This window comes from Phoenix dactylifera, chromosome 2 (genome assembly GCF_051530095.1).
Source record: "Phoenix dactylifera cultivar Ajwa chromosome 2, Ajwa_hap1_PhDact_Kaust_v1.1, whole genome shotgun sequence".
In the NCBI taxonomy this organism is placed as follows: Eukaryota; Viridiplantae; Streptophyta; class Magnoliopsida; order Arecales; family Arecaceae; genus Phoenix; species Phoenix dactylifera.
In genome coordinates, this window is record NC_143191.1 from 42,710,302 (window position 1) to 42,852,416 (window position 142,115).

At 40.0% G+C, this 142,115-nt stretch overlaps 7 protein-coding genes and 1 long non-coding RNA gene across 14 annotated transcripts; 6 read left to right on the forward strand and 2 right to left on the reverse strand.

Annotated features, from left to right (window-relative positions):
- The first annotated feature begins 2,089 nt into the window (after positions 1-2,089).
- Positions 2,090-9,026, forward strand: LOC103700046 (uncharacterized). The gene is made up of 4 exons (XM_039126687.2): positions 2,090-2,242; positions 2,370-2,552; positions 4,964-6,595; positions 8,548-9,026. The coding sequence occupies exons 1-4, from the start codon at positions 2,225-2,227 to the stop codon at positions 8,575-8,577; spliced, it is 1,863 nt and encodes a 620-aa protein (XP_038982615.2). The 5' UTR covers positions 2,090-2,224; the 3' UTR covers positions 8,578-9,026.
- Positions 9,027-11,310: 2,284 nt separating this feature from the next.
- Positions 11,311-23,353, forward strand: LOC103699268 (protein EDS1B-like). The gene is made up of 3 exons (XM_008781309.5): positions 11,311-11,843; positions 20,153-20,944; positions 22,435-23,353. The coding sequence occupies exons 1-3, from the start codon at positions 11,499-11,501 to the stop codon at positions 23,167-23,169; spliced, it is 1,872 nt and encodes a 623-aa protein (XP_008779531.3). The 5' UTR covers positions 11,311-11,498; the 3' UTR covers positions 23,170-23,353.
- Positions 23,354-42,558: 19,205 nt separating this feature from the next.
- Positions 42,559-50,358, forward strand: LOC103699278 (putative multidrug resistance protein). The gene is made up of 7 exons (XM_008781318.6): positions 42,559-43,156; positions 43,258-43,312; positions 43,440-43,618; positions 43,769-44,226; positions 44,336-44,876; positions 47,302-48,198; positions 48,821-50,358. Exons 1-7 carry the CDS (start codon positions 42,905-42,907, stop codon positions 50,195-50,197), a joined length of 3,759 nt encoding a protein of 1,252 aa, XP_008779540.4. The 5' UTR covers positions 42,559-42,904; the 3' UTR covers positions 50,198-50,358.
- Positions 50,359-58,322: 7,964 nt separating this feature from the next.
- LOC103699287 (uncharacterized) lies at positions 58,323-64,787 on the reverse strand. Its single transcript, XM_008781327.6, has 3 exons — positions 64,649-64,787; positions 64,328-64,416; positions 58,323-58,628 (listed from the first exon to the last, which is right to left on the reverse strand). Exons 1-3 carry the CDS (start codon positions 64,685-64,687, stop codon positions 58,481-58,483), a joined length of 276 nt encoding a protein of 91 aa, XP_008779549.2. The 5' UTR covers positions 64,688-64,787; the 3' UTR covers positions 58,323-58,480.
- A 9,860-nt stretch (positions 64,788-74,647) lies between these two features.
- On the forward strand, positions 74,648-79,264 carry LOC148714829 (uncharacterized). 3 transcript variants are annotated; one of them, XR_016399424.1, is made up of 4 exons: positions 74,648-74,714; positions 74,800-74,989; positions 77,447-77,526; positions 79,191-79,264. It is a non-coding gene; the product is annotated as an uncharacterized LOC148714829 (long non-coding RNA). The 3 variants fall into 3 exon arrangements; XR_016399423.1 differs by having other exon boundaries at positions 74,654-74,989; XR_016399425.1 differs by lacking the exon at positions 79,191-79,264 and adding an exon at positions 77,649-77,903 and having other exon boundaries at positions 74,654-74,989.
- A 1,163-nt stretch (positions 79,265-80,427) lies between these two features.
- Positions 80,428-101,191, forward strand: LOC120103728 (uncharacterized). 2 transcript variants are annotated; one of them, XM_039120569.3, is made up of 6 exons: positions 80,428-80,951; positions 95,164-96,138; positions 96,561-96,734; positions 99,517-99,659; positions 100,605-100,715; positions 100,811-101,191. In XM_039120569.3, the coding sequence occupies exons 1-6, from the start codon at positions 80,817-80,819 to the stop codon at positions 100,872-100,874; spliced, it is 1,602 nt and encodes a 533-aa protein (XP_038976497.1). In that variant the 5' UTR covers positions 80,428-80,816; the 3' UTR covers positions 100,875-101,191. The 2 variants fall into 2 exon arrangements, with proteins under 2 accessions (XP_038976497.1, XP_089785160.1); XM_089929034.1 differs by having other exon boundaries at positions 80,699-80,951; positions 95,121-96,138.
- Positions 101,192-109,769: 8,578 nt separating this feature from the next.
- On the reverse strand, positions 109,770-110,930 carry LOC103703667 (uncharacterized). Of its 2 annotated transcripts, none has more exons than XM_039120565.3 (3): positions 110,580-110,930; positions 110,347-110,465; positions 109,770-110,208 (listed from the first exon to the last, which is right to left on the reverse strand). In XM_039120565.3, the coding sequence occupies exons 1-3, from the start codon at positions 110,733-110,735 to the stop codon at positions 109,899-109,901; spliced, it is 585 nt and encodes a 194-aa protein (XP_038976493.1). In that variant the 5' UTR covers positions 110,736-110,930; the 3' UTR covers positions 109,770-109,898. The 2 variants fall into 2 exon arrangements, with proteins under 2 accessions (XP_038976493.1, XP_038976495.1); XM_039120567.3 differs by having other exon boundaries at positions 110,347-110,462; positions 110,580-110,925.
- A 14,970-nt stretch (positions 110,931-125,900) lies between these two features.
- On the forward strand, positions 125,901-135,891 carry LOC103703666 (kinase superfamily with octicosapeptide/Phox/Bem1p domain-containing protein). Of its 3 annotated transcripts, none has more exons than XM_039126651.3 (9): positions 125,901-129,118; positions 129,244-129,443; positions 129,517-129,588; positions 129,682-129,834; positions 129,918-130,081; positions 130,255-130,402; positions 134,982-135,104; positions 135,187-135,274; positions 135,378-135,891. In XM_039126651.3, the coding sequence occupies exons 1-9, from the start codon at positions 126,319-126,321 to the stop codon at positions 135,545-135,547; spliced, it is 3,918 nt and encodes a 1,305-aa protein (XP_038982579.3). In that variant the 5' UTR covers positions 125,901-126,318; the 3' UTR covers positions 135,548-135,891. The 3 variants fall into 3 exon arrangements, 2 of the variants coding, with proteins under 2 accessions (XP_038982579.3, XP_038982582.3); XM_039126654.3 differs by having other exon boundaries at positions 125,956-129,118; positions 129,535-129,588; XR_015975646.2 differs by having other exon boundaries at positions 125,957-129,118; positions 134,884-135,104.
- Positions 135,892-142,115: the final 6,224 nt, after the last annotated feature.

Below are 142,115 nucleotides of genomic sequence, written 5' to 3' on the forward strand. Positions count from 1 at the left end.
TCTGAATTGGGTATCAGCAGCCCGATGGACCATGGTGAGGGATGGCAGGCCTTTCAGATCAAGCATATTTTTCATGAAACTAATGGGACTGCGGATTGGATGGTTGCTTATGCAACCAGTCACTCCAGTAGCGCGCCTTGTGGGTTGGTGATGGGGAGTTACCCCTAGCATTCCGAGGTATTTTATTTTTTTGATTTTATTAGCAAAAACCGAAGGACAATGAATTCTACCTCCCTAGAACTTGGGTGGGAAAAAAAGGGAGGACACTCCAATCACTTGATTACATTAACTTTTTTATTTGTCTCCGGGTGGTGATGGGTTATCGGGTGTAGAAGCTCTCCATCACTTCTCCCTGGGAAAGAAATGCATGGTTTGGGTGTTCAAGCTGTTCCAACAATAACTGTTCCCAATTGAACGGCAGAGGGGACAAATAAGGACACTTGGATCCATGCAGAGACAAAAAAAAAAAAAAAAAAAAAAAAGCAGAGGGAGAGAGATCCATGAAAGGATCGATGAGTTGCTCTAGAAGGGAGTGGTGGCAGGATGTTTTGCCTTGCGAGGGGCTAGAATGCGCTTGGGCACTTTGTTCATGTTGTAAGCGTGGCTTAGTCCATTGCCGGCTCAACCTAGGCAACACAGTTACACTGCATTTTTTTAGTAGGAAGGCATGTAAGCTGTGAGCTATATAAAAAAAGGTAATTTTTTTCCGAATATCTCTAACCCCAAACCTTGATAGATTTGGATTGTATGTTTCCCATGAAAGAATAATTGATCTTCTTTCGTTATATCAACCATTGGATCTGTGATAACGGGCCCATATTGGACTGAAGTCGGCAAGCCCAAGCGACTTCGGCCTAACAATACATCATGAGAATGATTTTATTTAGATCTTAATTAAAGTAGTTTTTGAGGATCGAAGAATTTTATTATCATTGCTTTGAGATTATTATGATTTGATCTGTAGCCTTACATACTTGTATGGTCTGTTCTGCAGGTATGCAGCGTCTGTTACGCTCTGAGTTCCGATATGTTGTGCTTCAGGTTCAAGGTGTGATAGGATCACACTTTGCACAGCTCTCGAAGTGCTATGAACTATTTCATTCATCTACTCACATGGATACTAAAGCGACCATTGCATGATCTAATAGTGGTTTATCGTGAAAGAAGGTGGATCGGTCTTTCGTGTGGAAGATACAACCCTTGTCCAGCCCTGATGAAGATGGGAATCAGCTTCAGATCACTCGGTCTAACAATATATTATGAGAATAATTTTATTTAGATATTGATTAAATTAGTTTTTGAGGATCGAAGAATTTTATTATCATTGCTTTGAGATTATTATGATTTGATCTGTAGTCTTACATACTTGTATGGTCTATTCTGCAGGTATGCAGTGTATGTTACGCTCTGAGTTCAGATCTGTTGTGCTCCAGGTTCCGGGTGTGATAGGATCACATTTTGCACAGCTTTCGAAGTGCTATGAACTATTTCATTCATCTACTCACATGGATACTAAAGCGACCATTGCATGACCTAATAGTGGTTTCTCGTGAAAGAAGGTGGATCGGTCTTTCGTGTGGAAGATACAACCCTTGTCCAGCCCTGATGAAGATGGGAAACAGCTTCAGATCACTCGGTCCAAGAACTCGATAAACTGGCACTTCTACTCTATGTCGTAAATCAAGGAATTTTTTTTTTAACTTATCGGGCTTGTAAAAACTGGCTGTACTCAGCCCATGTTCAATCTGGGTCGTATTTTTAAGCCCGACTGAAGAGCAGTGACGTCAACCCATCAAAAACACGGGCTCAAGCCCGTCTTCGGGGAACGCTGCCGTTGACCAGTGTTGACGGTTTCGTTACGCGGCGGAAGAACGCATAACCGCAGGGTCATGTTGCTACCGCCACGTGTCTCAGCGGACCAAAGTCACCACAAACGCTCCCAGCTCGATCCCGCGCCAAGCAACGCATTTTTGGAGCGGCATGACGCATCCGGACGTGGACGTGGTATTTCCAGAACTTCGGTCGTCCATTGGTCCACCGCGTCAGTTGCCAGAAAGAAAAAAGGGTCAGAAATTCGAATTGGGGATTTGAATCGCCAAACAGCAGTAAATATAGAGAAAGACCAGGGGCGGTAGCGTGAGGAAACTGGGGTAAAACCGCAGCCCACTTCGCCTTCCCTTCCTTCCGCCGACCCGCCAACGACCGACTTCTCTCTCTTCCGCCGATGATGGAGGATTCCGAGGTACCCACTTCATAAAAGATATCAAAAAACAAAAAAAAAAAAACCCCGACGCCATTTCTCTCACCTGCTCTCGTTCTTCTTCATCTCGTTTCTTTAATTTTTTTTTAAATTTTTTTTTGGTTTGTAGGATCAGAAAATGACAGCGCTGAAGAGGGCGTACGCGGACATGATCTTGAACATGGCGAAGGAATCGGCAGCTCGTATTCTTGAATCGGAGCGCAGGGCCATCCGGTTGCAGCACAGCCTGTCCCTCGCCAAGGAGGAGGCTCTCGCGACGCTTCTCCGTCTCAAGAGCATCATGGACTTAAAGGTGGTTGCTACTGCTACATTTATTCCACATGCGTGGCTACGCAGGGTCTTGTTTTATTTTTAGGTCGCGATCTCTTGATATCGATTCTTATGCATCTGTTTGGTCAAAAGAGTTACTTGTGATGTTCTTTTCCTGGGTTCGTGTCTGTTTGAATTATTTAAATTTTGATTCTTTCTTTTCGACTGGGATGCAAGCTATGATTATCTCAGAAGACGTCATGGCACTTGACTTTAGGAAGAATAATCCTTGTGGTTGGTGTGCGGCACCGTTATTGCTGGCTAAAATCCCTACTCTCTCTTTCCCACCACTCCTCTATATCTCTTATTGGATGTGGGATTCGCAAAGTAGTGATATCAAAACGGGATTTTTTTTTAAGAATCCATTCCCTTCAAAGTAATCTTTGCCTAACCTTGATGTTTCGTCAAATCTGCCACTGCTATAGCTGAATTACTCGGCTTGTTTTGCTCGAAGAAACTTTTGCCATGTCTGCTTTCTAGTTTCTTCCTGCTACTTCCAGTTATTATTATTGCCATTAAAATTACGTTGCAAACTGCAATGCATACACTCTCTTCTCGAGCTATGAACTGATGCTTAGTTCCCCACCTTAAGTTATGGGCAAAATCCCTTTCTCTGTCTTGGTTTTATGGATCTTGTCATGCCACACTTCCTCTTTGGGGCTATATCACTCTGTTCCCTCCTTCCTTATGATTTATGCATAAGTTATGTTAGGTCTGTTTCCTTTTCATCCCACGTCTAGTTCCATCCAACTATTGATAAGACCAGGATCACTGCTGGATTAACTGTGTTAACGCTTAAGGAATAAGGTTTTCAGCATTGCTGATGATGATTGCCATCAGAAAACAGATCATTTTCATATATACCTTGGAGTAGCTTGTATCTTCTTCTGTTGATGATTAAGTCCAGTTTTGACAAAGTAATACAGTTTTTATATTAGAAAATTTCTGCATTCTAAAAGAAGAAGGTTATATTTTTTGATGTGGGAGAACTACGAAAATCATTAAACACCATAGGATTAATATTTTTGGTATGTTGAAAGAGAAGCTCTGAACGCGGTAGATATGCTTGCTGGAAGAAAATTTCAAGATCTTTTAAACATGCAAATCATGAATTCGTGATTCAATTAGCTGATCCTTCTTCCCCACAGACTGGATGCATGCTTCAATGCACAGGTTGCTCAATTCCGTGCACGTGAAGTAGGTTGATCTTATCCATCCAAACACTGTTGCAATTTACAAAGGTTCAAGTTCACTTTCATAGATCAAATTGAAGATGAAACTGACCACATATAGCCCTTCACTACCAAATATCTCATAATAGTCGCGGGTTGAGTATTCCTGTTACCAACTATTGTTGTTATGTGCACGCCTGTATACATGTATATGTATTTGCAACTTTGATATCTAAATCTAATTCATTTATATGCATGCGCATGAATACATACATATGTTTGCATCTGCATGTATACTGCAAATAAAACGGTGAACAGATATAAAAGATAATCAAAGAGTAAATTTAAGTGTCTGTAGGTCTCTTCCACATCTATCGGCGACATTGTAAATTTCAATTATAAAATAAATGCTGGTAGAGTCCTCTACATTTTGGTATAGATGTGTTTCTAGATGTGTAAAAGATGAACAATTTCGTGGTTTCTAAATCTATATGTCTCACCACACATCATGTTATTCCATCTCTATTTGCACATACAATGCATTTTCTCAACTTGAGGGAAGCTTTATTGCCTACAGATAAGTGTAAGTTCTCATGATTAGTGATTTGTTACTGAGATCATTATGGATTGATTGGCTGAAGAACCCATTTGAATCATACTGGAATGGCTTGAATTTTATTGCTTCTCCCTATGGTGCATATTGCTTGGCCATCTTTTGGTAATTTTAACTATACAAAATTTTTGGTGATCATGTCATGCAAGCATGTGAGTGATTAAAGAAATTACAATTAAAACATGTTGATATTTCATGAATTGGCTGTGAGTAATTTGTGCACTCTGATAAATGGCTAAACATATCAGTTGTTCATAAATCACAGTCATTACCACAACTATCAAGCCTTGTCCTGACCATTTAGGATCAGCTTTATAAATCCTCATTTTTCTAGAATTCCTATCTAGTTTTAGTAAATATTTCACTTGTTACCAGATGATAATTCAGCCAAAATTCATTACTAATTGAAGAATATTTCGGTAACTCAGAGAATACTGTGACTATGATTTTATCTTAACTAGTTTTTGTTCTTATGCCCAATTTTTGAATAGTTTTTATTGTTATGCTGTTGTTCTCCACCTCAATTAATCTCAATCTGCTTGGAATTTCTTTTCTTTTTTTAAAATTAAGAAGACTGATTGCCACTGACAAGGTACACTGGCTTTCCAGATAAAAGAAACAGAAAGGGCAAACTTAGGTCAGGTAAGAAAGATTCAGGAGCTTGAAGGTCAGTTCAATGAAGCAAAGGATACAATAGCTTATCTTAGATCCGAATTGAAAATAGTGAAAACTGAGTTGGAAAATAAGAAGAACACCCAAGCTAAGCTTTTGGATGAACAAAGCAAAGATCGTGATGGCACCTATGAAGACAGCTGCCAAGAATGCAAATCTAATTCTCATTCACTGCTGTGTTCTAAGAGTGGATCTACGAATGTTCCAACATCTGACACTAACTGTACTGCTTTGAGTCAGAGAACTGTAGTTGGTCACTATTGCTGCTGCACTGAAAATGCAAAAAAAGCTGAAATATTAAAAGATCTAACTGCATTAAATAAGTCTGCTGACAGAAATGATTTAGCATCCTTCATACTGAGTAGCAAAGAACCAGATCTTTTTAGAAATGGATGCACCCAAAGGATCCGTGCATTTGAACAGAATCTGTTGACTGGGAGAGAGCAGCCTGGGCAAAGTGTTGACCACTTGTCAATCTTAAAGAATGAAACAACTGTGTGCGAGAATGGAAATGCCGAAAGGCCCAAAACTGGAATTCTTGCCGTGGCAGCCAAAACAGTAAATCAGGCGGGGAATCCCTTTGTGTCTAAAGAAGTGACCCAGCAAGCTAGCAGGCTTTCTTCAATGAAACGAAGAACTAGACAGAAATTAGTGGCGAAGTGTGCAAGCCGTGGTACTTATCATGAAAAGGCAGATTGCGAACCATATGATGTTGATTATTTGAGGACTCTTTCTTCGATAAAACAAAGAGCAAGAGGTAAGCTCGTTAAGAAGTCTACCAGCTGCGGTACTTCTCATGGAAAGTCAGGTCATGGATCATCTGATATCAATTGTTCTAAGATTGTTGTGGAAAATAACTTGACTAAATCTTATAAAACTTTGCATAGGGCACTCAGTGAGGCACCTCAGAAAACTCAGAGTTCTTGTATGGCTTATCTATCCACTGGAAATAGTAAAACTTCAAAAGATAGAGAGATTAACTTGAGCAGATTATTAAATAATGAGAAGCCAGAGCTTTTGAATGGCAATAGTATAATAATGACCAGGAGAACTGTGACAAAACATAATTGGCATTCCGTGAACCAAATTTGTAAGAACCTGCAGTCTAGAAGTGGACATCCTGGTCAAGAAAATAATGTCAGGGAGCCTCCTTTGTTGAGAACAACTAACACTATTGATGATGATACTAATGACTCCTTGCCGACAGATTGTTCGAAGTTAACAACAACAGACCATAGAGTAGCAGTGGATTTGGATGTTTCTATGCATGAGAAAAAAATGATCCATGGAACAGGTGATGCTCTATTGGAGAATCCTGATTTGAAGTGTGAAAAGACTTGCAGGTCAAGTGGACCTGCTGAAGCTGGAAGTGATAGAATTCTCAAGACATTTCAGAGGAAGCGGAAGAGGGAATCTCCAGTTAGCAAGAATGAAACTGTTTCCGTAGAGAAAAAGATTGCATCAAAGAGGATCGGTGATAAACAAAAAGCCTCGCTGGAGCCTCAGAGACCTAGTTTAGTAGTGGAGTCATCCAGAGACAATAGGAGAGTGGCACAGGTTGCTCGTCAGGTTAGTGATTATCCCCTTCTTTTTTACTGAAACTACTAAGACATGGATTGCTGAGTGAATTCTTTAGCTTTCGCACATCCATGGAAATGGACATACCTCACTTTTTATTACAACCCTTTACAAATCAGTGATACTCAAAATCATACACATCAAACATATAAATACAACTAAATATAGAAAGCAACCAAGACAAGAAATAAGTAAAAGAAACAGTAGAAGATGGATTGCTGAAATATTGATTTTATATGAGATGAGTGATAGTAATAACTTTGCTTTTAACTATACAGGCTCCTTTCTTTCTGGCCAAGGTTGGGCGGCCAATCTGAAGTGGTTTTAATCCAACCTCCTTTTCCTCCTCTTCCTCTTTCCTTTTTAACTATAATACAAAGGGAATGCAGCCACTTGTGTTCCAATGCCGGCATTGAGAATGGACCAAAGTCTTATGTGCATCCAACCTCTTTTTTAATTTTCAAAACCATCAATTTAAGGTTACATAATTATGTTATAAAAGAACTCCAGAACTACCATATGAACATTATCCTGATAAAATATCCTGAACTTGACCTATTCATAGTATTATACTTTCTTAACAGCTTTTGTAACCAAAAAAAAAGTTACATATTTTCCAAATGCTGCGGATAATTGACAAATTAGATCTTCAATGGGATCCTTTTGTAACTCAAATGCCTAACTAAAATTTTCTTGAATGAACTATGTATGGACTACAATCAAAAGACAGGCTCGGGACTGGGATTGCCTCAAAGACTAACGTTCCTAGGGATATTTAGGGACCTGGATGGCTAGACTCCAATACGTTTCATTAAAGGTCTCTTCTGGTAAATACTTACGGTTGCTTGCATTAGTTCTAGCTGGAGAAAACTAGTCCTCAAGTTATTCTTTTGTCAATCTTTGTGAATTCTACAACTTGCAATAAACATCTTTGGGCACAAGTTTTGGTGCTTTAGTGGAACTAAAGTGTTGAACTTTCCAACTTCTTTAATTGAGGATCTTGGTTGAAAGTTATCAGAGAGAGTTATGGATATTGATTTCTATAGCAGCCTTGCTTGAGTCCTGACAATGTCTCCCGTGCTTGATTTTCATGTATATTTTATGGGTACTTCTCTACCAAACTTGTCACAGAGAGTATCACTCCATTGAGGTGGGTCTTGATTGTATCAGTCAAGATTAACATGTGCACTCTCAGCGCCTGGATCTATAAAATCCTTTTGCTATTCATTCCAAAAGATTGTGAAGTTGATCAATCTCAGTGCTTACTGTTCGGTTGCTCCATCTCTCTGATCGGTGGGGAAAATGATGTTGTTTCGTCTTGTCGGATTGCTTAAATCTGCAACCATATGAATTGGAATCACTCAGAGATCCACATGCATCTCTAGAATTCTCTTGCTTTCAATGAATATAGGCTGGCAAACTTTGGTGATTCTAGATTGACAGTCACAGAAGGATTTATGTTGATTTATAAAACTTCCTCTATTATAGCTATGAATTGGAATGAAATGGAGTTTGATATAGAAAGAATCAAACACCACAAAAATACAGATGAAATGATTGTGAGTTTCCTTAAGCTAAAGATGTAAGTAATATATTATTTTTATTGTAACAATAGGATTAATAAATTTAGTTCTCTGCCATTGAAAGGGGCTAAAAAGTCTAGTCACCAATGGAATTATTTAGAATTGTGCTGGAAAAATGGAATTCTTCTATTAAGAAGAATATTAGATTAAGGACTCTAATCTAGAAAGGAAAATGACCTGGACAGAAACTTACTGAAAGACACAGTCCTCACGAATAAGGCACTCAGCTGGAAACCAACCCTGTTCTTCTGCTTGAAAGCTGCTTTAGGACTCAGCTGCATAACATATGAAATACGGTCATATGTTTTCCCTGTGAAAACTATATGTGCCCACTTTTTGATATCTTTTCTCCTATTTCAGCTCATAGCCTTGTCCAGAAAAAGATGGTGAAGAGTTGCTTCCTGACCAATCCAAGGAACATGTGGGAGGACCTTTGGAGGAAGGCATATAGAGTGTCTGTTTCAGATGTCGAGGACTGTGACTTGATTGATGCTGGTACTATGGTTTCTACTGATGCTGCCCGGTATTGAGTAAAGCGGGCATGCATATTTGTACCACTACTGCAGGAGACTTCAAGGGAACATTTGAAAGACTGACTGCAGAAGAATCACAAGATATGACTATTGTTTTAGCTATTTATAATAGTTGATGCACTATATTATGTTTTATTTGTTTCTTTTTCCCCAAGAATAATCATTGAGAGTCAATTTACTGCCGTCATCCCATTTTACAATTTCTTTTGATCTGTAACTTTTACATTAAAAATCAACACTCATATTGGTTTAATTCATGTATTAGCTTGCAGAAGTCCTATATATGCATCTATACCTTTTTGGAATGGTGGGCAGATGCTTTAATTGCATGTCTGTAGTAGTTTACGAAACTTGACTGCACTCTTGCAATTTAATATTATTGTATTGTATTCTGTTTAACATTTACAGCCAAAATTGAGAGGACGATGTGCTGGTTCTTTCCACTCCCAATCTTTTGTTTCTTTTCTTGGGCCAGTTGGAGGAAACCTATCTGTTCAACCTGCTTAGATAATGGGTCAGCGAAACCACTCTTTTCTCTTGGTGTATGCTTGCTTAGGACTTCACCAGCTTGATGAAACTATTTTGAATGCCTGCGCTTTAGTTTTCCACCCACAAGGTGAATTCATGTTATAATGCTAAATTTGTTTGACATTGAAGTTGCACAAAATTATGTCAGTCGATCCATTCATCAAACTGTATAGTGCTTTAGCAATCTTTATTTTCTATATATGTATAAACGCTTTGTTTATGTAGATTCTCCATTTACAATATGGTTGTTGGTATTAGTGTGCTAAGCTATCATTGAAGTTCACTGTTTAAAATATAATGGATAAGCTTGTGCAGGGTTCTCTATTCGATGTTGATATTGATAATGCTGATATTAATATTCTCAATCATCATTAAAATTAATTATTTAATGTAATAGAAAATTGGCTATTGAAGACTAAAATTTATTATAATTTGTTAGATTATTAAATTGTATTTCAAGAATAGTTGAAAAAAAAAATCTTACCTCGTTTATTGCATGGGCTTAGTATTAATGATGTGAGATTCTATGTGGAGGCTCATGCAAAATTTTCAAATCGTCATGTGGATGCTAGTAATAATGATGGGTCTTTTTGCTCCCTCATTGTGAAAACTCATTGCTTAATGCGGCTCAGCATGTGCAAAATTCTTCGTTCACCATGTGGATGTTGTTATATTGTATTTCAAGAATAGTTGAAAAAAAAGAGAAAAAAAATTATAGACCATGTATCATGTGGAGCCAATATTAATGGTGCTCGTATTAGTGATGGGAGTTTTTCTACGAGATCTCTTGTTTGGAATTTTTCATTCTTCACGCGGACATTGGCATGGATAATAGGAGTTTCTATTGGCAATCATTAAACTTTATTGCTTAATTGGGCCCAACTTGTACATAGACTTATATTCATCGCATGTAATCGCCATTAATAATACTACTATTGATGATAGGAGTTTTTGTATTGATGCTTTGTTTACTTATGATGAAACTTTCTGCCTAGTCATTATTAATATTTATTGCTTAATATATAATAGAATTTGGTTGTTGAAGCCTTTTCTTATTATAATTTATTATATCATTATATTGAATATCATGAACAATAAGTTTACCTTAAAATAGAAATATCAAGAGCAATTAGAAAAAGAAGAAAAATCTTACCTGTGCATCGTGCCGGGGGCTGGTATCAATAATTGAAATTTCTATATGGAGTTTCAGTTTGTATAGAGTTCTTCGTAAATGATAGTATTAATGAAACCAATCTTAACGGAAACTTCTGGTTGCCTTTATTAAAGTTTATTATTTAATATATAACAAAAATTTAGCTATTAAAGCAATTTGTTTATTATATTTAGCTACTATAATTTAAAAATAATTGAAAAAAGGAAAAAAAAATGACATCCTGCATATCATGCGGATCATAAACTGTGGGGTTATATTGAAGTGGACATGCCCTTGGAATGAAATCCTCGAATGCTACATTGAGAACCTCCGCATCAAGGCTTAACTAGAACGTTGGACCGCCGGAGCAACATCAGTAGTTCTCTTCTTAATGGATGGCCTCTAAGATCCAGCTAAAATGGGGGTAGTTTCTTTATATTTTAATTTAAATGGAGTGGATGCTAATTTCTTTGGATATCCTTCTTAGTGTGGATGCAGTCGTGTGCAATTTATGGCGTCCGCGTTTTTAGTCCCGACGTTAACGGGCAAGAGTCCATTCGAGTGGGTCCCACCAATCAATCCAGTTGACTCGACAAACGGTGGGACCCGGCATCTGGCACGCGTTCCTCGTTTGAGTATCACCACTAGCTCCGGACTGGCTGGACATGCAGGGTAGCTGGAGGCAGGTCCCACCAGCCCATAGCAATCGCAACCGTCGATCAGTGGATCCCACCTATATGGACGGTAAAGGTATTAGGTGTTCTGTTCACTTACCCCAATCATACCTCTCGATCCGGTCCTCGACGTGTTTGACGGGGGAGGCGGAGGCGGTGGCGTCCACTACCCGCGGGCCCCGCGCTGAAGAAGCGCGGCCACGTCACTCGTCCTCTTATCGGGTGTCTTTCCTTCGCGCGAATCCACCGATGAACGGTTGGTGATCCAACGAAGGGAAGGTGAATCCTTCGTTCGCGCGAAAGATCCACCATCCCGACCCGCTCTTCTTCCCCCCGACATTGGCATCCGTAGGAGTAGTGGAAGGCGGGGAACAAAAAAAAAAGAAGCATCGAGCCCCAACATCGCCCCTCGAGAGCGAGGCCATGGCGTCGAGGGAGGGCCTCGCGGCGATGAGAGACGAGGAGAAGGCTCTCGTCGCGGTCTGTTGCTCCGTCTGCATGTCCGCCCACCGATCCCCTTCCTCCCCTTTCGTTCTCCGGACCGTCTCTCATCCTTTCCCCTCCGCTGTCTTCGCCTTTCCGGCGTCCTGGTCCGTCGACGACTGGATTCTCGCCGGAGAACGGGGTGGCCCCTTCGGGGAGTCGGAGATCGACGCTTCTTTGTTCCCTTCTCTTAGGAGCATCGGCAACGACGAGGCTGCTCGTGTGAATACGGCTTTTTTGCGATCCTTCCAGAGGCTTCTCAAGGACTCTAGGCTCCAAGCTGAGGTATGGGGTGCTGAAATTTTGGTCAAGTTCTTCGTTTTATGCCTCTCAATGAGGTTAACATTTAACATTAAAAAAACAAATAACATAAAATAACAAATTATATATATATATATATATATATATATATATATATATATATATATATATATATATATATATATATATATATATAATTTTTTGCTCTTATGGTTCTAGCCAACAAATTATAGAATTGGAGTGTTGGGGAATTCAATTCATGGTCTGCAGTTGCCTTCGTTATTTTGTAAAGTAATACGGAATCTTCTCTGGTAGTTCTACGACACAGTAGTGAGACTTGATATGCTGAGAATTTTCGTCTTCTACAAGCATCAGGGTTCCAAGATTGACGGCATAGAGAATTGAAGTAGCTGGGTAACTCATGCAGTGGAAATTAAACAGTAAGTCTCCTTTCAAGTAAGGATCTTGCTGACCCTAACCCGTGGAATAGGAAATGGAAAATTAAGTAGCATCTCTCTCTGATATAACTTGGACTGCGAGAGCAAGGAAATCGTTGAATCCTTAAATAGAAGGGTTATTGTTAAACATTATAAACCTAACAAGATACTTTCTGCTGGCCCTTCGTCTCTCTCTCTCTGGGTGAGTTCAAGACACCTAGGTTAGGAAATAAATTGATGTGGCCAAAAAAATAACTGAATTAATTTTTTTTAGTAACACGTAATGCTTCCACTGTAAGAGGTTTTGAATTTGAAATTTGAAACGGTTGTGAACCGTTTCTCCCCATTTAAACTCATTTAAAGCCATCCTAAATGCAATACAAACGTTGGGCTCCAACGTTGATCCAGATGGGAGAGAGAGGAGAGCTCTCGCACACTCATTAATTCCTTCTCTTCACATCCGTTAGAGGGCTTTTTTCCTTCTACGGTTTTCCTTGCTTTTTCTGATTTTTTTTTTGCTTTCAAGTGGTGAGGGGAGAAGACAAGAGGGGTTATCTTGTGGTTGGCCTCCTCTTCGCCGATCACTCTTCATCTTTTGGCTTTGAATCAGTTTTGTACGAGCATACAGAAAAATTCCTGCGGAGTTCAAGAGATTTTGTAGTACTGTGCACGTCTACAAAATCAACGGTCCGTTGTATCTTGGGAAGGGATCGCCAGAATCCGGTGCATATAAGGAGGCGAATCTCTTTCAAAGACAGTGACTACACGCCTCGGACCGATCTACAGGTATTATCTATTTTATTTTGGATCTAAAGAAAACGACATCAAAGAGGTACGCATTGGAATCAGTTGTTTCAGTGATATTAAATTATTTAAGTTTTATTTGAGTTCTTTGAGTTGATTACTACAACATTTTTGAAAGAGATTTGTTTCCGAAACACAAAGATGGACAAAGTTAAGAACTCATTAAACGATATCCTGAAACCCGAGTCATTCGATGGAAAGAATTTTGTTAGATGGCAAACAAAGATGGAGTCTTGGTTGGACACATTAGATTTATTTTATGTGGTTTCAAACAATCCTTCAACTAAGGACCCAATGGATCATGAACCCGGCAGATCAGCTGCTAAATACAAATTTGATAAAGATGATCGTTTGTGTAAGAGTTTGATACTTAGTTCACTAAATGATAACTTGTACGACATCTACTCTAGAGCTGAGGGTACAGCTAAAACATTGTGGGATGAACTTGAGTCAAAATATGGTAAAGAAACTGAATCAGAAGAAAAGTTCATCATAGGAGAATATTTTTCTTACAAAATGGTAGATCACAAATCAGTAATTGATCAAGCACATGAAGTCCAGAATATAGTGGCGAAGATCATCGCAATGGGAATTTCTATAGATGAGAGAATTCAGGCGGCAGCCCTTATAGAAAAGCTTCCATCTTCCTGGACAAATTTTAAAGTGACACCCTCTCTTTGGATCAAGTACTAGTGTCCCTTCAAATAGAAGAAAAACACAGGAATAACCATAAACAGGACTTGGGTATTGACTCAGAAGTTAATGCAAAAGCAAACTTAGTAGAAACGAAGAAAACTAACTTCTGGAGAAATAAACCCAAGAAACACTTTGAGAAGCCAAAACCAAAGATTCAAAAGGAACAGAGCAAGAGAACATGTTATGTCTGTGGAAAACCAGGACACTTTGCCAAACAGTGTAGACATAGAAAGGACAAGGTGACAAAGTGACTCCTCAGGCAAACATGATAACCAGTTCTGGCTCTGCTAGAACCGAGGACAGGTTAGTGATCTCAAAACTTGAGTTAAATCTGGCCTACAATCCAACCGAATGGTGGATTGATACAGGAGCTACTGTCCATATATGTTCTGATATTTCCTCTTTTTCTTTCTACCAGGAGGTTAAAGGGAGAACTGTGACCATGGGCAACTCCAGTGTTGCACAAGTGATTGGAGAAGGAGAAGTAAAATTGAAATTCACATCTGGAAAAATTATTACTCTCCACAACGTGCAACATGTGCCAGATGTTCGCAAGAATCTTGTTAGTGGTTTTCTTTTGAGTCAATTAGGATTTAAATTAGTGTTTGAATCAAATAAGGTTGTAATTACCAAAGGTGGGACATTTGTAGGGAGGGGTTATGTTGCTGATGGGTTATTTAAATTGAGTGTATTACCATGCAACAATATGAATAAAAATGTTTCTTCTTCACTTGTTATGCATATTGACTCTTTAGAGATGTGACATAGTAGACTTGGACACGTGAATAACAATACTCTCAAAAGAATGATGAATTTAGATTTAATTCCTAAATATAATTTAGAGAAGAACAAAAAATGTGAAATTTGTGTTCAAGCTAAACAACCTAGGAAACCATTTAAATCAACAAGTAGAAGTTCTAACCTACTGGATTTAATACATAGTGACATTTGCGAAATGAGCGGTATTTTGACGAGAGGAGGAAAAAGATACTTTATTACCTTTATAGATGACATGTCAAAATACTGCTATGTATATTTAATAAAAACTAAGGATGAAGCCTTAGAAAAATTTAAAATTTATAAATCAGAGGTTGAAAATCAAACCCAGAAAACAATAAAAAGACTCAGGTCAGATAGAGGAGGAGAATATAGTTCAATAGAATTTGGAAAATTCTGTGAGGAACATGGGATTATACATGAGACTACTGCCCCTTATTCTCCTCAGTCAAATGGAGTTGCTGAAAGAAAAAATAGAACTTTTCTTGACATGATTAACTCAATGCTTACTAGTTCTGGTCTTTCCAACAATTTGTGGGGTGAAGCTCTAATTTCAGCATGTAAAATACTTAATCGTATACCATTTAAAGATAACCAGAAAACACCATATGAGTTATGGTGGGGTAGAAAACCTAGTCTAAAATATTTTAAAGTTTGGGGTTGCCTTGCAAAAGTTAAAATTAACTCTAGCAAGATGACTAAACTGTCTCCTAAGACTTTCGATGCAGCTTTCATAGGATACGCGGAAAATAGTAACGCATACCGATTCTTAGTAGTACGATCAGATGTACCTGACATTACACCGAACACTATTAAAGAATCGAATGATGCAGTATTTTTTGAGAATGTGTTTCCTATGAAAGAAAAGAGAAAGTTAGAAATAGGAGAATCCTCTAAATCACAAAATGATAACACTGAAATAGAACCCCAAGTTGAACTTAGAAGGAGCAAGAGACCTAGAATAGAGAAAAACCTAGGAGATGACTTCTACACATTCCTTGTTGAAGATGAACCTTTGACTTATGCTGAAGCAATGAAATCTAGTGATGCACCTCTATGGGAGGAAGCCATTAAAAGTGAGATGGAATCAATCCTTTCACACAATACATGGGTGTTAACCGACTTACCTCCAGGGTCTAGACCACTAGGGTGCAAATGGGTCTTTAAAAGGAAACAAAATCCTGATGGATCCATTGAAAAATACAAAGCTAGATTAGTTGCTAAAGGTTTTAGTCAAAGAGAAGGAATGGACTATTTTGACACTTATTCTCCAGTCACTAGGATAACTACAATTCGAGTGCTTATAGCATTGGCAGCATCATATAAACTTGAAATCCATCAGATGGATGTAAAAACTGCCTTTCTTAATGGCGAGTTAGATGAAGAAATTTATATGGAGCAGCCAGAAGGTTTTGTAGTTTCTGGTCAAGAGAATAAAGTGTGTAAGCTAGTCAAATCCTTATATGGATTAAAACAAGCTCCTAGACAGTGGCATGAAAAGTTTGACCAAGTCATTTTATCATATGGCTTTAATATTTGTGACTTCGATAAATGTGTATATTGGAAAATATTTGATAGGTCTATTATTATCCTATGTTTATACGTAGATGACATTTTAATTTTTGGTAGTGAACATGTCACAATTTTTGAAGTAAAGAAATACTTAAGTGATAATTTTGACATGAAAGATCTAGGGTTAGCTAAAGTAATCTTAGGAATCAAAATTAGAAGGACACAAAATGAGATTGTTCTAAGTCAATCTCACTATGTTGAAAAAGTGTTAAAAAAATTTGGGTACGAAAATTACAAGCCAGTTAGCACCCCATATGATCCTAGCATAAAATTAAAGAAAAATAGTGGGGATAGTGTTTCCCAATTAAGGTATTCTCAATTAATTGGAAGTCTTATGTATTTATCTAACTGTACAAGACCAGATATCTCCTATGCTGTAGGAAGACTAAGTAGATACACTAGTAATCTCGATAAAACACATTGGAATGCAATAGAAAGGCTTCTTAAATATTTGAAGGGTACCATTAACTACGGGATATACTATTCTGGTTTTCCTACTATACTAGAAGGGTATAGTGATGCTAACTGGATTTCTGATTCCGAAGACACAAAGGCCACTAGTGGATTTGTCTTTACACTAGGTGGTGGTGCAGTCGCTTGGAAATCTTCCAAGTAGACCTTGATTACTAGATCCACCATGGAGGCTGAGATGGTAGCCTTAGAGTTAGCTGGTGGAGAAGCAGATTGGCTTAGGGGTCTGTTATCAGATATCCCCATGATGGATAAGCCTATTCCTGCTATTCTAATTAACTGTGATAATCAGGCGACTATAGCAAAAGTGAAAAGTAAAAATCACAACTCGAAGTCGTCTAGGCATATTGAGCTTCGATATAAAATTTTAAGGAAGCTCACCTCTACTGGAGTTATAACTTTAAGTTATATTAAATCAGTGGAGAACTTGGCAGATCATCTGACCAAGGGCTTGTCGAGAGGACAAGTTCAATATGCTTCGAGGGGGATGGGTTTAAAGCCTATTTTTGAGTCACCGTCAGCGGCAACCCAACCTATCTGACTGGAGATCCCAAGATGTAGGTTCAATGGGACAAACAAGCTGACTGAGTGGTTGGTAGGAGCACCAGATTTAAAGTGAACTCAGTTCACTACCCATCTCTATGGAGCAGGTGCTCAACTGCACTAGACAGGAGGATGGCGTAATGCCTTAATGATATCAAGGCTATTATAGCAAGGTATAGAGTTGCAGTATACCCTTGGAGATATCACTGATGTGAGTGTGACTGTGGGGCCGCAGTCAAATAGAGAATTAAGGCTTGTTCTCTAAGAGACACTCTCAAAACAAGATACCTGTGCACGGCCGTAATGCACTACCCCGATGGAACTCACATGCAGGGTCAACTCTTAGTTGTTCAGTATTTTAAAATCTATATATAAAGTCCAAGTTCAAGACTTTGTTCACTTCGGACCGGTGTGGATGGCAAAATACCAACTAGATGAAGGTTCAAGTCCGAAAGACACCTTTCATCGAAAGCTAAGTGTACTGAATGCTCGTACTTTGAATTTTTCAAAATTTTGACATTTTCAAAATTATCTCAAAATTTTTTTTTTCCGAAATTTCAAAATGGTGGGGAATGTAAGAGGTTTTGAATTTGAAATTTGAAACGGTTGTGAACCGTTTCTCCCCATTTAAACTCATTTAAAGCCATCCTAAATGCAATACAAACGTTGGGCTCCAACGTTGATCCAGATGGGAGAGAGAGGAGAGCTCTCTCACACTCATTAATTCCTTCTCTTCACATCCGTTAGAGGGCTTTTTTCCTTCTACGGTTTTCCTTGCTTTTTCTGATTTTTTTTTTGCTTTCAAGTGGTGAGGGGAGAAGACAAGAGGGGTTATCTTGTGGTTGGCCTCCTCTTCGCCGATCACTCTTCATCTTTTGGCTTTGAATCAGTTTTGTACGAGCATACAGAAAAATCCCTGCGGAGTTCAAGAGATTTTGTAGTACTGTGCACGTCTACAAAATCAACGGTCCGTTGTATCTTGGGAAGGGATCGCCAGAATCCGGTGCATATAAGGAGGCGAATCTCTTTCAAAGACAGTGACTACACGCCTCGGACCGATCTACAGGTATTATCTATTTTATTTTGGATCTAAAGAAAACGACATCAAAGAGGTACGCATTGGAATCAGTTGTTTCAGTGATATTAAATTATTTAAGTTTTATTTGAGTTCTTTGAGTTGATTACTACAACATCCACTACAAGAAAAAAGGGTAATGCCGATATATACATGCCGATGTTAGGTAGACGCGTCGGTAATTTTCGCTCCAGCACCAAAATTTGCCAACACTTCTAAGTAGGGAGGTGGACGCCCGTGCCGACAACTTTATCAACTAGTTCTGGCAGCAGCTCGAGCTTCGGCGGCTCGACTCCATCGTGAGGTACAAGGAGATGCTCAACCGTGGGGTCGGAATTTTCGCTTCTAGTTTTCGCTTCTTTTGTTGGTAAAAATAGGAAAGAAAAGAAACGTCCTCAGATTGCATCTGTGGATCAAAATATGGATTTCAGTGGGCCATCTAGTATTTCTTCTTAAATGTCGAGATGCCACAAAACCAAGAAATCAACTGTTCTATTGCTGATACCAGGCTTTTTTCCTTCGGCAACCAGAACTTTCCTGAGATAGGGTTAGGTGATGTAATTTGCAATTTGTAGATGGAACTTCAGATGGGGTTGGGGATGGGGATGGTGTTAGGAATCTTTACCAATTTATTGTAATTTGTAAAAGAAACATCATTGATGAGATTATATGTAATTTATTGTAATTTGCAAAAAAAACATCATTAGGTTTTCTGAACTTGAATTTTCGGAGCATGATGATGCTTCTTCATCGACAACAGATTTTCAATTGTTAAAAAAATATTATATATGAGGTTGTCCGGCAAAGGCCGATGCTTATTAGCATCGGTGGAGTCCAAAATAGGCCGACGCTTATAAGCGTCGACATAGTTTCTGTTTTTGCCGACGCTTTCAAAAAGCATAGGAAAATTTTTTTTTTACTCCCACCTACCAGACGCTTTTGAAAGCGTCGGCGCTAAAATTTTCGAACTTATAAGCGTTGGTACAGGCTCTGAAAAGCACTGGGAAAGACTATTTTTTTTTTAGTGTTCGTAACATTCTAGCATGAGTACATTCAACAAAATCAGAAAAAAAAAGAGAAGACAAAAAGGGAGGGTGACTGATAACTAGCCCATAAGATGCCATTAAAATGTTGGGCAACTTAGGAAGCCACCCAATCAGTTGTTCTATTTGCCTTTCGGTATATATGTGTAACATGGGATTCCACGCAGTCCTGCAACAACCCATGAATATCGTACATAAGGGGGTGCTCAACACCCGCTCTGGTGTGTCCTTGGATCCACCATATCACAATCACCGTGCCCCCCTCAAGATGAATATGGTCAGCTCTTAGAACATGACGAGCATAACAGATGCCCTCTCAGGCTGCTCTCAGCTCACCACCCGAAATAGAAGTGTTGTAGAGCCGATAACCCCCGCTGCAACCAATTTGGAATCAGAACCTCTGATAGCAAACCTAGCGCCATTTCTTCTTCCGCCATCAGACACACTATCTTAAGAAAACTTAGGAATGGGGGGCTCCCAGGCTCTGAATTAGTTTTTGAATAGCAAGTGTTGGAGTGAGTGCTGCTGATGGAGCCCAAATGCAATAGTGAGCGGGGGGAATTGTGAAGTGGTATGAGGTTTACTAATGTTCTGAGGGGAAGTTGGGACTCGACATGGTCTCTGCTCTAACAAGTGTGATAATGTACTAATGCCATACAACTGTTAGACCTCTCTATGGCCTAACAAAGAGGTAAAGTCATGTCAAATCTTAACTTCCCTTTTCAGATTAGTAGAATGAGTGCACTGAAAAAGACACACACACACACACACACACACGCGCGCGCACGCGCACACGCACACACACACATATATATATTAATATCATAATACAATTTTTGATATCCTCAAATTCTTTCTGTTGTTTTCTGTTGGAAGGGAGGATGTTGACAAGTTCAAGTGCTCTTTAATTTACAGGTTCATAGAGCTTTAGCTAAGAAGAAGCGAATAGTGTTCACTGGGCATTCGTCAGGAGGTTCAGTTTCAGTGCTTGCGGCAATCTGGCTTCTTGAACAATTCTTCAAGTTGGACAATAAAGATCAAGTTTTACCTTTCTGTGTGACTTTTGGGTCTCCCCTAGTTGGTGACAGGGTTTTCAGCCATGCTCTCCAGCGTGAAGATTGGTCTTGCTGCTTCTTACATTTTGTCACAGCAGTGGATGCTATTCCACGTAGCTTGCTGGCTCCTCTGTCATCCTTTAAGCAAGAATTTCAGGCCATTCTGCATTTCTTATGCCCAAAATCACTGTGTTTCAGTCTGAACACCATTGGAGAACCTCTAGTCATACTTTTCTATGGCACCATGTTGAGGAATGCTCTGTCCATTTCAAGCCATCGGGCCTGTTTGATCATGGGATGTACAAACCCATTGCTGGAAGTCATACCTGGCTTAGTGAAACTTACTCCATACAGACCCTTTGGAACTTACGTTTTCTGTAGCAATAATGGGCGACTAGTTAGTTTGAAGAATCCAGATGCTATTTTACAAGTGCTATTTTACAGTTTTCAACTAACTTCCAAAGAGGACTTAACCGAGGTTGCATACAGAAGTTTAGAGGAGCATCTGCTCTACGAGCCAAAGATCAAAGATTGCTTAGCTATGCAAGATGTAGTTTCCGTGGACTGCTTGGAAGCGATTCCACTGTCCTTGAATGATGGCATAAGTGATCAGATGCAGTCAATTGAAACAATGTTAGAAGATCTTCAGTTGGTAAATTCCTTTTTTATTGGCTTATGATAATTTTACCAATTTTAAATTCTTGCTTCGTGGCAATGCAAGTAATCCAATGCTTGAATGTATTAGCTTGCTTACTATGTAATTTACTTCCAGAATAGTTTAGCTGCAGAAAGACCCAAGGAAATCAGCCACTTGAAAAGGCATGCAAAATAAAAACAAGAGAAAAAAAATCTAGGATAAATAATTAGAGGGTATTAACATTATAATCCTGGTTTTCTGTAATCGGTAGTGTGTCCTCATATACCTTTGGCTCGTAGCTTACTTGGTCTATTGTAAACCAAAATACCAGGGTGTCCATTGAGACATATCATATTCCCATCTTAATATTGTCATTCATATGAATTCTACTTCATTGTTTATTTTCAACTAGGATAGAGAACTTGATAGCACATGCCTTTCCATGCCCTTTGTCAAATTTTTGAACTAGTTTTATTATGCACAGACCCCACTTCTCACTTCTCATTCTTGACTTCTATTCCCAAGTTTGAGCTCCATTTTTTCCCCATGATTCCAGGATCAGCTATGGTACCTTTATGGCAGTTTATCATCCAACTTCTAATTCTTCTACATCAACATTCTCATTACTGCAGTTCTCATCTATGTTAATGTGGGTTCAGATATCAGTAAGAGGTCTAGGTGCATGTTAAAATTTGGTTCTTTTGACCCTGAAACTTTTCCATTGAATCCTGCAGATGTGATTTGAGCTTTAAGAGTTCCCTTCCAAGTTTACCATAGTCTTCCGAACATTTTCATGTTGTTCATTGAGCTATTCGCTATAACCCTCTCTCGATCCTTATTCACCATTCTGTTTGTAATTCTTCCACCAATGATGCATTGTTTCTGCTATGCTCGTCCAGACTCCCAATGCAGAACAAGAACTAGAAATTCAAGTTGGTTGCTTATTGAATCTTCAGGAGCATCACTGAGCTTTGTTTTCCTTTGTTAAGTACATATCCTGTGGAAGCACACTAACTCACACAGAATAATGGCCAAAGATCACAGTATAATTTTATTTTACTCCATAATCCCCAGTCCACTCACAACTCTTACCGGATTTTTTGTGCATCTTTGGTAGTTGCTGCATCATAAATTTTATTTTTTTGGACTTACAAGTTACAAGCTGGCATTATCCACATAATATAGGAACTTAGATGTAAGTTATGCTAGGCCATACTTATGATTTTTATATAATCTACTGCATATGCTATCCTCAAGACTCCTCTGCTCTTTATATATTTATTTGGCATCAGTCTTTATTTGCTCTCTCTCTCTCTCTCTCTCCCCTCCCCCCTCCCGCCACCCCCAAGGCTCCAACACCCCCCCCCCCCCCCCCCCCCCCACAAACAAAAAAAAGGAAAAAAAAAGGCTTTGTCTATATTTTTTGTTATCTCAATATATGTTGAGTTAGCATCATATGGTTACTTCTTCCATATCAACCATACATTTTTTTCCATGCATTTCAGAGCCTGGAAGCTAGGCTTTGTCTACGTGCAGCAGGAGAATGGGAGAGCCAAAAACTCAGGAACCAGGCCAAGATTGATGCCAACTACAGCAAGATCCAAGAAGCTCTTATCTCCCTCAGCAACTATCGTGCAACATGCGAGATACGCGGATTGGGTTATTACGACACCTTCAAACTTCAGAAGGACAGAGAAGACTTCGATGCTAATGTCAGGAGACTTGAGCTTGCAGGGCTCTGGGATGAGATTGTTGAGATGCTGAGAAGGCACGAACTTCCTGACAACTTTGAGGGACGGACTGATTGGGTGGAGCTGGGCACAAGCTACCGTTGCTTGGTTGAGCCATTGGACATCGCCAACTACTACAGGCACGCAAAGAATGAGGACACAGGGCCTTACATGGTGAAAGGCAGGCCCAGACGCTACAAGTACACACAAAGATGGCTCGAGCAGGCCAACCGAATGCCTCCATGGTCCAGCGTGGAATCATGTTTCTGGGCAGAAGTTGAAGAACTTTGTATTGACAGCAGCAGCAGCAAGCCGTTTGAAGAGATGAAGGGAAAGGTATTGGAACTCGAAAAGGCGGCATCGATGTGGCTTTCTTCTGGGAAGCTGGGTAAGGATGTCTTGCTCGAGGAGTCCACTTTTGTTAAGTGGTGGAAGACTCTACCCATACAACACAGACTGGGGTCCTGTATTTCGAGGCTTATGAATGGCGAGAATATCTCTGGAAGTTAGATCGGCACTTTGGAAACCTGGAGGAAGTGGCAGCATGATAAAAGACACCTACTGCATTGATAGTCGCACAAGCTATCTTTTGCTTCATTTGTGTTCTGTTAGAACACCCTTATGTGAAATATAATCCTAATGGACGAAGAATCAGTTTCCAAATAAGAATGCCATTGTTTGTGAGGTTCTCTTATTTCGAGTTATTAGAAAGCAGGGTGGCCTCCGTCGTTGCGAGATCTCCGAAGAATCAGATGCGCACAGTTTTATCTCCTCACCTAGAGAGGCCGTTTACCGGTTCATAATGAAATAACTTTATTGTTGCACCAGAGCTCATCCTCCCAGGCGGTATTTCATTCTTTTTATATCAGAAATTACTAATAAAAATATCATATATAAATATGCAATTTGTTTTTTTATTGAAAAATTGCCTCAGAATATAAGATGGGCTGACCTTTTTAGACTACAGAGTATAAACCTTTATCACTAATCAAATTTGTAAGTCGGATAACTAATAAAATTTCAAGTGTATTATGAAATATATGTAGAAGTCCATCAATCTTTTGAACTATAGAAGACATGTCTTTGAGATACATCCAAAGAACACTTGCGCCACGAGGTGAGAATAACCTTCTCGCCGCTGGATGACAAGAACCAAAAACTTGAGATAATGGTTTGTAACAGCAACCACAACAGTTTTTTGAAGGCCTCTTGTTGTATATATAATAAATTTTCAAATAATGGTGTCTATTTTCATAGTAAAAAAACAAAGAACATTTGTTATTTAGCTATTATCTCATTATTATTTTCACATATTGGGAGAACTGCTTGCTTTCCTAAAACCAGCGTCATAGGTGGTCAGCAGGGGTCAGATTACAGGGGGGATGGAAGGATTAAATTTTAAAATTGTTTTTAGGATATCTTTGATTCAACATAAGTTGATAGAAGGGATGTAGGATAATAAATTTGATTTCTAAGGTGATGTGGCTTCCAACTAGGATCCTAGTTAGAGAGTGAAAGTCAAGTCAAGGTCAAGAAGATGAAAGACCAAGTGTCGCAAGATGTCACCATGAGTTATATAAGGTTAAGAGTCATAAGTTGCAGAATGTAAAGAGTCATGAGTTATATGAGATTTACGAGGTATGAGTCATGGATATATCAAAAGTTATGAGTTAGGAATAATATTAAAGGTCAAGAGTTATGAGTTATATGTAAGAATTTCTAGAGTTACATAAAGTCTATATAACAAGTTGTAAGGTGGACCTCTATAAATCATCCATCTTTTTCAGCCCAAGCATGGAGCGCAGGGTCAGGAGGGAGATTAGGGGGATCTTGGACATGCAGGAGCAGGAGGAGACATGGAGCTAACTAGGGGTACCCATCTCAGGCAAGAGGCTACAGGTTGCGGAGTGCACTAATCTTGTACAATGGATCCAAAGCAGGCTGGAGGACGTCATCTCTTTCTATGATGGGTAGATTGACGCTGATCAGGTTGGTGTGTGTGCTCCATGCCTATCTATCTTATGGCTAACATTGTGGTTCTGAGCACAGTGCTGATGGGATTGAGCGTCTGCTTCGAAGCTTTCTATGGGGTTCACATGGAGGAAGCTATAAGGTACACTTGGTTGCTTAGGAGAGTGTCTGCATGCCCATCAGCATGGGTGGCCTTGGGGTGCAGCCTCTTCGGGAGAGGTGCAAGGTGCTTATTGCTCGCCATGCGATATGGTTTATTCCTGAGCCTCAGGACTTCTAGAGTCAGATTATGGCATTTAGATATGGACATGCGAGGTCTGATGGTGTGGCCCTAGGAAGGCGGAGATGTTCCTTCATGTGGCGTGAGATCGGAAGGTATTTGCCAGTGGCTTTGACAAATACCAGATGACTGATTGGGGATGGGCGACGCATTCATATGGTGGCTGACCAATGGGTGGACGCTCTCCCCTTAAGGCTTTGGCTGACTTCGGTTAGTGTCAAGGCGGCGGACGGACTGCGAGTGTGTGACCTCCTCGGTCTAGGAGGGAGTAGGATGACGCCAGGCTTGATCAGTTGTTTGGAGAGCATCTTGCAGAGCGTATCCAGTTGCTCCTGGTTCTGGGGTGTGCAGGTTCGGATGTCCGAGTTTGGAGCACGTCATGTAGGGCTAGTATCCGAGTGGGGGATGTCTTTCGTGTTATCAGGAGGGAGCATGAGCCGAGACCGGAGTGCGGTTGGATCTGACCAGTCGGACTTCATCCGAGGGTTGCACTATTCTTGTGGAAGGTGGTCTGAGAACATCTTCCAACGAGATTGGTGTTGAGTAGGCGAGGGATGCCGATTTTCCCTCAGTGCTCAGAGTGCAATGGCGATGAGACGGTGGATCACGTGCTGTTCCAGTGTGCGTGGGCGAGGTAGACCTGGAGGCTAATTGGGGTCCCACAGGAGGCTTGGCGTCGGAGGAATCTCTTCTTGCATACTATCCGTCGAGCGCCCCTCAGACGCGCCGGGCGGCTATTGGAGCGACTTGTATAGCCTACCACATCTGGCTGACAATGAATGCTCAGACATTCGGTGAGCATAGCTCGTCCTCGAGGTTCGTGGTGGAGCGCGCTCGGGCACAGGCGATAGAGATTTATCATGCTACTTTATCAATGGGCCTTTGATAGCTCGAAACACTTAGGACCTCTATTCTGTTCAGGCAACGCTTCGCATGGTGTTTTTCACCTAGGAGCCCCCAATTTCGAATTTTCTCAGGTCAATTTTGATGGGTCTGTTATGAAAGAAGGTAGGAGGGGAGATGCTGGCTTCGTCATCAGAGGCTCGAACTCTAGGATGGTGGCTGTCAGCTCTTTGACATCTTAGTTTTCGGTGCTGAGCTACGGGCTGCTTGAGCTGGCCTTGGTTATGTGTAGCGAGTGTTACGGGCTTGCTCGATTATATTGGAGGGTGACTTGGCCACGTTGATCTATTGTATCCAAGGGGGTCCGAGCAGTGGTGGAGTGGGTCACCCCCTGCTTCGAGACATCTGGACGATGGTGAGAGATAGGGTGGCCTTTTAGGCCAAGCATGTATTCAAAGAGACCAATGCAGCCGTGGACTGGGTGGCTGCTTATGTAGCCAGTCACTCTGGGGGCACCCTATGGGCTGTATAGGTGGAGTTGCCTTGTGCCCTTCATTATTTGTTATTTTCTGATTTTATTGGGTGTATCCATACTCGTATTGTATGACATATCCGCTTTAACGAAAAAAAGGGTTGTAAGCATCCATTTGTAAGTGGAGTTGATTGAAAATTATTATTCTTCCAAACTTTGTTCTTAAGAATTTCTACCACATTCTTCTTGAGTGTTCTTCCTCATTTTTCTAACAAAGTGGTATTAGACCTAGATTGATCCAATGGCCAACAATACAATGACATTTTCGGTGTTTTAGCTTACCAGAGACAACTACAAGAATTAGTGCATCCAAATAAAGGAACTACTCGGCTTGCAAGATGTGTGGGAGATGGTAGAAAAAGGCTATATGGAGCCTGAAGATGAGGCGACCTTGATGGAGAATCAAAGGCAATTGCTGAGGGAGCATCATCAATACAAAATATTGTACCCTTTGGCAACATGATATACTCTTTCGAAACCTTCAATTAAATTCGATGTACCCGATATGGTATTGACATTGGCATTGCTTAATTTCAAGTATTGAAAATACTTCTAATTTTTAATAATTGTGTGAAATGTAGTACTGTCTACTAGACAAGCATCATCACCATTCAATTTATCAGTAGGACCCAATCCTCTACAAACATGCAAAACATATGTAAACCTTCATTACTTAAAACATGACATAAAGTTTTACAACACGATAAAGAAAAATGCGCTAATTAAAAGGAACACTTCCATCACCAATCAAATGATCAATTCTACCACTAGGATCCTTAAAGAAATTAGAAACATCAGGATGAGTACTATCAACCCCATTAGAGTTTTCGAAATGTGTTAATGGTTCAACAAAATTTGTTTCAATTTCTTTTTCTTTTTCTTTCGAAGAGGTTTGGTAGAGATCTGCCAAATACTTAGGTGTACGACAAGTACGCGACCAATGTCTATTCATACCATATCTATAGCACACATCTTTAGATTTTTTTTTATTTTATTTTGAGAGCCTTTGCTCTTATCTGAGTTATTTCACTTCTAGTGCTTCCACTTCTGGTGGTACGGTGCATCCCGCTTATTATTTTTTCTTTTGGTGGTTTCAATTCTAGTGCTACCATGATAATTCTTTCTACCATGTTCTCTCCCACATCCATGATTCTTCTGGAATGATGTACTATTCGCTTCAGGGAATAATGTTGCTGCTGCAGGAGCATATTCGAGATATGAAAAGTAGTAAATGTCTTCTCTAGCATATCCTCATTGGTGACTTTCTCACCACATAATTTCAAAAGTGAGATAATTTTAAAAAGTGCAGAATTGTATTCACTAACACTCTTAATATCTTGCAACCTCAGGTGCATCCAATCATATCGAGCTTTTGGGAGGATTACGCACTTATGGTGCTCATATCTCTCCTTTAAACTATTCCATAAAATGAGGGGATCTTTTATCGTGAGATATTCAGTTTTCAATTCCTCATAAAGATGGTGCCGAAGAAAAATTATTGCTTTAGTACGGTCCTGCAGGGACGCTTGATTTTTTTTCCTTTATAGTATTTTCAAGGTTCATCGCATCAAGATGGATCTCAGCATCAAGGATTCAAGATAAGTAATTCTTGCTAGAAATATCAAGAATAACGAATTCAAGTTTGGTAAGATTCGACATTCTCTACAAATAAGAATTATAGGATTAAGAATTTGTATCATATAATATTCACATAACAATAATATTGTTCTACACTTTCTTCAAGAATAAAAGCTTGATACAAATTGCAAATGAACAATATGACCATTCTAGGTCAATCATGAAAAGCACAAATTTTATATTGAGAATACTAATTTGAGAAAGAAGCTTATAGAGATTTGAGAATGACACAAAAAATCTCTTGTGAAAAGAACACCTCGTATTTCCACAATTGGTAGAACCTTCGTGCTGATAACGTGTTGTAAAATAAAAAGTAAAAATATTAGAGACAATAAAATAAATAGGACAAAAAAATTATAGAAAATTAGCCCTTTAGAAACTGGTAATATTTTTTATTTTTTCTTATATTTTTTTTTTCTTTTTACTTATGTACATTTCATTCTCGTCAAAGTATCTTTTCATAGGCCTAGGATTATAATGAAGAGACAGAATAGTTATAATGACAAGATACCTAAAGAATAAGGAAAGATGAAAAGATGGATGAATATAGATATTTCTAAGGGATAAAGGACATATTTAGGAGTTATAAAAGATGAAAAATAAGAAGGTGGAAAAATACAAGAGGTGAAAAACTAAATGGTCAACCATCCAAAAGCAGTGGTTTCATAACCATATGGCTTATGATGAGATCAAGCCGTACATTACCCCTCAAACGTCTTCGCCGGTCCCCATTTGCTACGAGGACCTGGATCTCACGGACCCGAGCTTCCTCCCCAGTTCTTGCGGCTTCCGTCTTTATCTCTTCTGATGGGCGCTGCCCTGGGTTCAGGAAGCAGTACACTGCCGTGGCAGAAGGGATGCCGCCTTTAGCTTTCCGACTTTCTTGTTCTTGTAGCACGAATTCAAGATCCTAAGAGGGAGTGGAGTCATGTTGGGGTTTGGGGCGCGACATTCCTTTCCCATCTTTTTGTTTCTTGAATGCTGTCTCAAGGGGAAATTTGTGGGTCTTTGCGATCTTTTTGTCTTTTGTGCATCTCACGAAGAAAGCATTGTGAATGCTGGCATGGGTTTTGAGTTTGTGGGAAACTTGGTTCTGGTTGTGTGTTCCATTACATTGCTACGGAGGATTTGGATGTGAATAGATAGGACATAAAAATATACGTATTTATATTTGAAAAGATGTTTTATTATATTTTCTTCTAATGTTAACTTGTGGGAGCTCTGCTTTTTTCTTTGTTCATGCAGAGATTTCATAATGTACTCATCTGGATATGGAAATGTAAAACAACTAATCTCCATTTATCCTGTGGAATTACAATTGGCAATTAAGATTTTTGCTTAAGCACCCATGCGAAAATATTGGTTCTTCTCTGGTCTTTGCAAATTGATAATGGTATCATCGGTTTATTCCATCATTGAGGTGTTCCACTGCGCTACTTGACAGTGAAGTCTACTGATACTTTGCCTCTCATCTACATTTGGTTTTTGTGGAATTGATATCATTTCCTTCACTTATGAAATTTGCATATTTCATATCATTCCGAGAAAACGAAATCTCAGGAAAATCTATAGACACGTCCATCTGCTTGGAAGATTGTATGATACTTATTTCTAATTTATAGTTTGCATAATGCTTGGTGTTTCTTCCCATATGTGATCTTGATTGCTCTCTAATATCTATTAGGTCCTTTGTTCAGGTTTTCTTTGACATTATTAGAGCATCATGTATTTGGTATTATTGTTGGTCCCCTATTGGAGTATGTGCTCGCTTTTGCATCACCTGTAGCTCATTTCTTTTCAAGAAGTGGTGGTCAAAGATCTTGACGAGTCAATGTTGCCGAGGTAAATATTTTCTCCTTGTCGTTTCATGATTTTCAAAAATAGGTGAGCTTGTCTACATTGCTTCTTGCATATCATCATTTTGACAAAATAACATTTAGTGAAAGTTATTACATAAAGGAATTCAAATTTTGTTGTTATTGGCTGTAGACATCTGTCAGAATTCCTTTGCCATTTAATATTAGTGTTAATTGTTCTACCTCCACTTCTGTTGATACCAAATTCTTTGAAATCACATCAAATGTGAATTTTCTTTATAAGAACACAAACATGCGTTCAGCACTAATATCAGATATGATGAGAAGGGAGAAAATGGAGAGTTGGTGAGGCTGTTAATTGCATGGCACCTGTATGAATTTAACTTAACTAGACAATAAGAATGATGGGCTGTTCCTCAAATGCTCCTTTTTTTTCTTTCTTATTTTTTTTAAAAAATGTTTATCTTAATAATAATCCATGCAATTCAACTTTTTTTTTTTTGGGCTAAAGGCCCAGAATATTGCCATCATCAAGTTGCAGTATATTATATATGTATATTTATGTTAGAAGTATCGGATTATTCTCGGAGCAGATGACACTTACCTAGACTAGGTTTATTTAGTTGGCTAATTAATTGGATTCAGGCTTACATCTGGCTAATGAATTAGTTCTATCCTAAATGCTTCTGGCCCAACTAGAATTTCGATCAAAATGTGTTCCACAGACAGGTCTGTGGAAGACTTGTTCAAGCAGATCGTATTTGGTAAGTTGGAATGAGTGAGATGGAGTACAAGACCTTTTAAATGTGATTGATTTGTTGATATATGAAATGTATACGTGGGAAGTTCAGGTGTTCTCATGTTCATTCCTGTGTGATAGAGAATCAATGAGCATCTTCTAAGAAACATCCATCCTCACTTAATGTAGAAAGTGTTAGAAGGACTTTGTACATAGCTTCCTATAATAAAAGGGGGCTCCATAGGCTGAAGTAATCTTCATGAATGATTCTTTGCTGAAAGAAAGCAAATTCATTTGGGTTTCTAGACTCTGCCTTTGTTTGGTAAAATATTGGTAGTGAATCATAATTCTATTTACACAGACTTGTAGACCTGTTTTTGTTGAATGGGTTAGAATTTCCTTCATCAGTATCTTTATAACAATTTCTCTTCTGGGGTTTACATGTGCACATGTTTTTTGTTAAAATTGAATTGAAAAGGTTTGATTATTGAAATTAATTGATACTGATTAGTCCTACATCAGTTTGATGTTGATATATTCCAATCATGTTTCTTGGCAGCCCCACCAACCCAGAAAAAAAAGTGAAGAAAAAGAGAACAAAATAAAAGTCTAAACCTTTGAAATGAGATCTTTCTTTTATTCTATTCCAGGACCTCTCAGAAATGTTTCCTGCGAAGATCTTGGCAATTTACTGGATGGGCTTTTTTTTTCCCTGTTGAGTTTCTCTTCTGGTGTTTTGTTCTGATTTTCTGTTCATTTCTCTACAAACAATTACTTATATGCTGAAATGTGTTAGCGATGTATCTTTCACCCTTAGTCTGTCCTGTGAAATGTTTTGGATTGGTTCATTATATCGGACTGTAACCACTTCACTATTTAGCCTCTTGATATATTTTATTCAAATATTCTATCTGTGAAGGACTGAAGGAGAGCTTGAGATGAAACAAATCTTTTCCCTTTAGTTTTTTTTTTTTAAATAAAGGCAACATGTATCAACTATTGGATCCTAAATATTCTGGCCTTAAAAAACCTCTTGTTGAGAAAGGGCATTATATAAATATTCTGACCTAAATGAAGCCAACATGTAGTACCTGAAGACTATTAAGAATCTGATTTTTTTTTTCACTCTTTTTCATGATCTGTCAAAGATATTTCTATATTTTGCTTCCATCCTGACAGCCATGCATTTGTTCTATTGAGTTGAGTTTACTGAACCTCTTTACTATAATGTGTCGAGAACCACGTTCTAGTAATCATCCCTCTCTTGCCATACCTGTTCATTGGAAAGGTTTTTTTCTTCGTTTGTTCTAGAATATTAGGGTGGACAAGATATGAAAATGTTACGATGCCACTTTGATTAACTGTGTTGCCTAAGCTTCTTGATTTGCCAGCATCTATTAATCCAAGCATCTATTAATCTACCTATCCGACCTTAACCAATTTCTCTCTTTGTTATTGTACCAAGTAGAAGTAGAGATTATCTAATATATTTTCAATTGCATGCATTCATATTATTTTGAAGATAAAATTTACTTTCTTAGTGAGAAATCCTCTTTTATCTTAGAAATGCTATTAAAGTTTCCATTATCTTGTTGAGTTAGTAAACAGGCACCCAAAGGTATACCTATATCTATATATAACTAATTCTGTTGCACTCATTTTGAACCCAATTTTGAGTAATACCTGTTGGCATGGATGATTCAATGAGAAGCTTGCAACCACAATGCTGCAAATCATACCAAAGAGGATCTTACTTGTCATTATATTATATCCAAAGAACTTGCAACTAGAATTCATCAAACATTCATTTATTCCAGGGTTTGTCACATCCATGTTGGTACATCAAGCAATCAACTAATCTAGTTAAATTAATTGTTCATAGAATCTTGTTTTATCTTTTTAATCCCATTATTGCTTGTTTATAGTAGACAACGACAGGTTCCTCCTATCCAAAATAGAGCTCAACTCAACTGAGTATAGATTTAGGCTTGTCACTTGTCTTTTTGATCGATCCACCAGATCTTCAGGCACAATACAACTACAAAAAGTCAAAAATAGGGAAAGAAAAAAGCAGAAACCTAAAGGTCTATTAATTCACAAGGCCTTTTCTTTGGGGAACACAGAATTTTATTCCTTTACCGTGTCACTGTCATACTCCACATCAACTCTTTTACCATAAAATTATTGACAGAATCCGTGGGTGCGCAAATCTCACAAATGGGACTTTGATAAAATCGTAGTTAGTGTGCTACACTATTTCTCTTTCTTCGTAGTATCTACCAGAAAGTCCAGTCATCATTATATGTTTTTGGAAGAAGTCCCAAGTCTTGAGAAGAAGAGGCAGCTTGATGTTAGGTTGAATTTCAGTAGTAAAAAGTAGCTCAAACATTGGATATGAATTCTACATTAATATTTAATATGAATGATTGGTGGATGGGGATGGATATGGCCAATTCCAAATAGTTATGACGAGAATTGATTCTTGGATTATGATCTTTTGAAATGAATCCCATGCATGCTTCGACCTGTTTCTCAGTTGTGAATCCTTCTCCTCCTCCTCGTCCTCCGGCACTTGTGTGCATTTTCTCCTCCTCCTCCTCCTCTAACATTTGTTTGTATTTGCAGCTGATCTAGTATTAACAGTCAGTGATTTGACCGTCATCCTCCTCAGCACATGTGTGCATTTGCAGCTGATCTAGTCTTAACAGTCAATGATTTGACCTTCATCCTTTCAAGATGGGTTTTGTCCCATGGGCTATATTCACATTTTTTTTATGAGTTTTCTGAGTGGTTGATTGTATATGGGTAGTTAGGGGATTGTATAGCAGTTAGATATAAGTCCAGCACTCAGATGTGCACCTAAGCTATAATTTTTGAAAAATATCATTAGCTTAAAACTAAATTTTATAAATATGTTTTTATAAATTGATTTTAGAAATGAAATAAGGAAAAAGAAAAAGATGGTTAATGGAGGGAAAAGTTTATGTGTATTTTAGTACCTGTTGTAGTTTAACATGACATGTTAACTAATAAAATGTTAACATTCTCTTATAAGATGCCCAGTAGTAGTAAACAATAGTCGATGAGCTCGATTATGTAAAATCACACATCCAACACTAGTGAATGACGAATAATTAATACAAAGCTGGAAATGAAATTAAAAACTGATCAAAATTTATATTACTCTATGACTTCTAAGGGACAACTAAGTCAACCTCTTACACTACTAGCAAGAGATGGGGGTGTGGGTTATACCAATGCGGCTATGCCTGTTCAACTCATCTAATACCTTAGCTCACATTGCTAATCCTGAGCTGCAATGAGCACGGTCCAAACTTGACCTTTCTGGGTTGTCTTGGCTGAGGTAGTCTCCTCGGATGCATGCTTAGCATTCTGACAGCATATATGGGTCGCCTTGGTGGTTGGAGTACTAAGCAAAGTTGCTGAGGGTCCATCTTAGGCTAGTGGCCTCTCAAGTGAATGGAGTGACTTTTTTATTTGGTCATTTCTTATCAAGCAATTGTTGCACTGTTGCGATGCTCAATCAGTTTTGCAGTTTGCAGATTTATGTTGCCATGATTCAACTGATACATATCAAAGACATTTTTTGGTTAGCCTTAATGATCACATAGCCTAAAGTAAGAACCTGTCTCCTCCCTCTGCAGCATTCATTCCACACCCATGGATTAGGCTCATTGTATAATTCTAGAGACACTCGTTGCATACTCCTTGAGTAGGTTTTTCTTTCTTTTTCTTGAAGCTAATGTGAGGACTTCTGGACCAAAAACTCATAAGATTCTTATAGCATTATAATAATACAGCATTTAACTAAGCTATCACTTGAAGTTCCGATCGACCCATTTATTTGTGATCTTCTTAATTTCTTTGGAGATTGTGGAACCATCAAATTACCTTAAAATTTTAAAAATGTTTTGTCTACTTTACCTTAACCAGATCATTCCTGCATGTTATTTCACTATTGTAAGAAGCATTTTTCACTTTTTTTTTTGTTATACAGATATAATTTCTGCAGTATCTTATTGGCATAATAGGCATTGCTTGGCATATTACCTGCTTCAGAAGATCAAATTATTGATGTTGCTGGGTCACTGACTGAAAATAAGACGTTCTCTACAGTGGATGGTAGGGTCTAAAAATGATTTTTGAGATGCTGATCTCCTGTTTGTAGCTGTTATATTTTTGCTGTAAAAGTTTCGTGTCCTGATATATCCCTCAAGCATATTAAGTAGAACTTTGTCTGGTTCAATGATGAAGCTGGCATCGAGGGAAAAATTATTCTTCACACATTTTTTTTTGCTAACCTGGTTAGTATCTCATACTGTTTTCATGCAGGGTGTATTAAATGGTTGGCTGAATATTCCTAGCGGGCCAACACTAATTTTTTTGTGTGGCTAAGATGAAACTTTCCCATAATTCATTTATGTGAAATACTTCGTAGGGAAGTGAAGACCTTTTTTTTTGTGGGGAAAACGGCATTTATATTGCTCTCATATGAGTACAACCTGCCAAGTCAAAAGAAAAAAACTGATACAAAGGACGTGGTATGTCTGCAACAGTCGTCCATGTGAACTTTCCTGCATGCCAGGCAACAAAGGAGGCGACCCAGTCAGCCGCTCTGTTCACCTTCCGGTATACATGGGCTACATGAAAGGAGCCCATCCCCTCGACCAATCTGGAAGTCTCGCGGAGTAGCGGATGACCATCGCCAATCCGATCCGCCCCTCCTAACCAGTCAATAACTATAGCAGAATCCCCCTCAGGGTATATCCTATCAGCCCCGAGAACCCTCCTCGCATAAGAAATGCCCTCCCAGGCGGCCTGGCGCTCTACCTTAGCGACGGTCGGGTTGGTAGTGCGCCGCCCACCGGCTGCAATGAGCTTACCATAGTGGTCCCTAATCACAAAGCCCACTCCTCCAAAAACACCAACCGTCGGCCTACTACCATTGAAGTTCACTTTGAGATGACCAGGAGGTGGGGTACTCGAGAGAAAGAGACAACGAGAATGTCGGCTTGAGTATCCAATGCCCCGAAAACCATCTGGGCGCTGTAGTAGCGAATGAGGTATCCCAGATGTTCCTAGACATTCCAGAGAAAACCATAGCGGTAGCCGTGATGATCTCTGCTGCCTGCCGAGCAGCCTTGTCCGCCACCATCCAGATCGGTGATCTCCTGCCCTCAAACAAGCGGGCATTCTTATCCAACCAGATGTTATAAGCCAATTATGCCCTCATGATCCCCATCTCAAAGGTGCTAGGCCTCCTCCAGGCCTCCCTCAAATAATGTAGTAACTCCTCTACTGACTCCCATACTGGCGGAACAGGAGCTGAAGGCGCCTCCCAGATCTGCACCACCCTGGGGCACCTCAAGACGACATGGCTAATAGTCTCCTCCGCATCCGAGCACATCTCGCAATATGGAGTAATCCGAACCCCCCGCCCAGCTAACACCCTTCTGGTCGGTAGATAGCCCCATGCCAGCTTCCAAATGAAGAGGGCGACCCGTGGGTGTATCCGTATCCTCCAGATCCACCCTCCATCTATCCACTGGACTGGCCCCCTGGTCGTCAGTGCTTGAAGGTCCCTGGCCCTCACTCTCGACCGTCCTGTTGATCTCCAAACAAGTCCGTTTGACTCCCCCTGAGCCGGGATAGGAAGTGCCATAATCCGCTCTGCTAGCTGCTCTCCAAAGGCTTGTTCAGTGTTATGTAAAGGTTGTTGATGCAAGACTGTTCGACTCTAATGGTTCAGTAAAGTGTCAATAATGAATATAGACATCTGGTTGGGCAGCATATTGGGTAATGAAAGTTCTGTTGTTTACTGCTATTGCATTCAGAGCAAGAGGACTACATGTCACAATGAGTTTATCTACCACTAATCTTGTGTGATTTGCTGGTAAATTTTTTCATCTGCAAGATTCAAGGGCTTCTATATTCAGATTGAAGGCTGGCATCTCATGCTGAATGATGTTGAGCTACACTTGATGCTGTTGCATGACTTTACCTACAGGTATAGTTGTGTGATTTTCGTTTTTCATTTTTCGTTTTTTTTGCACTGATTTAAAGGTTTAAATGCGCTGCTTCAGATAGAAGGCTTATATGTGATGCCAAACAATGCCTCCTGTGATTCTTATGGCATCGTGATCTGCTTTAATCAAGAGAATGGTAGTTGATGTGGTTATACTAGGTCCATTATAATTGGAGTGGTAGCTTTTACAAGTTTGCTGTTCATTTTGTGCGTGCGTGCGTGTTATAAAAAGTTTACTGTTTCTACGATTATCGTGCTTGATAAAGGTGTCTGATCATGAATGGCTATCATGCTTTCCATCAAAGCACGCTTGTGCCATTTTGCCATTTGTTTATGATTCGATGTATCTAGAAGTGCTTCCTAAAGTTTCTTAGTACAAATTCTGGTTGACTATGCTTGATTAAGGCATGAACAGCAAAGTAAATTTCACGTTTTTTTTGCACAAATGTTGTATTTTGCTGATAAGGAGATGCATAAAATACTAACACATGTAGTCCTTGCCATGGCTCATATAAAGATCCTTTTTTACATATTTTATTGTGCTTTTTTAGTTTATCTGATTCTCTTCACCTCAAAAACAATAATATGATTCTTCGGCCTTCATGAATTATTCATTTAACTTGTTTCTATATGTTAAATTAATAACTCAGATTTTATCTTTCAGCAAAAAAATCATGGTACTGGGATTTGAAGACTAGCTCTTCAGGAGGCTAGGTCGAAGAAGTGATGTTTCCGACGTGTGTTTTTTTTTTTTCTTTCTGACGACGATGACAACGACAAGGGAGGGGGTGAAAGCCACCCTTTTTTTGTTATGGAAAGAATAATATACATTGAAGAGCGCTGCCTTTCTTAGAGCTGCTTACATTCATACAAAATCACCTGAGTCACGGCCTGTTCTCTCAACTTCAACCCCTCTTTGTACAGCCTCCTGTTTGTTTAACAGAGTAACCCAGGACAAAGATCGATACAGAGATAGCAACAGACATAGCAGTAATAAGAATGACCATACAATTATATTGGATCAAGAGAACGTCGTTAGACAGGTCCTGAAAGGAAACGACTCTTGTACCAAAAAAAAAAGAAGAGACAGAAAACGGCTCAAATGTTCAGCCACTTCTCCCACGGATCATATGAGACATTCTTCCTTGCAGGGTGGTGTAAAAGGCATCTCAATGTGGGATTTTCTGTGAGGAGAAAGATACTCCATTGGCATTGTTGACCTCTAGGCATCTGCAAGCAAGGAAGGGACCCTCCAATCCTTGTTCCAAACTTCAACAAAGTCCGGCATCAGTCTCTGATTACACGTTCCAAGCAGGGAAGCATGCAAAACATGAGGCTAGTACATGCATGCAGGTGCGCACAAGCTTTTTTTACCGTATCTCATTCCTGTAGGCTCCATTTATCATGCGTCCGTCTTGGTGATTGCCCACATGAATAAGATGCAGTGATAGGGGTGGCTTCGCCACGCCGGTGCACGCGATATAGGGTACAATTTCTCCTCCTGGTCAGTCCGTTCCAACTACAGGGAAGGTTGGGGGCTGGTAGGTGGGCACAAGCTTTTGTAGGCACGCAGCATCTGGGTACTAACAGAGAGGGGCGAGACTCTTCGTGAGAATAACCAAACTCTAATTCTAAACGAGAAAGAAGAGACCATAGACTTCCCACATCCATCATAAGAGTGCTCCCGTGCTTTGTTGCAGAGTGCCTACCCTATCGAGACCAAACGCACGACCACCTTGATAAAAACGTGCCACTCGAAGTTCCATTTTTCGCGTGGTGTGCTGCCGTCTTCCACGCATGAATGCAGAGATGAAACTTTTTCTTTTTGCGCATGTCTTCAACAACTGTGGCAGCGGCACTCTAAACTTGCGAGTGGTGCATGAACCGTCCAATCTGTCCTGGGCTCCCATAAAACAACTTTTATTTCCATGAAAAGCTTAATTTAAAAAGAAATCATGCATATGAAAAAGATCATGGTTTGCTCTCTCTCCGACTTTCTGCTAACCTGATTAGCCTTTTCTCATTATACTTGATGCTCCGATATCGGTGCATAAAAGTGGACATTGAGTGTGCAAGACCTAGAACATTTTTAGTGGTGTCATGGTTAAGATTTTTTTTTTTTTTTTTCTCAAATAGATGATCGGTCGTTGTGGCTCTTCATTTGGACCCCTAGAAATGGTGGGGGAGGAGGAAAAACAAATCATGCATATTTGAAATAAAAACATAATTATTAGAATCCCAGGTTGGATGAATGGAGCCTATAGAAACGAATGGCTATGATTGGCAGCATGCATAGCTACATGGTGGATCATATGGGTGACAAGCAGGCCTTCGCACTAGCTCGTCGATCACCACAGGCGGGGAAGAGAGTGGCCTAGTAAAGTATTTTTCTAATTATTAAGGATGAAACTAAAATTCAAAATTACAGGGGATGTGGAATAATTAGGAGTGGAGAAGAGTGCCTTGCATTCTACATGAATCTTGATACACAGAAGATAGAAGAATATCTCTATCATTCTACAATACAGTAGCATTTTGGGCCTTGCATTCCGGGTCCCATTAATTATAAAAGGCATACCATCCTGAGAACAGCACGCAGTCCTTTTTGATCCTCCATTGCTCCTTTATACGCACGAAAAAGATGGTGAAACATATCAACCAAAGGAGGAAGGAAAAAAAAAAAGTAAAAGAGGATGTATCAAACATCATGTATACTTTTTCTTTCCAATACAATAATTTTATCCTCAAAAGAGAGTAGAAACTTATCGAATGATGGTTGTGATATAAAGGATGAGGACTGTACACAGTCTTAAGGATTTGCGAGGAACTACTGTTGAATGATAGCGTGCCATGTGCTCCAAGGCATGGACGACGGACCCAGGCCAAAAGTATCCTCCCTCTTCATCTATTCTCGCTAGGGAGTGGGATAGGTCTTGGCCTTTTTTGAAACTTTGGCGACTCCAACGTTCACATCTCTACAGTCCTGTCAAAACTTCTTTAGAAGGACCTCGAGGAGCCAGGCCTCCATTGCTGCCCTCTCTCTCTCTCTCTTTTTCCTTTCTCCTTTTCTTGTATATGGCCAACAAGTTCTTTTGCGTGGGCGGTATCAGCTGTCAACTCAGAGTTAAAGGAAGACAAAAAGCATGCCAGAAAAGCTAGACCAGGCATGGGTGAAAAGGAGGCAAAAAAAAAAAAAAAAACACTATTCCGGAACATGGCATCTCATGGGAGTCCTTTTCATCAAGGCTGGAGGTCCAATTAATTCTTTGCTTGCGTGCCTGATGACATAATTTCGTTGGAATCCATGAATCCGGTGAACCTCCCGTTTAATTGGCGCCAGCCATGCTGTCCTTATAAGGAACCTGCTTCCATTTCCAACCTGTTGCTAATCTCTTTAGCACAGACCTACCAAAGAATGTAAAAAGAAGTTGGGAAGGGAACAATAAGGGAAGAAAGGAAACTGGGTCATGTGATACTAATTTCATTAGAAAAGAACCTTTAGACCTGAGATTAGTGCGCATCTGCCAATAGCTTTCATTCAAAGGTATCTGAAGCTAGCATCATGGGATTTTGTTTCAACGAACGTCAAGCAATGTGTGGTTCACAAGGATTCCTATCTTCATAATTCAATCCATGGGAGAAAAAAATTGAAAAGTCATTGCATTCCTTTTTTTTTTTTTTGGTCAATCGGATTTATTAAAAAATATGAATCAGTAATAAAATATTGAAAAATTCAGTAGGAATATCCTGCAAAGTCATCCATATAATAGATCGAGTGATTAGCCACGTATATGTATCCTTAGTTTTTTCATAGCAGAAGGTTGATTTACATAAGCAATGAGGTCAGCTGGCTCCGCTGACTAGTGGAAATGAACAAATACGCCCCCCTCGGGGGTGTAATTTTGGATGCACATCTAATAACTTGGCATAATTTCTAGCCAACTATTTAAGGAGTATCATCAGGAAACTTCTGGGAAATTATAACAGGAGCCATGTGACCGGCATTAATATTAATTAAAAGCACCGTTTGACATCATTTTCGTATTATCTTGGCCTAGAGATCTACAGCCCCATGGGAAAAATGTGCGTTTATGATTAGGTGAGTTTTTTTTTCTTTTCTTTATTCTAAAGATAATGATCGAGTGATCTTGGTAAAAGTCTAGATTACGTTAATTTTGGCAACGGATTTAAAAGCCATTTTTTTTGTCGGATCGTGCTTTACAAGTAGTTGATTTAAGTCGAAAGCTAACCAAGTCAGATTGGATATCTATCAGATGTTCATAACAGCTCATTTTATGCCCAAATTGACCAAGTTCAAATGTATCGCACACTAGATTAATTGGTCAGGTTCGTAGGATTACTCCTGATGGTCATTTTCTGCATGTCCACAAGTGAAACTAGTAGTTTGCTTCCTGATGTGCACCAATTACTCCTGTCTTGTTGGAGGACAATAAATCCCAGGGTGTTTCAGCTCTTATGTTGGTCTCCTCCAACGAAAAGGATGACCAATTCTGCTCTCATGACCTGCTTGTTTCCTTACTCTTGATAGATGTTGCTTTCGATCGCCTCCCTTCTCAACCTTCATGATAAAATGCTTTAAATTTTTAGATTGGAGCATTTAAATGTTACTTTATTGCATATAGTTTTCTTGCTTTTCATGGTTCATCAACAATATTAATCCATGAACAATCCAAGTGAAAGTACCCTTTCCAACTTACATAAAATAGATATCGATCACCTTCAAATCTCCTTTTATTTCTATTCTTTTTTTTGAGAAACTCCTTTAATTTATTTTCAATGATTAATGAGCTTATTACTGCCACATATAACACAGATGCATCAACTGTTGCACACAGCTTCTTGCTATTGACTCCAATTTATCGATGAAATTTAACAATACATTAAGCTAATACCACATTTCATGTATATAATCTCATGTATTCATAATCTTTTCCTTTTTATCCACCATGCAAATCTTAGCACCACTATGAGGTTTAGTTAGTGTGTTTTCTTTTATTTTTCTAAGCACATTTTATTTAAACCTCAAACTAATGATATTTTTTTTTGGAAACTGGATGCAATAATAGTTATTATTTATTTAAATAATGCTATTGTTCATTATATCTTTTATACTTTGTGGTACCAACTACCAAAGTCAGGAAAAACTCTCTGATTGCAAGATGATTGCCATGGATCAACTTTTTCTTCTTTTTTTTTTGTATTATTGGACAATTCTTAAGCTCAAATTATTTTAAACACGGCTGTAGCTAGGTAAGAGACATGTTGGGGCTTGATCAAGCAAGAATCCGACTTGACTTAATCTAATCTTGAAGCACGATTTCATAACCAGGGTCAACTCCTTGTACAAACATTTTACCAGTCAAAGGATAGCAACAAGAGAAGAAACAAAATTTCTGAAGAACAACAATCAGGACAAAATTTCGTCCGGCATGGTCTACTCATAAATTTAGCTACATACATAATTTTCGTAAGATACCATTATTTTTTTGTCATAGTGATCGATTTCATCTCACAATCAAGAACTTATGATACCGAGTAAATCAAGTCCCGTACCACTCAAACACCAACTTACTAGATTGAATAGAAGATGACTCGATCTGGGCGTAAGCGAAACAGGTAGAAAAACGTGCTCGAAACCTGTCGAAAATCCAAGCTTACGTCGGGGCGTGTCGGTGTGAAAGAAGCGTATCATAATATGACATAATTTAACGAGCCACGTCTAAGAAGATCGCTTGTCGGTGTTCACAAAATCCAAAATGAAATTGGAATCGGTACCTAAGCGAACCACGTCTAAGAAGATCCCCATGCCTAAGTGCCTGTCCCCATTTTGGCCGTATAGCAAGGAGAGGTCAATTTATTAATAACGTAGATATATACCTACCTCTAAAAACATTTAACAAGCTAGGATTAGCCGATGGCCATCCCTTTCCAGCTTCCATCTAGCTCCTGTGTCACCCTCGGCCCCCCTCACTTCAATATTTCACGCCCCGAGGACCCGCAGCAGCCGTCACTGATGACGATACCACTGCCATGCACCATGGTCAACCTGCAACCTTCGCCATGTCCATCTTGCCCTCTAAATTAAATTTAAGTTGCCACCGTTCCAATTCCACCTCTCATGTGCTTTATAAGAAACATTTCCCTTGAATGGCGTTCCCCACCCACGCTTGTTAGCTGAGGGGGCGCACGGCACGAGTATTCCACCTTTCATATGTGAGTGCGTATAGAAAGTAGGTGCTTGCTTCGAACATTTAAGCGGTATAAGGTTGTTCTTAGATTGGCTACGGTCCTCTGGTGTCTCCCTAGGCTAGTAGTCTCCGTGGTATCACCCTGGGAGAAGCGCGCGGTAGAAAGAAAGATGGAGAAAGGAGAAGGGGGTAAGGGGAGCAAGAAGAGAGGAAGCTCGTCTTCCATCTCTTCTTTTAGGACGATCTTTATGCATGCAGATACTGTGGATATGTGGCTGATGGCTTTGGGCTTTCTCGGCGCCACGGGAGACGGACTTTCGACGCCCGTCATGCTTTTCATCACCAGCAAGGTCTTCAACAATCTGGGCTCCGGCTTCTCTTCTTCCATTGACTCTTCTCAATTCGTTCACCACATTGACACGGTGACCCATCCTCCCCTTCCCCTCTAATTCCTTCCAATATGCCTGCCTGCCTGCCGAAGTATTCATATATGGTTTCCTTTTTTTTTTGGCTCTTTCTCCAGAATTCGGTGGATTTGCTCTACTTGGCTTGCGGCTCGTGGGTGATGTCTTTCTTAGGTACCTTTTTTTCCCCCTTTTTTATTTTATTGAGAGAAAAAAAAAAAAAAAACTTAGCTATTATGGCTTCTTTGAATTTTTTTAAACTCATCTTGAGATGCTTCTGAGCTCCTAATGATGATTGCAGAGGGATATTGCTGGACGAGAACGGGAGAGCGACAAGCATCGCGGATGCGAGCGCGATACCTGAAGGCAGTTCTCAGGCAGGACGTGGAGTATTTCGACCTCAAGGTGGCTTCCACGAGCGAAGTTATCACCAGCGTCTCCAGCGACAGCCTCGTCATTCAAGACGTCCTTAGTGAAAAGGTCCGCTCTCTCCTTTCCATGGCCTCTTAAGTAACAACCATCAGCTGCATGCTCCTCTCTCTCTCTCTTTTTTTTTTTGTTTTTTTCCTCCCCCCGGGGCCTAAAATAATCGATGCTTATGCGAAAAAGCGAATGACGGATGAGTTGCAGGTGCCCAACTTCATAATGAACGGGGCTACATTCTTTGGCAGCTACATGGTGGGGTTCTTTCTAGTATGGAGGATGGCCCTGGTGGCCCTCCCCACGGTGGTGCTCCTCATCATACCTGGCCTCATGTACGGCAGGATTCTCACGAGCCTCGCCAGAGAGATTCGCGAGGAGTACAACAAGGCCGGCACCATCGCCGAGCAGGCCATCTCCTCGGTCCGGACCGTGTACTCCTTCGTCGCGGAGTCCCGCACCATGGCCAAGTTTTCTGCCGCGCTCGATGACTCGGTGAAGCTCGGGCTCCGGCAGGGCCTGGCCAAGGGCATCGCCATCGGGAGTAACAGCGTTACCTTTGCCATCTGGGCCTTCTTGGTTTGGTACGGTAGCCGGCTCGTCATGTACCATGGCGGCAAAGGCGGCACCGTCTTTGCCGTCGGAGCTGCGATCGTTGTCGGTGGCCTGTAATACTCCCTAACCTCAACGACTCATCTTCTTCTAATCTATTTGACTGCGGACGGACGGCATATACGCATATATTTTGCTTATGTGTTCGATGGGTGGTGCATGCAGAGCTCTTGGGTCGGGGCTTTCGAATTTGAAATATTTCTCGGAGGCGAGCTCGGCGGGGGAGCGGATCATGGAGGTGATCAAAAGAATACCGAAGATTGATTCGGACAGCATGGAGGGTGAGGTCTTGGAGAACGTATCAGGAAATGTGGAGTTCAGAGCGGTCAAGTTCGCATACCCATCGCGGCCGGAGAACCTCATCTTCAGGGACTTCAGCCTGAAGGCGCCGGCGGGGAGAACGGTGGCGCTGGTCGGCGGCAGCGGGTCGGGGAAGTCGACGGCGATTGCGCTGCTGGAGAGGTTCTACGATCCATCCGGTGGAGAGATTTTGGTGGACGGGGTGGACATCAGGAGGCTCCAGCTCAAGTGGTTGCGGTCACAGATGGGACTGGTGAGCCAAGAGCCGGCTCTCTTTGCGGCTTCCATCAAAGAAAACGTACTTTTCGGCAAGGAAGATGCCTCCACGGAGGAGGTGGTGGCAGCGGCCAAGGCCTCCAATGCCCACAACTTCATCTCTCAGCTGCCTCTGGGATACGACACTCAGGTTCCCTAATCTTCTCTCTCTCTTAGCGAAATTCTCGGAATTTGATGAAAGGTAGGGAGGCCAAATTCCAAGACCTACGCTTCAAAACAAAGAGTTTAGGTGAGAAGGGTACCATTAATGTACGCTGCTGAGACCCATTTAAATGCCGGTGGACTTTACGAGAAATCCTCCGGAAAAGTCTCACCACCCGATAAACTTTCTTCGGACCGTAACCTATGATTTTCGTTGTAATTTACACAATAATCTCCCCCTGCAAGCAATAGGAGCCGCACAAACTTCCCTGAAAGATTTGGTACTGCATGCCGCCACGTGTGGATTGGGTGGAACCATTGGCAATTTAACATATAGGGGCACATAACGTGTATGGACCAACTTGCGTTCCCGTCTATGTCAGCATCCCTCTTTGTTTTCTTGGTCGGATGTGGAGAATCAGCTCAATAGCGGCCAAATTATTTCCTTCCATTAAACACTGAACTGCTATATGCGGCAAGGCTGATGAAAACGAGCCCGTACCGGCATTGAGGAATAGATAGGAAAGAGAAAGAGAGAGAGAGAGAGAGAGAGAGAGGAGAGACACGCCGGCGGAGCTCGCCAAGGAGCTGGTGCCGGAAATAAGAGCTGTTAAGAAATTTGCTGATTCTTAAATGAAGCCAGCAAATTTGCCAATTTTACTTATGAATCGTCTAATTTTTTCCTTCTTTTCCAGCGCCGGGCTCTGCTAGCCCTTTGCCGGCATCCTTTCTCTCTTTCTCTTTTTCTCTCTCTTTCTTGCTCTTTCTATCTTTCTCTTTCTCCGGCTCGTGTCTCGTTTTTGGAGCTAAAGCCGTACCGATGAACCACCGGTACAATTTACTGGTATGATTCGAAACGGACGGAACTGTCTGATTCGGATCGGTTCCGCCAATATTGACCCTGCATATAGCTTCAACCTATTAACATCATATATGAGACATCTTATTTAATGACTCTCTATCATCTGATGGGTGTTATCTTATGATGCATAGCATTTTATGATGCAAATCATATATTTTTTTATTATTTCTGGCACTAGTTGCTGATACGAGCTTGCTAACAGTATTAAAATTTATAAATAAATTTATTGTTTTTTTTGTGTGTGCATTAGGCTGCTAACAAACGTCCATTAGCTCCAACTGAATGTTGGTTCCATAACAAACTCTTTTTTAACCCACAATCAACAACTTCTCTCCCAGACCAAGAAAAGGAAAGGAATCAAAACTCTAGTGTACTTCCTGTTGGTATTATTTCTTTCCTCAGCTTGACGTTCGCTTCCCGGTGTGTGATGTTACACCCCAAGTGCGGACGCCGGTGAAAGGGTTGGTGCTTGTCATAGCATCCATCCATTCGCGAGGAATTTGCTCGTCGGAGATGGTGAAAAAGCACGAGAAATGATTGGTATGCCCCCACTTCAAAAATGGCGAAAGTTCGGTGTGATTACCTGCAATCTAGGCCGTTGAGTTGATGGAGAGATTCACACTGGACGGCCATGTGGCAGCGTGATCGCCAGGAGAAGTCCACTAGGCCAGTGCTCTGCAGGACAGGCAGAAGGAAGCCCCTCATGTCCTGCTCGCTGGGCTGCACTCACGCCTTCCACTAGGTGGATCTGGGAAGGGCACTAGGTGGATGCTTTGGGTATCACAAAGGAATCTGATGACAACTATGCCCACTGTTTGCTTGACAACTTCTGATGACAAAAAATGGCGGATATCTTATTAAAAGCTAATTACCCTCGCTTTCTAATACCCCTTAACACTTCCGGGTCGTAGTTTCCATCGTCGATTTAAGTCAATAATGAATTATAAATACATGAATTGGTCTGAATAGAGTATATATCTTGACTCTTGAAAGCTGCCCTAAACTGGTGTATTTTATTTCTTACGTCCAACATAGAATAAAAACTGGATAAACGTATATTATACGATCAACTCCTGCTGCGGGCCTGCGGCACCTGCTTATATTATTATTTTTTCTTCGGTAAGTCTTCGACCTATATATTCCTTGATGCGCCAAATCGTGGTTCTACGTAGGGCAAACCATGAGCAGGCCTTAGGCCTTGCTCTTTATTCCAATGCTATACTTATCAACAGAGGTTATTCCTCATTATTAGTGAAACTGAATCATGATAAAAGAATATATTATCTTGACAGAGTACCTTAATTATTTATCTCTTTAACGATTACTACTTCTTGGTCAACAAATCCATGCTCTGGATCTGGCATGTTTCTTTCTTTCTTTCTTTTCTTTTTTCTTTTTTCTTTTTCATTCCATACGTACGTAATGGTGAGTTAGTGAAACCATTCATCCCATTGTTATTGCCAAAACATGGAGCGAAAATTTTTTCTTGGTGGATTTATTTTTGAAAAAAAAAAAAAACCGGGTTGTCATCATTTCATATGGATGCACACAGGTTGGAGAAAGAGGCGTTCAGATGTCTGGAGGTCAGAAGCAGAGGATAGCAATAGCCCGGGCAATTATCAAGTCGCCTAAGATACTTCTCCTAGATGAGGCCACGAGCGCGCTGGACTCGGAGTCGGAGCGAATCGTCCAGGAAGCGCTCGATCTGGCGACGGTCGGCCGGACCACCATCGTCATCGCTCACCGCCTCTCCACCATAAGGAATGCGGACATCATCGCCGTGGTCCAAGCCGGCCAGGTCATGGAAATCGGTTCGCACGACGAGCTCATCCGCAGCGAGGACGGGCTCTACTCGTCCTTCGTTCGGCTCCAGCAGACCTCGACGGCAGGCGAAGAAGGCGCCGCCGCATCCTCGTCGATGATGAACTTAGCATTATCGTCTCATCTGGGCAGCAGCAGCAGCATGAGCCAGAGGTTCTCCGCCGCCAGCAGGTCCAGCTCCGCACGGTCTTTTGGGAACGCCGGGCCGGCGGACGAGTCGGAACCCGAAGCACTTCCGGTGCCTTCGTTCCGGAGGTTGCTGATGCTGAACGTGCCGGAGTGGAAGCAGGCATTGCTGGGTAGCTTGAGCGCCACCGTGTTCGGGGCAGTACAGCCGCTGTACGCATTTGCTATGGGAAGCATGATCTCAGTTTATTTCTTGACCGACCACGATGACATCAAGTCGAAGACGAGGACTTATTCTCTCATCTTCGTCTCGCTGTCGGTGTTCTCCTTCTTGATCAATATCGGGCAGCACTACAACTTCGGAGCCATGGGAGAGTATCTCACCAAGAGGGTCAGGGAGCGGATGCTGTCCAAGATTCTAACTTTCGAAGTGGCCTGGTTCGACCAGGATGAGAATTCAACAGGAGCCATCTGCTCTCGTCTCGCCAAGGATGCCAATGTGGTCGGTAACATAGAATCTCTCTCAGTCTCTCCTTTTGCTTTTTTTTTTTTTTTGAGTGAATTAAAAAGTGATAACATGTTATCTTGCTGATCACTTCACTCTTCCAACTTTGCTAATTACTTAGGTGGGTAGGGTAATTAAGAGGGTGGCTTAGCGATTGCTGTCATTGAGGTATGACGTCTGATTGGTGGTTCTGGACGTAGAAATAGTACGAACCATGTTAGAATAGAAAAGAAAACCACAATGCATGTCAAGACAAAGCACAGAAAAAGCGCAAGGCTAGATGCCTGTCAACTCTTCCACTATTAGCGAAACAGTTGGTTTTGTCTTTTCTACTGCATCTTCCAAGAGGGCTGTTACCGTGAGAGACAAAGTGAAGTGGCCAATAATTCTATCAACTTTGTCCGTTTGGGAAGATGCGTCGTGCTTGGGGTCCATATGCGAGGTTGCGACGTTCCTTTCCAAACGGCTAAAGTAGTCGGAAGGTGCACGCCATGGCACATCACCTATGCTGCCAACTTGAAAAAGACACGACCAAACTTGATGTGCGATGACTATGCATATCTCGGGACATGTTAATCGCCTGATCGATCAAATAGTATGATTCTTTGTTGTTGTGCAGGTGAGATCACTGGTGGGTGATCGGATGGCTCTGATCATTCAGACCGTGTCTGCAGTCACCATCGCATGCACCATGGGTCTAATCATCGCATGGAGGCTGGCCCTGGTTATGATTGCCGTCCAGCCGGTGATCATCGTATGCTTTTACGCCCGTCGAGTCCTCCTGAAGAGCATGTCCGGCAAGGCCATCAAGTCCCAGTCGGAGAGCAGCAAGCTCGCCGCCGAGGCGGTCTCCAACCTTCGCACCGTCACCGCCTTCTCCTCCCAGGATCGCATCCTTCGCTTGTTCGATCACGCGCAAGAGGGCCCTCGGCGGGAGAGCATTCGGCAGTCCTGGTTCGCGGGGCTCGGCCTTGCCACCTCCCAAAGCCTCATGACCTGCACCTGGTCCCTCGACTTTTGGTACGGCGGCAGGCTCATCTCCCACGGCTACATCACCGCGAAAGCGCTCTTCCAGACCTTCATGGTCCTCGTCAGCACCGGCCGTGTCATTGCGGATGCCGGCAGCATGACCACCGATCTCGCCAAGGGCGCCGATGCCGCGGGCTCGGTGTTCGCGATTCTGGATCGGTTCACTCGCATCGAGCCTGAGGACTCGGAGGGCCACCATCCGGAGAAGCTGATCGGCGACGTGGACATCCGCGGCGTCGAGTTCGCCTACCCCGCGCGCCCGGACGTGATCATCTTCAGAGGTTTCACCCTCAGCATCCAGGCAGGGAAGTCCACGGCATTGGTGGGGCAAAGTGGGTGCGGCAAGTCGACCATCATCGGACTCATCGAACGTTTCTATGACCCATTAAAGGGGACGGTGAGGATTGACGGCAGAGACATAAAGTCGTACCACCTTCGTTCTCTGAGGCGGCACATCGGACTGGTAGGACAGGAGCCGACTCTGTTTGCTGGGACCATTCGAGAGAACATCTTGTATGGGACGGAAGGAGCGACGGAGGCCGAGATAGAGAGCGCGGCGAGGGCAGCCAACGCTCATGACTTCATCAGCAACCTGGAGGAAGGATATGACACTTGGTGTGGGGATCGTGGGGTGCAACTCTCGGGGGGACAGAAGCAGCGGGTTGCAATTGCGAGGGCAATTCTAAAGAACCCAGCGATCCTGTTATTGGATGAAGCAACAAGCGCATTGGACAGTCAATCAGAGAAGGTGGTGCAGGAGGCATTAGAGAGGGTGATGGTGGGGAGGACGAGTGTGGTGGTGGCTCACCGGTTGAGTACCATACAGAATTGTGACCTCATAGCGGTGCTCGAGAAAGGGGTGGTGGTGGAGAAGGGGACTCATGCCTCCCTTCTGGCCAAGGGGCCGACAGGATCTTACTACGGTTTAGTCAGCCTCCAACAAGGCAACAAGGGGGGGCAATCCTAAGCACAACTGTAACATATCTATTCGCTTTTCTCTGATCACGGAGCGCAGTAGATCGTCGATTTTGGATGTCCTTTGGTTTGGCTATAAGTGCTTCGGAAAATAATCGCTTATTATGCCGATAGGGTTTTCTATTTCTCTTAATGCTATAAATTGTTTATATCTTTCGTGATATTCGCCGTGCAATGTCAATGTGGTGCATCAAAACAGAACAAAAATATATCTTTTGTCTGGATCATCATTTTTGTAAACAGAAAAAAAAAAGCTAATATACCTAGTTAATTACTGGGCTGCAAAGGGAAACAGATTAGTTTTTTTTTCTTTTAATCTGATCCACTTGATCGACCTAACTTAGATGCAGGCCAAACCACATAACTCGTGCATAGGTCGTATGCAATGAGCAGCAATAGGCTCCTAATAGGAGTCTGCTTTCCCACTGAAGTCGGCAACTCCGAGAAATAGGACTCCCTCCCCTCTATGGCCCTCGATTGGCGATCATCGTGCCTCTTTTTTCTTTCTCCCTCTTTCTTCCCTTTTTTTTTTCTCTTTCTTCCTTCGAACTCGCCCTTCCCTATCATTGTACTTGTCGAAAATTGAGGCTAGAGAATGCCACCGGAATCGAGGTTTAGCAAATTCGTCTAGTGAAATTTGAAGGTCAAAGGTGGAAAAGATAAATAAACCTTATACTCCTCATTAGTTTTCGAACTTGTAAATAGACCTTACACTCCTTATTAATTTTTAAATTATCCTATATTTTTTTATGCATATGGTTTGTAACTAATGATGTTATGTTCTCTTAAAATTCAGGATTGACATATATATTATGAAAATGATGCTTTGTTATAAAAATAATTTTATAAATATTTTTATTAAAAACAATATGTTTATGAAGTACGAATCTTATCATATCATTTAGTATTTTTTCATCTATTTATATGTATATTTTAAGAAAAAATATAAATATTTTTAAGGCTCTTACGTAGCTATGTATGACCTCTAGTTCCATGCGAATATAGGCTCTCTCAGTAGGTATAAAATTGGTATATAAAATATGATACTTTGTCAATTACAAACACATGCCCTATTACTTTAGTACGAATATTTGTGAGTAGTACTTTGAACTATGATAAGAGTTAAATGATATAAAGAATGATTTATGAATTTATTTGCTATATAAACTTGAAACTATCTTTATGAAGGATGGATGATTTGTTCATGCATAATTTGCTTTATGATTTGCTTTATCATATTGTACCATGAAATGATTTATTTTGTAATATCTATTATTGTTCTTAAATAATATATTGTCATAGAAAAACTTATGCATAATTCAGTAAAGTAGTGTAAATTTTAATAATTGAGCTATATAGCTCATATCTCTTTTTATTTTCTCTTGTCAGACAAATAGGGTCACTGAGAATGAAAGATGGTCTAGGTTTGGAGTGCTTGCTAGTAAGTTTGGCGATTTCATAGCAGAATTTTAATTCTTTAATTGACTATGATTTGTAGTTGATGATTTTTTGAATTTTAAGATTATAGATTTTGCTATCTGAATTTGGACTTAGATGGCCTAAACAGGCATTTATTTATTAATTTAATGGACAAAGGATTTGGATGTTTCACGTTATATTTCATTTGACGTAGATTTATATACAACTTATGATTGTTGGCTTCATGTTATTATGAGCAGTACTCCTCGATAGTATAGCCTTATTATATCCCGCATTTAGGGTGTGATAGAATTCCTTTGAGATCTTTGTCGATTACATGTAAGACCCCTATTTGTTTCCACCCAATTTTTGCTCGTTTTACCTGCTTGGATTGGTGGAATCCATGATTCATTACAATCATAGGGAGAAATAGAACGCGTGGAAATTAAAAAAGTAAAAAAATGGCATCCCAAAGGAAGCCAGCATCAGTAATCCAAAATTTAAGAGGTAATGGAATCCTCTCAAAAGTTAATTTATGGTATGAAGACGACAATGCGGATATTATGAATGAGAAAGGTCAACTTGATGCAACGAACTTGCTCCTCTCCTACCCTTTGCCATTCTCCCAGTCCACCCCGCTCTCAACCGTCCAAATAGGCCCTTTACACAGCCCCATTCAGCTCGTGGAAAGTAATTCAGCAACCAAGAAACGTGCTCTTTCCAAGTGTGCCGGTTCAGCCGCCACAAAGTCAAAAAGCACCAAGAGTGCTCGTCGCTTCAGCCACTACCAAGTCATCAAGCAATAGATCTAAAAAGCGACGCGAAGGCTGCCAGAACTTACTAGAGCCTGCAACAAGTCACAGGTCGTTTCATTGCTTCTCTCGAAATATATTCCATCTCCCTGCAAGGACAATCTTCCTCATTAGCTCTGCTAATTGCCGCTGAAGTAGCTGGTTTTTCTTTTCTTTTTATGACATGATCAACATAGGAGGCGGGAGTTCGGCTTATCATCGCTTGTCCATAAATAGAAATCCAAAACGTACAGAAGAACACAACTCCCCTCAACCCAGCCTCCATCAATGGAAAAATGGAGTCTGAGATGCACCGATACATTCTAGTGATATCGATTGATTCAGTTTATGTGGAGTGAATGTGCCAGGGAAGAAAAAGAACAAAAAAAAAAGTTTATGATGCCTTTTCCCCTGCTTCCCTGTTCTTCGGTTGACTTTTTTCAGTCGAGATGGGCTGAGAAGGGGGGCTCGGACGGTGGGGATTTTTTCTCGCATCCGGACACTATGGTGGGGACGTCGGAGAACGTAGCCCTGATTGAGGAGGTGACGAAGTCGGAGATCAGGAAGGTGGTCTAGTCTGGGCTTTGGGGGAGGACAAAGCTCCTAAGCCTGATGATTTTTTCCCTTTTTTCTTTAAGATGTATTGGGGCATTGTTGGAAGGACAGTGGTGGAGGCGGTCCAGTTATTTTTTAGGTTAGCGGCTATGTCACATGACTGGAAGACGACTTTTGTCACCCTGATCCCGAAGCAGCGCGATGCGGCGGAGCCTAGCCACTATAAACCTATTAGTCTTTGCACCACCCTCTACAAGGTGGTGGCGAAGATACTAATTGGTAGGATGCATGCAACCTCTCCTTCCCCGTCCTATTTGTTTGAATCAGGGGGCATTTGTTGGCGGTCGGAGCATTACCGACAACATCAAGATAGCTCAGGAGATGATGTGGGACTTGTTGCGAGTTTCGTGACAGCAGTGTTACATAGTAGTGAAGCTCGATATGGAGAGAGCCTATGATAGAATCCGATGGTGCTTCTTATGGAGGGCGATGGTGAGCCTCGGCTTCCATAAGATTTGGATCTCCTGGGTTATGGGGTGTGTGTAGGGGCCGTCGTTATCCATCTTGGTCAACGGCACACCATCGCCCTTCTTCTGGTCAATCGTCGGGTTGTGCCAGAGTTGTCCCTAATTCCCATACTTATTTATCATCTATGCTGATATTTTGTCTCGTGCTCTGTGACATGCTTGTGGAGATCAGGCGCCGGAGGAGGCCTATGTCCCAGCCCTCGGCGCCCAGCCGATCTCTCACCTCCTTTTGGCAGATCATTGCCTTCTACCAGTTAGGGCTAGGCCCAGGGATGCTTTTGTTCTTCGAAGAGTCTTGGAGGATTATTGCTTAGCATCGGGCCAGAGGGTGAATCTCTAGAAATTGACCATTGCTTTTAGCCTGAAGACTGAGGTGCAGGTGCGACAGAAGATCAGAGGGTTACTTGGCATGAGGGAGCAGGATGGGCTGTGGAGTTACTTGGAAGTTCCTATCACTGGAAGAAGGTTGCGGGTCTCGGACTGTCAGGACGTGGTGCGCCAAGTGCAGCAGAGGCTGAAGGGTTGGAGGGCAGTCTCGCTTTTCATGATGGGTAGGGTGACTAGTCAGGTCAGTGCTTTGCTCTATGTCTGTGTCTGTCTACCTTATGTCTAACACCGTTGTCCCAAAGACGGTGTTGATGATGATTGAGAGGCTTGCTCAGAGTTTCATTTGGGGGACGCAGGGCGGTGGCCGGGGGGTGCATCTGGTGGCTTGGAAGCAGGTATGCCAACCGACTAGACAGGGGGGCTGGGCGTTTAGTCTCTGCTGACCAGAAGGGAGGCGTTGATTGCTCGGCACATGGCTAGGGTTATCTTGGAGCTGCAGTGCTTTTGGAGTCAAATGATGGTCGTCAGGTATGGCCATGTTGGGAGCAGCGTAACCCCATCTGGGGGCCGGAGGGCATCACCAGTTTGGCGCGAGATCTGCAAGTACGTGCCTATGGTCCTGTTCAGATGCAGGTGGTTGATTGGTGATGGCCAGAGGGTGGACGTGGTGGAGGATGCATGGGTAGACGAGCTTCCGCTAAGGCGCTGGCCGACCCTGGTCAGTGTTGAGGTTGGGGAGGGACTTCGGGTGCGTGACCTTCTTCTTCTTCTCGGAGGGGGGTGGGATACCTACCGGATTGATTAGATGTTCGGGGAGCCACTTGCGGAGTGAATTCAATCGCTCCCAGTTTCGAGGCACCCCTGTCTTGACGATAGGATATGGAGCACGTCCTACAGGTCTAGAGTTAGGGTGGCCGACGTCTGCTGCATTGTTTAGGGTGGAGGGCAGTTGGAGGTGGATTTTGGCTGGATCTGGCGGTTTTAGATTGCATTCTAGAGTGGCCTTATTCCTTTGAAAGGTCGCTTGGGGTCGGCTACTGATGAGACTTCTGCTATGCAGAAGGGGCATGGGTATCCACCCCGAGTGTCCTGAGTGTCAGACAGATGAGTCGCTGGACCATGCTATTGAAAGTAACCCTTGCGGGCTGCATGCATTTATTTTCAAAAAAAATTTATAGCGGAAGTATTTAAAAATTAAACTATTTAATTTTCATGCATGCTAGAGATCATATCTCTACAACAAAATTAAGAACCATGATTTAAATGTTTATGTAAAACATGAAACAATGAATGTATGTCTAACATATAATTCTGAAATTTCAGCAACCATGTTTAAGATCTAATCTTAACTTTAATGAGATCAAATCTCATACCTGATTCCTTAGAGGTCTTGGATGACTCCTTGATCACGCTTTGCAGCCGCACACGTGTCCGGCCTCTATAGATTGTCCACGCGAAGCCCTAGGTAGATCGTTTTCCGCGGGAGTACTAGCTCGCGCAGGAACGCTGCAATGGCTGAAGCTTTCTCCTTCCAAACACTTAACCTTTGATTGTTCTTCAAGAAGATGGAGGATGGACGTGAGGAAGAAGGAGAAGAAGGGATGGAGGCCCTCAAGAAATTTTTTCAAAATTTTTTGAAACCTCTAAATATTGTATATCTTGAACCCTAGGCGTGGGGGTCTTTTATAGGCCAAAGACTCTCCACGCCTCACACCTAATTTAGCCAATTAATTTGGCTGATAAAATCCCCAAAAAATTATGATAATTTGATAGCTAAGAGGAGATAAAAATATCCAAATTTCGTGTATTTTGGATCCCTAAAAGATAGGAATTCATGCGTTGAAAGTTCAACCGCAGACCACCCTATTTCATGCGCCATGCAGTCCCTACAAATTAGGAAATTCATATAAATCTTTTTAGGAAGATTTGAGGCGCCATTTTTATAGGAAATATAGCCCCACGCCTCCTCTCTTCTCATGCCAATTTTTGGCTAAAAATAAATAGGATAGGCATGGAAAATCTTGGGGATAAATCAAGGTGTTATTCTTCTCCAAAAAGATAAGGATGGGTTCCTAAAATTTAGGAATTCTTCTCCTTATCCAATTTTGATTATTTGGACTCAAAATCCTCATCAAAGAAGGTGTTCTAGTTGATTTGGATCAAGCCCAATCCAATTGGGTTGGGTCAAGCTCAATCTACTTGGGTTGAACCCAATCCAATTAGGTCAAACTCTGATGTAGCCCAAATTAAATCCTATTCAATTTTGCTCAACCTAAGCCCAATTACTCAATCAAATTGAGTTTATTAGGAATCTAATTGCTAATTAATCCTCCAATAATTCAATAATTATTTTAATGCAACTTTTGTTTAGGATAATTTGTCAATCGAATTGATCAAATTACCTCTGAATGATTCTTAATCATCAATCAGCCATTTGATCAACTTAGAAACTTCTATGCGTGTGACCCTATAGGTTCGAACCCAAACCGGTAGCACAAGAATAACTTCTTGTACTAATCGAAATGACCATCTAGCAATGGTACCCGACATCTGGATAGGCCGAATTATTGCAAAGCAACATTCAAGAACCCTTGGACTATGGTTACCGTATAATTCATCCCTTTGACTCCTAAATGCCAGGATGACTTCAGAGTTCTGTCAACTCTGTAATAAGTGCATCCATGATGTGATTTAACTTTAGAAATCTTGTGACTACTCACAAGGATTACCCTGATTAAGATTTTGCTAAATTGAACACAAAGCATTATCTCCTATTTTCAGGAGGGGTCAATTCCATCTTGACTCACAACTTACTACGCAAGTACTTGACTGTACCCAGTGACCTTCCATCACTGAATTAGAAATTTAGGTAGTCCGGTACCAAAGTACAGTGAGTTGCTTGCTAGTCACAGGTTGCGGTCTCAGGTCAAGGGCCAAACTTATACCCATATCCACTCGGAACATCTCTTGACAGTAGAGCGTTTCGAAATTGGTCACGTTCCATGAAATGCACTCCTACACTTCACCTGTGTGGCATACGAGTGTCTCCACACTCCTTGGTTATGAAGACAACCAACGTATATGCCACAAAACGACCTAATCTCGATAATGCTGTCGTCCTAGTAACAGCATATCATTTGATCGCGAACAGTTTTAAGGACTTGAAGATAAATCCTCCTTTATCATAAAACAAGTCCTAAAAACTTCATCATATAAGAGTTCATTGAAGATGTACAATGAAATGATGAATAATGCCAAATAACACTTTATTAATTTGTTAATTCATTTATAAAATTCAATTATCAACATGCTGACGATTGACATTTAGGATACAATTCCCAACAGCTATTTTTTAGTGCCACCAGGCTAGAAGGATATGGAGGTGGGCGGGGTTCTCCACTGAGATTTGGTGTCCGGTGGCATCCTTTCTTCAGGTGATTGGACATTTGGCTAGGGCCTCACAGTCTAGGCCGGAGGCGGTGCGGACGACCTATACTGCTTATCAAATCTGGCTAGCGAGGAACGCATGAATGTTTGGGAAGAGAACCCCTCCGGGGGGTGGTGGTGGAAAGGGCGCGACTGCTGGTGGTAGAGGTCTCTCATACGATCCGTTCGGATAGACCTTTGATAGCACGAGACATTTAGGGCTCTACCTCTGCTCGTGGAGCGCCCTGCATGGTGTTTTTCACCTAAGAGCCCCCACTCCCGAGTTTCTTCAAGGTCAACTTCGATGGATACGTCCTGCAGGGCGATGGGAGAGGAGGTATGGGCTTTATTGTTAAAGGCCCGAACTCTAGGATGATTGCTGCTGGAGGTTGCCGGATGTTTGACACCTCGATTCTGGAGGCAGAGTTGAGGGCGGCATGGTCTGGCTTGAGTTATGTGCAGCGTGCTTTGCAGGTGAGAAAGGTCCTCCTTGAGAGTGACTTTGCGACGGTCGTTGGATGACTCCTGCAGGGTTCAAGTGGGGTCGGCGTTTACCCTCCGCTGTTGAGAGACATCCGGGCTATAGTTTGTGATGGGATGTCTATTCAGGTAAAGCATGTGTTTAGAGATGCTAATGGAGCTGCGGATTAGATGGCATCTTTTGTCGCCAACTATTCAGGGACCACCTATGAATGGAAGAGACGGAGTTGCCAAGTACTTTCTGTAATGTATTACTTTTTAATTTTTTTGGCTATATTCGTACCCTGTATGATACTTCCGCCTCAGCAAAAAAAAAAAAACAAGTGCCTAATTCTATATATTTGTTTTGATGTGTTCTTCAAATAGATAATTGAGCTCATAGGTCACAAGCCTTGTCGACGAACAAGAGATGAAAACAATGGATAATAGATATACTACAAACATCATTGACTATGAACTGCGAACTCATTAAAAAAAGGATGAGAAAAAAAAGAAGAAACAGAGCAAACCATGGATGTACATATTTTCACAGTACAAGGAAAAAAAAACAAGTTTCTTAACCTCTAGGAGAAGCAACGGTGACATAATGCGATTAAAAACACATCATTCATAATATAATTTGGTGGTCCAATAGCATCACAAACAACTGTCATCCAATGTCATGACCATAATTATTGTAATGAGCAACCAAGTTGAACACAAGAGTAATAACCACCACAAATGCTTTGCATTGTTTTGGTCCAAAAGGCTTCACTTGGGATCAGCGAAAAACCTATTGATTGATGGCATGATCTCAGGGGCTTTATTGCGAACGAACTTTCTGAGACCATGTTCTGCATACTTCTGTCCTTCAGCAAAGTTCTCCAGCACTCCTGCAGCCCTACCTTCCTTGCTGACCCTGGTAAAATTACCATACATATGAAAAAGAATGTCACCATATATACATGAAGAACATAAAGGTACCAAACAAAACAATATAGCGATACAGTTTTTCAGATGCAGTGAATCAGAGAAAGGCCAAAAGCCAGATGAGTTGATTGAGACAGACTCTGAATTTTAATGATCACTGATACCAGTTCCATACAGAAATAAAGGCACATTCATATATTGCAAGGATCTCTCGTATGTCTTTCATACATGCAACAAAAGGGATGTGAAGAATACTATATCAATATATTACAGAATTTTCTCAAGCTTCGGATTTTTACACCACTAATATAAACTTCGAGACTTGGTTTTTATTGATTGCAGTATAGATAAAGAGGTGAATGCGGTTATGGAGTTGTGGAAGAATGCATTACTGAATCAAGTGTTTATAAGAGTAGGATAGAATGAATATTGATGAAATTATGGAGCGCTATAAAAAATAAAAATAAAAAATAAGTCAAAACTAAACACATCATATAACTAGCCAATAGCCAGGACAAGACTTGGATGTATCAAGATCAAGGAACAGAACAAATGAATTGAAAATCTGAATGCAAAAATGATGGGTGGGGCTGCTGATTAGGATGTTTCCAAGAATATAGAGAACAGGGAGGATCATCACAGCAGATGCAACTAATGTGATGTGGGAGCACATTCAGCATCAGAAAATGATCAGTTCAGGCCTGCTACTCATCAGCAGATAACAAATGGTGAAGCTGCCAGAGTTGCTGAAAATTTATACAAAATGACTAACTATGCCAAATTCTTCTATCTAGATTTAGAAACTTTACTTTTGTTAACAAATATTGACTTATATTTTGCTGACAATATGCTATCCATATCCTCATGAATCCCTATATCCTGATTTATTGATATTGCAAAGTAAGGCTCCCCAGCATATATCAGAGTTTGATTTGACAAAATCCATGTTCACGCGGCACTGGTTGTTGCTGTCTTTGACCTTACATATTATCAATAACCAAACAATCATGTATTGCCAACAAACTATAACACATACTTTCCTGGAGCAGCCACATTTGTACCCAATAACAAGTAGTCAAACGCTTAAGGCGCACTAAGGACTCGTTTGGTTCATAGAAATAATTTTTCCTCACTGGAATGTTTTCCTGAGAAACTGATGCCTGGGTACATGATGCCTGAAAAAGTGATTTTTGCATGTATGGTTGACCACGTGAAAGTGACATTTTAAAATGGCTTATATTTGGTTGAACAACTACCTTCCTAGAAAAGTTATGTACAATACTTGTTATGCCCTTAATAAAGGGAAAAGACCTTACCCTATTCTATCTAAAAGCTTAAGAATACTTTTGAAAAAAAATTATCCCAATTTCCAGCCAGTGGAAAGGTGACTTTTCCATGTCACACATGAATTTTTCTTTCCTATAAAATGTGAGAAACTTACTTCTATAGAAAAGTTACTTTTCCATCTCTCTCCTTTGAAAACTTAAACCAAATATGAGGCATTTCTCCTTTTCCTATTGACTACACTTTCCTCCTACTCTTCCCGCGAACCAAACAAGTCCTAAAAGGCTAAAGTCTCTCGGAGCCTAGTGCAAGGCACAACACATGCTATGCTCACAACGAGCCAATGCCCAATAGCAAGAGCAACCATGGAGGTCAGAAGGGAACCAAACGAGAATGAAAGGCTCTATATATGAGACATCCACCTAGAGATATGATAAGAAGATGCCAAGAAAAGGTTATTATGGCACTCAGTCCAATCTGAAGACAAGGTACTTTAGGGTGATGGGCCTAGGTCAAGGCACCTAATAAAGCCAGTCAGGCAGGCTAGCTGGAAAAGAAAATATTTTCTCAGAGTAGCAAGAAAGATAAAGAATGCTACAAATTCGTAGGAGAGGGATAATGAGGAGCCTGTTCATTCAAATTCTAAGACCACTAAGCCCTTGGATAACCGATTGCCCAAACCATCTTGTAATACGAGTAATGATGCTAACAATGTTCAAGTGATGATGCATCCAATGACCAAGGAGGTAGTAGTGGATGTGGTGGGGAAGCATATGACTCAACCACCTAGTCCAAGTCAATTCACCGACAAGTCACCTTTCATTTATGCCACATAGGATGTGGACCACTGTACACATCGTAAGGCCCACGAGGTTACAATAACATACGAGAGTGAACCTCTCAAGCTAGTTCAAGCAAAACACTATTGTGATTGATAATATAGCATCCAGAGTAGGATCCCTAGACGTCTCTGGATCCTCATCGTACACCAGATCCTATTTGCATAGCTAGAATATAATTTATATGTATATCCTTTATTTGCTGCATTGTGCTCGAGCGGCTATCCTCCATAGCCTTAACTAGATTATGGATCAAATTTTGCTGCCATGATCTTCAACCATATGGGAGAGAGATGGCTAGCCTAATACCAAAGAGAAGATCGATATCTAGATGGCTATCCAAGAGGCTCAGATTATCAGATACATAAGAAGGCATACTATCTGAATTGAAGTCATGTCCAAGGTCCCAAATATGAATAGCACCCAATGTCTACAAGCACCATAAACACTACATAAGGGAGTAGATGTTGGTATTTTTCAAGCTCAAAAATATATATTTTCTATGTTTAATTATCACACATATATATTTAACTATTACAATTATATCCATTAAGCAATCATACAGTAACTATTATAATTACGTCCATTAAGCAATCATACAATCTCTTAGGATCAATATGAAATAAAATAACATTAGAATACCCTTAAAATCATAATTCAAAGATTCATAAATCTTAAAATAATCTTAAAAATAAAAAATAAAAAAATAAAAAGTACCGAATTATATCAAACCGGAGTGTTGGTATGTTACCATCCTAGTACTTGACCAATATGGTCCTTGCTATCGAGATTGCGAACATTGGTATAAACAACAACTAGTGGCTCACTTAGATGGTAAATTCCTCGTCCCAAGGTTCCAGCAATCTAAAATGTGAGCTACTTGATCTGTGTAGTTCACCTTAGATTAAAGGACCAAGAGATTTTAATAAGAAAGATATATAGCTTAATTTTTGGAAAATATGTAACAACCAATATATGGAATTGTCACCATTTGGGTCTTGTTTGGTTGCAAATAGAGGTGGCAATCAGCGGATCCAAGTTGGGTTGAGGTCATATATCAAGGCTTATTGGGCCCAATCCAAACCCGACTTGACTCACCAGTGGGTCAAGAATGACCAACCCAAACCCAATCCGTAGCCTACCCACTAACCTGCAGCTATCCTGTTCACCTGCAATCTATTTTTTTAGTTAAAAGAAATAAAGGGAAATTAAAAGATGAGCTTGTGATGGGGGTAGGAAGGGGGCTTGGAGGAGAGCTTGATGAGGTCATAGATGGTCTTGGCAGCTAGATCCTTGAAATCTACATATTGATGTGGATGGAGTCGGACATCTCAGTAGAGAGGCAGGGGCCTAGCCATAGTCACTGGCGAGGTCCTTGCAGGTGGTGCTACACGTGATATCGTTGAGGTTGTTCGCCATGTAGACCTACTCCTTGATCCGCCACACATCCACCCAGACTCCCACACTAGTGAAGCAATTTTGCCACCTTGCGGTTGCAGAGACAGGTTGAAATGAGGAGAAAGGATGAGATGGAGAAGAATGGAGAGAGGTGGGTAGGGCTTGGGACTTTGAGCCCATGCTCCCAAGTCCTTAGTCCACTCATGCTATTATATTTAGGCCATTGGATCATTATCCAATGACTCATGTTCAGCCAAAAACTTATAAAACTAATCTAAACATATAATAATATATTAAAATAAAAATTATTATACACCCTTCTTGACCCAACAAGTTGAGAGGCCCTAACCCAAACCCAACTTGATCCGCCATCTAGTTGGGATTGGCTGACCCATACCCCACCTATGAACCCAAAAAGTCGGGTTAGATAGGTTGGGTCCCAGTCGGGTTGGATATATAGGTTGGGTCAAACATTCTTGTTGCAAAATTATTATAATAGAAGACATCTAAAAATTCATATTTATCGACATGTATAAGTAAGATGTAACCTTGTAATTGTTCTTGCTTCATATACTTTCAATATCTACTTTCCTGTTCATTCATACAATCTATTTGATCGTGCTTCTAAGATAAGATTTTGATGTCATACTAAATTGTACATCTATAGATGCATTTCAACATGGAAATGGAAATTGCAATGGCGATTGTTTGTAGGAAATCAGCTGCCCAAATACTTTTCGATGGTGTGCTTGTGGTTTTATATTAGGCTCACACATAGGATGGGCAAAAACATCCCTAGGGAGTCTTCTAGCAGTAGAAAAGCATACAGGAATGGACATCTTCATAGGATTTCACATTGGGGCACAAATTATTGTGTCCATTACCTCTGTAAGGATGTTGAGTTTTTTCTTTTCTTGGATGGATTACTCAGGGACTATGGGCTTCTAAAAGATACCATCCATGTGACTATTAAGGAACAATTGGCTACATTCCTCCACATCATCGGACATAATACCAAGAATAAGGTGATTGGCATTATATTTGTAGAATCTAGGAAGACATTGAGCCTCCATTCAATCAAGTATTAAATGCTATGTTTCCATTCTAGAACTTTATGTTCAAAAGCCCATTAGCTAGGTGCATCCAGAGATGGAATCGAACACTACTTACTATATATACTTCAAGGTAACTTGTATTTAGTTAGATTGCTCTTTGATTCATATGATTTCCCTTCCTTTACTAAGTATATAGTAACTTTCATAGTATGGACCTAGAGTTGTTGTGGACTACTGGATGGGACGCATGGATACTATGGTGCTTGTTGTGATCATTGCTCGATTCCACGGCAAAAAGGGTCCAACACAAAATGTCATAGCAGCCATCAATCCCGACTGTAGATTTACTTACATCTCTGCTGGATAGGAGGGCTCAGTGAATGATTCCATTGTTTTGAAGGATGCATTAGCCTTCAACTCATTAACCACTTGATGTTATAATAAACATCGATGCTTAGATGATATACAAAATATAATCCAATAGATGATTCAGAAATGGTGCCAGGCACCTGATAATATGACATCCCAACTTCCCCTCCCTGGCGAGACAATGTAGGATTTCTCAATCCTTATCTCCTCAATACCATTTATGTAACACTACTTACCATCTCATATCATGTCCAGCAACGAAATCCTTAGCAGGGGAAAAAGGAGACAGAAATTTCCTCTAAATACCACATAGTTTCCATGGTCTAAGTATATCTTTGAAGTTATATCATGGATCTCCCTTCTATATGTAAAAGCTAGGAATAGCTCTAAGGATCTTAATATAGAGTTCTACTGAACTCTGAACCTCCAGTTCATTTACATCTGCACTAAAAGGAGAAATAAAAAACTTTTAATGGTGCTTCCAGATGCAATCAACTATGGACCTCCCCCTGAACTCACATAAAGGCTTCCCGCCATGGATGATAATAGATGTAATTTGCTAGGGTACCCATCTGTTTAGCCATCGTCGACCACAAATAACAGCAGATCTTCGGAAGATTGATGGTATAACACTAGTCCGGTGCTTGATATCAAACTACTACCAATTGCAGATAGCTATTGACAGAACTTATAATCATGGACGCGATATGCAGTTAAATTAAAGGATCCAACCAGTAACCAACCTCACTTCAGGATTGATGCAAATGTTGCGGACCAGTTGGAAGCCGCAGATTCCCACAGCCACTCCGACCGCTGCAAAGAGGGGATAGACCTGATAATTAAAAAAAAAAATCAAAAACAAAACCGTCCAAATCATCGTTAAAAATAAGAGGTATAAAAACGGATATATAAAAAAAATTGGATTGCAGTGAAGATCTAAAGTCCCAGTTTACGAATCATGGGAAAGAGAAAAGGAGATCCAAACAGGAGAAGAAAAGTGTGTGCGAGAGAGAGAGAAAGAGCGAGAAGAGAGGGAGGAGAAGGAGGAGGAAAATGAGGCATACCTCGGGCCTCAGCCAGCGGCTAACGGTGGAAGAAGCCATGGGAGGCTACGGTCGACAAGAAGAGGAAGGGAGGCCGACGATGGAGCGAAGATGCGAGGACTTAGTTGATGGATAGGAGTACGGGCAAGTGGTCCCAATTTATTAGGGACCGAGGCGGAGACGACGCGGAGGAGGAATAGGTTGCATTTACCATTTAGCCCTAACCTTTCGAAGAATATCCGGATCCATCGTTAGTGTATGTATTAGGGTTGCAGTACATTGCGACCTAAGCATGTATCCTCTCATTTTGATTGGAAATATGTCTTAAGTAACAAGAGTGGTTTTCGAATGCTTATATAATGTCATAGTTATAGCATATAATAAAAGTTTAATAAATAACAATCATAGTTCAATTATTATATATAATGACCATTATCGTCATGTCAACTACTTTTCATTTACAAGAACTAATAATAATTGCTTAAAAAAGATAAATTATAGTATATTTAAAAATATTAAAACAATTAACTAATAATAATTGTCAAAGCATTAGAATTTTTTTACCGTAGCTTGATAGGAATGAAAAGAGCAAAAGTGTGTTCTAGTCGAGGTCGGATTGAAAAGTTTTCATAATTCATGGCAATTTATGAAGAAACAACAAAAATTTTAAAAAAAAAATGTACATGAGTACAAGAGATGAAAAAGAATACCGCCTCTTTACTTGAGATTTTTTTCACAAAATAATATATATTTAGGAGTTCTAGTATAATTTTGCCCTTGGATCTAAATAAGATATAGACAATTTATATTATTAAATGTCCAATATACTTATAAATACTAAATTACTAAAACATATAATTTGAATATCTGATATATATTTGTTCAAACTATCACCTCCCTAGTTGTTAGATGTAAGGATAAGATCATTAAGAGAACCCGAAATGAGAAAATAAACTTGCAAGATCAATAATTAAAAAAAATTTTAATATAAATTCCACTTCAGCCTAAGAGTTGTACATCCCTGCTTTGTTGGTTGGTTTGGAAAATATCATCTCATATCACACCATGGACATCATTACATCATTTGTCTGATTAAAATAGTTATAGTCGAATCTACACTTATATGGTAGGGGTGGGGCCTGAGGGAGAGGGCTAGCCCTCCCTCCAACATGTTGAATGAAGGTCCTACTGTGGAACTGTTGGAGAACGAAGGGTGGGAGGGTGGGAAGCCTTCTTTTAGCTTAGCCTTTCGCAAACCGGTGCATCTGCATAACTTAGGGGTGTGTGTGCTATTTGAAACCCAGCTGTCAAGAAGGAATCTCTAGGACATAAGGCAGCCCTATTTAGATTCTGGGGGTTTTATGTAGTGGAATCTCAAGGGTTGTCGGGCAGAATTATTATGACTTGGAGATTAAGAAGTTGTAATTTTGATATTTTTCATAAGTGCAACCAATAAGTGATTATGGTAATTTCAGAAGAAAATGGGCTTCTATGGGTCCTATCTGCAATCTATGCTAGTATTGAATATAGGAAAAGAAGGGCGCTATAGGATGAGGGAGCCAATTTGATTCAGTAGAAATATCCAACGGTGGTCGCTGGGGATTTCAACTGTATGGATGGCCTTTGAGAGAAGCAAGGGGAAAAGGCTTTTACCAGCAAGATTGAGGTTAGAAAATTCTAGGATTTCGTCATGGCTAAAGGCTTGGTTGACTTTGGGTTCACCAGGCCGAGATTTACCTGGTGCAACAATAAGTTGGGTCGAGTGAGAGTATGGGAGAGGATTGACAGAGTATTTGCCACAAATGGCTGGATTCAGAGTTGCCCGGACTATCGGATGAGATGCCTACCCCGAATAGCATTAGACCACTACCCCATCCTAGTTAGTACCTTGACCTTTACCCCTTACTGCAGTCCGTTTCGAATTGAGAAGATTTGGCTATCTTATCCTTGGACGTGGGATGTTGTGCGGGAGGCATGGCAGATGTCAGTGTGGGAGATGCAATGTATAGTGTGACCCGCAAACTGGAGACGACCAAGTGCCGACTGCCCAGGTGGAATTGGAAAGAGGTAGGAAACATATCAAAAGGGTAGAGGAGACAGAAGCCTTTATAGGCAACTTCCAGTCTCGAGAAAAATAAAGGGGGGGCTGATTGAAGGAGAACAGGGAGAGCTGAGGACGTAGTTATTCATGCACCACTCGCTCTTTCGGCAGCAAGAGATCCTCTAGAGACAGAAATCAAGGATACAATGGATTATAGAGGGGGACCGGAACACTAATTCTTCTATCATCGATAATTATCTGAAGGTAGAGGAACAAAATTAGCAGCATCAGAGATAGCAGTGGGTAGATGACAAATGACTCTGATACCATTAGGTAGGGGTGGTAAATATGACCCGACCCGCCAACCTGACCTGTGTTCAACCCTCCATAAACAAGTTTGGATTTGGCCTAAACAGGTTCGGATCGTAAACAGGTTGACCCATTTAATCTGTTTATTAATTGAGTTGGATACAGATTTTAAATGTTTGACCCATTTAACCCGTTTAACCCATTTAAGTCGTAATTTGAGATGCCGCCGTCCATCTCAGATCCGATGGTTTATAATCAGTCTCACAAACCCTAGCCCTTTTCTATTCTCCATGCGCCGTGCGGCCGTGCCGTGCGCGGGCTTGAAGTTGGAAGCCTTGGCCCCTTCAGTCCTTCTCTACCGAAGCATGCGAGTCCGAGAGGAGGGGAAGATCGCCGCAGTTAGGAGGAGAGGAAGACGAAGATCGTCGCGAGTTCGAGAGGAAGGGAAGACGAAGATCGCCACAGTTAGGAGGAGAGGAAGATCGCCGTGGTTAGGAGGAGGGGAAGACGAAGATCGCCGCGATTAGGAGGAGGGGAAGATCACCGCAGTTAGGAGGGGAAGGCGAAGATCACCGCGGTTAGTATTTTGATGTTCTCATAATTTCGCTACTGCCCCAATTTTTTATTTTTGTTTTGTTTTGTTTTTGGTTTCAATCGATCTAGGTTAAGCAAGGTTTGCAAGGATTTCTCACATGATTTAGATTTTTGTTCACAAGGTTCTGAAGATTTAGATGATGTCGTTATTGTCTGAACTATCAGAACTTCTATGTGTTTTATTATCTCAGCTTTATGTGTTTGATTTTAAAGCTCCTAAGTTTGTTAGTGTTAATCAACCATTTTTTCAGCTTTAGTGATCATCAAGCAACCCTTTTTTCAACTGATTTCTTTAATTACTGATAGCTTTAGGCAAACAGGTTAAATAGGTCGAATCGGGTTAGGCTAAATAAGTTAAACAGGTCGGGTCAGGATGGTTGGACTAAGTAGGTTAAACAAGTAGGGTCAGGTTGGGCAAACAGGTTAAACGGATCGGATCGAATTACATATTTATTAAACAGGTCAGGTTCAGGTTATAATTTCTAACCTGTTTAATAAACAGGTCGGATTCAGGTTTATGATGTTCTAATCCGACCTACATGTGATCCGACCCGATTGCCACCCCTACCATTAGGAGAGTGTCGGAGTAGTTCTTCAGATCCGGATGGACGGATCAATCAGGTAGTGGGGATGGTACAATGGGACACTTCACATCTCGGTAGGATTTAAAATTGTGTTTTTGGATTTGTTTCCTAAAATGGAACAACATTAACTAATCTTCATCACTTGCCTAAGTTTTGATAGTCTATGTTTCTGTTGATTTCTCTTCATCTATTAATTGCTGTCATGAAAAGTGGAAATTTGTTTTATCTCTTAGGTGGGACAGAAGTATATGGATAGTTACCAATCTACCGCAAGAAGCTACAAAGACTCGTCCGTGCATGGCAACTACAGCAAGATTCAAGCATTGCCTTGGTTGATTTATTGTTTACCTTATATAAAAGATATGCTGTTACATAGTTGTTATAGCGTAGCACTATTCTAGGAATTACATTCCTTGTATGGAAGATCTGTTGTTATAGCTTAGCTTAATTTTAGGTTGCACCAACTTGTCTTTGTATATATACGTCATGTATATCAATGAAAAGAGTGTGCGAGCCTTTCAAAAACCTACAGTTTATTTCTCTATATGGTATCAGAGCAAAGCCTTTATCTCCATTGAGTTTTTTTTTGATCCAAGCTTTCACCATGGCTAATTCCACATCCCAAACCTCTCCGAATGTCACTCAATTTTCCTTCTCCTCCACTAAAAATTCTCTCATCGCCATCAATGCCTCAACTCAGATTACTGCTCGACTCACACCAACCAACTTTTCCTCCTGGAGTGCTCAATTTGAGTCTCTTCTTCTTAGCTATAACCTATATGGTTATGTCAATGGCAGTCTCAAATGTCCTTCAGCGCCTGCTGCTACATCTTCGACACCTGATGCAATGGCCAGTTCTACCTATACCCACTAGTTCTGTCAAGGTAAACTCATTTTGAGTGCCATTCTTGCATCAATCCCTAATGCTGTGATACCCCTCATAGCAACCTCGAAAACATCCCGAGATGCCTAGAGTAAACTGACCAAACTTTATGCCAGCCGTCCCCGCACTCATGTCATACAACTCAAGGAGGAGTTAACTCTTATTCAGCACAATAGCCACAGCGTTACTGAGCTTTTACAAACTGTAAAAACTCTTGTTGATGAACTTGCACTTATTGATGCCCTATTTTCTGATGATTATACCACCCTCTATGTACTAAATATTCTTGGCCCTAAATACTGAGATATTGCTGCTCCTATTCGAGCAAGAGAATCCTCCTTGTCCTTCGAAGAGCTCCATGATCTGCTGGTAGGTCATGAGTCCTATTTGAAACGCCTTGAAGCATCCTCTCAGGTGTTGGTGGACACTGCAAACTCATCTCAGTGCAAGCCATCCTCTGTTCAGTGCCACTACAAAAAGAACTCGTCCTTCTTTCGCAACAACCACAACCATTAGGGTGACTCCCAAAACTAGTATTCCAAACAGAAATCTTCTCTTAAATGCCAGTTCTGTGATCAGTTTGACCACATTGCCAAGCATTGTCCTCAGCTGCACCCTTCGGAGCCCACTGCCAACTGCACTATCGCTGCTCAAAGCAAGAATAAACGATGGCTATTGATTCTGCTGCTTCTCATGATATCACTACCAAGCTGTCTAATCTCCATCTGCATTTTGGATATGACGGCACCGATAAAGTTGTAATTGGCGATGGTTCAGGTTTGCCTCTGACACATGTTGATTCTTTATCTATCCAATATCCTAATCGCATCTTTCATGTTAACGATACTCTATGTGTCCCTACTCTTCAAAAGAATCTCCTATTTGTTCATCATTTCACTAAACAAAATGATGTTTTTCTTGAATTTCACCCATCATTTTTTCTTGTGAAGGATCGGAGAATAGGGAAGACTCTTCTACGAGGACCGTTTGAGCATGGTGTGTACCCTCTACCAGACCCTATTGGCATACCGAAGACCTCTTTGAATGGTTGGCACAGTCGATTTGGTCATCCCTCTCCCAAAGTTGTCTTTCGTCTTGTTGCTTCTTTTTCTCTTCTTGTTACTAGTGTCAAGTCGTGTTCCAAACTTTGTGATTCTTGTGCCATTAATAAAACTCACGAATTACCTTTCCATAAGCATGGTCTGACAAGCAATGCTCCCTTTAATCTTATCTACACTGATATTTGGGGTCTGTCTCCCATCACTAGTGTTACCGGTCACAAGTATTACATCATTTTTATAGATCATTTCACTAAGTATGTGTGGTTCTTCCCTCTCAAACAAAAATCTGATGTTCGAACCTTATTTCACCAATATCACAAAATGATTGAAACATAGTTTAACACCAAAATTTGCATTCTCTACTCTAATAATGGCGGCAAATTTGTTGCCTTAAAATCATATCTCTTTGATCATGGAATCAGTCACTAGATGTCAGCCCCACATACTCCTCAACAAAATGGAGTCTCGGAACACCGTCATCGCCATGTGGTTGAAACTGGTCTCACTTTACTCACTCATACCTCTCTTTTGTAACAACTCTGGTTGCCTATGCTTTCTCTACTGCAACCTACCTCATAAATAGGTTGCCAACTCTTGTACTGCACTACAAGTCCCCTTTTGAGGCTTTATTCAGTCTGCAGCCTAACTACCTTAAACTTTGGTCATCGGTTGCCTCTGCTACTCGTGGCTAAAGCCCTACAACAGCCATAAGATGCAACCAAAATCCATTGCATGTCTCTTCGTTGGCTACTCCACAAGTCAGAGTGCCTACCTATATCTCTATCTTTCCACAAACAGACTCCATATCTCCCATCATGTCACCTTCGATAAATATGTCTACCCATACAAAAAGTCCACCATAGCATCAAAATCGACTCTGCCACCATCTAAGAAGCATCTCTCTGGAGTTCTAGCAGTCTCTATTGTGCCATTGGGGGTCTCTCATGCCACAACACCTATGCAAGCACATCCTCGTGAGGTTTCTTCCCCGTCTACTTCGACTGAGCCCCATGAGTTCTCCCTATCCACCCCGCCATCCCACTTGAGCCCCCCACCTACACCTCCTACTGATGCACTTGTGGCTCCACCTCCGCCACCTATACCTACTCGCAACCACTACATGACCACCCGCTTTATGAACAACATCTACCAACCCAAGCAATTCTTTGTTGCCATGAAATATCCACTCCCTATACCCCTAAAAACTACATGTGTTAGTCAGGCTCTCAAGGACCCTCGCTGGCACGCAACTATGTCGGATGAATTCACGGCCCTTCTCAAGCATGAAACCTAGGATCTTGTACCCTCTCGTGCTGATCAAAATCTGGTTGGCAGCAAGTGGGTGTTTCGTGTGAAACGCAACCCAGATAGCTCTATCAGTCGGTACAAAGCCCGTATGGTTGCGAAAGATTTTCATCAACGCCCTAGAGTTGATTGCCCGAAGACATTTAGTCCGGTTGTTAAACCGGCCACTATCCAACTTATATTGTCCCTTGTCATGATGAAAGGTTGGTCTCTCCGACAGTTGGATGTAAATAATGCTTTTCTGTATGGTACTCTCAAAGAATCAGTGTTCATGAAACAATTGCTAGGTTTTGAAGATCCCTCTAAACCCATTTTGTCTGTAAATTGAAGAAAAGTATTTACGGTCTTAAGTAAGCTCCTCGCTTATGGCACCAGTCCCTTCGAGCAGCTCTTCTCAGCTATAATTTTACACATTCATGCACTGACACTTTCTTATTTATCCACAACTCTAATGATCTTACTTGCTACTGCCTAGTGTATGTCGATGATCTTATTATAATAGGCAGTGATTCCCCCTTTGTGTCCAAGATCATAGCACAAATTGGCTCCCAGTTTTCTAGCAAAGACATGGGTAATCTCCGTTACTTCTTGGGCATCGAGGTGATACCTACGAGTCAAGGTCTCTTTCTCTTGCAGCACAAGTACGTGTGCGATCTCTTAGCCCGCACCAACATGGATGGCGCCAAGACGGTTCAGAGTTTCCTGTCCACAAGCACTCTCTTTGTTCTGCCCCATGGTTCACCCCCCGTGGATAGCATTGCATTTCACAAAGTCATTGTTGGCCTTCAGTATCTCAGTCTCACCGGATCGGATATTGCTTTCGCTGTAAACTGCCTTTTCCAGTTCATGCATCAAGCTACTACCACACACTAGGCTATTGTCAAGAGATTACTTAGGTACCTTAAGCATATGATTTTTGATGGCATTCACCTTCAAAAGGACAGTGCACTGAAACTATGTACCTACACGGAGGCTGACTGGGCTAGGGATCATGACACTCGGATTTTTATTATTGCCTTCATCACCTTTCTTGAAAAGAATCTCATCTCCTGGACAGCTTGCAAGCAGCATGCCATCTCTCGCTCTTCTACCGAAGCAGAATTTTGTGCCTTAGTAGTTGCTACTTCCGAAACATTTTGGTTGCACTCTTTTTTCACTGAACTTAGTCTCAAGCTCCCTCATGCTCCATAGCTCTACTGTGATAACATAGGAGCAAAGCATTTTAGTCTCAACCTGTGCAGCACACTCTTATGAAGCATATTGAAGTTGACCTGCTATTTATCTGTGATCTTGTGCAGAAAGAAAAAGTCAGTGTTCATCATGCCCACACTCTTGATCAACTAACAGATCTACTGACTAAACCGTTAGCTCGCCAGCGCTTTCAACTTCTCAAATCCAAGATTGGCCTTGCTGATGGCACATCCATCTTGAGGGGGCATATACGGAGAGCTACCAATCCACTACAATCAGCTATAAAGACTCCTCCATGAATGGCAACTGCAGCGAGATTCAAGCATTCCCTTGGCTGGTTTATTGTTTACCATATATAAAAGATATGATGTTACAAAGTTGTTATAGCGTAGCACTATTCTAGAAATTACATTCCTTATATAGAAGATCTGCTGTTATAGCTTAGCTTAATTTTAGGTTGCACCAACTTATATTTTCTGTATATATACATCATGTATATTTATGAAAAGAAAGGTGTGAAAGAAGGAAGATGTGAGTGGTAGAGATGAAGGTAAAAGGGAGCTACAAGGTGATGGGCATTTTCCTAGGTGTAACATCTAAATGAACAAGGAATGAAAATTATATTTTGCATGATGGATTCGATGACAAATGTAGACTAAATTGAGATGCCTATGGGCATAATAAGAGCAAAATAAAAGCGTGTGAGGGTGAATTAGCCCAAGAAACATGAAGCCTTTTTTCATGCATTTAGCAACAGATGTTAATGTTAGACCCAGATGCACTGGCAGCTCTACTGATTATATGACTCATGCCAAATTTACCCATGTTCTAGGACCTTCTATGAGGGAGGAGGGGTAAGAATGATGGAGAAAAATGAAAAGATGAAAAAAGAAGGGAAGAGAATCCCACTTTTTGTAAGGCATCTTACATGTTGAGTATTCTATCTGATTGATTTTGAGGACTATACTTGTGTTGGGCTATCACATAGATTGCCATGTGAGCTTTTACATGAGTAAATAAAGTTCATTAGTTAGCATGAAGTTTGGAACAATTTTATGAGTAGGAATTAAACATGCATAGGGAGTCCTAACCCAGTATGTAGATCAGGAAATATTTTGATTTGGATAGAATTATGGTTTAGTTGTAAAGTCTTTATGTAGAGATGCAATGGAAGCAACAAACTTGAAATAGAATCTAATGGATCCTTAGTTATTTCTCCTAACTTTCTTTTGTTGGCTGCTCCATGTCAATAGGGCGATGAAACCTATTACTTCATCTAGGCGACAACTTCTGAAGAAGCTCTAGTCTTCCTATACACCTAGTTGCACTACAGGAAAACGGAGATTTTCCGACGCTTTTTTTCCGACGCTAGGGAGAAGCGTCGGGAAATCCCCCTCCAGCGCCGAACATTGCCAACGCTTCTAAAAAGTGTCGGTACAGCTTTGAAATCAACGACGTTAATGGCTGGACCTACGACGACGCTTATAAGTGTCGTCGGAGGCCAAATCCACTCAAATATCAGCCTCTTCCCGATCGATGCCCTAACTCTTTATAACCCTCTCCTCTCCTCTCCTCCTCCCTACGGCGCCGACAATCCACCACCTCCCCCCCTCTGTCACCTCCATCCCGAGCCCCGATTTGGAGGCAAGCGAGGAGGAGGGAAGATGACTCTAGGTGTTCAGATTTCCTCCCCTCTCCTTGTTTATTTATTTTTCTTTCTATTTTGGGAAACTTGACTCCAGGTGAAGAGGAGGAGGAAAAGGAGGAGGAAAGATAGTGAGGGGAAGACGGAGATGAAGCTCTACTAGTTCTCCAGCACCAGGTTCGGCATCACCTCTCCCTTCTTTTCTAGCTCTTAATAACCCTCTCCTCTCCTCTCCTCCTCCCTGCAGTGCCGACAATCCACCGCCTCCCCTTACTTTCTCACCTCCAACCCGAGCCCCGATCTGGAGGCAAGCGAGGAGGAGGGAAGATGACTCCAGGTATTCAGATCTCCTCCCCTCTTTTTGTTTATTTTATTTTCTTTCTATTTTGGGAAACTTGACTCTAGGTGAAGAGGAGGAGGGAAGATGGTGAGGGGGAAGACGGAGATGAAGCTCTACGGGTTCTCCAATACCAGGTTCGGCATCACCTCTCCCTTCTTTTCTTTCTTTTCAATTTTTCACTTCTCTACTCTTCTTCCGATTTTGAAATCCCGGCCGCAGCGACCATGATCTCGGGTGATTTTAACATGCTTGGTTCCAAAATCCCTTCCCATTCGACCATGGATTACAGCCTCCTATGTGCTGCCAGCTAAAAGACGCTCACCCGACTACCTCCTCCCCCTCCGCCATGACCCTCTACGGCATCCTCTTCTCTAGGTCTCTCTCTCTCTCTCTCTCCAGGTGAAGACGGGTGAGTTTCTTGATTTTATTTCTTTAACCCCTCTTCTTGCTTTCGATGGTCCCAAGTAGATAAAGTCTAGAATTTCTGATTCCATTTCAGGGCATTTTTTTGCTGCTCAATCTGGTGGTCTTTCCTCTCGATAATGCCTACACTCGGTCCCCAGTGAAGAAAATAATTTTTTTTGAAAAAAATTGAAGGTTAAAGCCGACGCTTATAAGCGTGGGCTTTGAAGCTTTTAGCGACGCTTTTAAGCGTCTCTATAAAGCGTCGCTAAAAATCTACCTTTTCCAATGCTTTTCAAAAGCGTCGGAAAAAACTTTTCTCACTCAGGTATCGCCGACGCTTTGGCGACGCCTTTTTTTGCATCGGCGGGACTTTAGCCAATGCTTATATGCATCGCGAAAGGTCGAAAAATGCGTCGGTATAGGTTGGTTTTCCTGTAGTGTTGGTGATAACTTCATACCATGATTTACTAGGAAGCATGCTTTGTTCAGCTTATTGTCCATCTTACCTTGAATTTTCTTACCATTAACAATTTAAATCATCTAAATTCAGATATCAAAGCTATCATCTAAAAAGAAAATCAACATTTCAACGTTATTTTCACTTTCATGGAAACGCAAATTCCATGCGAAACCTTTGGAAACCTGAATTTCTGCCCTACAATTATGGAGATTAAGAAACTAGATCTAGCTCCTCACTACTGACATTATCATCTTAAAAGTTATATCTAAACCCTAGTCCTCATTTAATGACACCTTATAGGACCAACTGAGCCATTAGGTCTTCTACACTTTAAACATGAAGCTCAAAATCGGCAAAAACGAAGCTTGTTCCTGCATCGCTATTGTAGTGATCCACACTACAGTTTGGAACAATAGTGGTGTAATAATCATCAAGAAAGCATATTCAAGCTTAGATGTGTAAATTATGTGTGTATTTTTGGTGGTTTGTGCTTATATATTGTGATGCCAAGCATGCATTGTTCCTTGCAAGCAAAGCTATGGACTTCTACATCTATGCATTCTCAATTGCTGCCATCTAATTATATCTTCATGCATGTTATGTGTGTGCGTCAGTGTGATATATTATATGTTAACTGTAGTTCTGTGTATGAAACCTTAAGTAATCTCAGCTAGATATGAAAGGTTTTTTTAGTATTAAGACAATATCTGTTTTTATGTTAAGACAATACATTTACTCGGGTATCCACTTATGCAAGTTAATTGTGCTAAATTTTGTATATATAGCATTACAACATGAATTCCTGATCATTGAAAAATTTGTAAATTAGTTACATTACAATTTATTATGTACTATAATATTGGATTTTCTCTGCGATTGAAGTATCCCATCTTCTGTGGCGTGAAGTTCTGTTCTGGTTAAATTTATGGAGAAATGGTATCAATCTTTTGGCATGAACTATGTGGAATGATTTTAAAAGCTCCTATTGGTTTTCTGAGGGACAGATTTTTATGTCATATTAGGCTGCACAATGAAGTTCTACGTATTGTAACTTTAGTTGATTGTACTGCTTTAGATTATATGTTTTTTTATAGGTCTTTTGTTTCCATGTTTCGTTTAAAAAAACCATTGCTTCCTAGAAATTGGATATGTATTATGGAAAGTTTGTTCACTGCAAAATTAGGAGGGTATGTACAGGAAAGGTGAATAATTCTAGGTTTCTTAAATAATAAAACTTCAATTTTTTGCAGTTATCAGTATTGATAACATTGTTTCCGCAGCAAATATACTTTGCTACCACCATCCAACAATCTTTCAATTTTTCTGTCAATGGGTAAAACACATCCTCACAGCTAATTTGGAAGCTATTTCAGACTGGGGATTTTTTTTTATACTGGATATACTTTTTCGGTCACCTTCCAAAATAGTAGTGCCAGTCTCTCTCTAAGAGCTTAAAAGTCTGTTTGCAGTTCAAGAATCAAGGAGCATATCCACTACGAATGATTGGCAGCAATGGATAAACAAAGTTCTAGCAAAAGCACAGTGTGAAGAGTACATGTTAGAGAAGTTCTGGCATTGGGGTGTTCTTTGATTGTTGGCAAATAAAACTCCTGCCTTTTCATTTTATTCGTGATTACAGTTCTATTATGGTAAACTTATACAGTATAATTTAGCATATATCTTTTCCAAGCATGCGTCCCAACTGATACGAGGGACGGCAGGTTATTTGAGCATGTAATTGTTTCTCTTTATGATCTGAAGTTTGAATCTTCTTTAAGCATGCAGATTAATTTGGTTCCCCTGCAAATTTCAGAATGTTACCCAATTTTGAAAAACAAGTTGCTATGTATCACTTTGTTGTCATATATTCAAGTTATTTAGTGGAGTTTATTTGATAGAAAGGGACCTGCTATGCTGTAAACCTAGCATAGACTATATTATCAGTAACATTGAATAAATAACAAGTACTAGCATCCTGAATATTGCCATACTGTGGAACAGATTGATGGGATGGATGTTTTTGCTGTGAAGCAAGAATACAAATTTGCTAAAGACTACGCTTTGAAGAATGGACCCTTGATGTGAGTACCTAGCCATCCTTGTGCTTTTTGTGCTCCTTAGTGGAATTTGTAAACCTTGATATATATCTATTTGAATATTTGATCTAACAAGTGATTTTTTTCTGGGTCCCTATGACTTGAAGCTTCTTTCATGGTGGTCGCAAAACTTGTGTGCTCAAAATGATCTTAAATGGAACAACACCAAATTACTCTGTATGATTGAAGTGATACAATAGATTTCACAAGGACTTGCTATGCATGGTGATACTGATAAATTGTACCTGAAAGTTTTATTCCTCCTTCCTAGTTTAGCTTATCTAATATCAATATGATCTGCCAATTCAAATTTTGTTTCAGATTGATATCTTGTATGTGATGGCAGAAGGAAATTTCTGTTTTGTCAATGGCAATTGGGAATTTCACTCACTTCAATTTTTTTTATTTTAACTATATTTGTTCTATTTTGCCTGGAAATTAGTGTTGATCTTGGTTGAAAGCTATGACTTCTTTGAACATTATAAAAGACGTTTTGGTGACAACTTTATTGGAATATAGTGTCTTCATATGTATTTTTTCATCAAGAAACAACTACTTTAAACAGATGAACGAGTGATGATGGATTTTTTAATCTGGAGATCTGAACCAAAATTATACTTCAACAAATTAACAGTTTTAGGAAAAAGGTTAAAACATGCTTTAATTAGAATTAATTTGATCGAAAATTGGACATAAGCATCACCATAATGTTGTACTTTCATAAACTCCTGCAATTAAAAATTATATATATTGTGTAACTCCTATTATCCTACTAGTTTTCATTATTTGTTGAGATCACATCCATCCATCTAATTCTTCTTATTGAATCAATAGCTATCACAGCCGGTTCGATAGATCCTGGCTTGCTTTTATTGTACGTTGAAATTGAATAAGATAAATATATTGGATCGTTGACTTCGGTTGCCTACCATGCTTAGGGACTAGGACATAATTACACTGCCCTTTACTATTCATGCATCAGGCCAGTGCCTGGGAAACATGTTTGATACTGTCCTGCCAGTACGGCATATATTCCATATCGTAAATGTAGTTTGTAGCTATAGTTCATGTCCATCATGTTAGAACCTATTGGGGACATGTTAGCTTGACATGGTAGATATCAGCAGGTGGGAAGCATATGGAGAAAGATTTAGCTAATGGTATTTTTGGATGAAACTCTTCTTAATTTAAGAGATGATTGTATTTGATTATAAATAAGAAAACTTACAACAATAGAATGGAAAGAAAAGTAATTATAAAGATTTTAACAACTTAATTAGAATGTTGGAAAGACTTCTTCTTTATTTCCAACAACTCTGCATCTTTCTTATTAGTTTCCAACGGCTCTATATCTTTTTTATTGGTATTCAATAATTCTACATATGATAAATTGGTTGTTTCCTAACAAGCATCGCCTCCTGTTTTTTTTGTGATATATATATATATATATATATATATATATATATATATATATATATATATATATATATATATATATATATATATATATATATATATATATATATTGTAGGCAGACAATGTGTTGTTCCCTATACTAGAGGTCATCGTATTTTTCTATGTAGTGACAAGTAGTTATGGGGCTCATATTTTATTGTTGGTTCGTAGATTCTTGAAATGGACTCTTACAGGTACCATGGTCACTCCATCTCAGATCCTGGGAGTACCTACCGCACCCGTGATGAAATTAGTGGTGTGAGACAGGTCAGTTAGTTTCAAGCCATCTATTTCATTGCTAGTTGAGTGCAAGTATTCATCTTATCAGGCCTTTTTCTGTGATGACACTTGCAGAGCGTGATCCAATTGAAAGAATTGGGAAGTCGATATCATCCCATGAGCTAGCTCAAGATATCAAGTCAAGTCCCTATATATCCTCCGCCTCCTTCTCCTTCTTCTTTTTTCTTCTTTTTACAACGGCGGCTCACATGTGATAAATATGAATGTGGCCAACAAAATTAGAAAAAAAAGATCACACAAAGGATCAAGCACAGATATATGGTTCTCCCAAATAAAATCATTGGAGTGGTGAGCCGCAAAGAATGCAACCAATCAACAGCATTGTTCGTCTTCCTATAGACATGTGTGGCCCGATAGGAGCCACACTCTTTCAAAAGTCTGTCAATGTCGTGGAGCAGCGCATCTCCGACCCCGAACTCACTTGATCACAGTAGCTGAGTCTTCTTCGAGGGTGATGCGATCCGCACCCAGCACAAGCCTCGCATAGGTGATGGCCTCCCATGTAGCTTTGAGCTAGGCGCTGACGATAGACGTATCAAATATCCGCCAACGCTCGGCCGCCATCAATTTAGAGTTGTGGTCTCTGATAACAAATCCCACACCTCCATGTTCCCTCCCTCGCCAACACTTCTGTCGAAATTTACATTGAGAAAACGAAAGGGTGGGGATTCTCAGGAAACAAGTATGGTCCTGAATGCTGCAAGAGCAGAATAAAAACTCCAGATTACCCTAGCCGACTCAAAGGGCGACACCTCAGTAGTGCTGATAATCTCTGCCGCACGAAGTAAATCTCTATCCGCCACTACTCTCGGATGTGTGATTCAGTTCTCAATGGTTTAGACTTTTCTATCTAGCTAATAGTGGTAGGCCAGATAGACAGCACTAATTTTCTGCTCCTCAAGATCGGGTCCCGCGAGGAAGCCTCTAGAAAATATGAAAAATCCTCGATCGCCGCCCATCTCGAATGTTATTTTATTAATTAAATTAAATTTAAATAAAATAAATTTTAAATTTAAATATTTTGAATTGAACACCCCCCTCCCCTCCCCTCTTCTCTTCTCTTGGGCTTTGAACCTCGGTTCATTGCACCCTGCACTCTCATTATGACAATCGTATTGGTGTAGGTTGAACGTTTAGGAGAGTTGTTACCCTGTACCTGGGCCCCGTGTCTCCGCCAGATGATACCGCGCATCGAACGAACCCGATGGCCGTGAGGAAAACGACAATGAGGACGACCACTACCCTTCCAGCCCGGCACGTATACGTTGGGCCACGAGTCAAACATCACGGTCGAATCTGGTCACCGAAGGTCGACGCCCCTTCCACCCACCACGCTATCTTCGCCCGCGCTTCGGACATACGTGGTTGGATTCCATCTCCGAAAAAGGAAGAAAGAATCAAAAGGGGCGAAATTATTTGGAGGCCGCTTTCCTCGCTCCGCTGCCACCCCGGGCTTCCACGCCTCTTCCTATCTCTTCTTCTCTCCCTCCTTTCTTCCTTCTCCTCCGACTCACGAGAAAATGGGTTCTGGGAGCAGTCGATTGAAGCCGGGGCCGCCGGGCCCACGGGCTGAAAGCCGTGGGAGGCTCAGTCTGGCCTCCTTACTCTGCGGCGGGGGCGCCGCCTCCTCCGCCTCCTCCTCCGCTTCTGCCGAGGTCTCAGTTCAGGCTAAAAATTGAAAGAATTTTTAGTGACCCCTGCTGTTTTCCTGTTTGATTCTTTCGTTTCTTGGCTATCCGTTTAATTTTTCTGCTGGATGATTTGATTCTTTGGTTTTGAAAAAAAGGGCCAGCGCTAGCAAGAGGATTATTGCTTTATATTTTTTCGTGCTTCTATCATGATTTTTGTGGTGATGGGTGTTTCTTTTTTTTTTTTTCCTCCTTCGTTTCTGTATGTGACTTTTAATTTTGTTTATATATGTTTGGGTGGTTATTGCATGGAATTTTAGGTTAACACTCTTGTTCTTGAAATCTTTAAGTTTGTCCTTTTATTTCTTACGGATTTCGATGTACTTTGTTGGTCAATAAGTATTTCACGACTTCTCGAGGAAATTTCTCCCTCTAACGGTTGGATTATGTTTCGAACATTGAATTTGTTATCAATTAGATGATCATTTGCTTTTTAGCTTGCTCTTTATGATGGGATTGCTTGACATTGTATGCATATGAAATGATGTAGTAGTTCTTAGGTTGTATCTTAGAAGGATGCTTATGTTTTGCACCTCCTCTTTGTAACTATTTGTGTCAATGCTTTGGTTATCTTGTTGCTCTTGTAATCTGAAAACATTCTTGAACGATTTTAAATAAGACAATGAATAATGGCTGAAATTTATGACGAATAAAAGAAAAATCTGGTGAATTGAAAGAAGTGTCTTAGTGATAAGGGGAGAAACAACACGATAACTTTGAGTTGTTATGTAAATGTGGATTTGGCCTCACAATCACCATTTTTTATCTCAAACAAGCTTAATGACTGTTGGAAGATAATCATTCTTTCTATAGCATAAGCCTGTCAGAGCTATATTTGTTACGGGAGTCAAATAAGAAAATTAAACCACCCCTAGTCTTGCCGGTTTTTTTTTTTTTTTTTGGTTGCGCCTCTATAAATGATAGCTAGTTAGGTGAAGGGTTGTAAATAATGTTAAAGATACTATATCAAAAGCACGAGGAGACTAGGATGCTAGGAGTAAACATTTACAGAATCTTTTATGAGATTCCTATTGAGATTACAAGATCTCTAGCAATGACCCTTGCAGACACAATCTTATTTGAGTTTTTGAATAAGGCAAGGAGTTCAAAAGTAAGCCAATCTAAAGCAAGGGGAGTAACTTATTGTTCCTAAATATAGAAAACGAGAATGATCACCTGAAGAAATTACTTAGTCCTTCATCTTATAGTCCCATTTTTGTATCTTGAAGAAGTTGACACGGAAAAATATTTGAGGGTTTGGTACATTGTACGGTTGGAGTCAGCACTAGGGCTTCTCTTGTGAGTAAGGTTTTATGGCATTACCATTATACTAAAACAAGAACCGCGGATACTCACAAAAGGACCTCAGCTTTTAATTGGTTCTTCAACTTCTAAATGCATGGAGGGTTAACCTATGTTAACCCTTTAACTTATATGGGCTTTGGAAACCTAAGTGCAGCTCAAAAGAAGTGAAAAAATCTATCCAATTTGCTGCATGGTCAGTTTTGGCTAACTTTATATTGAATGATGGTCAGATGATGGATGACTGACATCAAAATCATAAGCTGACACCCTAACTGATGCGTCCCAACCTGATGCACACTGCATTTTTTCAGTTGTATGGATCTGATGCAGTGGTTGTAGACTCATAGTGCCAAACTCACTTTGAAAGGGATATAGCAAAGGAAGGACACCTATGGACATGGGGGCTACTTAGCATGCTGAGGAAGGCTGATGTCATCCTGGTCTAACCCTTAGTTGGATGCAAGCCAGTACTGCATCTCATAGTCAACTTACAGATCTTACATGAATTTTGCTATTTTCACTGCTTGCTGGATTTGGGGGCCTTCTTGGGCTTTGGTTTGGCTGGTGGAAGACAGGCTAAGGAGAGGGTGTTTTCGTGATTGCATCAGGAGTACTGCTTTATATTTTCACAAGGTGTCCAACTAAAGAAATTAGGCAGCTATGGTGGTCTGATATTTTAGTCATGGGAATATACTTTTAATTATATATATATATATATATATATATATATATGCACGTATGTCAGGGTGTGTGTGCATGCATGCGTGCTGGCTTTTTCTATTCTTATTTTTATCTTTTAAGCAGTTCAGCTATCAGGTGAAGACTGTATATGTAAGAGAACAATAGGGGTAGCCTTATAATTGAAGAGTAAAAATACCAGGAAGCAGTAAATCTGCTGGCCTTTTCTATCTACTTATTTTTATTGCAGTATTGCATGTGCAAAGGCTTTGTGTAAATTTATTTGTGGTAGAACATTTAACCAAGACATTTGCAGTTTGTAGCAAGTAAAGTTCACAATCTGCACATGCTGTTATCAATAAAACTTTCTTCTCTTTTCCTCCTTAATGTTGCACAATTTTATACAACAGAGGTTGCACAAGTTTTGAAGATCTATTGCAGAATGTTTGAATATATGTCTTCGATATTTAGGCTAAGTAGTTCTATAAGAAAACTTACACCCCTTCTAAACACTGTTTGCACGACCTCTGGACATAATTTTTCCTTTTTCCCCCTTGACTACTGGACCAAGAGCATGGGCGGATTCGCTAGGATGGCAAAAAAATATCCTATTTTTGTATAAAAGAAAAAAACATATAGGAGCCACAAAGAGTAAAACCAGTCTTTTCTTGTGCCAATTCCCCTCTGCTATTTACCGATTCAGGGCCAGTAGTGCACGAGGCACAGATCTAGATCTTGTGTTGTGTATATCTCGTATTTGAATTTTTTTTATAGGATGAGTTGGCAGCCCTTCCTCTTGAATGGAGGTTTCCAGATTTTTGAATGGGGACATGTCAGACAACACATTTGGAAGTTGGAAACAATGTTTTTTTTTACTTTTCCCATTTTGCAAACAGCAACTGTAACCATAATAACCATCAATTCTTGTTCTAATTATTTGGGCTCAGATTTATGGATCCTCATTTACAAACCATTCCTATTTAGGGCAACCTTAGATGTTATTACAAGCTTGGTTCTTTGCCTCGTTTCTTACGTCTACAAAAAAGATTAAAGTACTGTTGCCCAAGGTGACAATCCAAGAGGGGGGGGGGGTTGAATTGATTTCTTCTCAATTTTGGTGTTTTAAAAGCTTTCTTAATTAAGTGCGGTGGTTGCTTTCTTAGATTATTTGAATGAGTTAAACTAGAACAAAGATGGAAGATAATGCAAGAATAAATGTAAACACAAGCACAACACAAACACAACAATATATAGTGGTTCGGTGCTCTCCTTAGCACCTACGTCCACTCCCCAAGCGACCCCTTGGGAATTCACTATAATCTCGCGGATTACAGTTGGATTGTTTTCCGGGCTCACAATCCAAAAATCTTTGTTGGTTTTACGGGCTCACCAACGAACCTATACACTTTGGTTTTCCGGGTTCACCAAAAACCTTTGTTGGTTTTGCGGGCTCACCAACGAACCTATACACTTTGGTTTTTCGGGTTCACCAAAAACCTTTGTTGGTTTTACGGGCTCACCAACGAACCTTTACAAATAGTTTGATAAACAAAAAGGAAAGATTCAAACTCCTAAATGAGCAAATGAAACAATATTAACTACAAAGAAGAGTTAGAAAGTATTTATCGCTTTGAAGTGGCTTTGCTCTTCTTTGTCAAGGATGCTTCACTCTTCAAGGGAGGATGGAGCTCTTGATGACTCTTTGAATCTGCTCAATCCCTTTCTTTGATTCTTGAATGAAGCACTTGAATGAAGAAGATTAGGGCACTTTTGTTTTCTTGTGTACTCTTTGATATCTCTTTCAAAAGTTGTTCTATCTGATGAATAGTGCCCCTTTAAATAGCTTCCCACATCCTTTGGACAAGCCCCAATGGTTAGATTTGAAAAACTAGCCGTTACTGACCTTGGGAAGGACAAAAAGTACATCTGCAGAACTAGCCGTTATGCTTCAGCCCGTGTTTGGGTCGGCTCAACCTGTCCTTGGGTCGACCCAACTTTCACTTGGGTCGACTCAAACATTCCTTGGGTCGACCCTCTCAGAAAACACAGAAACTTGAAATTTCAGCCTTCCTTCCCATGGGTCGACCCAACCATTCTTTGGGTCGACTCAAAGTTCACTTGGGTCGATTCAACTTCTTCTTGGGTCGACCCTCTCAGTAATTCCAGAGAACCATTTTCTGTCTGCCTTTCTGTCTTGCCTTTGGGTCGACCCTCTCAGGGTTTGGGTCGACTCAAGCTTGGGTCGACTCAACCACTGTTTGGGTCGACTCTCTCAGTAAATCCAGAGAACATATTTCTTTCATGTTTTGAGGTTCTTGAAGTTTGGGTCGACTCATGCTTACCTTGGGTCGATCCAACTCACTGTTCATCTGTGCCAATTTTGCAGAAGTGTGCCAAATGACTTCTTGATGTGCCCGAGGTCGACCCAATCATCCTTTGGGTCGACTCAATCTACACTTTGCTGCATCTCAAGGTTAGATTCATTCAAATGAACAAAGACATGTATCTATATCAATTCATACAAATATACTGAGAGTAATGAACTTATAAATAAAGTATCAATTTAACTTATAATATACTCTAGATAATTGCTTGTTAATCATCAAAATAACACTATCATCCTCAATCTCCCCCTTTTTGATGATTACAAAATAAAGAGTATAAGCCTATTGATACTTGTCTTTAAAAACAGTTTATAAAAGGGTTTAAATTGCTGAATTTCAGCTTTTCATATATAAGAGTGGAATCTCCCCCTATATTATTTAAATGTTGCCAATTTGACTCTTTGAATTGCTCCCCCTTTCATTTATAATTTATTAGCGATGAAACTTCAAAAATTTGAGATAAAATATGAGTTTCAGGTTATGTATCGGGGTGCGAGAAGTGCGTGCCAAATTCTGAATTTATATGTGCCAAATTCTGAAATTTGATAGAAAATATTTGATTTAATCAATTTCATTGTTACAAATTGCTCCCCCTTAGATGTATAAGCTTTCTTATATGATTTTTAATTTGTTTGCCCAATTATTTCTCTTTTCTTGCATAAATTCTTATTTCTTTTTCTCTACTTCTCCTTTCTTTAACTTTCTTTACTTTTGCTCTTATTATTCTTTCTTTACTTACTCTAAAGATATCTTTACTTCTCCCCTTTTTGTTGCTTTATCTAATCTACACAAAATCTTTACTTCTCACCTAAGATCTTTACTTCTCCTCAAATAAATACTCTTTCTTTACTTCCTAAAATAAATAAATACTCTTTCTTTACTTCTCCCCCTTTTTGTTATCATCAAAAAGATACATGGGAAAGATGCAATAAACAACAAACTTCAAACTTCATTGATCAAAATAGGAACATTTTCATACATTCATGTCCAAAAACAAAAAAAAAACAGATACAATGTTCCTTAATCAAGATTTAAAGATACATGATAAAAGCAAGATACATATGAGAACTAGATATCTAGCCTAGGCTCTAAACATAGATGCTAAGATCAGCCTAGGGAGACTCTAACGGCTGGGATCTAGTCCTGGCGTGGCGAGGGGAGGTCGAGCCTGGTGAGACTGTGTCTGGCGTGGAGCACGACGAGCTGGATGACTCTGTGCCGAAATCTCTGACTCAGCAGCCTGTGGCACAGATGGTCCATGGGTCTCTCTCTCCGGAGTGCTCCTATCTGCTGCCTCAGATCACTGATCTCAGCAGACATGACATCCAACCGGGCGTCCAATCGGCTCGTTAGCCCGTCAGTGATAGTCCTCGCCTGAGCTGACATGAGCTCAGTCATCCTGCTCCAGAACTCATCCGTATCTGTCGGAGGAACGGATGACGATGGTCCAGCCTCTGAGGGTGCAGTAGGATGATCCATATGCTCCTCATCCTCATCCTCTGGTGCATCTCCCTCTGGCGCCTCACCCTGAATGCCTGCTCCAGTGTGAATCCACTGCCCGTTCACTTTCTCATATCCCATGCGTATAAGTGTCCGTGCAGTGTATGTATCAGTATGATGCAGACTCTTGGATGCCTCCTCCTCGAGAGGTAAACCGTGCTGACGGAAAATCAAGGTGAGTATCATACCATAAGGTAGTGATACCCTGTTGCTGCACATTACCTTCCTCATCTGTCTCAGTATCATAGCCGGAAGATTTAGGGGAATCCCCCGAATCATACACTCCATCACAGCTAGATCTCGCTCTGTGATGAGATCGAATCTCCCGGTCTTTGGAAATAAAATCCTATTGATCATATTGAGCAGTAATCTCATTTCAGCGGAAAGAGAACTAGCTATTACCTTCGTGGAAAAGTCGAAGTTCTCATTTTCCATGATCAACTGTAGAGCTCTCATTTTGTTTTCTGGCTTTTCCGGAGTGGCTCCTATGCAGGGTAGATGAAGTAGCTCACTCAAGCTCTCCTCGGAAACTCGAATTCGAACCCCTCGAACTTCCGAAACAAGCCCTCCCATACCAGTTTTGAGGAAGGCATAGAACTCTTGTACCAATCCGGGGTAGATAACCACATCTAGGGAGCAAAGATACTCCCAACCTTGCCTTTGGATCCATTCCCAAATCCGAAACCCTTCTTGATTGAAGAACTCGGAATGGATCCTTCTCCCCGTTGTAACCGGCCTCCCCGCAAATTTTGCAAGTATCACTGAGGGGGAAGGAGGAGAAGGGCCCTCCGCACGTGCCTCACGTCGTGGAGACACGGGAGATGGCTCAGTAGGTTGCCTTTCCTCCCGTTGGATCCGTGTCACTCATCCGGATCTCTTGGCTACGGCTCTTTTGGGTCCCATTTCTCTAAGATCTCAAGAAAATCTACTGTTTGGAGATGATTGGAGAAGATTTGAGAGTGGGGAAAAGGTTTTTCGGAAGAAGACAAAGGGCAAACAGTGCCCTAGAAATGCTCTCGGGTCCCCTTTTAACAGTGGGGTCCCGACGTTGGGTCGACTCAACGTTGGGTCGACCCTATTCTGGGTTGGGTCGACCCAAGTGCAGACTTTTTCTTTTCTCTTCCTTTTTGCTTCTAAAAAGTTTTCCTTGCTTTCAGTCCTTATAAACTCTTTATGGGACAATGATACATGAGTAAGGAATCTATGGATAACAAATTTGACTCATGTTTCATGGGATTTTTGAAATTAGAGGAGTGTATCATGAGACTTCTAGCTCCCTTTTATATTTCTTCAATAAAAAGGATCACATATGCCTAATTTTCTCCTTAGCATGCAGAATCTATCTTCACTCAATGGTTTCGTAAATATGTCGGCTAATTGTTTTTCCGTGCATATATGCTCAATACATACATTTCCATTTTGCACATGATCCCTAATAAAATGGTACCTTATTTCTATGTGTTTGGCTTTGGAGTGCTGAACTGGATTTTTAGTAAGATTGATAGCACTAGTATTATCACACTTAATAGGAATATTATCTAGTTTAACTCCATAGTCCTCTAGTTGTTGCTTGAGCCATAATACTTGAGCACAACAACTACCAGCAGCTATGTATTCAGCTTCAGCTGTGGACAGTGCCACTGAATTCTGCTTTTTACTAAACCATGATACTAAGTTATTTCCTAAGAATTGACATGTGCCACTTGTGCTCTTTCTATCTAATTTGCATCCGGCAAAATCAGCATCTGAATATGCAAGCAAATCTAGACAGGAGTCTCTCGAGTACCATAATCCTATATTGGTAGTTCCTCTTAAATATCTAAGGATTCTCTTAACAGCACTTAAATGTGACTCCTTAGGATCCGATTGGTATCTAGCACATATCCCTACACTAAATACAATGTCGGGTTTACTAGCAGTAAGATAGAGCAAGGATCCAATTAGTCCTCTATAGAGCTTAATATCAACACTCTTTCCTTTTTCATCTTTGTCTAGCTTACTAGTAGGATTCATTGGAGTGCCAATTCCCTTATGATTTTCATTTCCAAACTTCTTTAGTATTTCCTTTGTATACTTAGTTTGATGAATAAAAATGCCTTCTTTAGTTTGTTTGATTTGTAAACCTAGAAAGAAGCTTAGTTCTCCCATTAGACTCATTTCAAATTCTCCATGCATTAAATCAGCAAATTCTTTGCACAGAGTATCATTAGTGGCACCAAAGATTATGTCATCTACATATATTTGTACCACTAATAGATTTTTGTCCTTTCTTTTGAGAAATAGAGTTTTATCTACATTTCCTCTACTAAAGTTATTATCAAGCAGAAATTTACTTAAACGATCATACCAAGCCCTAGGTGCTTGCTTTAATCCATATAATGCCTTATGTAGTTTAAACACATGATTTGGCAATTCATGATTCTCAAATCCTGGAGGTTGTTCTACATATACTTCCTCCTCAATAATACCATTTAAGAATGCACTCTTCACATCCATTTGATATAATTTGAAATCCATGAAACATGCAAATGCTAGAAGTAATCTAATAGCCTCTAATCTAGCTACAGGAGCAAATGTCTCATCAAAATCTATTCCTTCTTCTTGATTGTATCCCTTAGCTACAAGTCTAGCCTTATTTCTTATAACTAATCCATTTTCATCTAATTTATTTCTAAATATCCATTTTGTTCCAATTACTGAATTATGCTTTGGTCTTTCAGTTAATGTCCATACATTACTTCTTTTGAATTGATTTAATTCTTCTTGCATGGCATTTATCCAATTAGTATCTTTTTCAGCTTCTTCATAAGTCTTAGGTTCTAATTGCGAAAGAAAAGCAAGATAATCATTTAAATTTCTAAGAGATGATCGAGTTCTTACCCCTTGTGATGGATCACCAATGATTAAGTCTTTAGGGTGTCCATATGCATACCTCCATTCCTTTGGCAAATTTTGGGGTTGTGGTGGTACGCAATCATCTCCCTTATCTTGATTTGGCACGTCATCAATATTCAACTTTTCAAAGTCGATAATTCCTGTATCATCATCAACAATATTTTCTTTCCTAGCAGACTCACTATCAGACTCATCAAATATAATATTGACTGACTCTTCTACTACTAAGGTTCTTTTATTGAATACTCTGTATGCCCTGCTAGATGTGGAGTATCCTAAAAAGATACCTTCATCTGACTTGGCATCAAATTTACTTAGATCCTCCTTGCCATTATTTAAGATGAAACATCTACATCCAAACACTTTAAAATATTTAGCAGTTGGTTTCTTATTCTTCCAGAGTTCATAAGGAGTTTTCTTGGTTATAGGTCGTATTAAAACTCGATTTAGAATATGGCAAGAAGTGTTTATAGCTTCAGCCCAAAAGTACTTTGGAAGATTTGACACACAACATTGTGCGTGCCATTTCTGCCAATGTCCTATTTTTTCTTTCAACAACCCCATTTTGTTGAGGCGTTCTAGGTGCTGAAAATTGATGTGATATTTCATTTTTAGTGCAAAATTCTTCAAAGTGTTGATTTTCAAATTCCGTACCATGATCACTTCGAATTGCTACTAAGGTGAGTTTCTTTTCATTTATGATATTATTATATAGTTTCAAAAATTCTGAGAATGCTTCATTCTTATGTGCCAAAAATGAAACCCATGTATACCTTGAGAAATCATCAACAATAACTAGTCCATATTTCTTCCCTCCTAGACTTGTAGTTCTAGTAGGTCCAAATAAATCCATGTGTATAAGTTCAAATGGTCTAGTTGTTGATACTACATTCTTCGATTTGAAAGATGATTTAGTTTGTTTTCCCAATGAACATGGTCCACATATTTTGTCCTTTTCAAAGATCAATTTTGGCACGTCTTTTATTAATTCCTTCTTAACTAGTTTTGATATTAATTCCATACTTGCATGTCCTAATCTTCGATGCCAAAGCCAACTAGTTTCATTTTTCTTTTCTTCATTAGTAATTAAGCATAATCCATTTTTCTTGCCTAACTCATGAAGATCTACTAAGTAAATATTTCTTTGCCTTTGTCCTACAAGTACAATGCTATTATCTTTAGGATTAGTGATTATGCATACAGATGCTTCAAATGTAACTTTAAACCCTTTATCACAAAATTGACTTATGCTAAGAAGGTTATGTTTCAAACCCTTAACTAATAAGACATTTTCTACAAAAATAGATGGAGCAATGAAAATTTTACCCTTTCTAATGATATGCCCTTTACCATTGTCTCCATAGGTTACTACTCCACCCTTCTTTGATTCCAAGGTGACAAATTGATCTTCGTCACCGGTCATGTGTCTTGAACAGCCGTTATCTAGATACCATCGTTTTTCCACTTTGTCAGCTGCAAGACACACCTGCAATCAAGATCAAGAAGAAACTTTAGGTACCCAAACTAAGTTGGGTCCTTTAGGGTTAGTACTCCATGTTCCTTTTGGAACTCAAACTTTCTTGAATTTAATCTTTTGATTATAACTTAATTTGTTTTGACTGGATTTTCTAAAGTTACATTCATATGCTCTATGTCCTAACTTATTGCAGCAAGTAACAAGTAATATTTTCACTTTTAGCTTTTACAAAAATGTTCTTTAAGAATTTTTGTTTCCTATTTGTTTTATATCCTAAACCGGCCTTATCATATACAGCTTTTTGGCTATCAAGAATCAAATTTAATTTGGTAGAACTAAGAGTAAATTTATCTACCAAAGTTTTATATTTTTCAGCATCTTCTTTTTGCTTGATATTTTCAGCAATTAGATTCTTGGTTTCATTTGCAAGTTTCCTACTTAATGTTTCACAGTTATGAGACAGTTTTAGCTTATCTTTGACAAGAGATTGATTTTCTTCTTTTAAAGCTTTATTTTTATTAATTAGTTTCTTATGTTCTTCCATGAGTTCTAAGAAAGCATCATGTAATTCATCAACAGTAAAATCACACTCAAGTACAGAATCTACCTCATCGTCATTGGCCATATGACACATTTGGGCCGTCTCTTGATGATCTTCCTCCTCCGAACTTGATTCCTCACTTTCACTCCAATCAGCCATGAAATTCTTCTTTTTCAACTTTCTTGCCATCCACTTCAAGCAATCTATCTTATAATGCCCGGCTTTGTTACACTTATAGCAAATGGGAGTTTCTTTTTCCTTTTCTTTGTCCTTACCCTTTTCTTTGCTTGAGTTACCTTTAAGGAAGGTTTTCTTTTTATGGAACCTATTCTTACCTCTCATGAATTTTCTGAATCTTCTCCCAAGCACAGCCATCCCTTCTTCATCGATTTCTTCATCATCATCTGAATCTTCCGATTCAGTTAGTTGTTTAGGGGTGGTAGTCTTTAGGGCAATGGGCTTTCTTCTCTTGACCTCATCTTCTGAATTTTGCCTCATTGTCAACTCATGGGTCATGAGAGATCCTAGAAGCTCCTCTAACTGCAGTGTGTTGAGGTCCTTTGCTTCTTGAATAGCGGTTACCTTGGCCTCCCAATTCCTTGGTAGAGACCTGAGAATTTTTCGCACCAAATCAGAGTTAGAGTAAGATTTTTCTAAACTCTTAAGCCCATTTATAATGTCAGTAAAACGAGTAAACATATCAGTTATGGACTCAGTAGATTCCATTTTAAACAATTCATATTTGTGTACTAATATGTTTATCTTAGACTCCTTAACTTGATTGGTCCCTTCATGTGTGACCTCAAGTCTGTCCCAAATTTCTTTGGCGGTAGTGCAAGTAGATATTCTATTAAATTCATTTACATCTAATGAGCAGTAAAGTACATTTATAGCTTTTGCATTTAACTGTGCTAATCTTCTATCACTCTCATTCCAATCCATTTCTGGTTTGGGTATGATAGTGCCCTCTATGTTAAGTGTGGGTGTGTGAGGTCCTCTAGTGATGATTTGCCATAGTTCATAATCTGAAGCTTGAATGAATATCCTCATTCTAGCTTTCCAATATGTGTAGTTTGTGCCATTAAATAGAGGTGGTCTATTTGTGGATTGCCCCTCACTCATTGCACATCCCACTTGGGTTGTCATGATCTTTAACTCTTGATTGTGAGATCAATGAGTACTATTAGAGCACCTTGCTCTGATACCACTTGTTGCCCAAGGTGACAATCCAAGAGGGGGGGTGAATTGATTTCTTCTCAATTTTGGTGTTTTAAAAGCTTTCTTAATTAAGTGCGGTGGTTGCTTTCTTAGATTATTTGAATGAGTTAAACTAGAACAAAGATGGAAGATAATGCAAGAATAAATGTAAACACAAACACAACACAAACACAACAATATATAGTGGTTCGGTGCTCTCCTTAGCACCTACGTCCACTCCCCAAGCGACCCCTTGGGAATTCACTATAATCTCGCGGATTACAGTTGGATTGTTTTCCGGGCTCACAATCCAAAAACCTTTGTTGGTTTTACGGGCTCACCAACGAACCTATACACTTTGGTTTTCCGGGTTCACCAAAAACCTTTGTTGGTTTTGCGGGCTCACCAACGAACCTATACACTTTGGTTTTTCGGGTTCACCAAAAATCTTTGTTGGTTTTACGGGCTTACCAACGAACCTTTACAAATAGTTTGATAAACAAAAAGGAAAGATTCAAACTCCTAAATGAGCAAATGAAACAATATTAACTACAAAGAAGAGTTAGAAAGTATTTATCGCTTTGAAGTGGCTTTGCTCTTCTTTGTCAAGGATGCTTCACTCTTCAAGGGAGGATGGAGCTCTTGATGACTCTTTGAATCTGCTCAACCCCTTTCTTTGATTCTTGAATGAAGCACTTGAATGAAGAAGATTAGGGCACTTTTGTTTTCTTGTGTACTCTTTGATATCTCTTTCAAAAGTTGTTCTATCTGATGAATAGTGCCCCTTTAAATAGCTTCCCACATCCTTTGGACAAGCCCCAATGGTTAGATTTGAAAAACTAGCCGTTACTGACCTTGGGAAGGACAAAAAGTACATCTGCAGAACTAGCCGTTATGCTTCAGCCCGTGTTTGGGTCGGCTCAACCTGTCCTTGGGTCGACCCAACTTTCACTTGGGTCGACTCAAACATTCCTTGGGTCGACCCTCTCAGAAAACACAGAAACTTGAAATTTCAGCCTTCCTTCCCATGGGTCGACCCAACCATTCTTTGGGTCGACTCAACTTCTTCTTGGGTCGACCCTCTCAGTAATTCCAGAGAACCATTTTCTGTCTGCCTTTCTGTCTTGCCTTTGGGTCGACCCTCTCAGGGTTTGGGTCGACTCAAGCTTGGGTCGACTCAACCACTGTTTGGGTCGACCCTCTCAGTAAATCCAGAGAACATATTTCTTTCATGTTTTGAGGTTCTTGAAGTTTGGGTCGACTCATGCTTACCTTGGGTCGACCCAACTCACTGTTCATCTGTGCCAATTTTGCAGAAGTGTGCCAAATGACTTCTTGATGTGCCCGAGGTCGACCCAATCATCCTTTGGGTCGACTCAATCTACACTTTGCTGCATCTCAAGGTTAGATTCATTCAAATGAACAAAGACATGTATCTATATCAATTCATACAAATATACTGAGAGTAATGAACTTATAAATGAAGTATCAATTTAACTTATAATATACTCTAGATAATTGCTTGTTAATCATCAAAATAACACTATCATCCTCAAGTACCCCTCAAAGGAGCCCCCAAGATTTTGATTGTACATGCGTATACCATCTCAATTTGATTATCCGTCAAGGGTGCTCAAAACATTAATTATTCTTCTTTTTCTTTGTCCAATGCAGACAATAATTACATCTGATTGTTTTGATGGTTTCAATCCATTTATTATGTGGTGTAAGTGGTAAGAACAGAATTTGAAGGATCAACATGGTCATGTGTGATGAAAATCATAGGTTTCACATAAAGATAATTTTGTAAATTATTGGCATCAATTTTAGATATGGGATGTCAGCCCAAAGCATGATTTATATACCTGTCTTGTGGATCCGCGCTTCCTCTTTCATTCAATATTCAAGTCAAATTTTGTATGTGGTAGTGAAATGTGTGACTGGAATTTCGGAGCACCTAAACATTACCATATTATTTTTCTTTTTCAAAATGCCCGCCCTTGTAGAGAAAAATTATGCAAATATTGCTTTACCTCATCTATGTACAATAGCCTTTTTTTTTGTAACTATCTTTTGGTTGCTTACGCATCATGATGGTTCTTGGCAAAAAATTACTTCCTATTTTTTAATGTTACCTCATGTTGGACAATGGGATTTAGGACACATGACCTGAAGATGCACAATGCCATTCTCTATCTGCAGATGGAAATTCAGCAATCAGAGGAGTCAGTGATATCATCCACACTTCATGAACCAGTGTTAGCTAATAATCTTCAGGTTTTGGTGAAGGAGTCTCCTCTGACCTCCTTAGCAAATAACTCTTCCAGCTCCACAAGTCAACACATGAGGTCTGGTCAAAACAGTAACGGCGACCTTATGGAGCACTCAACAGAAAAAAGAAATGGTGAAACTAGTGATCCTGGGAAGTGCCTGTCTGCAAGTAAGGATCTTGTTCCTTCTCTACCAGATGCAAGTTCTGGCCCAGACGTTACTCATGCAGAATGTAGTTGTGATCCGGCAAGCACTTCTAGAAAACCAGAACATTTGGAACCATTATTGAGAAATGTAGAAACTACATTAGCTCCAGCTATTGATCTAGATAATCCCCCAAGTGATTGTGGCTCGCAGACTTCTCCAATGAGGTTTTCTAATAGCGTGCCTCATCTGGGACCTGGACATTCACCTGCAAGCAGGATTTCACCTACCGAAAATCCTTCAAATGTTCTGGACATCCTTAGCTCCTCTTCTACTTCCAATTCCTCTTCAACTTGGAATTTTTCGGGTCAAGAACCCACCGTAAACATAACCTCTGCTGGTGCAGCATTCCTTTCTTCTGATGGGTCAAGAGAACAAAGAAATGGAACTGTGCTTCATGTTGATGTGGTCAGTATCTCTTCCAATGCTTTGCCCAGTAGTACTGGGGAAGCAGGTAGCAGTGATGCAAGAAGGAATAGTAGGAGACTGTTTTGGGATGCTTTCTCAAGACGCAGTTCTAGGAATATTGACTCTCCATCAATATTTTTGTCAGCTGAAGATAATGATGATCTAGGATCTCGTGACAGATGGCTACTTGACATTGGTGATGATCTTTTCGGGAGTGGGGTTGAAGACGATTCCATCTATATGCGCCGGAGACGTTATCATCCAAGTGGACTAAGTTGGCATTCTAGATCCGAGGTGATCTTTTATCCAGTTTTATTTCTTCAAGTTGTGCATCACATGTAATTAATGCTACTCATGGTAAGTGTGTGCATCCCTTTAGATTGTGTACGCACATCAAGATATTATCAAGGCTCTTAATAATGATGAAGTGACCATGCATGCTTAACTTACATCTGTTCACAAAATTGGATGTTATAGCTACTGTTTGCTCTTTCACATCTTATGCTCATATGTACGCCAGAATATCTGGATGTCTTCATAGCCTGATTCTTGGTGAAGATGCCTTTACTTTTTTCTCAATTACCTGCCTTTGATTTATTATGTAAAATTTCTAAACAAGATAAGCAGCTAAGAAGCTTGAAGTCTTTTATTGTTATTTCTTCTTGCATTTTATGTTGAACTTGATCTGCCACATCAGGTAATTCTTCTGAGTGCAGATAAGAGAACGACTTCGTGCTGGCTTTGATGATAGCAATAGGCAAACTTCCTTCTGTCCATCAGGTCTCCATCCAGATGGTACATGCTCTTGTGATTCACTCTTAATAACTGAAGAGTCAAGCACTCGAGCAAGCATTTCAAGAATTGTCATGTTAGCTGAAGCCTTATTTGAGGTAGCTTCCTTCATATTAATTGTTCCACCCTGTATTTAATTTAGCTATCCTCTTGCTTGACCAATCTGTATGAACTGTATATTTGTAGGTATATGAATGACTATTTAATATTATATTTCTTCTTCTTGAAACTTATAACCTTGGTGGAGTTTTTTTTATTATGTTTCATTGTCCTGTTGTTGAATATATCATATGGGTTTTCTTGATTGCTCCCAGAAATTATGACATATTTGCACTATATTATTGGACTTTGAGATGATACTGGATAGTTTGATGCTGAAATTATTGACTTGACCTAAAGGATGGGCAAGAAGCAGCAGGGGATATTGTCAAGCATATCTGTGCATTTGAGCATAACTGGTCACATGAACTTCCTTGTGAACTAGTTATACCCTGTTATTATAGTTCCGAAAAAATTCTGGTAGTCAAAGTACATCTTGGTTTAACTTATAGATCCTGTTAGTGTGATGCTTTCTTAAATAATATGAGTTAAATTCTTATGTTCCATTAGGCTTTACATTCTTCAGTCAAATTTGAATTAGCAAATCTGAATCCTTTTTGCATTTTCGTAGGTTTGATGCAAGTTAAATTGGTCATCTATTCAATGTACTTATATATGAATCATATAGATACATACATTATGTATGTATGAGTTGTTTCTGGCATTGCATCTAACATGAACCGGCTATACCTGTTGTTTTCAATGATCAAAGTGGATCCTGTGCAGTTTTTTGTATTATATTCTGCTTAGCTTCCTTTATAAATTCTTGTTATTCTCTTTCTTTCTTGTGGTACTTCTTGGTAAATGGCTTATGGGTATACAACTGATTTACAATATGTTCTGTTATTATTGCTGAAAAAGATCAAAGGTCCTTGTTGGGGGGTAATGTGGAAAATGGATGGAGGTTGTCCAGCATATATCACTTTTTCTTGTTCTTTTCTTTTCTTTTCTTTTTTTTAGTTTCCCTTTCTGTTATTTGTTTTATCATACAATCTTATTATATAATTGTCATGAAGTTAGTAAACTATATATTTGTGTCAATGACATGTATGCTTCAGGTGACCACATCAAAGATACCTCAAAAGTATCTCATTAATTATCTGTGATGTTACTCTCATGCCTCTGTTTTAATCATCATCAAGGTTCTTGCATGTGGCCATAGTATGCACATAGTTGGGGCATATGAGGATGTATGCGTTTGCCTAGGCAGGAACTGGGTGGTTTGCATTAAAAAATAGTTATAAAAATGTTAAAATTAGTTAAAATATATAAAAATAGAAAACTAGAAATAAATCAGAAAAATTTAAAAAACATAAGCAGAAAGAGGAGGAAAGGAAGGCGGAGCCGGTGTTTGGGAGGAGAGAAGGCAAAGGAGGAAGGCAGGTGGAGGAGAGGAGAAGATTACATGGAATAGAATGTACTGTACTTCCTTGCTTGCTATCTTCCACCACCTCCTGTGTCTCCAATTATTGCCGCCTTGATTATATGTTGCAGACAACAGCTGACTAGCATCTACCTTTCTCAACTTGTAAGGTCAGAATTTAGGGTTGTCCACTCTTAACCGGGGAAGGGACTTGCACAACATGTTCAACTGGAACACAACCTGACCCAATTTGTCCAACTTATGCACAATCTACCTTGCTTGATCCTCATCTAACTGAGCTGCATGTGCAAGCATTGGGGCTTCTGTTGGTTTTCTAGGTGTTGACTTTGTAGTTGATTTGCAAAAAGGCTCCTGCTGCTGCTGCTGATCTCCAAAACCCATCTTTGTGGGTGAAAACTAGGGGCGGCAAATTGGTCAAATCGGGTTGATAGGGTTTGGGTCGGAAATAGTGATTGCCGAATTGAGCCAAACTGAGTGGTTCGGTCTGTACCAAACTGAATAGATGGCAAGTAGGAACGGTTCAGCAGGTTGGATTGGGTTGGTTTGGTTATAAGACTCCTCCCCCACCACTCAGTTCGACCACCTTCCCTACTGGTTTGGTTATAACCTCCTCCCCCTTCTCTCGTTCGATGTTGCTCGCAGCTCCTTTAGCCATCCTCAGTAAGCCTCTCCCCTGCATCCCTCTCTCACTCCGCTAGGGTTAGGGTTAGAGTTTAGCCCTCGGCCCTCCCCTTCCCTCCCTCCCTCGCTCTCCCTCTTCATCTCTCTCATCTCTCTATCTCTTCCTCTTTTCTTTTCTTCCTCTCGGACCTCTCCCCCTCCCTCTCCCTATTTTTAGTATGCCCTGGAACAGCTCGGTGTAAATCCATACTGTATAGAACCAGCCGTCGGCCAATACAACCCCCATACCGGTTCGGGAAATCTTGGTCGGAAATATGTCAACCCGAGCATGACTTGTTTATTAAATGGATCAAAAATCCAAAACTGGATCCAACCTCTTGATTAAACATGTAACCAGGCTGGACCTGCATAACCTACTCAATAAGCATTTCAAATCAGATTAGATAGGTTAAACATGTTTTAAATGGGTTAAATGGGTCTTAAACTATTTAAATAGGTTAATTATAACCGTGTTGACCCATCCTAACTATTAAACGGGTCAAAATGGGTTGAACAAGTTAGGACTCTAAACCTAAACCTGGCCCATTTGGTAAACAGGTCAAGTTAGGTTGACCTGTTTACAACTCGAACCATTATATCAAACCTGAACCTGTTTTTCTTAAGTTGGTTGCGGCTCGGGTCATACATTGCCACCCTTAATGAAAACACTGCGTGAGACATATTGTTTGGTGTGAGTAATTTTTCTTTATATCTTATGATGCTTAATTACCCTGCAGGTCCTGGATGAAATCCATCGCCAGCCAGTGTCACTTTCACTTTCAATGGTTTCACTTCCAGCACCAGAATCTGTCATTAATTCATTACCCTCCAAGAATTATGAAAAGCTTGATGTAGCTCGAAGTGGAGATGATGTGGAACAGTAAGTCTTAATCTACGTCATTTTGGTTTTTTAGAAATTTCAGGTGCTTATTGGCATGCATTTGATCACCTTATTCAGACTGGACAGGTTTAACCAGTGTTTAATGAAGAAGCTGTTTTTATGTACCAAAAAAGAAGCAGCAGCAGTTTTTGAAGATGATGTAACTTAAATTTCATTGCATCAAAGAAAAAAAACTTTTAGGGTAATCAATCTCCTAAGGAGATCCATTTTACTGGCCTAATATTACGATTTTGTTTGTGAAATCAATGAATTGATGCTGATGCTAGACAAATCTGCAGTAGCAACGGTAACATTTCAATGCTAGAATCAGACATGCTACTGTTCTTTTCATGAGATTACCTTCGCCTTTTCTGGTCAAGGTTCCCTTTTCTCTTTAAACCAATCCATGTACGGTTTGATGATAAAAACAACATGCAAAAGAAAGTAACGAGTGGCATGGTTAGTTCAATTGGCAAGACCTTGCTGAAAATTGCACCCAACAACTAACTAGAAATGCCATATCTTAATACTGCCGGATGTTAGTAAAATGGTGTAATCTATTTAGTGTGGAGATACTTTGGTTATTCCTTTTAATTGTCTTTTAAGTATTGGGTCATTTCTCTAATAAGAAGGCATACACTATTATTTCTTGTCAAGCACATTTGTTATGTTTATCTGTATTTTCTGGAGTTTATTTCTCTTATTGACCATTTAGTTGCTCATCTTGTTTGTCATGAAATGGATTTCTTTTGAGCTGACATAACCTGTTTCTATTATTGTTGAAGTACATGGTTTGGTTGAAACATCTTTGGTTTACAGATGACTTGTTTATCATAATTTCTCATCCGACTGGCTAAATGGTGCATGCTTTTGTGTGTGGGTATGTGCGCATGTAAGTTTTTTGTTACTACCTGGTATGAACATTTTCTGCTCTCTCATGTGCAGATGTTACATCTGCTTGGCTGAGTACGAGGATGGAGATAAAATAAGAGTCCTTCCCTGCCGCCATGAGTATCACATGTCATGCGTTGATAAGTGGCTTAAAGAAATACATGGGTATAGCCATATCTGCTCATTCTTTTTGTAATGCATCAACTTATCAATATAACACTGTAATCATCAAATTATTTGTTTACTACTGAATCTTGCAGGGTGTGCCCTCTGTGCCGTGGAGATGTTTGTGAGGGCATCGCTGAGAGCTCCTCAAACTTGTAAATATCCCTTGTATAATAAACCTGCGTAATTACTGATGATGCAGCCATCTGAAATGTTTGACAGCAATGTTTCGCCAGCACCATAGATGATCCTCAGCTCCCATATCTTACCATGTCTTGATGTTCTTGCATGAGCCTTCGCACGCACGCTGTACAAATTAGGTGCATCTTAAGATCAGAATACAGTTGCTGGCCACAAAAATCTAAGATGTGCTTAGCGAATTGTGGTTCCAACTATTTCAAAGGAACTGTGCTACCGTCACCTGATGTTTTAAGCCAGTATTCCGGACTTAAATAAATGCTTTGCACTTTATTGCATGGAACTTAATCTGTGATGCAACTGTGACAGGGCTGAATCAGTATCTGATTCGAGGTTTTGGATTCTAAGTACTGCTTGCATTATTAATGTCGTAGTATTGAAGTTCAGATAACTTCCATGTGATAGTATATGGACCCAAAATTTATGAATTTACCTCATATTGCATGTGGTGGTCTCGAAAATTCTCGTAAGCTCTAAATACTAAAAATGTTACATGAAAGGAAATGAAGTTTTCTGTTATATTCTAAGCAATGTTAGCATAACTGTCTCTCATTTCAATATGCTTTGTTTGCCTGACATTCAAATAAGCTACGGCGAGTTTCATGGTGTTAGATAGACATTGCCTATTTAGCAGTGACGGTACCAATATCCACTAATTGCTGTTTCCAAATACGGTTGCTAGTTAGCATATCTTCTAATTTCTCAATATGAGAAACAAATTATTGTGGGGAGAAATCAATTTCTTGATATAAGCTAAGAGGTAGATTTTATGCCACTCGATTAGGTCGTATGAAATTGGCGTGCATCTCTTCTTCCTGTTCTACCTTTGGAGGACTAGTAGCAGCTGAAGAATGAAATGAAGACAAAATCAGCAGACTTTAAGATCACATCACTCTCTTTGGAAGGTTGTCCGTCTATCCTAGATTTTTCTAGCTTCAAGAAAATCCGGGGCTCAATCTGGAGATGATTCTTTTTCCGTTCCTATATATATGGTCCTTGCAGCATTTCCACGGTATTTAAGAAGGTTGTTTTCTTCTAGAAGGCAGCGCTGATAGGTAAATTTCAAAAAGTTATGAGTGAATTAATTAAAAATAAGAAGGATTTATATGTAGGTGGGTCAGGTGGTGTATACAAATATCGACCGTTGCTGGAGAAGTTCTTTTAACTCCACTTCTTTTGGACCGAATCCATTTTCGTCCCAATTGCGTGCCGCTACTTCGTAAAATCACTTTAGCTACTTCATCCGGGCTAGTAATTGGCTAATATGATTTAATAAGTAGGCGTCGATCTTAAGCGCTTGCTAATAAACAGTCGAAGCCTAATAATATTAACATAGTAATTTTCGACAACTATTTTCATGCGTACTGTACGTGCCATTCACTAGCTGAGCATGAACGAGAAGGCTTTCCGCTGAACATCAAGACAAAGGTGCAGTATAACCGAAGGAAATCTGGAGACAGGAGTCGAGATATCCCTCTAGGCAAAAGAACAAACTGCTTGGTGCCTTGCTGGAGGCTAACTAAACCATGGCAAGCTCTGCCCGGTTGCTACTGGGCCATGCGAGGCATTGTTCCTCTGCGGATCCGCGCGGACGTGTGTTTAGTTCTAAATCGATTATTCACTGGGTAGATCTTGAGTACTCATACAGGATCAAGCAACTCAAATAATACCTTTCGACTAGCCATTTTGAATGAAATTCTCAGTTGTGATAAATGATATTAGAGCGGGTCCGACCCATAACCTATGCGGATTAGGAAATACTGTATTGGGACTGACTACGGGCCGATCGTGGTGTTTGTGATTAGATTTGAATGGCTTTAAACTCTTAGCCTGATAAAGACGTCAGAGCTTAAATGAAAAAAATATGTTTCACTGAATAAATTTTAGATACTTATATACTATATTGGATGAGGTCCTAATTCCCTTCGCCTCCCTCGCAACTTTGTGCAGAACTCAGCCGATGGGCCACCAGCGCAAGCAGCAGGGAGTCTCGGATTCTACAGTACTGCTCTTTTTTCTTTTTTTCCTTTTCTTTTGGGTAGATCAGCACTACCCTTGCTTCTGCCCGCCCGCGACTTGGTGCGCCCTACGATCCCCACACCATGTGTCATATCTGTCCTTGGATTCCTAAGTATGGTACGATATCTATATTAAATAGGCATCAAGGCCGCCAACAACTTATTTTTTTTCGTTTTTACTTTTTTAATTACTTTTTAGTTTTTTAGTACTCGTACTCGCGTAGGCTAGAGACTCCAAAGCACCCATTCCCCCCTCTCTCTCTCTCCTTCTTCTTCTTTTTCTTCGTTTTCTTCTTTTTTTTTTTTTTTTTTTTTTTTCCGCTGCTGCTGCTGCTTAGAAAAGCACCCATTCCTTAGGTATCGTTCCAAGAAACGTCTTTGGGCACACCTATTTCTTTTAATCTCCAATCTTTAAATACCAGGTGCTTGTTTGATTCGCAAAAAATATAAAATATTTTTTTTAGAAAGATAATATCTGAGTATATGATTTCTGAAAAATATATTTTTTTTATTTGTTTGATCATAAAAAAAATAGCACATTTTATAGTAGCTTATGTTTGGTCAAATATATATTTTTCTAAAAAAAATTATGTAAAATATCTGTTGATCCCTTAACAAAAAAAAATCTTATTTTATTCTATTTAAAAGATATATTTGGAAAAAAATTATGGCAGCCAACTCGCCAATGTTTGTTCGGCTACATCCGAAGACAGTGTCACCAATAATAATTCTAGCAATAAAAGAGGATCGTAGGAAGTAAAATATAGCAAACTAGGTGATCTTTGGATGACCGTGCATTTTATTCCTCCTCTCCAAGAAATAAAGATAAAAAAATATCTTTCCTTTCGCCCAAAAAGGAGAGAAATTCTAAAATATATAATAAAATCAGTCCGTATTTAAGGAAAGAGCATCTTTGTGGATTCTGCAATTCCCCCGTAGGATGGAGAAAGAGAATGTCCCTTCTTTTTCTATTCCTACTTTCTTCTTTTCCAGGTAATTTCCCTCCTTTCATGAGAACTCATTACTAAAAGCAATGACTGTGGGATTCATTTTTCTCCCCCAGCTTTGGGTGCTTCACGAGTTCTCATCTATCAAATCAATTTAGCTGTTTTCTGCCCCTTTTATAATCATTCAACCATCCTCACTCGAGCCTAACTCCAAATTCTTCAATCTAGATTCAGTATGGGAGGACTCGGTGAAGCCTGGCTGCACCTTAATTGGATCCTATTTAGAAGCCTGATCCATGTTTTGTTGGACAGCGAGCTCTTTTCTAGAAATATCAGCTAACTTTATATGGATCAAGTTATAAATTCTATTTAAATAATTTAACTGGCATCGAGGCTAAGTTGAATGCTCCAATATTATTTCTAACCCAACCCTGGCTTCAAATTGGATAGCAATTTTGTAGAACGGTGTGCTACGCGAAATAAATTGGCTGTGCCGGTCCAAGATCTAAAATAAATACTAAATAAAAAATATAAATGAAACATTGGAAGAAAAATAATTAAGAAAGTGAAAAAATATTTTATTAAAAAATTGAGCCATCTGAAAACACTCTCTCACACCTTACCAAGAAGAACAACTCTCACTCTCCCTAACTCTCTCTTTTCTCACGCCACATGCTAAAGAATAAAAATAACTATTATAGAAAGGAATAACTAAATAGAATAAAACTAGAAATAGAATCCTAGCATAAGTAGAACAAGCGATGGTTCCCAATGCTTCCTCTTATTGTGAAGTCCCTGCTGACAATGCCGAGCTTACTCTGCAAATCTTCAAACTGCTCGCTCACCAATCCTTTGGTGAAAATATTCGTTAGCTGGTCCTCTATAGAAACCGGAGGTAAATCAACCTCTTCATCTGCAATTTTTTTTCTAATAAAGTGATGATGAACTTCAATCATTTTGTCCTTGCATGAAATACCAGATTTCTCGTCAATTGGATTGCACTCTTATTATCACAATAAAGAGGAACAATATAGTCAGTGTCCTAACCTAAATCACCTAGCAACCTCGTGAGCCAAGTCGACTCCTGAATTGCTATTGTAGGCGCATGATACTCTGTTTCTGTAGAAGACAATGCAATAGTCGATTGTCTTTTACTACACCAAGAAACAATACTAGATCCCAAGCTAAAACAATAACCAGTGGCAAACCTACGTATATCTACATCACCAACATAGTCTGCATCTGTAACACCTACTAATTTGACTAAAGAATTATTAGTATATAAAATACCATAATCAACAATCTTAGCAATATACCTCAGGATTTATAAAACTATATCAAGATGCGGCCGCCGAGGACACTGTATATATTGGTTGGCAATGCTAACTATATAACAAATATTTGTCCTTGTGGTAGTCAAATAGATCAAACTGCCCACAACCTGTCTATAAATAGAAGAATCATAAAGATGTTTGCCATGTTTTCTACTCAACTTTAAATTTGATTCAATTTTTTGATCCTAATGCTAGAGATGGTAGTAGCTTCAACTATGATGATTCACCTCTTAAATCGTCATATAAAAGTCCACATGCTTGCACTACTGCGTAGCGTATTACTGAAAACTTTTGAACTATGTCAAACTACAAATGAATGAATAACCAATCCCTAAGCCTATGACTCTAATACCATGTAGAACAGCATGCTACGCAGAGTAGATTGACCATGTCGGCTCAAGATTTAGCATAAATATCAAACAAAAAACAGAAAAAAAATTGGGAAAAAATAACTAGAAGAAAGAAAAAATTATTAAAAAATTGAACTATACAAATGACTCTCTCTTATGCCTCCAAGATGGATAACACTCACTCTCTCCTTCTCTTTCTTTTATCACATCAATAACTATTCTAGAAAAAATAATTAAGCAGAATAAAACTACGAATATAATTCTAGTATAAGTAAGACAAGTTAGAATATAAATGACTCTCTCTTATGCCTCATCAAGATAGATAACTCTCACTCTCTCCTTCTCTTTCTTTTATCATGTCAATAACTATTCTAGAAAAAATAATTAAGTAGAATAAAACTACGAATAGAATTCTAGTATAAGTAAGACAAGTTAGGATTCTCAACAAATTTTCCTATTTAGCCTAAGCTAAATTTAAAAAGGTATTGGCTTTACCTGTAAGGAGGCCAACCTAGATTGGGTGGGCTCGGGGTAACAAGGGGCTAGTTAGAACCATAAAACTTGAACTGCTGTAAGGATCTCCGCATCGTTTTCATTTATCGGCCGTCTCCAAAGAGAGTCGTGAAAGGGTCAATGAGGTTCAGCCGCGTAGAATAAATTCTAGTAACCGTGGCTGTTTCCGCTCCAAGCCAAATGGCTTGGAAGTAAAATTCCATGCTAAACAATAGTAAAAAAACCTCTCTCTCTCTCTCTCTCTCTCTCTCTCTCTCTCTCTCTCTATATATATATATATATATATATATATATATATATTAAAAATCCTTTTCTTTCTCTCTCTCTCTCTTCTGCAAAATCCGAGCTAAAGCTGGTAAGCACTAAATTTAAGAGCGGCTCAATGCATTTGGGTGCCTAAGGCGAACTCAGTAAGAGGAGTCTTTTTCCTTTCCTTTTTGTGTTTGAGGCTCTCCCTGCAGTGGGTCGGCTTAAGGTGAACTCACTAAGAGGGGTCTTTTTCTTTCTATTTTGTTTTTGAGACCTTTCCTGCGGTGGGCCTTCTTTGGGCCAAGGCCTTAGGCGAACGCCTCAATCGCCTAAGTGTTGGGCCAACCTTGGCACTAATGAGATCAGACACGATCCAAGCTGAAGACATGATCCAAGCCGAAGATGAGCTGGAGAACGGTTATGGTGGTTGAACTTGGACAGAAAGGCCGGCGTTAGTGAAAAACTCCACTTCCCGAAGATTTATTTGAGAGAAAACTCTCAAATGCTTAAGCCAGGCATGAATTTTGGGAGAAATAGTGAAGATTTGATAAAGCTGCAGAGTGGGAGAGAGATTAGAGAAGCATATTTGAAGGTCCTCCTAGGCACTATTATACAGAGCGAGTGTTAATACATGTTACCGAGTAAAATGAAAGCGGGCCTGCTCGGCAACGGCCCGCACATTTTATGCACACCATAGATAACGGTGTAGATCATACAGTAACAGCACAATCATGCAGGACGAGTTGTAATCACCCCACAACATACACCATAAATGGCAAAATTATAATTGTGCCCTCAACGGATCTTAATTACCTTTAATTGGAGACACATAGCTCTTTGCTATTAGTCAGCCAGTCTACTCAGATTGGCATGATGGTTCAGGTTGGCAACTTTGTTAATATCAAAGTTGACAGCCTGGTCGACTGCCATGGTTGGCGGCTTGGTTAATGCTGAGGTCATCATCTCGGTTGATTGCCAAGAACAGGCTATGTCGAGGGCCAGGCTGATGGATTTGTATGATAATCTCCTTTTCCCCTCTCTTCTGGACAACCTTTCTAACAACAATTTAGCTTATGTGGGACCAGAACACCCTCACGGTGGCAGGTAAGCAGCATTCGTTTCGTGAACAATGATGCATAAGTTGAGTTTCTATGTGAAAGGAAACAGACTAAGAGAGCACTCATTTCCCACTGAAAAAAAAAAGAAAGTAGAAGTAGATTTCAGTTTGATTGTGAGCTTGGAAAAGGTTCCCGAGAAAATGCGCAAGGTCCGATTTTTAGATCAGACGTTCCTTTCGGATGGGCCGCTTTCATGCGCAATCGCATCTTGCCTCAATAATTCATTCTCCTTTGCCATCAGTGGGAGTCGATTCGCCATCGACACCGGCCCCCACCTCCAATAATTATTTCTTGGTGCTTCCTTTCCTTTACCTTAATAATTTATGATCGACAGGCGCATGCGGCTAAATAATTGTCTTCTTCTCCATACTAACCCATCTGCCCTCATATATGCTTCGAGATCATTAATGGAAAGAGGCTGAGAAATCTTACATATTATAATTAAGCAGCTAGATCTGGTCTAGCTTATTAAATTACAGGTTTCCTGCCGTTGTCGGAAAGATGATGATTTAAAAGACTTAAGAATGACCATGCGGCTCGTTTACAGTCTAGAGGAGTCCATCATCCATTCCACCATTCTTTTGATAATAAAAAAAAAGTACAAACATTATGATATTTTCAGATATGAGCACGCACATAATGATATTTGTGATTTTTCCTGTAAGGACCCATGTGGGCATGTGTTTAGTTTCACATCGGTTATTCGCCGAGAAAATTTTGGATATTTGTACAGAACTAAGAAATCCAAAAAATACATTCCGGCTAGCTATTTTGGGTGAGGTCCTGAATTATTACAAATGGTATCATAGCAGACCTAGCTCATAATCTATATAAACTAGGAGACATTGCAGTACGGATCTATTGGGCTAACCACAGACCAATCATGATGTTTGTGATTGGATTTGAATAGATTTGAACTCTTAGCCTGATCCTAGATAGATCTTGGGTATTTATACATGATCAAGAAACTTAAATAATATTTTTCGGTTAGTCTTTTGGGTGAGGTTCTGGGGTGTGATACTCCGATCCGCTTGTAATTAATGAATCATGCAGGGATAGATATTGCTGCAAGAGGGGAAAAAAAAAAAAAAAAAAGGAAACAATCAAATAATTACCACCGCATGTGCACGTGGAATCATGATCTTATCATGGGAAAAATGTTAGTATATTACTTGCCTTGAAGCAATTGGGTTGGGATTGCACGGTGACCGATGCAATTATAACTTTTTTTTTTGAGAGCATTCGAATGTTGCGAGTGTCAGCGTCGACTATTCTAACTATTCATACAGCTTAGCCAGAAAATAAGTTAGCCTTCTTCGACATTCATGAGTTTCACAAGATAAATTATATAAATACAATCATTTATGAAAGGTTTTCTTAAATTGTGCCATTTTTGACGGTTTCAATAATATTCAAAATTCTTCTCAACACACGACAACTCCTTAGCTCGTTGTCGAGTTTTAACTAATAATGAGATGCTGTTTGTGATTATTGGCATCTGAATCTTCAAAAGTTCTCCTGCAACAAAGTCTCAACCAAAGTCCACGAAGACCTTGTAATCATTTTCTATGTTTAGTCTTTCATATTTACTTCATTAATTAACAATCATTTTGTTTGATGATTCCATAATCATAAACTTACACTCGTACTTATTGGTCTACATTTTGCACAATTCTTGGTAATTTTTTCAATAACAGGGCATTATATGATTTTATCCCACATCAGTAGACTAACAAAATGTCACACGATTCCCTCTCTTATTTCCATTTGGTGCATGAATAGAAGGTTTGTATCCGTGGGTGGACAATCAGAGACTTGTTTAATAGAAAGTAAAAATGATGAAGTTTGATATTGGAGCAGAAAATTCCTTCACAATCGCAATACAATCTCTCTATTAGATAGAGTGGTCGAATATTCACCCAACACTACTTTTGAGGCAACATGGTCGCTGCATCAATGAAGTCACTCATGCACTTCATCCCTTAATTCAGCGATTCTCTGTATCTTCTCAATCCAACTACTTTCATCAGAGAAATTCTATTTTCAAGGTTGCAGCACCTCATCCACTCCATATGGATGGTTCAGTATTTCCAATCTAATTGTTCATATTTAGAGCTTAGAAGGAAACAAGATCAAGCAAATAGCATCAGAATTTTGATGTGAGAAATAGATATCGTTCTTGAAATTTATCAGCTATGGAAAACCACTCTCCTGTTCTTTGTTGTCCCCAACAACCTGATGCCAGATATTGGTTAGGGCAAACAATTAATAATTTGCATAAACTTCCCCTCTGGATAAACACTCAATAGATGAAAACCAGAGTCAAATTGGTGCCATAAAACTTAGAATTCACACTCGATCAGATTTTCAGTAGTGACAAGTAGCTTACAGCAGGATCGTTCATGCAGTTCATTCACAAGCTTTTCATACTAGATTCTGCTCTCATCACTCCTTACCTAAGGAAAGACTGTCATTCTACAGCATGGGCAGTGGGAGCTGCTCTCCAGCCATGGCATCGCACAGTCCCAATGGAACCGGTGAGCGCATGGCAGATTAATTAGAATATCACCAGCCTTGAACTCCTCCAAGCAGACGGCACACTCTGCTTGCTCCGATGCCTTCCACCCCAGCTTGCTCCAACTAAACTTCCTCGTGCTCTTCTTCGAAGAGAATACCTCTCTTTGCGCCTTACCAAGAATCATGGGAGCTGCTCCCTCATCACCACCTCTACTCTTGTCGGGTCCCATGCTTCCCATGCTATGGTGCCTTCAAGTAAGATTCCAGAAAGGAGATCATATATATCAGAAGAAAATAGATAGAAGTAGATCCAAGGATCTCATAAACCATATGGCATATATATGTATATATACAACAAGAATCATGCATGTATCTGACTGATTTCACCTTTTGATGGCTAAGCTTCTCTGGGCCCTAAGTTTCTCATCTAACCTCTCCTTGGCCTCTCGAGCAGCATCTCCAAGCGCCCCGTCCTGGAGTTCTTTGATTAAGGCGCTCCTTTGCTGCTAATTTAATGCGTATTTTTTGGAAGACAAAGGTTGATTGATTGGAAAGTTGAAAATATTTGAAACAAGAGTAGAAGGTGGATCATGGAGCTCTAAATGGGTGGGCATGGTTACCATGAAGGTGCTGCCGATATGTGCTTCGTATCCTGTTGTATATAGACAAAAAGACGACCGCCTCGAACCGCTCGGCGAATCCGTGGATCCTCCCTGCCGCAACCGCCGCCGTCGAGCGCATTCTACACCTGGAAGCATCCCGGCCATGATCACCATGGATGCACCATAAGACCTCAAGGGAGCTATAAACACTTCATCTCAAGACTCAAGGGCTACTGTGAGAGGACACATGAGGAGGACATCCCTCAACTGGTCTCCTCTCAGTCGTAACCACCTTATAGGCCACTAAATGGCATGGAATTTATGTGATCCATGGGAGTTGGAGGCAGCCACAAGAGGGGCCAAAAATATTCTTGGGCCGAGGAGGACAGGGAACCTTCCTCGAAAGTTCCGCCGGAAAATAACAGATCCTTTATGGTGAGGCCCGTGCACTACATAGTGCTATGTATGTCGCCATTGAAAATGGACGGCTATTAAATAACACTATATAAAAATAATATGATGGTATGCGCTCGTGTATTGCTTTGTTTGATGGCCATCCATCTTTCGAAAGCGGTCATCCATAGCTACACAGCTATAATACCGCTTAGGTAAAGAGAGACCCTTTATCTCTCCTTTTAGCCGTGACGATTCTTTTTCTTCTTCTGTTTTTTTTTTTTCTTTTTTTCTTTAACCATAGTTTTGTTTTGCCTGAGAGTACAACTTAGAACCTTTCTTTGGCACAAGAAGGGCTCGCATGAATAAGCGCTATATTATCAAATGGGTAAACTTTTTTCAATGGTTGTGCTAGAGATGTGGTTCGAATATAACACTTGCCAAAATTCCAAAGACTTGAGTATTAAGGAGGAGGCTTGCTCTTTTTGTGCAGCCTATAAGGCTATAACCTAAAGATCCCTTCTAAGTTCTAAATTTAGAAGTGAAAAAAATAAAAAGCACACGGTAGTTTTTGCATCTAGACATGCATTATTATCCACAAAATAGCACAGATGCCCTGCTTCACTAGGCCTCCATCAATTTTGGGCCACAAAGCCTCGTTGGGCCTTTTGTATACGTGGAGAGCCAGATGGGCTGGTATCTGGCATTCAAATCTTGGGCCTGGTTCAGGCCTGGCCAATCTATAGGTTTAACCCTCGAATTGCCAGAGCTTGTGCAGCTCTTTACTCTTCGAAATCCATGGTCCGGACTTCTTCTGCTCCTCCTCCTATCTTGTCAGTGGATATAATGCTTTGGGGTGCAAGATCTACTCTGATTTCTACAATAACTAATGTATAGATATACAAACAATGTACCAAAGATCATGCATCTCTGCCACAATACATTGCTACGAGAGCTTACGTTCTAAATATATAGTTTATATTACAAAAATATATATAAATTTTATAATTGGTACATTTTGAGGTACAAATAACTAATATCAGAATCTTGGAAGAACATTAATCCAGAATTCGGATAAGAGCCAAGATCACTTCTACATGGCCATAATTCTCATGAAAATGCTGATATTTGTATTCCATAATGTATGCAAGCAACGTATCAAAGTTCCCTGAAACTATGTAGAGCTGAAATAAAGGTTATGACATGGCTGCTGAAGCTCCTTGACAATTCATTCTCTTGTTTTCCACTCTACTTTCGGAAAAGGAGAAGGGTTTTTCCCATATTTTTTTAACTTAGCTACTTTTGCTCCATTACCGAATCCAAAGACCTACGCATTGATGAATACCTCAAAACTTTCCTACGTGTTCTTCTTCCCCTCATTTCTCGGAGTTTGTCCCTCGCATGCCCCTGTTCAGCCGCGCGGACATGGCAAGGAGTAATTAGCAACTGGAGCAAATAATGAGGGGTGCTGTGCATAATGGTGAATTTAGACCGCAGTAACTTTAACTTTATTAACTATCTAAATAGCAATTGTTGTGTGTGTGTGTGTGTGTGTGTGTGTGTGTGTGTGTGTGTGTGTGGGGGGGGGGGGGGGGGGGGGGGGGGGGGGGAGAAAACCGTGAGGGCATCCCTCCGTTAGCGCTGGACGCGCGGGCCGGAAATGTCTCCCCCCGTCAGCGCTGGACGCGTGAGCCGGAAATGTCTCCCTCCATCAGCACTGGACACGCGGGCCGGAGCGCCCAAAGCAGACAATACCTCGTGAGAGACGCAGTCTCTTTCTCTGCTCGGCTCGGTTGGGGCTATGCTGTTGCGTGAGCCCAAAAAACCCCACAACAGATGGCGCGCCAGGTAGGGGCGCCCCTTGCCGCAGGCTACCCTCTAGGACTGTGTGGGCTGCGTCGGGGTAAAAGCCCGACCCAGAACCTTCCCGCTGGGGGGCTATGTTGTGTGGGGCTGCCGAATTTAGTCCCATATCGGCTAGAGCGGAAAAGTTCTGTGCCTTATAATGAGGAGAGTGAAGCCCTTTCCTCACGAGGGCCATTTTGTGGGACAAAACCGTGAGGGCATCCCCCCGTCAACGCTGGACGCACGGGCCGAAAATGTCTTCCCCTATCAGCGCTGGACGCGCGGGCTGGAGCGCCCAAAGTGGACAATACCTCGTGAGAGACGCAGTCTCTTTCTCTGCTCGGCTTGGTTGGGGCTATGCTGTTGCGTGGGCCCAAAAAACCCTGCAACAGATGGCGCGCCAGGTAGGGGCGCCCCTTGCCGCAGGCTACCCTCTAGGACTGTGGGGGCTGCGTCGGGGTAAAAGTCTGGCCCAGGACCTTTCCGCTGGGGGAGCTATGTTGTAGGAGGGGCTGCCGAATTTAGTCCCATATCGGCTAGAGCAGAAAGGTTCTGTGCCTTATAATGAGGAGGGTGAAGCCCTTTCCTCACGATGGCCCTTTTGTGGGACAAAACCGTGAGGGCATCCCCCCGTCAGCGCTGGACGCACGGGCTGGAAATGTCTCCCTCCATCAGCGCTGGATGCGCAGGCTGGAGCGCCCAAAGTGGACAATACCTCGTGAGGGACGCAGTTTCTTTCTCTGCTCGGCTCGGTTGGGGCTATGCTGTTGCGTGGGTTCAAAAAACCGCGCAACAACAATCAATACTAGCCTATGAAACTGAAAGATCAAAGCAAGGCCGCGGATAACGAATTTCTCGACTTCTAATCACACTTTGATGTGTTGAAATACATGTCATGGCAAGGGCATGGTGCACTTGTTACGTTTTTTTCTACTGTATTTAAACAATTACCACCTTGAAATTCTTGATCAATTTGCGAGTCTTAACTCCTCCCAAAACATCAACAGGGAATCCAGCTCCGCAAAAAAGTTGTTACAGGGAGGCACCTGGCGTGCAATTGTAAAGCATTTTAAAGATAAATGGGAAAACACCAAAGAAAGGGAGACTAGAAATTTCATCTTTTTGGCAAAATTCAACACATGCATCACATTTTAATATTACAAGGGCAAACATGAGCCAAGACAGGAGAAAGTTATATTGGGTTTTATACCTTTCTAGTGAGAGAAAAGCAAATGAAACTGTTAACTCATGGGCAAGGTTAGTAACTAGCTATATCTACGGTTAGTTTGGTGCTAGCCTACAACCTAGGTTAGATTAGATTCTAGACATCCTTCAATTCATCATGATAGATTATTTCTGGGGATTATTAGGCATTTTGGCCAATTAAAATCTCCCATGTAGTCAAGTTGAAGAAAAAAAAATCTCATAATTGACATCGTAGATCCTCCACTCATGTTGGAAATTTCTAACCATAGCACTTGTTTTGATCTATCTTATGCTACGTTGGACAATTGTTCTACTTGATTTGAAGCATAATCACTTTCACTTTTTCTTTTTTTTTTTTGGTACATCGGTGATTCACGCACAACAGATATGAGTGTAACCCAGAAAGTTAGAAAGAAGCAGAAAATGCAAAAAAGACGGTACAGAGTCGTATCCCTTCCAGATAACATCTCTCCAGAGTGATAGGCTGCATAAAAAGCCACCCAATTTACAGCACTTAGCCTCTCTGTATTGTTTGGTTTCTCTTTCTCCATTGACAAACTGTTAGGTTTATGACCCGATGTTACCCTAAAGCTTGTTTGCTTGGTTATCTATGAAGACCCTCCGTTATCCCTCTGCTTCCACACATCTTCTGCCACTCTCTCAGCATCATCTTCCACACTCTTAGCTTATCAGTCTTACAAATCTATTTTATTTTATAAGCAATTTCCAATATTAAAATGGTCTCTAACATTCTTAGCGGACGAGATTTTGTTCACCCTCTCCCTAGAAAAGTTCCGGAAGGTTGGTGTTCTCGACATTGTCAATTTGATGCCTAAACTTTCACCGGAGAACAAAGGGAGCGTTGAGATCGTTCAAGGAGACGGAGGAGTTGGCAACATCAAAGTTTTCCATCTTCCCGAAGGTCAAAATCATCCGCTTGGTTTCCAATAGCAGCCATTACATATTTTTGAAAAGTATTACAACTATTATATTAGTGCTTCCGGGATGATGTTTGAGAGGTCACTAGGTATTATAGACAGTTAAGATGACTCCTGTTGCTTACCACTCTTTTGGTTCATGAATGCCATCATGAAAATAGAAATTATTTCCTGCATCTAAATTTTTTCTCTTATGCATTGAGATATTACTCTTTTTCTTAAAGTAATATTGTTATCTTTGAGTAATAGCATGGTTTTTGGGTATTTTTGTCCTCTATTTTCTTTTATAACGACCAATGATGACTATTATAATTGCTTTGATTTTATTCCAGAATATCTAGTCTGAGACAAGATTAGGTAAATAAAGATTGTTATTTTAGTAATCCCTTTGCAGTTAATATTGATAATTGTAGATGTTATTACAATGGGAAGAAAACAATTTTAAATGGCTATTATAATGTTATAACGGTCGTTATCTGATCATAAATGAACATAATAGTTGTTTTTCAACATTTCACTATCCATTCAAATAAATGATAACAGTTATTATCCAGCATTTTACCTGCCAACCTCCCGGCATTGTCAAACTTGTCTAACCCCCCAGCCATGCTGCCGATCCTCATAAAAAAGATTTCTGTTTCACTGAACTTTTTTTATACAAAAAAAAAAGGAAACAGTACCAAAAAAAGAAAAGAGAAGAAAATAATTCCTCTACTTTGATCATGAGATGAAATTCAAATTTTAAAAATTCGTCCATATAAATATTAAATATTATTCAAATTTTAAAAATTAAATTTTAAAATTTAGATAATATTCGGCCCTGCCGCTTGATTTCGGAGAACTTGAGTTATAAGTCATCCAATTATCCAAAATGTAATTCATCTTGGACTTGTAATTGGTCCTGTTGGAACATTGTGAATAATCATTCTATTGATTCACTTCTTTCCTCCTTCCCCACTTAGGTCTTGGGGTTTGTAATTCATTCTCCTCATTAGAAGTCAATGGGAGACCATCTTTATGCCCCATAAATGGATTCTCTTTTGAAACTTCAATGAAAAATATTTTTGAAACCTCAGCAACGGAAAATGCTAAAGAGATGAGATCCTACCTCCCCCTCCCCCACAAACGCAAAAAAAAAAAAAAAAAAAAAAATTAAGCAGAGGTTTGTCGACATGTCCAAGGCTATGGAAACCTACTTGATTGCCAACCCTACTGCATCTGCCTAACGACCCAAGACTTGAGAGACGAACTTGGTATTATCGTTTGCTTAAATAAAGAACAAATATGTCGTATAGTCCTCCTTCCAATGAAGGGTACAATCCCATTGTTGGAGGTGTTGTTGTAGTTGTTTTTTCCTAATTCCTTCTTTTCAAGGTAAGCTAACGATGCTGCTTTTGAATAAGCAATAAGTCTTAACAGTCTGGAAGTTTTGATCTTTTCAGCGAGATGATATACTATTTTGGAACTAATAACATTGTTACAAAGATAAACCTTGCAGTATTAGTTATTTATTAGTTATTTGTGAAAGGAAGCATCAGCCTTGATGCGCGCGCTATAACGGATAACTCATAACTCTAATGTGAAAAGTAACAAGTTAGGAGCACTCTAAGCAACTCCCACTTGCCGGTTCAGAAAATTTCTCTAGAATGATTTGCCACAAATGAAAACATCCAATCTACAACTTCATTAGCCTCTCTATAGACATGCTTGGCCTAGAAGGCTATGTTTCTGCCTACCATGCTCCAAATGTTCTGAAGTCGAGGATGACATCCTAAATTTGCTGCATCCTACATAATTTATTATGTCGCCTGCCTGAGCAAAATCAGTGCATAAGCATTAACTGAGATATAGCGAATGCAAACCTCATAAGAAAGCATGTACCACAATTTTAAGCATGGTGGATGTTTTGCAGCAACAAGGTCCCCAATTGTAATAGTATAAATACAAGTAGAACTGGTTTGAGTGTTGATAGTTTTTGGATTTAGCTTTAAAATTCACGTACACCGCTAAACAATATTTGTGCTATTAAAGGCAAAGAGAAAAAGAGATGTAAAACAATCAAAAAAAGCATATCCCTTAGTCCATGATAAAAGCCATATACTTTGTGCCCGACCTTCCCAGGCATATCATAATCCCAACCATCCCCATTTCATTGATTATCATGGAAGTTGCTGCAATCATAACGGTTCATCTAATGCATCCTTTTGAATCGCTTCAATATACTTGATGTGTTAAATATTACCAAAAATAATACTTCCACTTAAGTTGACGTCATGTAGAAGAGCTAGAGTAAAACTACGAATGGACAAATGGAATTAAGGCTACATGAACAGACAAATGAAATTAAGGCCACATTTGTTTAGGAAATAAGGCAGGCTATAGGACTCTGTGGACCCCAATACCTCAAAATCAGTCAACTTAAAAATATGCATAAACAAGAAATAATTATATCAATAAAAATCATTCTTTCTATATATAAACTTGTTTTTATAAATATGTATTATAGGAGCAATCCAAAATGAGGTGAGGAAGATGATAATCCGAGACAAATTGCATGATGAATGGAGTCTACAAAAAGAAAAAATTTGATTGGTATGGTGCACCGCTGATATGGTGTACATGATGTAGAAAATAATTTTTTATATTTTCGAAGAGTTTCTAAACCTACATGCACGAAGAGATTTATCTATGATGCTGTCTAATAACTGGTTTTTTCTTTCATCCACTTGGTTATAAGAAGGATTAGCCCATTAGCCTTTTACACTAATATGATTTTTGTCACACGTGTCTGAGAAATCTAAGGGCTCGTGTGAGTCGCAGCAGCCTCGCCGTACGTGCGAGCACGAGTGACGCGCAGAAACCTCAGGAATTGGCGTCCGTTGCCATTCTTAACCGTATCTATTATATATATATATATAAAAAAAAACAGAGTCGCGATATTTCCTTCCCACACCTTCCCCAAATCGATCCACGTCGTCCTCCTCCTCTCCTTTTTAGCTCTCAACTCCATTTTTGCGGTTTATCGCTTCCAAAACTTAACCCTCACGTTAGAGCACCACCATGAGATGCGATCGCCGCTTCGACATCCCCTCCTCTCCTCCATCCTCTCGCAAGAAGAAGCTCCGCTGCTCGGCCTTCTTCTCCTTCTGCTTCGGCGGCGCCGGCGGTCCCCCGGAGGAGGCGCGGCCGGCATCGCTGCTCCGGTCATCGTCGACGTGGCTCCGCACCAAGGTGACGGAGCTCCGGAGACTCGTGTCCCGGATCGGGAGGCCCCGCCGTCGCGCCGGAGGGTTCCGGTACGACCCCCTCAGCTACGCCCTCAACTTCGACGAGGGCAACGACAGCAGCGGAGATTCGGAGGCGTTCCGGTGCAGGAAGCCCCCCGGGCGGCTCCCGGTTTCGCCGGCGGCGGCACCGACCGGGACGAGGTAGGGTATCTGGTCGTATATTGCTTGTATATATTGGTTGCATATCGTGGCTGCAATGGAGAGTAGGGTTGGTTATCCGGTGTTGCCTGTTGGGCGCGGAGTATCAAAAATGTGCGCATGCCACGCTGCAATATTTTTTCCTTAAATTATGAAGTCGTCCGAGTTCATTATGATTCTATTCTTCGGTTTCTTTTTTTTTCAGATTCTTTTCTTCTTTTTCCCCTGTACGCTATGCCACGAAACCATTAAAGAAATGATGCAGGTGAGATCAAAGGCACAAGAATGGGTAATAAGTTTCGCTATAGACAAAATTAAGTATAACATTTTCTTTTTTGAATGTAAAAAGATGGATGACTAATTAATAATCCCTCCGTAAAAATTAAGTGGAATGAGTGCAGAATTCTATGATTGCAAAATCCTGTGGGTAGATTACTTTCACAGCTGCCATCACTGGAGTTGTTTTGGATGCGCAGTTCACGATTTATTAGGATCTATTTGGATTTGCTTTTATTTTCTGTTTTTATTTTCGGAAACTGAGTTAGCTGAAGGGCATCTTTGTAGAATTTTTGAGTATGTGAGAGTAAATAATTATCGTTTTAGGGAAAAAAAATAAATATAAGGAATAGGAGAAGTTTTGCGCAAAGGCTAACTTCAATACCAATCTACAATTATAGCATTTTACTAATTTGTAGGGGAAAAAAGTAAAATCAGGAATAACACTAAACAGGTTCTAAATTTCTTGCGTTATTGTAATCTAGGTGCATTATTATTATCTAGGAAAAAAGGAATTTTGGATGATGCCCACTCAAATGTGCCATTTTATCTGCAAAAATAGAAACTTTTCTCATCCATTCTTTTTGAAAGGTGCGAAAAAGAGATGCTAGCGACCACGTACCACTAGGCTAGGACGTTGTTTATTGTCAGTCTCGTGGCGTGAAAGGCCAGGGACTTGCTTGGTCAAAAAGGAGGGAAAATAATGGTCAACCAAAAAAAATATATTAGCTTTTTCATAAAAATAATTTTTTTATATTTTATTAAAAAAATAATGCAGAAGAAAAAACTAATAGACTGAGAATTATGATATTTTTCTTACTAAAAATACACTTAAACCATCAGTTATTTTTAATAATTACTTTTAAACTATTAAAAATAGTTTAAAATATTTTTTATATTTAAAAATATTTAAAAATAGCTATTGAAAATATATTAACTATTAAAAATTGCTATAAAGAAGTTGTTTATGCATGTGATCTTTTATCGGTAATTTATATAATTTTATTAATGATATAATAACTATATTATATAACTTTTCAAGGAAGGTCGATGCTCAACCATGCATAAGTTACTCTAGAATATATTACTTTCTTATGGTTAAGCAAACATGCAAAAACTACTTCTTAGGTATAATATATCTAGACATCAACTTCTCTCCAAAAAAAAATATTCAAATGAGATAAAAAAATTTTAGCGAACCAAACGAGTCTTTAAACTTATTTCAGGAGAGCTAACCCATGTCCACTTCCGTTTTTTGTGTCATATTAGCACCAGCTTAGTCTAGGTGGAGATTTACCAAAAATATTTGGCAAATTGTGTGCAAGCATCAAAATTTGGCATGACAATGAAAGACATACAAACATGGCAGTCTTGGAAATCTAGTCATTAGGATAGGCATGAGCTTTAGGTTAGTGGATATATTAAGAGCAATTGAAAATAAAACTTGCATTACATTTCTCTCTTGATTTTTTATTGGTTTTGTTCTTTCTTCTTTTTTTTTGGTTCTTTTGCTTGGAGGCAATCTAACCTTATCCGTGTCCTAGCTACTTGTTTCGACCACACGTGAATAAGATAGTTAGAGCTTTGCAAGTAGTGCCTACGGCATTTTTCAACATTAAAGTAGATCACCAATAGAAGACTTGGGCAACAACTTCGGAATGAGGAAAAATTTTAGCAAATTGCAAGACCCTGCTCGTGTATGGTGATACTGATGGCTATTGCTTTCACAATAGGTAAGTTATTGTCTTGCTCTTTTGGAGAGTATAAAAGATTAACAAGGTTTGGAAAGCTTTAAAATTATTTGTGTACAAACCTTAATTAAACATTTTAGTGATAGTACTTAAGGCATATTGTAGATTATAAATATAAGCAATTCTCAAGACAATTACCCTGTCATACATTTACATTATTTCTTTTTTTAATTCAGATTGTTTGATTTACTAATTCGTATGGTCATTGATATTACTTTTCATTTTAGCAAGTTGTTGCCAACAGTTTGGAGAAAACTATTCGAAAGTTCAAAATACAATTATTCTTTTCTGTATTTTTGGTGCAATTACAAATTTTCAATTCAAAAAGTTTAAATGTTTTGTATCAAGCTATGCCTGATATTGCTCAAAAGACATGTTGTTAACGGCTTGCACAGCTTCGTAGCAAAAAGCTTACTCAACCCAACTTAATAAGCTCGGCCTGCTCTTAATCAGTCTTGGTCGGGGATCACAGATTCTGGGCTGTACTTGGACCACAAGATGCAGCCTGTTCACAAAACGAGATGGGCCGCCGATCACTAAGTGAGACTAAATGTGTGTGCGCGCGCGCACATGTATGTATACATAAATACACACACATATTATATATAATATTATCTTTACTTTTATATCTTTTAATTGTAAATATAAAAATTAATGGCATCTTAGAGCATGTTCGAGTATTTTTCTAAGTAAAATATTCCTTTTTAATTCTTAGTCCATAATTATTATATGTTAGCCATGTTCATGATTTAATTATTTGTAGTATTGATTGGATGTGACTCTGATAAAATTCTTAAAGCATGGTTTCGTAGTTTCATTAGCTCTTTAAAATGTAAAATTTAATACTCAATGGATGTCCGCTGGACTTCCACCCTACACAAACCCGATAAATATTTTATTATCCATATCCGACCTGATCTTTCAATAGCCTAGTAAAACCCAACCCCAGCCTAACCCGATAGCGCCCCCAATTGAGATAAGTAGGTCATAATCTTATAATATGCCGGCATTTCTCTGATATCAATTGCTATAGATATATTATTAGATTGCAATTTTTTATTGTATTTGAAGCTGATATTTCCCTAAAAGTTGAAGTTAACCTTATTTTGGGGAATAAGACTCAAAATTGCGTCTTGAAGCTAAGTGCCAAACTTACGTTGAACATCACAGTTAATTCTTATGGCATCATAAGAATAGTGAGGCCCAACTAGAGTTGAGACTCTACTTTGATGGACGGGCTGGACTTCAGTTCACGTACTGAGGCCTTTCATGGGCCCGGATCAGCAACAGGTTGCAGATCAGAATCACTCATTCGAAGTCTCCGATCAGAGATAGGTTGCAGATCGGATCGTTAAAACCTTGGACTTAATCTAACATCTGGCTTCAACGCAAAAATCCGGCCCATCCGACCAGTTCTGCGAAGAAATTATGGTCGCGTAAAGTTCTTGAGCTCAGAAACTTTATTTGAGTTGCGTGCATTGCCTCGGACCAACCTTTTTGAGCCATGTCTGATTTGATTGGGGCAGTCCACGTGTGGTTACCAACTCCATAGCACCGACTTCGAGGCGAGAGACGTGGTGTGCTTGGAATGGAAAACCTATGATCAGTAGATTAGAATAAAATATTAGCCTTTTATAAGTAGATTAGAATAAAATATTTACCTGTTGTAAGTATATTAGAATAAAATATTTGCCTGTTATAAGTATATTAGAATAAAATATTTGCCCGTCATAAGTAGATTACAATAAAATATTTGCGAATAAAATATTTGTGGGTCTGCCCTCACTGTGAGTGCGACGGCTGGGTTGACTTGAAATCTATATCCATATTTATATTTATTTTATTTAATAAATATAAATATTTAATATAAAAAATTATATTTTTATTTATATTAAATAAATATTATAAGTATATATATAAATTAGATAATTAAATTTGTAATTACATGATAAAATATTATTAAGTAGATGATAAATTGATTTAACAGTATATTAATATAGTTATATTTTTTTAAAAAAATATAAATGCTATATAAAATTAAATATAATTACAACAAAAATTAAATATTTAAATATAGATGGAATAGTTATCTATGTATATTCATATCTATTTTATATAAATATAAATATTAATGGGGTAGTTAAATTGTTATTTATATTCGACTAAATTTAAATAAATATTATGCAGCTTTTTTCTTATTATTCTTAGTTTTTGGGTACGGTCAAGCTCGGCCCCAGGAAGTTGTTTTCTTTGGGTCGTTCGCTGTCTCACTTTCTCCAGTTCGAAGGTACCTCGTCGCTAAAATGTTTTGACCCGCAAGTGGCGTTGGTGCTTAGAAACGAGAACGTCAGCCACCGCCCGTGACCCACCACAAAGCGAGCGTTCACAGTTTTGGTTTACTAGACGACCTTCGTGACATTGACGGATGGGAGTGGGCTTGGATCGAGAGTCGGTATCCTTTGGACACGGGAAAAACCGCGTGTTATGGCTTTGCTTTGATCTTCCCAGGGCCATGGATAAGGGTGCATGATCCGACCGTTAATTCAACCTGCGAACAATCTTAGTTTAGATTTAATATAAATAAATTTAGATTATAAATAAAGTAGTCCATCTAAATCTATTTATTAAATAAATTGAGTTTAGGTTTAAATCTTTATTTCATTTAATCCGTTTTGATATGTTTAATATTTATGTCTGGTTATGATCCGATCTATTTAACCTGATTCGTTTAATTTGTTTAAATTTATTTAACCGGTTAAAAATCTGTCTAATTCATTTAACTTGTTTAATAAATAAATTTTGTTGGTCGGATTGGATTATCTGTTTAATAAATAAATCGGATTTGGATTTAAAATTTTAATATGTTTAATAAATAGGTTGGATTTGGATTGATGAATTTTCGACTCGATCTGCATCCAACTCGATCTATATCTAACCTCGCCTGACCCAATTGCCATGGGGATTGGGTAGGATATGTTTTAATAAAAAACAAATGGTGGGGTTTGTCCCTTCGGATGTGTTTTAGAGGGATTAGGACCGCCAATAGACAGCTAATTAATGTTTATAGGGATAATTATTTCATTAACAAATGCTTTAACTTGTTTATATCATCAAGTAAACCAATCTCTACAAGCAGCTCTCATTCCATCAAAAATTTTAGACTAAAAGCATCACGCAAAAACTACCTAGAAAATCTTATCAGATGATAAGTTCTTCCATTGTCGGGTACGAAATGCATGCACTGATCTTGGTAGGTTGTCCAAATGATAGCTAAATCTTATACGCTTACCGGTGACTACTCGCAACATTTGGAGTATTTGGAGTTTTATCCTTCTAGCAAGTATTAGGTAGGAAGCTAGATTGAGACATCCATGAAGATGCAATAAAATTCGTTAAATTATAATTTCCATAGAATATACTGTATTTCTGTAGATCAATGCTTGCCGTGCATTAACTTAACAAAATACAACTTTTATCTAAGAAACTCTCTACGAAGGAAAAAAGAAAATGTTGCATGAACCATTTGAATCATTTTAAACACCATATTGTCATTGTCATTCTCTTGGAAAGGTATCGCATTTTGAATGAAATATTTTAATTCCAATAAATATGGAATTCAGGGATATGGTTGCAACTGAACTGCCCTTCTATGTGGTCGCCACCTCAGTAGTTTTTATAACCTCATTCACTTTTTCCTTTTTCCTTTTTTTTTGGCTACAGTTTCACATTCCCATTCAATTGGAGTTCCACGTTCATTGTTTTCTTGGTTCATTTTTTCTTAGTTGGATCTGACTTTGAAATCCAACCAAAATTACTGTTTCAGAAATAGCAACAATGCGATAATGATGAAAAAGAGAATAATATTACAACAAAGTGCAACTTTCAGGAGCACTCTAAATGACCCCTTTTATTTTAGGATTATAGCTTGCCTACTGCAAAATGCGGTGCATTTTTGGATAGCCCAATTGGATGGTCATCAAACAATACATATATGATACGATACGTTCTTGTCGTAGCTATCCATTATCTGGTGATACTATTTAGGGCTGCACAGCACTCTATTAGATGTACTGCAGTGAATTGGTGCTCATCTTCTATTCCACAAGGGCTCGTTGGGATGGCCCCCTCCAATGCGGACACATGTCAGGTGGTGGTTTATGGAGAAGGCTGTTTGCTGTGTCTGCAGTGGCGCGCATGCAAAACCAGCTGTCGCACAGTCCAAACGCACCAAATCCCCCGATGGATCCTCTGCTTTGACCGGCAGTTATCTCCTCTGCTCCACAAAATCTAATAATATTCGACCCCTCCAAAGGCTGGCCGCCAATGCGGCCCTTTTCCGCAAGATCTTCACCTCACGGTGGTCTTCGCAGTGCACTCGATCATGAGCTATCCTTAATCCGCGGTATGACTTCGAACAACTGGGAAGGGAAGGGAAGTATAAACAAGCAAAAATTAGGTGAGGAGGTTTGGTCCCTTCCAGATGAACTCGTAAGACATTTAAATAAACCAGGCCTAGGCCTAATCTCTCTCTCTCTCTCTCTGAAAAGAAAGAGTCAAGTTTAAGCCATTTAAATAACTTTATCATAGTAAGGTCGGCCCAATCTTGACTTCCTTTTCTTCTCTAGTTGGGATGTTTTGCCAAAAAAAACTCTTTTAAAAAAGAATTTAGTTTATATTTTATGAACTAATACGTCCTTGCTCCCATGTAAATACACAACACGAACGCGCAGGTGTCAATCAATGGGGTGGGATGGGATTTGACATCTTTCACTAATAAATTGATTGCACTGCCAATCAAATTTTCTTACTTGCTTACCGACTTCTTTCTCTTATCGCCCTCCCACCTCCTCCATCGCACCGCTCTGGATGTGTTGCATCATTCTTGTTTTTTGTTTTTATTTTAGAAATCCAAGAAGGAAAAAAAAAAAGCTAGACTGCACAATGATTTTGTTTTATCTTATTTATAATTTTTGAACTTTTAGAAGCAAAAATTTATTGTTATCTAAAAGAAGGGCGAAAAAAAGAAATACTTGTTCTTCACACTTGTACAACAATTGAAGGAAGGTTTTATATTCTACAATTGGAGAAGCAACTAGGAGTTCAAGGTGAGCAAAATTTTTGTACATTGGGATTTAGCTTTTCCAGCTTTCTATATTGTTCTCGCCATTTTATACTTCTGATGGGCTGCCACCAAATATCAAGAAAAAAAGAGTAAGAATAAAAGCAAGAGATATTAAAAATTTTATGCAACTAATCTCCTTAAAAAAATAATCTTTATATGATATAACTAATTGATAGAGAAATTAAAATTATTCATATTAATATACGTAAAAACATGAAAATAATCTTTTCAATCTTTTTAAATCCTTTGGTTCTTTACATTAATTTCATGCACTCAGCGGATCAACAAACTCCTGCCCCTCGCATCTACCATTCCAACGCGGGTCCCACGGGAAAGTCACGAAAGGAGTTCCATTTTCCAGGCTCGTCAACATTAAAAGTACCAAGAATGGAAAAAAATAAATGGACCGCCTACTTCTGCTCCATTCCGTGGTGTTGATGGGAGCAGCCTCGAGTCCAAACTGATACCTCCATTTTTTTCTCCCTCTCTCCCTTTCCTACTCTCCTTCCAGATGAACTGAGATGAAAACTAGGAAAGAAAACAAAGAAAGCAAGACATTAGAGTCCATCCCACCGCCCTCTCCATCGGCCCTATCCGATTCTTCCTTCGCCTGAAAACAACCAAAGTTTGCTCCTTTTCCTTCTTCCTCAAGATTAAAAAAGTAAAATAAGAAAAAAACCTCTCTTTTTTTCCAATTTGACCAAAACGCCTTCCTCTCCGCCTCGCTCTCCTCCTGTTCGTTTCTAGTTTTTTTCCCCAACCCAACCCCCAGAACCCTAGCTCTCTCTCCTCACTCCCGCCATGGACGTCGACCAAAACTCCATCCCCAAAGATCTCCGCTCCCTGCCCCTCAATCGCGCGGCCAATCCTCACTGCCTCGCCTCCCGCCAAATCTTCTCTCCCCCATCTGACCCCTTCCCCAACCCTCCTCCTCACTGGGCCCCCACCTCCGCCCCCAATCCCCCATCCTCCGCCGCCGCCGTCACTCCCCCTACTTCCTCACCTCCTTCCTCCTCCGCCGTCTCCGCCGGTTCCGCTGAAGGTAACTCCTACTCCAACAAAAAGGTCAAGTTTTTATGCAGCTTCGGCGGCAAGATCCTCCTCCGATCCAGCGACGGCTCCCTCCGCTACGTCGGCGGTCACACCCGCATCATCTCCGTCCGAAAGGATGTGTCTTTCGCGGAACTCATGAGCAAGATGTACGAGGTTTTCGGCGGTCCCGCTGTTGTCAAGTACCAGCTTCCCGACGAGGATCTTGATGCCCTTATCTCCGTCTCCTGCCCCGAGGACCTTGTTAATATGATGGAGGAGTATGACAAGCTCACCTCCGCCTCGCCTGACGGCTCCGCGAAACTCCGTGTCTTCCTCTTCCCCCCGTCCGAGTCCGCGGACCTCTCTGCAAACCTCGCCGCAGATGACACCCGACAGGGGTATGTCGAGGCAGTCAGTAGGGTCACTGCCGATGGTGGTGGCAGCGGAAGCGGAATGTGGAGAAAGGGGAGTGTCGCGAGTGCTGGTTCCTCCACCCAGAATTCCGACGGCACCATTGGGGGCGAGGCTGGGGAGAACGCCAATGAAGGTACGTCGCCCTCACTTCTTTCCCCTACTGTTCGTGCATCTAATGTTGACGCTTCGAAGTCAGTATATGTGGGCGAAACCCATCCGGCCGTGTCTCCGGATGCCCCGGGGCTTCTGGGGGTTAATGTGTCAGTGCCGGGATTGGGCGTTCCTGCTCAAAATCCAACCTTAGTTCGGCCGGAGCAGTCTCCTTTGGCACCGTATGTGCCGCAGGCAGCTTACTTAGAACCTCACCAACTTCAATACATAAATCCTCAGCAATTGGGAATGATGGGAGCGCCGCAATCGGTAAATTTAGCTTCTGTCGCGATGCATCCTTATGCGCCCGGTGTGTCCATCACCACATCCCCTCCGGTTTCTCAAGGTGGTAGCTTGAAACCAATCCAAGCAATGGTGGAGCCTAGCTTGGAGAGACCATATGGAAGAAGAGCTGCGCAGGCTCCCTGTGATCAGAAATATAAGGCTTTCCAGCCTTTGTCACAGCTCCCACCTTTGCCCCCTTCATACCTGCCGGCACAGAATACGGAGATGTATGGGCAGGCGGTGCCCCCTCCACTGCCGTTTCTGGCATTGAGATCAGAAGATTGCTATATGTGCCAGAAATCTCTGCCCCATGTCCATTCTAGTACACTAATACAGGACTGTGGGAATGGGTCCCAAGGAAGCACCCCTGAGAGTAGCCCAATGTTTTACAGTCAACCATCGGAGGATGCAAGGAGGCAGCGGGCTCTGCATTCAGCTACTAGAGCTTCAGGTGACAATTTGGTGGAACCCAGAGCACAGAGCTCGGCTGCCATAAGTCAGTTAGGGGGTTATGGCTTTCCTCAGATTCCTGAGGCACAATATGCCAGTGAGAAGTCAGGTGTTCAGAAGGTGGATAATCTTGATCCTATGAGAATTTTGGGTAACACTGGTGCAATTGGCTTATCAGGTGATACACAAGCATCCAGTGAAATGTTGTCGGGCACTCCTTCCCGATCTCATATTGAGGACCGTTTTCAGTGGTGGTGGCAGCAGCAGCAGCAACAGTCATGGCAGACTTTGCAATCACCTCAGTATCCAGTCAAGCAGGATGTCATCACCAGTGCTCCTGGTATTGATGCTAGTGCTGTTAAAAATGGAAATGTTCAGGCAGCGGAACCTGTGATGTGGGACTATGTGACTGGACACTCACATGACTATGGTAGACCTATTGATGGGAGGATGGAGGCTCTTTATTTAAGTCCGTCCAAGAATTTGGAAACTAATGATCAGGGGAAAGCCTTTGTACACTCTAGTGATGCAAAAATTGATGGCCCACCACTGGCTGTAGAGAATGGTTGTAAAGTCAGACCTCAACCTGGAGAGAATGCTTTGTTTATTGGTAATGACTTCGTGAATTCTGGATTTGTTTCCAAGGGAAATTGTGCTAAACCAATTGAGCATTTTCCATTTACCACTTCGGATGCGACTTACTTGGACAATCATCAACCTGCTGGCACTAGCCAAGTGCCAAACATCGTAGGAAACCACGGGCCCTTCCCTCACAATCTTGGAGTAGGGATTGAGCATCCAATATCTAATGGACAGTTCCTTGGGATGCCTGCATACTCCACTGGTATGACCCCTGCTTACAGTGATAATAACATTATCCCTCTTGCTGATTGGAAAGATGAGGCCATTCAACTGCACTCCAAGGATATGCCCAATTACTTTGCTCCTCCTCCAATTGGTAGTATACCATTTCCATCATTGAATGCAACTAGCCACACTGAGCATGTGGAAGCTTTTCAAGAACCATCTTCGCCGGATTCACTTTTCAGCAACCAGGATCCTTGGAAAGTATTAGGGGGTGCATTGCCTCCAAGACCCAACAAGGTAGCTAGTAGGGAGTCTCTTGTCCTGAAGGATCCACGCGATGAAAACCATTTGGGAAAGAACAATGGGTCAAATGCTGTTGCATTACTAGATGAAGGTAATCTTCACCGCCCACTGGATTCACCAAACAAGGACTTGTGCCAAGAACCTGTTCGACTCACAAAAGGTCAGAATTTACACCCCCCCCCCCCCCCCCCAACCAAAAAAAAAGGGGAAAAAATAATAAAAAAGATGATACAATTGTCTTTTTATTACTGATTGCAAGTTTTCTTCGTTATTTTGCTGCAAAAGGCTCAAGAGAGGAGCACATAAAGCAACAGCTCCAAGCTGTTGCTGAGGGTGTAGCAGCATCAGTTCTCCAGTCATCTTTACCTCCTGTGTCTGGGTTTGTTGCTCATGAAGTGAAGGAATCAACACCTGAATTCGACAAAGGAGAGGCTGTTGAGGATGATGTAGGATCACAAGGAGAAGTAGTTGATCAAAAAATTGAGGTGGTCAAGTTACCCTCCTTGTCCTTTTAATTTTCATGAGTTAACCTAGGTTCTGAAATCTATCTTGAATCAGGACATCAAGGTCAAACAGGTGGACAAAATAAATCCTGTTGTTCAGATTACAGAGGACATCGGGCACCTGCAGGTTGTGAACTACTTGGTTATAATATTTTATGTATCAGACTTATATGTTTAAATTAGAGGAATTCATCCCTGGTTGCTTTTGCATACTTTGCAGATAATAAAAAATAGTGATCTTGAAGAGCTGAGAGAACTTGGTTCTGGAACTTTTGGTACAGTGTATCATGGAAAATGGAGGGGATCAGATGTTGCAATAAAAAGAATTAATGACAGGTGTTTTGCTGGAAAGCCCTCAGAGGAAGAACGCATGGTCTGGATCTGGAAGCGATCTGGTGCTATTTGTTTTTTTTTTCATGTCTTTTTAATCTTCTGTTTTTTCTTATACATCTCCAGAGGGCTGATTTTTGGAATGAAGCCCACAAGCTTGCTGATCTGCACCACCCAAATGTTTTAGCATTTTATGGTGTTGTTCTGGATGGTCCTGGGGGATCTGTTGCAACTGTAACAGAATACATGGTTAATGGTTCTCTGCGACAAGCTTTGCAAGGAAATGACAGGTATGTCTTTGCTTTCATGCCTCTTCTTCTTGTGATCTTGTCCTGCAGGTGTCATCATTTATCATCATGTGACCTGCCATCCTCTTATTCCCATGATCTTGTCCCTCAAGTGTCATCATTTATTCATTGACCTGCTGTTTTAAACTACATTTATTTATTACTATTGTCAACAGGACACTTGATCGACGTAAACGTCTTCTGATTGCAATGGATGTGGCATTTGGGATGGAATACTTGCATGGAAAAAACATTGTGCACTTCGACTTGAAAAGTGACAATTTACTTGTCAACTTGAGGGATCCTGAGCGTCCAATCTGCAAGGTATTTATTTGTGTTATATGGAAATTGTTGCTTATAGAAACTTCCTATGACATGAGGGGCTCTTACTTTCTATGGTTGTAATATCTTGATGTTGTAAAATTTGTAATGCCCTTTTCTTCTACATTTTTAGCTATAATTTGAGGTTGTACGTATTGTTTTTTTAGAATAATGAACATCATTGGGTAAATAATATTTAGATTGCCAATCATAGACAACTATAAATACAAGTTTTCTCAGGGGCATACATCTTATTAATCAGAACATATTGCAGTCTAACCTTTGATGCACAGTGCTATCTGTTCAAACTTTTGATGGTACATATGGATGTGTACTAATACAAATGCCTACTTCACTACTGATAGTACAAAACTAAGACTTACTTCTGTGCTTCGCAAGTTTAATTTGTCACTAAAGTTCTGTGCTCTTTGCATCTTGTGAAACATAAACTTATTTAGGATGGGTGACGCCTTAGGGTGCTAATTGTCAAGCTACAGAGCCTGGTGGGATGTCAGTTCCTGTTTTATGAAGGTTGACTGTAAATAAGAGATTCCATCTACAGGAGGCCTTAATTAAACAGGATAAACAATGGATAGCATAGAAGATAATTAATTGTTTTTGCCTAGATATGCCGAAGAAGAAACTAACCATGCTCTCCTATATCGATCAATCACTTGAGGTAGAGAGATCTGGACCTTCTATCCCGGGAAACAGGTAAGAAACCAACATGCAAACAGTCCGTGACCAAGTAGATGTGAAGAAACTTGATGAAGTAGATAGTAATACATTAATTAAATTTTGGAATTTTTTAAAGTGCATACTAAATATTTCTTCTAAAGATTGTACCTAAGAATATTTTTGTTGCAGCAAAAATGTGAAGGATAGATTACTACCAGATCCTCCTCGATGCTGAATATATAAGTTACTGAAAGCCTTGTGCTATAAAATAATCAACAGAGATGTGGCAATGGACTCAAGCGTGAAATTTTGTCAAGGGATGGGTCAGGTTATAGAGGATTGTGGAAATTTTATGGCTCAACAAAATGTCATATTGAGTTAATCTGGAAGATAGCTATGTTAGTGCATAAATTTTGGACCTTTGATGGAATTTTTGCAGTTTTAAAGGTAAATGAAGAAACATAAGAGGCATTTCTAGGCATGTTAAGGAAGATCTTTGAGTTCATTTTCTAAAAAGGACACTTATATAGGATATTCAAACATTAGAATCGATCACCATTCAAGATGCTATGTGGGAGCACATTAGCTCTTCGAACTCCCCTCATCCCTCTTGTGTGCAGAGGAGAAAAGAAGGTATGGATCTGGGATTCACTTAGAGGGCTGACCTTGGTGCGATGGTAAGGTTGCTCCATTGTGATTTGGATGTTGCAAGTTCGAAACATAGAAACAAACTCTACTCATACGGGGGTAAGATTGGGTACATCCGACCCTTTTTAGATCTTGTAGTGGCAGGAGCCTTGTGCATTGTGATGCCCTTTATTTTATCTGAAATTTCTTTATGCCCTTTATTTTATCTGAAATTTCTTTGGTCTCCACATCCGCTCTTCATATTTCCAATATATGGAACGGTTTTGAAATTAAAGGATTGTCTAGAGTGTGCATCTAGTTGAAGATTGACAAGAAGGAAGATTGATAATGAATTGAAATTAAGGTAGAAGCCCTAGTCCAAAATTAGCTTAAGGATATGGAACATGTCTTTTTGCACTTTAATATTTACATATTTAACCAAGCTCTAAAATAACAAAAGCTGACTCCTGCCTCATTTTGGCATCTCATAGTCATTTTTTAGAAAGATCAATTTATCCATCAACTTCCAAACTGTAATAAATTAGGACTTCACCTAAAAAAAGCTAGCAAGAAGGTGTTATTTAGGTTTCTTGGCCTGTATCAATAGTCAAGATTTAACTAATGCACGGTCAATATGGACTAAACACATGCTTACACGAGTCCTCACCTACTCTCTTCATTTAAGAACTGACATTCTCGTTAGGTTAAGGGTTCAAATACATTCAAATGCAACCACAAGTACCATAAATCTAATTATAAATATCACGATCAGCCCATGGTCAACTCAAATGGGCTTGTATTGCAGTGCCCCCTAGTCCACGTGGGTCTTAATGGTTCGTTGTGACACCATTTGTGAGATCCAAGATCTCATCTAAAATGGTTAGCCGGAAGATATTATTTAGGTTACTTGGCCCTATGTAAGTACCTAAGATCAACCCGATGCATAGCCTGTGAAATTGAACACACACTCACATGGGTCTTTACATACTTTCTCCGTTTAAGTTCTGGCATCGTCGCCAGACTAAGGGTTCAAATTCATTCAAATCTAATCATAAGTACTTTAAATTCAATCACAAACACTATGATCGGATTATGGTCAATCCAAATGGATATGTGCTGCAATGTCCCCAAGTATATATGGGCCATGGGTCAAGTCTGCTCTAGTACTATTTGTAATGATCGAAGACCTTATCCAAAAAAAGATTAACTGAAAGGCGATATTTGGATCAACATAGTGCATAGCTAATGCAGGACTAAACGCACGCCCACATGGATTCTTACAAAAATCTATACCAAAAGGTGAGTATCTAATTTTTTGACACTTGGGTAACACTGGTTATCTCAAGTGACCTTACGTTTAGGGTGGATCTAGTTTGCTTTTGGTGAACCCTACCCCATTTGCACCGCACTTTGATCTAACAATCTTTTCTCCATTTTGGATTTTCTTTTGAATGTTATGTGCATTAGTAAAGGTTATAGAAGGTACATCAATTTCATATTGTTTTGTATTTGTACTAGTTAGACTATGGTTCGCTGTACTGGCCCGAATCGAGCAGTACAAGGTGTACCATATCGGTTTGATACCGGTACCCGGTATAGGAGGCGTACCGACACTTGGCACGTCAAAAAGATCCTGTACCTACCATACCGATACAGTGCTAATGTGGCACCGGTACGGGGTCCGGTACTGAGATGGCAAACTTTAAGCTAGACTTTTAATGTCATATCTACCTAAACACGTTGTATTCTACTAAATGATAGCTAAAATTGGTGGTAGGCTTATGGTGCCTCGTGGCCTATCAGGTTGGACATAAGTTAATTTGGGCAAAGTAAACTCGAACTGGGGATGGTTTAGGATTAGATTTTGTCTTGATACTGATTCCCGCATGCGACGCACTCAGGTCAACCTTGGTTTAGTCCAAAACTGAATATAATATACCATTATATGTATAATGATATATATACTTTATTAATAAATATGCTATAATATGGTTTATATACTCCAACCCGGTCCAAACCTAATGCATTCTCAATTCTTCTTGTCTCTTGCCTCCTCTCTTTCTAGAATACCATAGCTGTTGCAGCCTTGATTTATCATGCATTTGTTCTGCACCTCGTGATGACCCCCCTCCCCTCCCTTCATGTTGTTGGCACTGGTTTGGGATTGGTCCTTGAAATTAAACTTTGGCCAAGCAGGACCTTTATATTTTGTATTTAACATTGTCTAATCGGTGATCTGACTTGTGCCTGGCTTGTTACCTGCCCTTGAAATCTCAATAAACTGTCTGAGTTTAATGGGAGTGTTTGATATTTGAAAAACAATCATGCAGTTGTGATCTTAAAACTTTTCCATGCATGAAGTCATTTGTGAAAAATCTCCATGAGGGTGATTTCCTTCATCTGTCAACTATTTCAGGTGCTCTGTATCTCTTACAAACTTCACCCAAATCTTGTGTATAGTTGGTTTCTTGCAACACACCCTGTTATGAAGTAACCGTAGCTTGTGATTTGCCCCTCATGACCACAGGATGTCGCATTATGTTCTGCCATGCTTATTTAAGATTTTGTGCTCCTGAATATGTAGTAGATGAATGCTCTGGTGGATGTGAGACAAACCAGGATAAACAATCAAGGGAGCAATACATTAAGCATATTGAATACTAGATGATCTAGAATTTACAGAGAGAGTCTGGGCATGTCTAGATTTGGGAAGGTTCCAGTAGAAGATGGACTGAGGTATCATGCAGTAGCGGCACGAAAGAGGAGAGGAAGACCTAAAATGACATGAATGAAAGATATGACACACAATTTTAAAAATACCTGATATGAAAGTGCGGATAAAGCCTTGTTGGAAATGATTGGCGAACCAGCATTCATGAGATCTTCTCCGTCTATTTGGGATAGGGCTTCATAACTCTGCTTATGGTTACACTATTTATTCTCATGTATGGGTTAACCCTTCCAATTCTTTTTTCACGTAATAATATTTTTTTTTCATGTTGGATCACTTAAAATATCTTGTTCTGGTCCTCTATCAGAAAATTTTTCGTGCGTGTGCGCGTGGAGTCATTTAAATATGGGGTTACATGCAATTTTGCATGAATGATTTGTTCTTGTATTTCATTTAAATATGGGGCTACATGCAATTTTGCATGAATGATTTGTTCTTGAACATGCAGCATGATCATATTGGTGTGTGACAACTCCAATTTGGAGACTTGGGATGTTGGCATGACTTGTCTCATGGTCAGCTCACTGTGGTACTGCATCTTTGCAGGTCGGTGATCTGGGCCTATCAAAGGTGAAGTGTCGTACCCTAATTTCTGGTGGTGTGCGAGGAACACTGCCTTGGATGGCTCCAGAACTTCTAAATGGCAGCAGCAGTTGTGTCTCCGAAAAGGTTAGCTGAACCTCCATGTGTCACTTCAATGGCTTTTTAGTTTCCTGGTTTGTTTCATCTTTACCCTAATGGATAACCACAGGTCGATGTCTTCTCATTCGGAATTGTTATGTGGGAGCTCCTTACTGGGGAAGAACCATATGCTGATTTGCACTATGGAGCTATCATAGGTGATGTTTTGGCAGCCAATGCATGTTGTTGCCTGACTATGTCTTTTCTCCATTAATTTCTGGGCAACTCTAATTTATCAATTTTGATTTCATTCCTGAATAGGTGGAATTGTGAGCAACACGCTGCGACCTCCAGTACCTGAGACTTGTGATCCTGAGTGGAGAAAATTGATGGAGCAATGTTGGTCGGCTGAACCATCAGAGAGGCCGACCTTCACAGAGATTGCAAACAGGCTGCGGTCTATGGCAGCATCTCTGTCTCACAAAGGATAAAAATGATTTCGGATGCAACTTTTTTTTTCTATGACCAGTATTTTATGACCTTTGGTGTTGGTTTGTCGATCAATCAGGCAGGTCTTGAGTTTGGGAATTAAAAGGGAAGGATTGCCACACTTTTGAAATGGCCATAACAAGGAGTGCTCTTTCCCTTGTAATTCCCCATATATTTTTCTTCCTTTGATTTTGGTTTTCTCATGGTTAAAAGTGCTTGCTTGTATGGTCACGACCTCAGGGTGTTCTTTGTAAACCATAAGCTTTTGTTACAGAAACGATCGCACTGATGAGCTGTTTGGACGTGTGAAATACTATGAATTGGAACTTGAAATTTACAGATCTGATATGAGGGGCCAGTTATTACATAGGATGATTCAACCAAGTTCCGACGCCAATTATATCCCTGTAGTGGTTGATTACTGATTTCTTGCATGGAGAAGAGTTTTTTGTCTTCATGGCAGAGTCGATCTTTATTAATCATGAAGAATAATTCTATCAGAGTCGAAAGTGATGCAATGTTGGAAGAACATCTCAAGTTCACGATACATTTCTTGATTGGCACTAATTGCTTTTCCATGACAGGTAAAATTAGGGGATGCATGTCCCCAGTATGATTATTTTTCGAAGTTTCTGATATGCCATTTGGTTGGGGTCATTGTATGATAAAGGGGGTGTATTAGTGGGGATCTCTACCATGTGGTTCAAGAAACTTTCTGAAACTATATTGTGTTTTGTTTGCTTGAAGAGACTGAATTTTCTGAACCCCAATCATTTGGGTTTTACAAGCAAGAGCCAACCGTGCGCCATTGACATGGACAACAACCAACGTTGGGCCTATTTGTTTAGAAAAGAAACATGGGGCCCGAAAACCTAAGACATGGATGTTTTGCCTGGAGAAATCCATTGATTTGCTAATCTTTCGTGACTCAAAATGTTGGTCCGGGTGCTAAGATTCTGATGGCCAATTTCAACTCGCTCACACCAAAACCATGTAAGAACCAAAGAATTGCTATTAGCTTTCTTACAACAAAAATAATGCAAGAATCAAAGAAAAACTAGGAAAATAAATGAATGACTAAATGAACGAACGAAAAAAAAATCATCAAGATGCACAACTTTGTCTGGTTTGATCGGTCATCGGTTCTTCGACTCCGCAGTCGTCCCCTTCATCAAAATTCTGGGCATAGCTCGTCGAGTCGTAGCGAAACACCGGCTTTCTCCTCTTGATGTTGTTGTGGGACCTCAGCCTTCCCATGGATTCCAGCAGCAGTTCCTTGGTTCTCTTTCCTTTCTCCGCCCACCACTTCTCTTTCTTGCCATCTTCCGTCAGCAGGGACCTATATACGGTCCTTTTAACCTTTCCTAACGGGCATCTAAAGCACAAAAAGCAAAGACAATGACCTCCAGTTCCGAAAGCCTCCTCGTAGTCTTCTTCTTCTTCTTCTTCGATCCCTTTCATTGGAATTCCTTCATGAAGAGAAGCCATGAGAAGATGGAAAATATGGGGTTACGGGCGTATAAAGGGGAACGATGCTTTTATAAGAAGAAAGGAGAGGAAGTACCAGAGAAGATGAGGTAAAGTTTTGGTGTCCGAGGGAGCTCTCAATCCGCGTTTACGACGGCAACGATTTGGACACGGATTGTTGCCGGCGAAGAGTTGTCAAAGAAGTCACACGACGCGGGCCTTTTCCAAGTCCAAAGAACGGTTGGAATTAGCAACTTGGTACGCTTCTCCAGCTGTAGTTGACGTTATAAATCCATATTAATTAAAAAAAAGGGAATATAATAGACTAGATTGAAATTTAGAGATATAATAAAATTATGGAGTGACCAACTAAATATATTAGTCTTCTTGTTGCCATTGTAAACGCGATCTGAATGGAATACAAATTCTCTGTAGTTCTTGGAAATTCTACAGCTAGTTTTCATGGTAAATTTTCCCATGTCTAATCGTGAATTCGATGTAGTAGTTGCAAATTGGTGGATATTTGGGTGGACAATTGTAAAGATAGGTAGCAACTCTTTCTAGTAAAGGCTTCATCAAAAGAGGGGGAAAAAAAATCTTTCAACTGAAGCCAAAACAGGGCAGGATGTCAACTAGGCTCAAGAGTTTAGTTGCGGTCGCTAAACCTATGGAGAGTGGGACCCATGTCCATTTAACTTCAGCTCAGGTCATATCTAAATTAAGCTAACAGAGTTTTAAAATAATATTAATTAGTTTATATATAACATATATAATACATGGGGATGACAATTTATTCTGTTCAATTGGGTACCCAACCTGATTCGATCTTAATGGGGCATATTTTACCTAAGGGTATCAATCGGATTTGGATCGGGTCGGTTTGGATACATATCGAGTTAAAAATTCATCAGTCCTAATCCAACCTGTTTATTAAATAGATAACTCAATCCGACCTGCATAACCTATCTATTAAACAGGTCAAGTTAGGTTAAATGCGTTAGAGGAGTTTTTAATTGATTAAATAGATTTAAACAGGTTAAGAAGACTTCAAACAAGTTAAATAGGTTGGGTTATTGATTTGATGCAATTATCAAACGAGTTAAAATGGGTTAAACGGATCAAAGATTTAAGCCTGAACCGAACCTATTTAATAAACAGGTCTAGACGAGTTGACCTATTTTTTCCATTTATATCAAATCAAAATCTGCTTAAAGCAAGTTGGTTTGACTTGTCGGATCATTAATTGCCATCTCTAATTTTACGTGGGTCATTGTAGATCCGAGATGAGTATGGGTAATGCTAAAACTCACCCCAAATCTAACTAAGATATATAAAACTCTTCACAAATTCCCTCTCCGAGGAGAAAAAAAAAGTATGTCATTTTTTTTTTATTTTTTGTAGTTTTACCCGACCTAACCCATCCAATCTTCCTTGTTTAACTTGACCATTTCAAGACTCTACTTGTCTCATCTCGTCCCGAGGCAAGTATAGGGTGGGTATGGATAATGGTCCATCTACTCATTTCCAGCCCCGATAAGAAAAGAAAGAAAATAATATATCATATCTAACCCTAATTTCTCTCTCTTACATGGCCAGTAATAGTGTCATGTGGTTACAAGATTTAGGTCCCGCTATGAATAAAGTGTTGCCACGGTGACGGTGGTTGAAAGCTTTCCAGTTGATTTGTGGCATATAGATTTAGTACCTCTCCTACTTGAACTTATTCTGGGCATGCCCTGGCTTTGGTGGAAGCATTTGATATTTTAATTGGAGATTTTTCTTTCTTCTTCTCTTCAAATGGGCTGGGTGATTTCCATAAGTAAAAGAATTATTGGCAGTTCATTAATGAAGGCAGCAAGATCTACACGTTGTATATTTAACCGAATACAGTGACAAGATATTGCTACCTAACCCCTTCTTTGGTTACCCTCTTGGAAAAGATATCACAACCGAGGTGTCTTTTTGAAACAGAACAATGCTACTCCTGACATCCTTCAACGCAAAATAAAAAAAAATAATTAAACTTATAGGGAATCAATGAATGGGTAGAATGAGATATATTTTCCATGCAAAGTTTTTTGTAATATAATCAACTCGTTGAGTTCATGGATATAGCCCTCAATTTGAGTAGGCCGTATCCCAGATTTTGTGGGAGTAATGTATGCATAAATGAAAAAAGGCTAAGACTTGCATTGGCTTCACAAAGTAGTAGCCTATATGAAGATGGAGCAAAATTGGTGTCATTGGCAATCAGAGCTACATGATGCCTTTATCTCTGTTTATCCTTCGCAATTGATAAAGAAATTTAGTAGCTGCTTCCAAACACACATCAAAATTCGCGTCATTCATCATAGCTTGTTTTCTTTTATAAAAGCCCTCATGATTATAACTTTCGCATAATTGCTGGAAAAAAAAAGAGAGACTAAAACTGTCACAATATTCAGGGGAAGCCTAGCATCAGCGGCACCGGATCCACCCAACCTGCATTCCACGTAAACATACACTACCGTGTTCTCAACTTCTCATCATAGAAGATGCTATTATATTATGATCGTAGCCAACAAAGTCTCGTTCTTCCAAAGCATGTCAAGGTGGAGGTGCACACCTTTTTTGAGAACAAAAAAAAAAATAAATTCTACTTGTCTTTTTACGAAGTGGACTTGTCAAACATTGGCAGAAGATGGCTCTTACTCCACGGCAAGTTACAAGAAGATCAGATTGCTGGATAAACAATTTATTGGGCCAAAGAGAGCTTATTATCGGGAAATTATATATATATACATCTTCTGGTGTATCTGGAGGACCTCGCTAAAATACTATACAGTAAAGAAAGCGACCCAATTCATAGCTCTATTTGCCTCACAGTATGCATATACGGCCTGAAAAGTTCTGCAGTCGCCCGCCATCCTCCAGATGTCACGCAACAAAGGATTGTCACCCCTCCTCGGCTCCCCCAATTGAATCCAATCGATTACTCTCGTGCTGCCCTGAGCTCCGCTCCGATGGCCGTCAATCCAGACAAGCGTCGCCCTTTGCAACAATCAACCTCGATTCGTGATTCCTGATCACAAAACTCACACCTGCACTGTCCCCAACATCAGACACACAGTTCTGTCAAAATTCACCTTCAGATGGCCACAGAGTGGGGACTCCCACGAAATAAGAACAATCCTAGGCGAGAAATTATATGTTACATGACGTGCACTATATGACCATGTATGCCGGTAATTAGAGCTGCTCATTTTTAAGGCAGTGCACCAAGATGAGCGCTTGATGAACGGAGCCTATAAAAATGAGTGGTTGTGACGAATGGCATACATGATGTGCGATATAATTTCTCTATATTCAATTACAAGATGATTAGATAAAATTGTAATGTTGAATGACTTTGGGTTACACACTGACACTTGACCCAAGATGGTCCTCTGAAATTCCAAGCAAGCAAAGGAGACGGTCAGACGAACGAGGATGTGCGCTTGCCCACCTTTATCTGGAGAAGTTTTCCATGTTCTCCAGGTGCCCGGATCAGTAACCAACATAAAGTTTGAATCTTTGAAAATTCCTAGCTTATGGCTCTCAGTAAAGGGGAAAAAAAGAAAGGATAATAAAATATATAGTTTGTTTTTAAGTAAAATTCAAACATTGTTCTAATGTTCTTCTGAAAAGAAAAAAAAGTACTAGTTCTAATCCAACCGCAAGGCACTGTTGGGAGGCGGTTTGTCTATAGCACAAATGCGCAATGATGCATGGCTTTATAAGACATCTTTTACTTAATGTTTTATTTATTTATTTATTTATTTATTTTAAGGATTGAACAGGAGCCCATCCTGCCCATTTCTTTCGTTGAGATGGTGAAACAAAAAGAACTATGAGATGCACAAGAAATATTGAAATCATATCCGAGTTGATTTGATTATGTCGAGCAGTTCTCATAACTAATCCATCAATAATCTGCATGATAAATATTGAAACACAAATATCAATATATAGAACAACTTGTCTATCACAGAATTAATTTAAGTCCAGAAAGATATTGATGCTCTCTTGAATTTCATCAAAGTTGAGAAGGCAAGAATTGCACATAAGTGTTTGATATGCTTCAAAACTGACCTCTGTTGATATAGACGGGCTGGCTAATAAGAGTTTGCTGTGTAGCCTTCATTCAGAGCGCCACAAAGATATTTAAATTTTCTTTCAGGACCGACTGTTACGACTCAACCTATGATCGTGCATGGTTAACCTGACGCGCATAATAAGGCGGTGTTTATCGAGCAATACTCGGATACCGATCCTTGCTTATATAGGCTATGCTCGAGGAATCTTCACGTATAATTTTCTTACACTTTCTTCACGCTTGCTACCACTCTCTCAAGTCTCCACTGTTTTCTATGCTCAAGGGATCTTCAGGTATGATTTTCTTACACTTTCTTCATGCTCGCTACCACTCTCTCAAGTCTCCACTGTTTTCCTAAGATCTCCACCTAACTTAGGTATTAAAGAGTTTATGCGGGACAAACTCCGATAAATGGCCTTTCTTTTCTTGTTTCAGGTCGTACGTATATGTCGCACCAGCTTCTTTGTTCGAGCATAGCCACCACCAATCACTCTCTCCAACTCACCATCTTCTGCTTGGACCAATTTTGCCGATCCGTATAGCATCTCCACCAACCTCACTAGTGCTTGCCGACCTCATCAACACTGATCTCCAAACAACTCATGGTTGGGCTGAATTTTGGCGGCAACCATGTTGATATTACAAATTGTATCTTTAATACAAAATAATATTATAAACTACTGTACTTGTTCGGGGAAATGTACAAGAGTATGCAGACTTGAAAAGAAAAAAAAATACCAAAGAATTATTTTGTAGAGGAGATTTTAGAAAAAATAATTATCTAAAGTCCTCCATATACAAATTATATAACAACTATAGGTTTTGACTGATATCTTTAGATTAGATCATATTATTTTTTTCCCTCCAAACAAAAAACATCACGCCCTGTACTAATATGCATCTAATGTTAATTAACTATAGTCCACACACACGCTTAGCAGCAAACCTCCGGATATAGTAGATGATTGGACAGATATAATATTTGGAGG

Bases quoted from the DNA above. Each gene is read 5' to 3' on its own strand.
- LOC103703666 (XM_039126651.3), top strand. From the start codon at position 126,319: ATGGACGTCGACCAAAACTCCATCCCCAAAGATCTCCGCTCCCTGCCC. The intron at 129,444-129,516 runs GTGGTCAAGTTA...ATCTTGAATCAG, and splicing joins TAGTTGATCAAAAAATTGAG to GACATCAAGGTCAAACAGGT. The intron at 129,835-129,917 runs GTCTGGATCTGG...ATACATCTCCAG, and splicing joins CCTCAGAGGAAGAACGCATG to AGGGCTGATTTTTGGAATGA.
- LOC103703667 (XM_039120565.3), bottom strand. From the start codon at position 110,735: ATGGTGATCATGGCCGGGATGCTTCCAGGTGTAGAATGCGCTCGACGG. The intron at 110,466-110,579 runs GTAACCATGCCC...GCATTAAATTAG, and splicing joins ATATCGGCAGCACCTTCATG to CAGCAAAGGAGCGCCTTAAT. The intron at 110,209-110,346 runs GTGAAATCAGTC...TCTTACTTGAAG, and splicing joins AGAAGCTTAGCCATCAAAAG to GCACCATAGCATGGGAAGCA.
- LOC103700046 (XM_039126687.2), top strand. The intron at 2,553-4,963 runs GTGGTTGCTACT...CTGGCTTTCCAG, and splicing joins AGAGCATCATGGACTTAAAG to ATAAAAGAAACAGAAAGGGC. The intron at 6,596-8,547 runs GTTAGTGATTAT...CTCCTATTTCAG, and splicing joins TGGCACAGGTTGCTCGTCAG to CTCATAGCCTTGTCCAGAAA.
- LOC103699278 (XM_008781318.6), top strand. From the start codon at position 42,905: ATGGAGAAAGGAGAAGGGGGTAAGGGGAGCAAGAAGAGAGGAAGCTCG. The intron at 44,877-47,301 runs GTTCCCTAATCT...GGATGCACACAG, and splicing joins CTCTGGGATACGACACTCAG to GTTGGAGAAAGAGGCGTTCA. The intron at 48,199-48,820 runs GTCGGTAACATA...GTTGTTGTGCAG, and splicing joins TCGCCAAGGATGCCAATGTG to GTGAGATCACTGGTGGGTGA.
- LOC103699268 (XM_008781309.5), top strand. From the start codon at position 11,499: ATGGCGTCGAGGGAGGGCCTCGCGGCGATGAGAGACGAGGAGAAGGCT. The intron at 11,844-20,152 runs GTATGGGGTGCT...TTTAATTTACAG, and splicing joins ACTCTAGGCTCCAAGCTGAG to GTTCATAGAGCTTTAGCTAA. The intron at 20,945-22,434 runs GTAAATTCCTTT...CATGCATTTCAG, and splicing joins TGTTAGAAGATCTTCAGTTG to AGCCTGGAAGCTAGGCTTTG.
- LOC103699287 (XM_008781327.6), bottom strand. From the start codon at position 64,687: ATGGCTTCTTCCACCGTTAGCCGCTGGCTGAGGCCCGAG. The intron at 64,417-64,648 runs GTATGCCTCATT...TTTAATTATCAG, and splicing joins GCCGCTGGCTGAGGCCCGAG to GTCTATCCCCTCTTTGCAGC. The intron at 58,629-64,327 runs GTTGGTTACTGG...TAATTTTACCAG, and splicing joins TGCATCAATCCTGAAGTGAG to GGTCAGCAAGGAAGGTAGGG.
- LOC120103728 (XM_039120569.3), top strand. From the start codon at position 80,817: ATGGGTTCTGGGAGCAGTCGATTGAAGCCGGGGCCGCCGGGCCCACGG. The intron at 80,952-95,163 runs GTCTCAGTTCAG...CTCTATCTGCAG, and splicing joins CCTCCTCCGCTTCTGCCGAG to ATGGAAATTCAGCAATCAGA. The intron at 100,716-100,810 runs GTATAGCCATAT...TGAATCTTGCAG, and splicing joins TGGCTTAAAGAAATACATGG to GGTGTGCCCTCTGTGCCGTG.